This window comes from Dreissena polymorpha, chromosome 9 (genome assembly GCF_020536995.1).
Source record: "Dreissena polymorpha isolate Duluth1 chromosome 9, UMN_Dpol_1.0, whole genome shotgun sequence".
Taxonomy (NCBI): Eukaryota; Metazoa; Mollusca; class Bivalvia; order Myida; family Dreissenidae; genus Dreissena; species Dreissena polymorpha.
Genome location: NC_068363.1, coordinates 79,609,300 through 79,753,478, shown reverse-complemented (window position 1 = coordinate 79,753,478; position 144,179 = coordinate 79,609,300). Strand labels below are relative to the sequence as shown.

General features: G+C 36.1%; 4 protein-coding genes, 1 long non-coding RNA gene and 2 other non-coding genes across 13 annotated transcripts; 2 read left to right on the top strand and 5 right to left on the bottom strand.

Moving 5' to 3' along the window:
- Positions 1-37,957: 37,957 nt before the first annotated feature.
- LOC127846209 (prostatic spermine-binding protein-like) lies at positions 37,958-43,246 on the top strand. Its single transcript, XM_052377380.1, has 3 exons — positions 37,958-37,963; positions 41,645-41,919; positions 42,979-43,246. Exons 1-3 carry the CDS (start codon positions 37,958-37,960, stop codon positions 43,244-43,246), a joined length of 549 nt encoding a protein of 182 aa, XP_052233340.1.
- A 21,287-nt stretch (positions 43,247-64,533) lies between these two features.
- LOC127843596 (60S ribosomal protein L13-like) lies at positions 64,534-87,470 on the bottom strand. Its single transcript, XM_052373279.1, has 5 exons — positions 87,342-87,470; positions 80,391-80,650; positions 79,615-79,788; positions 74,328-74,484; positions 64,534-64,661 (listed from the first exon to the last, which is right to left on the bottom strand). The coding sequence occupies exons 2-5, from the start codon at positions 80,634-80,636 to the stop codon at positions 64,579-64,581; spliced, it is 660 nt and encodes a 219-aa protein (XP_052229239.1). The 5' UTR covers positions 80,637-80,650; positions 87,342-87,470; the 3' UTR covers positions 64,534-64,578.
- LOC127843597 (uncharacterized) lies at positions 64,669-74,320 on the bottom strand. Of its 3 annotated transcripts, none has more exons than XR_008032226.1 (3): positions 71,956-74,320; positions 70,611-71,208; positions 64,669-69,289 (listed from the first exon to the last, which is right to left on the bottom strand). It is a non-coding gene; the product is annotated as an uncharacterized LOC127843597 (long non-coding RNA). The 3 variants fall into 3 exon arrangements; XR_008032228.1 differs by having other exon boundaries at positions 70,611-71,902; positions 72,488-74,320; XR_008032227.1 differs by having other exon boundaries at positions 70,611-71,955; positions 72,541-74,320.
- LOC127846797 (small nucleolar RNA SNORA73 family) lies at positions 66,323-66,541 on the bottom strand. The gene has a single exon (XR_008033678.1). It is a non-coding gene; the product is annotated as a small nucleolar RNA SNORA73 family (small nucleolar RNA).
- LOC127846805 (small nucleolar RNA SNORA73 family) lies at positions 71,774-71,991 on the bottom strand. The gene has a single exon (XR_008033686.1). It is a non-coding gene; the product is annotated as a small nucleolar RNA SNORA73 family (small nucleolar RNA).
- Positions 87,471-87,616: 146 nt separating the features above from the next.
- LOC127843595 (snake venom 5'-nucleotidase-like) lies at positions 87,617-142,525 on the top strand. 5 transcript variants are annotated; one of them, XR_008032224.1, is made up of 15 exons: positions 87,617-87,707; positions 99,753-99,938; positions 100,577-100,663; positions 101,626-101,765; positions 104,093-104,218; positions 106,372-106,494; positions 116,086-116,251; positions 118,652-118,747; positions 119,002-119,169; positions 119,590-119,762; positions 120,650-120,727; positions 122,598-122,722; positions 126,756-127,290; positions 131,901-134,575; positions 134,630-142,525. XR_008032224.1 is itself a non-coding variant. In XM_052373275.1 (14 exons), the coding sequence occupies exons 2-14, from the start codon at positions 99,767-99,769 to the stop codon at positions 132,084-132,086; spliced, it is 2,175 nt and encodes a 724-aa protein (XP_052229235.1). In that variant the 5' UTR covers positions 87,617-87,707; positions 99,753-99,766; the 3' UTR covers positions 132,087-142,525. The 5 variants fall into 5 exon arrangements, 3 of the variants coding, with proteins under 3 accessions (XP_052229235.1, XP_052229236.1, XP_052229237.1); XR_008032225.1 differs by having other exon boundaries at positions 131,901-140,150; positions 140,244-142,525; XM_052373275.1 differs by having other exon boundaries at positions 131,901-142,525.
- LOC127843593 (uncharacterized) lies at positions 110,793-113,998 on the bottom strand. Its single transcript, XM_052373274.1, has 2 exons — positions 113,844-113,998; positions 110,793-113,636 (listed from the first exon to the last, which is right to left on the bottom strand). Exon 2 carries the CDS (start codon positions 113,629-113,631, stop codon positions 110,953-110,955), a length of 2,679 nt encoding a protein of 892 aa, XP_052229234.1. The 5' UTR covers positions 113,632-113,636; positions 113,844-113,998; the 3' UTR covers positions 110,793-110,952.
- Positions 142,526-144,179: the final 1,654 nt, after the last annotated feature.

Below are 144,179 nucleotides of genomic sequence, written 5' to 3'. Positions count from 1 at the left end.
ACAACAGACAGTGCAAGTTCTCTCAGGCTTTTTGAAGATCTAGGTGTCCGCCTTGCAGTGACAACAGACAGTCCAGTTATCTCAAGCTTATTGAAGATCTAGGTGTCCGCCTTGCAGTGACAACAGAAAGTCCAAGTTCTCTCAGGCTTTTTGAAGATCTAGGTGTCCGCCTTGCGATCAGTGACAACAGACAGTCCAAGTTCTCTCAGGCTTATTGAAGATCTAGGTGTCCGCCTTGCAGTGACAACAGACAGTCCAAGTTCTCTCAGGCTTATTGAAGATCTAGGTGTCCGCCTTGCAGTGACAACAGACAATCCAAGTTCTCTCAGGCTTATTGAAGATCTAGGTGTCCGCCTTGCAGTGACAACAGACAATCCAAGTTCTCTCAGGTTTATTGAAGATCTAGGTGTCCGCCTTGCAGTGACAACAGACAGTCCAAGTTCTCTCAGGCTTATTGAAGATCTAGGTGTCCGCCTTGCAGTGACAACAGGCAGTCCAAGTTCTCTCTGGCTTATTGAAGATCTAGGTGTCCGCTTTGCAGTGACAACAGACAGTCCAAGTTCTCTCAGGCTTATTGAAGATCTAGGTGTCCGCCTTGCGATCAGTGACAACAGACAGTCCAAGTTCTCTCAGGCTTATTGAAGATCTAGGTGTCCGCCTTGCAGTGACAACAGACAGTCCAAGTTCTCTCAGGCTTATTGAAGATCTAGGTGTCCGCCTTGCGATCAGTGACAACAGACAGTCCAAGTTCTCTCAGGCTTATTGAAGATCAAGTTGTCCGCCTTGCAGTGACAACAGACAGTCCAAGTTCTCTCAGGCTTTTTGAAGATCTAGGTGTCCGCCTTGCAGTGACAACAGACAGTCCAAGTTCTCTCAGGCTTATTAAAGATCTAGGTGTCCGCCTTGCAGTGACAACAGACAGTCCAAGTTCTCTCAGGCTTATTGAAGATCTAGGTGTCCGCCTTGCGATCAGTGACAACAGACAGTCCAAGTTCTCTCAGGCTTATTGAAGATATAGGTGTCCGCCTTGCAGTGACAACAGACAGTCCAAGTTCTCTCAGGCTTATTGAATATCTAGGTGTCCGCCTTGCAGTGACAACAGACAGTCCAAGTTCTCTCAGGCTTATTGAAGATCTAGGTGTTCGCCTTGCGATCAGTGACAACAGACAGTCTAAGTTCTCTCAGGCTTTTTGAAGATCTAGGTGTCCGTCTTGCAGTGACAACATACAGTCCAAGTTCTCTCAGGCTTATTGAAGATCTAGGTGTCCGCCTTGCGATCAGTGACAACAGACAGTCCAAGTTCTCTCAGGGTTATTGAAGATCTAGGTGTCCGCCTTGCAGTGACAACAGACAGTCCAAGTTCTCTAAAGCTTATTGAAGATCTAGGTGTTCGCCTTGCGATCAGTGACAACAGACAGTCCAAGTTCTCTCAGGCTTATTGAAGATCTAGGTGTCCGTCTTGCAGTGACAACATACAGTCCAAGTTCTCTCAGGCTTATTGAAGATCTAGGTGTCCGCCTTGCGATCAGTGACAACAGACAGTCCAAGTTTTCCCAGGCTTATTGAAGATCTAGGTGTCCGCCTTGCAGTGACAACAGACAGTCCAAGTTCTCTCAGGCTTTTGAAGATTTAGGTGTCCGCCTTGCGACCAGTGACAACAGACAGTCCAAGTTCTCTCAGGCTTATTGCAGATCTAGGTGTCAGGAAAATGCGAGTTCGATTTCTAGTGAACTAGTAAGAGACCACTTCGTCACATCTATATTGTTGTTTCGGTGTTAGATTTCACAAGCAAATCGAAATACATGTATTAACGTGTTGTAGTAATTGAATAAATCAGTAATGAAGCCTACTATGCAATTGAAACTTTGACTGTGAGGGTGTTTGAAATATAAATGTTCATTTAATCTGTGATTTACAGAAATAAAATATAGTGTCTCCAGATGGAATTATGAAGAAGTTAACACCAAGATATTACGTTGTCAATAGAACTAAATTACAAGATGGTTAGCAAAATAAATTATCGGCAGAAGATCATGAAAGATATTACATGACGGAGGAGTCTCACTATTATATTATCATAAGATAGTTTAGAACGTTAACTCTAAAGAGACTTTTAAATGAAGGTTTTCACTAAAATGCTGTCGCTATGTCAATGGTTATTATCTAAAGTCAAATGAAAAGTAGCCTTCGCATGGGGTTGGTTAGGAGTATAAATCAAGGGCGACCACTGTGTAGTCTCTAATAGTGTGTATTTCAGATTTGCGTACCTTTGTCACTTCAGTTTTGATGCTCTCGGCCTGTTGAATGTCGTCGTTCAGTTTCGTCACTGCCCTGTTAGAGTTAATAGCGGAGCATAAATGTCACATATGTATTATTTTCAATTAAAACAAAACCACCTTTATGGTGATACCATAAAGCACAAATTTTATTGTTAATCATACTGGCATTATTCGAGCATATAAATGTGTTTACAATTTACACATATAGTAAAGGGTAAACAATTGAGTCATGCAAATAGCTTGATACAAAAATAAAGTTAAACTGCCCGTTAAAGTTGTGAGCAAGAAGAACCGGTAACGTATTTGTGATTAACACATAGCTAACAAAGTTAAAATTGTCATAAACAAGAATGTGTAAATGATGTTGTTGTTTTTTTCATGAAATAACTTTGTTTGCAGGTTACTTGTGCGAGCTGACGTCAAAATATTGCCATGGTGTTGTGACAGTGGCACATAAAGGCCTTTGCATTGGCAACTTGGTCGTTGGTTAGACGGACAAGTATCGTTAAACTCAGTCATGTTTTAGAGTATGCAACTAACGGAGTTCTAGACATTGCAAGATGTATTACCAATATTGTCGACATTAGATATAAATATGAAAATTATATGTGTTGAACGATTTTGTATACGGGTATGTCTGGATGTTTAAAGTAGTATGCGAAACAAGAAATGCTTAATTTACACACGAAGGAGGGGCGAAATAATATTGTATCACGCTGTCCTTTATGTATGGTTAGCGATCAATACCCCGGTAGTCTTGCACTTTGAATCCTTAAAAATCATTAGACAAAGCATGCAAATAAGCATCAACAAAAAAAGAATTAAACTTGGGTCACCGCTTTGGAATATTCAAAGCAAGGAATGATGGGTTTACAAAAAAATATGGAGATTTACAAACGCCTGCCTTTTATTAGAAGATTTTACTTACGTATTCACGAAATGTACTGTCGACATTTTTATCCACATGCGTGTGTGTGTGTGTGTGTGTGTGTGTGTGTGTGTGTGTGTGTGTGTGTGTGTGTGTGTGTGTGTGTGTGTGTGTGTGTGTGTGTGTGTGTGTGTGTGTGCGTGCGTGCGTGCGTGCGTGCGTGCGTGCGTGCGTGCGTGCGTGCGTGCGTGCGTGCGTGCGTGCGTGATTGCGTGCGTGCGTGCGTGCGTGCGTGCGTTCGTGTGTGTGTATGTGTGTGTGATAAGAACATTGTTAACAAAAGTGTCAAAACCTAAACAAATACTCTGTAAAAGATTGCGATTTGTATTTAATCTTTATCATTCGTAATATCGGTTTCCTTAGAGTTGTGAATCAACCATTCATTAAGTATATGAGCCTAAATTTGCATCCTCATAGCACTTCAGGTACTAATGTGACATTATATATAACTAGACACAATATTTGATTTGATGAATGAATCAGGCAAATAAAGTAGAAATAAGCTGTTTTTATTCCCCAAAACAACATTCACACGTTGTGCTCCAAGCATAAACCATTGTGAAATTATAATCATATTTAAAACAAAAGTGGCGAAAACATTAGACAATCAATTGAGCAATCAATAAGTAAAGGGTCAGCGTAACCGTCTTCTTTCTAATTCAGGATAATAAAAACAGGATGAAAAAGTACAAATTCTAACATTGCTTAAATTTGAGAACCTTACTGAACTAAGATTTGAATTGTCATGATATGTAATGACACCTTTGAGCAAAGCATTTCCTTTATACTAATGCATACACGTAGGATGGTCTATAAATAAAATATGTGCTGTTCAAACAAAGTTCTAGAAGCTCACAAGCTGAGTCCACACTTAATTCAGTCCTGTTTGATAGTTTTTTGTCCTTTTCTTTAATCACTTTTAAAGCTTTATCTACAGGCATAATTGTGAACAATGCTGACACATCATAAGATACTAATAAAGTTCCCGGTGGTACTTCCAGTCCCTTAATCTTCTGAACAAAGTCAACACTGTTGACGATGTGGTGCTCCGTATTACCCGCTAAAGGGCTAATAATGTTGGCTAAATACTTGGCGGTGGGGTACATCACGCTGCCAATACTCGACACTATTTGGCGTAGGGGGGCATCCTTCTTGTGGATCTTGGGTAGACCGTAAAGTTTGGGTACATTTTCTGAAGTTGGATAAAAAAAATGTATAAATGTTCGGGGATGTTGTCCTTCTTTTTAATGTCTTTAAGTTCCGAAATAAGTTTGTTTTTGACAGATTTGGTGGGGGTCATTCTTCATGTGTCCGACACTAGTTTTCCCATTTTGTCCTCATATTCGACCTTGTTCAATGCAACTGTTGTTCTCCCTTTATCAGCGGGTATGATCACAATCGAGTCATCCCGGACTAGATCTTTCAAGGCTTCTCTCTTTTTCAAGGTTATGTTACTTTTTGGTGGTTGACTGCTTTTCAAAATTTTCACTACATCTGCACGTAGGCTATTTGCAGCCGACTGGTCGGTCATTAGGGCACATGCCGTTTCAGTAGACGCAATGATTTCATCATTTGGGATGGGTGGCTAACGCAAAAATTTAACTCTTTCTGAAGTAAAGAATGTTCATTAGGCTCCAATTTCCTGTCAGATAAATTTATTACCCATTTGGAAGTGTCAATTTTTGGTATCCGGTATTCGGTATTTCTCCCGTTGTTGTTGTATATTGTGTATTTGGTATGTGAATGTCAACACTAATGTGAAGGCGATATCACGACGATACACGAACTTCTATTCTCCATATTTATTTTAACAAATTTACAGGTAGAATATAAGCGTCTACACAGTTGCGTTGCTAGATATTCCTAGTGTGCAGGGCTTATCGCCGGAGCGGGCTTTAGCGGGAACCCTTAACACGTGGTTGATCACGTGGTTGTTATGATGTTCTGATAATACAACATTTCCCTGTTCATAAACAAAAGGAAATTGAACTACACGCATAATTCAAAATAAAACAAGATTAAAATTCATGCATAATTATAGAATACAAAGTTGTTTATGTAACGAGTTTGTACTGTATTGAATGATCATAAAAATCATCGGTTATCGTATTCTGCTCCGTATTCCTCTTAACTACTCTCCCAGACCGTGCTGTGTAAGATTTGTCTGAAGGTATGACCTGGGCAGTCTTGGCTAAAGCAGCTAATTTGGGTTCCTTAGGGGTATTTGCAAGAATGTTGTAGTCTGGTACAGATATGTCTGATACATTTTCGTTAGTTTTGTGTAAAGAAATGCGATTTCTGCGATACACTACTCCTTCTCGCGTTTGTACGGTGTAAAACCTTGGACAGTGCTTTTGTATCACTTTTACCGGAACCCAAAGTTTACCCATCTGTATCCTAACAGGGAGGCGGGAGGGATCTGACCGACCTTTCGTAGTTCTGCTTGCTTCTCGCTTGAGTGTACAGTCCAACCTGTCCCAGCGACCACCTTTTCAAAGAGACCACCTGTCCATAAAGACCACAACGATTTCCTCCCCAACGATTTCACTATATATTGTACATGCGAATAAAGCCCACCTGCGAACAAAGACCATGGACCGCCATTTTACATTCCCAAATGTTCATTTTGATACCTAACAAAGACCACTTCAATCATAACAATCAAAGATTTCGCAACTTTCAATAACAAAAATGGCCACCATGACGCTGTGATAGTCACGTGATAAACATCTAACCAGTAGACTCGTCTGTCGCTATTGGCAAGTGAAAGTTTACTGCACTCGATAGCAGTTGTTTGTTTACTTAACACACATTGCTAATTGATAGCCGCCTGCTTCTTTTATGCATTTATCAGTTTGTCGAAAGTGTAAGAAGTTGCCTTTGTATTTTAGTGACTCGTGATTAATGTACTAATTTCCGAAAATTTCAAACAAAGGTTTTGGGCTTTCATCAACTCATTAAGGAAGTTTACGGTTCCGTTACAATTACAATGCCAATTACAAACATACCTTTTGATATTCATTCCTTTCTTAAATTTCTCCGTGATAAGACGTGCAAAGATTATCGATACGGAATTTGTCAGTTCAAGTACATATTTATGTATGTCAATAGTTATTTATACATGATATGATTAATGAAATAAATAATAAAAACACAAGAAAATTGAAATAATAAATATAAAATCATAACTGTGTTTTCAATCCTTTATGACATTATACATACATTAGTATTCAACCAATTAAGCAAAAGAGCACATACATAGATAAGGTACCTGTTAAAATCCTAGGAGCATATTTTGCTAAGTTTCAATCGACCCTGCGAATAAAGACCACCTGTGAACAAAGACCACAACGACCAAATCTCTAAAGTGGTCTTTATTGACTGGTTAGACAGTATTTTGAACTGTTTGACCTTGCATTGATAACCTGAGGGCACAGTGCTTTGTTTGTAATCGGCAATACTGACTTAGTTCTGCGATTGAGTAACAGCTGTGCAGGGCTGTAGCCACAGTTGATTGGTGTGTTTCGGTACTCTAACAGTACGACATAGATATTCTGATTTCTATCCCAAGCCTTTTTCATAAGTTTTTTCGCGATGCCTACACTTCGCTCGGCTAAACAGTTTCCTTGCGAGTGTAACGGCGATGATGTAGCGTGTGTGAAATTTCACGATTTTGCAAAGTCAGCAAACTTAGTGCTAGAGAACTGAGGTCCATTGTCACTATATGCAGCACGTCGCAATTCTGTTGCGAGCAAAATGTGTCTGCAATTTTCGAATTACTGTGTACGACTTTGTGTCCGGTCAAAAGTCAATCTCGAAGAAATTCGAATAATGGTCCACTGTCAGTAAGTAATTCCTATTGTCAAAATAAAACAAGCCTGTTGACAAAACTTGATAAGGCCTGTCTGGGAGTTCTGACGTAATCATTGGCTCTTTAGAATTCGAGTCTCTGTGAGTGAGACAAATTGAGCACTGTAAAATGTGCTCTGAGATTTGCTTTTGCATTTCAGGCCAAACATACAGTCTTTGGCCCGCTGCAGGGTGTTGGTCACGCCTAAATGACCTATGTAAACCTGTCTTATCATGTCGGGCTGCAGCGATCTCGGAATAAGGAGTGTTTGACCTCTGAAAATTAGGTCATCCTCATAAGAAAGCTCATCCTTATGATTGGAGAATTCCGTAACCACGGGGCTACATTTTGACCGAGATTCTGGCCAGACATCAAGTATCGTCTGCTTTAGAATTTGCATCGGACTGTCGTCACGAATTGCCTGTCTGATAATTTCTAAACGTCTGTCAGTCACCAGCAGTTGCTTTCTGACCAAATGTACGAGTGTCCAATCCGTCAATTAGTGTTGGGTACGTGTCATTTACTGAGTTTCTTGACCAATAGTCTGGGACGGGTATGTCTTTACCACGCACATGCCCCACAGTGATGTATTTCTGTAATGACAGAAGTAGTCTCTGCAGCATGGGTGGCGCTGCCGAAAGAGGCTTTTTATGATTGATGAAATCGGTTTGTGATCACTTTGAACAGTCACGTGTCGTCCGTACGTCAGTTGGTGGAATCGCTTGCAACCGAACACAATTGCAAGTAGTTCGCGTTCAATGTTTGCATACAGCTTCTCACTTGCGGTCAAGCTTTTTGAAGCATACGCAATTGGCCTACCTTTCTGCCACAGGGAGCAACCTAACCCGTTTGAGAGGCGTCGCTTTCTAGCACAAGGGGCTCCTTGGGGTCAAAGTAACCCAGAACTGGTGCATTCGTAATCACGGCCTTGACTTTTTCGAAAGCGCGCGTTTGAGGGTCATCCCAGAGGAATTCTACCTCCTTTTGCAAGAGACTCCTATGGGGAGGCTGAAATCTCTGCGAGATTTGGCGCGAATTTCGCCAGGTAGTTGACCATGCCTAGAAACGTCTCTAACTCGGCTCGAGTTTGTGGGGCTTTTAGATCCGTAATTGCGTTTTGTTTGCTACTATCGGGTTTCAGACCTTGACTGGAAACTACATGACCAAAGAATGGCACTTCATTCGCACCGATAATACACTTGTCCGGGTTAAAACGATCACCCTTTTTTGAGCTAGTTTGAGCGCGTTGCGCAAGTTTTGATCATGCTCTACCCTAACCTGCCACTAATAGGAATGTCGTCGACAATACTATGGACTCCTGGTGAATGTTAAAAAAATTCATTGCATTTCTGCATGAAAATGTCACCGAGGAACTAATTCTGAACGGAAGTCGTAGGTATCGGTACCTTCCAAACGATGTCGAAAAACACGTCAGTAGGGAAGACTCGTGGTCAAGTTTCACACTCCAATAGGCATGTGTGATATCGAGGATGCCTAAGTGTGTTGCTCCTGATAAGTCATTCGTAACGTCTTCTATTGTCGGCATTGGGTAATGGGGTCTGCATATAGCGCCATTAAAAGCTTTTAGGTCTATGCATACTCTTGAGTTTGCCTGTCTTAGTTTCTTACAAAGAACAATACTGTTTAACCACGCAGTTGGTTCGGTGACCTTTGTGACGATTCCATCGGAAACCATTCGATCAAGCTCAGCCTTAAACCTAGATTTTACGGCTTCTGGTACTTTGAGCGGGGAGTTCACGACGGGAGCTGCATTTTCTTTCAAATGCAATTTGGCATAACCTGGGATTTCCCCTGCACCGCTGAATAGCGTTTTGAATTCGGACATCACAGTGTCCTTGGTAAGAGGCATCTGCTCTTTTGGGGAGTTTTCTACTGAGTACGTCAAATTGATCAATTTTAGATCAAGTGATGATTTGAGGTTAAGCAGTGGAGGGGCTTTGTTTCCGACTACATAGAATAATGCGTCTATTTTGTCAGATAAGTGGGAGCAAGGGAGACGTACTTTGCCTTTAACCTTAATGAGGTCACCTGAGTATGAGGTGAGTTTACTGTCGGGGGGTTCCAATGGGCTGCGCAGCTTAAGATTGCGAAATGTATCGTGAGGGATTATATTGCACTCAATGTATCAATTTTGAAATTGACCGGAGTCAAGTTTGGCCCAATTGAAATTTGTACAAATGCAAGGTCTGGAGATTGTGATGAATGTGCACTTACAACGTCAACGAAGTACTCCAAATTGTCGCCGTATCAATTGTCACTGTGTCCACGGACACCTTCCACAGCACTACTGTCAATGTCATGTACAGATTTGTGCGCATTCCGTTGTTGTCTACATTTAAAGGTAAAATGGTTGAGTTTGAGGCACTTTCTGCACTGCTTTTCGAAAGCAAGACATGATTGTTTGTTTGGCCCATGGTTGTTGCCGCAGTAGTCACAGGGTTGCTGTTCACGGTGTTGCTGTTGTTGTTGTTGTTGTAGGTACTGCTTATGCGGTACTGCTTCTGGTGTCGTATCGGTCCTGATTTCCGCTTGGAGGCGATGGCAATCCATAGAAGAACGTAGGCGATTCTTTCTTCTTCTTTTTTGTCCTTTAATGGCCCTTTAAACACTAGTTCGTTGTGACGTTTGAACTTCTCCCATCCTTCAGGTAGATTTGAACTCTCCCAGTCTATGCTGGACGGTGTAATTCCAGACATATTAATTGTCACTGTTTAGTATTCCGCGCGTCGTGAACAAATCCAGTTTATATCAAATTCATGTGAACGTTAAGTCCGTAGTTCTGACACCATGTTGTATATTGTGTATTTGGTATGTGAATGTCAATACTAATGTGAAGGCGATATCACAAGATACACGAACTTCTATTCTACAATTTTATTTAACATATTTACAGGTAGCATATAAGCGTCTATACAGTTGCATTACTAGATAGCTAGTGTGCAGGGCTTATCGCCGGAGCGGGCTTTAGCGGGAACCTTAACACGTGGATGATCACGTGGTTGTGATGATGTTCTGATAATACAACAGTTGTCTTTGTTTACAACCCTCAAAAGTTTTCTCGTGCGCATAGGTAAACAATGCCCTCGTTCTATACCAGACTTCCGGTGACAGCACCGCACTTAATTTTTCACTAATTTCATTCGATGTTTCGTTCAATTTCTTCAAAGTAAATTCATTCTGATGGATCCTGACATGTAATAAAAAAAAATCAGCGTTATGTATGATTTTCTGGGCGCTAAAAAACCCTGCACATACGTTTTTAATTTCAAACTATTGGGCGTGATGTTACCATGGCGACATCGTTAATTGAAATGGTGATGATTTTTCCTACGGGCCAACTTTGTCTGTGTTTTCTCTCCCTGTCTTACCAACTTGAGAACTTCTTGTCCATGTTGACGAAGAATACAACTATGAAGGTTGTTCTCTTGCTCTGTATTCATCATTTGAGTCAATAAATTCCATATCTCGCCTGTGTACAATTCTCTCCTCGTGTCACGTGACCATCCTTCGTCACGTTGCTCGCTCAACTGACCAGCACATCGCTGATGAAGACTATGTGATAAAGTCCAAATATCCGAGAAAGCAACTATTGCTCTGAGTTGTGGAATTAATTGACTCAAATGATGAATCCAGAGCAAGAGAACAACCTTCATAGTTGTGTCGTTTAAGTTTGTTGCAACTCTTTAGGAGTCAACTTAATTGGAAATAATAAGAACATTTTATTCGATCTTCATCAAGTGGAACAACTTAAATTGTTGCCAATCTTCGATAGTGATGCCAGAAGTGGTAAGCGTAAAACGGTCTGATAGTGATGCCAGAAGTGGTAAGCGCAAACCGGTCTGATAGTGATACCAGAATTGGTAAGCGTAAACCGGTCTGATAGTGATGCCAGATTTGGTAAGCGTAAACGGGTCTTATAGTGATGACAGATTTGGTAAGCGTAAACCGGTCTGATGGTGATGCCAGAATTGGTAATCGTAAACTGGTCGGATAGTGATGCCAGACTTGGTAAGCGTAAACCGGTCTGATAGTGATGCCAGAATCGGTAAGCATAAACCGGTCTGATAATGATGCCAGATTTGGTAAGCGTAAACTGGTCTGATAGTGATGCCAGATTTGGTAAGCGTAAACCGGTCTGATAGTGATGCCAGAATTGGTTAGCGTAAACCGGTCTGATAGTGATGCCAGATTTGGTAAGCGTAAACCGGTCTGATAGTGATGACAGATTTGGTAAGCGTAAACCGTTCTGATAGTGATGCCAGAATTGGAAAGCGTAAATCGGTCTGAAAGTGATGCCAGATTTGGTAAGCTTAAACCGGTCAGACAGTGTTGCCAGATTTGGTAAGCGTAAACCGGTCTGATAGTGATGCCAGATTTGGTAAGCGTAAACCGGTCTGATAGTGATGCCAGAATTGGTAAGCGTAAACCGGTCTGATAGTGATGACAGAATTGGTAGCCTTTTGTCCGTCGTGCGTCGTTCGTCGTCAACATCTTTCCTTGTGAACACTCTAGAGGCCACATTTATTGTCTGATCTTCATGAAACTTGGTCAGAACATTTTTCCTATTGATAATTAGACTTAGTTCGAAATTGGGTCAAGCGGGGTCAACAACTAGGTCACTAGGTCAAAAAAAAGAAAAACCTTGTGAACACTGTAGAAGTCAAATTTGCTGCCCAATCTTCATGTTACTTTGTCAAAATGTTTGTCTAAATGATATGTTGGTTAAGTTCAAAATGGTTTCGGTCCATTGAAAAACATGGCCACCAGGGGGCGGGGCAGTATTCCTAATATGGCTATAGAGAAACCTTGTGAACACTCTAGAAGTCACAATTTTTGCCCAATCATCATGAAACCTGGTCAAAACATCGGTTTCATTGATATCTCGGACGAGTTTGAAAATGGTCCAGATCGGTGAAAAAAATATGGCCGCCAGGGGGCGCGGCAGATTTCTCTTTATGTTTATAATGATAACATGTGAACACTCTAGATGTCACATTTTTGGCCCAATCTTCATGAAATTTGGTCAGAACATGTGTTTTCTGGATATGACGGTTGAGTTCGAAAATGGTTCGGATCAATAAAAAAAACATGGCCGCCAGGGGGGTGGGTCATTTTCCTTATATTTATATTGTAAAAAAAGCTTGTGAACACTCTAGAAGTCACATATTTTGCCTAATCATCATAAAAAAATTCTAAAGATCGATTTTATAGATATCTCGGACGAATTCGAAAATGGTCATGATGGGTGGAAAAACATGGCCGCCAGGGGGTGGGGCAGTTTTCTCTATATGTTATTCGTGAAAACATGTGAACAGTCTAGAAGAAACATGTTTTGCCCTATCTTCATGAAATTTGGTCAGAACATTTGTTTCCTAGATACGACAGTTGAGTTCGAATTGATTTGGATCGTTAAAACACATGGCCGCCAGGGGGGGGGTCTTTTTCCTTGTATTTATATAGTAAAAAAGCTTGTGAACACTCTAGTTCCTGATTTTCTGGCAGTTTTGTCTGAGCTTTCCTCTTCCTTCCTGCTGGTTTACCTCTTCCAGACATTTTGTGATGCTTTTGTTTTATAACTAAGATATATCTCTGCAGATTAATGTAGATTTTTTTCTGTAGGTTTAAGCCTTGGAATCCAATGCCAGAAAGGAAGTGATCACAGAACTTTCTATTTAAAGAATGGGCAGTAACTCTTACTCAGGAATTTGAGAGAACTCTTTATTCATCAACATTCTAGTATGCTCAAGATACTCTCCCTTATAGGGTCCACATTTCTGCTAAAATAAACTGGGTTTTATTGTTTAATACAATAACCCGCATTATCGAAGATTTGTGTTTTAAAACGGATTTATTTAATTTTTAATTGGAAATAATTGTAAGGTGAGTCTGAAAATAGTGCATGTTTGTTTATAAACAAGGCTCTCAGGGGGATGGTTGGTTTTTTGTATGTCTACAGTTGTTTATAGTGAAACATTGTGAATACTTTTAGTCACATTTTTAGTTCAACCTGAATGCCACGTGCTCCGTGCAAATGTTGTTATCATATCTTGATTTAGTTTACTCAATTAGTTATAATAATACCATCTAAAAACATGGTGACAATCTTTATGAGCATAATATTTTTTGCTCTTTTGCTCATGGTGAACTTTTGTGATCACCTTTTGTCAATTGTCTGTCTTCCGTTGTGCGTCATGAATATTTGCCTTATTAACACTGTAGAAGCCACATTTATTGTCGGATCTTCATGAAACTTTGTCAGAAGATTTGCCCCAATGATATCTTGGACGAGTTCAAAAATGGTTCAGGTCTGTTGAAAAACATGGCCGCCAGGGGGCCATTTGTTGTTCATTCTTCATGAAACTTGGTTAGAACATTTGTTCCATTGATATCTTGGGCTGAAAAAAACAGGTCATTTCTTTTTATCTCAGGTGAGCGACTTTAGGCCTTTCAGACCCTCTTGTTATATAAATGTATAGACACAATTTCATGTAGCGTTTGTATGCATTTCAAAAAGGATAATGTATTATAGTTAAAACTCAAATATTGTTTAAAGTTTTAAGGAAGTTCAAAGAATTATAAGGAAGCTTGTTTTGAATTTTTCGTCGTAGGGAAGTCTCATGTAAACAAAAATCCAGTCTAGACGGAAAGTGTCGTCTCTAATAAGGCGTGCGGAAAGCAGACGCTCATCTGGGACGTCACTTTACGCACATGCATTAAGCGTCACATTACAGCATTGATCTGGGAGACTGTATCTATTACATTTTTAAACTTACGTCCGAAGATATATGATGTCCCAGCTTTCATAGACTGTTTATGTTTTTGCATGAGGTAAATTTGAATGGCTATAAAATAACTATGCTTTTTCAGTTATATGGGAGTTAAATTGGGCCGTCTGCGACAACGTTTTGGCTAGCGGCATCCCATGTGCCGTTCTGCGACATTTTTTTTGGCTAGCGGCATCCGCTAGCAGCGTCTGCGACACCTTTGTGACTAGCGGCATCATCTGGCAGCGTCTTTGACACCTTTGTGGTAAGCGACATCCTCTGCGAACGTCTGCGACACCTTTGTGATTAGCGGCATCCTTTGGGAGCGTCTGGACACCTTTGTTGCTAGCGGTAACCCCGGGGACGTTTGCGACACCTTTTTGACTAGCGGCATCTCTTTGGACGTCTGCGACACCTGTGGCTAGCGGCATCTCTTGGGCTGTCGTTGACACCTTTTAAGCCAGCGTAATCCTCTGTGCCTACTGTGACACCTTTGTTGCTAGAAGAAACCTCGCGGACGTCTGCGACACCTTAGTGGCTAAAAGAAACCATACGGACGTTTGCGACACCTTAGTGGCTAGCGGCCTCCCATGGGCCATGTTCGACACATTTGAGGCTAGTGCCATTCTCGGGCCCGTATTCAAAAACACATTCCTAGTTTAAACGTATTTATTATTTCATCTCCATTGCATAGTCAGTCTTTGGATTATATTGACAAACTCGAGTATGTTTCCTCGGACGAACCAGCACTGGATGCCTTTGAAAAGATCCTGAGAACGATGCCCTTTTGTCTACGCACCCGGGACCAAGCGGGCACCATATCTAGTTGACCATTTCATCTTCATATTGTAAATCAACACATACATAGACTAAACAATGTAACATGAGTTAGACGCACGAAAACGTAATTTTGCAAATATACATGCGCCAACTGTTGCAAAGTTCGCCAATAAATTTGCCATAAGTTAACAATTAATATAAGATGCGATTTATGAACGTTTAAGCTCGAATGTTTGAACACCTTATTTTAATAACAATTTTAGAAAAGTATAAACTCATTCTTTACTCTAAGAATTGTTCAAGAATTCTGACCAAGACCACTACCCGCCGCCGTGCCCTCAGGCGGCAGTACCGGAACTGGAAGAAGAGTGCTGACAGGAAGTGTTTACTTTTGTAATGGTTATTGCGCTTGGGGAAATGTGTATTCAATCGTTTGTCTGAATTATTGATGTATACATTTGTGTTCTCTTGATTTTTTAAAGAATAATTTATTAACACACATCATAGGCAAATCATTGTTATGGATGCTAGATGTGCTTTATTTAGTGCATTTTTAAACATTGTAACATTTATTTGCATGCAAATAAGTTGTGTTTTCAGACGGACAAAATTCGCTCAGTGCTTGTAAACCTTTTTTTCATCTGCGCTCTTTTCATTGAAAAATTGCATTTTGTATTCGTTTATGTGTATTTTAGAGGTTTATATTGTACTTGTTTATGAATAGAAGCATGTTATTTTATGAAATAGTCGTATTATGCTAAATGTAACTAGTAAATTAGCTTGCATAGTTATGTATTGATTTGTAAATTGTTCATATTCGAATTTTCATTTAACAATGTATAGTATAATAGTCCATTGACATTCGTCAAGGGAAATATTCTAAGCATTAAATACAGTTATCATCATTAGCATCATCATCATCAGCAGCAGCAGCATCGTAATTAATTTCTCCTTGCGACCGTCGGTTTGTGTTTTGCGAATTAATTTTCGGGCGATGCGTTATGATGTATTCCTTTATTTAGCGACGTGTGGTGAGAAGAAACGCAGTAGCCTCCGTAATTACCTAATCTCATTTATTTGCAAACATAAAATCAAGATTAAAAATAGCAAATATGCAAACGGGCATGGCGCAGAGGATTACCTTTTATAAATGTCATGGTGTATATATCGAACCTGATACACGAGATACGTCATAAAATTAAATGTGCATGCTTTGACATTGAGAAAAAACGGGACTATATGCGTAGTACGGGATCGCTAATTGATAAATGTGCTAAAACTTTAACATATGGGCCGTGCTCTGTAAAAGGGGGACTTAATGCATGTGCGTTAAGTGTCGTCCCAGATTTGCCTGCGCAGTTTGCACAAGCTAATCAGGGACGACACTTTCCGCCTAATCTTGACTTTTGATAAAAAAATACTTTATTGAAGCGAAAATATCATAAAATATCATAACAGCGGAAAGTGTCGTCCCTGATTAGCGTGTGCTGACTCCATGGGCAAATCTGGGACTACACTTTACGCACATGCATTAAACCCCTTTTTCACAGAGCACGGCCCATATAATTTTATGATAGACGCTTGTTAAAATAAAGGTACCCCGATGAATAGATTTCATTTAAGGGAATTCCTGAATTGCGTGCAATGCTGCCACATCTTTGGTTAAAATTACGAGTTTGTAGTGCTTGTAACTTGATCATAATGGTGTTGGATTTCTCTGCTTTGTCTCAAAGGAAATAAAGTTAAGAGATTATGACCATTATTTATTGCTAAAGTAAACTTATTAAATTTCTACCAAACTTCTACGTCATTTCTACAAAGGGTCGCTTGAAATCCCTATCCATTCCCAGTGTGCTGTATATTTTTGTATTTGTTAAAAAGTCGCATTTGTCACTGTTCTAGGAAAACAGCGTGATTGAATTTTAGCGCGATTTGGGCTTATTATATTTTAACGGCGGCTTCCTGATACATTTTCTGCGAAAATACTAGATATTATATCCAATTATAAGGCATAGATATGGTCTGTGCTAAATTCCTGGAAAACCATTGGTGAAAATGTAGCCGCAATACTGCGTATAGTTTAGTTAACGGGTTTTTAAGACTAGAACAATGCGAATTATAAATCGCGTATACTATGATAAACAGTAAACTTCTGGCAAAACGTTAAGTTTGAATTTTCCGTCATATCAATGTCCTTGTGTCCTGAAAAATATGAAGAAATCTGACTCACGCGGTTTTCAAAAAAGGGCTACGATTTTTTAGTCGTTTGATAATGTTCATATGCTAATTGCTAAATAAACAATTTTTTTGCAGCATTAAAGATTTGTGAAGAAAAGACGTATTGTGGATTGTCAATATTGTTTAATTTATTGAATTTGTGTCTGTAGATTAATATTTATGTTCATAAAATCACTTATTGTTACACTATGCATAGTTAAACGAAGATTTTAACAGAGGACCACGTCGATAGGTTGATTTCAGTTTTTCTGCAGGTATCACAGCGCTAATATTGAACGATACTAACTGAAGTTGTTTTGGTGCGAAATACAAGCATGATTTCATGAATAAGCTCTTAACCCAAAATCCCAACGGCGTCACACATGATATGTATATACTCTATATATGAGCCTCGCTCTGGGAAAGGGGTGTTAAATTCATGTGCGCAAAGTGTCGCCCCAGATTAGTCTGTGCAGACTTCACAGGCTAATCAGGGACGACACTTTCCGCTTTTATGATATGTTCTGTGTAAAGAAAGTCTCTTCTTAGCAAAAATACAATTTAGGCGGAAAGTGTCGTCCCCGATTGGTCTGTGCAGACTTCACAGGCTAGTCTGGGACGACACTTTACGCACATGTATTAAACCCCCTTTTCACAGAGCGCGGTTCATATACTTTCAATGGGTTTAATTTACTTTATGTATGCACACAGATACGCGTGTAGCCGGTTTGTGCTTTATCATGTAAGTAAGTACTCGAGGCAAGTTAAATTCTACAACATTTGAATGAACGTGTACGTGTTGAAGAAATTGACAAACACCATGATATGATGCTTCCTTTCTGTTCATTTTAATATTTTATCGTTATAATAAAACGACGGTCGTTTCAGGTTCGCTGCAGTCCTCTTGGGAGAATCTGAAATAGAATATAATGACTTAAGTACATTTATACTGTGTAAAAATATTTATTTTATTAGCTCTCTTGGACACGAAGGGCTCAAGGTGAGCTTTTGTAATCACCTTATGTCCTGTCGAACAGTAAAATGACAAAAATGTATTCAAATGATCGCCGTATTTGTGGTATTCCAAAACAAAATGACAAAGAAACTAGAATCAAAATACTCTGCATGCACCGTTAGAACAATGATTCTGTTATCGTTTTATAGCATAGTAAGGCGCAATAAGCGACTCAGTATTTTTGAAAATAACCAAACTATGTACAATTATGCAAGTGGCAGTTGGATATTATAGAAACAAAGGCGCAAAAGGTCAATCCCTATACACCGAAACCGTGCACCTTAACTCTCTATACGTGCTGTACTTCAATGACCTAATCACATAAAGTGTGTCTGGTGAGATTAGATCTATGCTCCGAAACAATCAAATCTGTACGGGGAGGTTGACCAAACAAACGGTTGTCTATTGAAATCTGACCTCAATGTGAGCAGTTATGAGATTAACGATTACAACTAATCGACATCTCTGCATTGAGGCTATAGGTATAATTTGAGCGATAACTTACGTCGTTTGTGGTGAAGGAACAAGACGATTCCGTACGGAAGCTGTACCATATAATTTGTGTTATAAAAAACACCGAATGTCGTGAAAGGAGCAGTAATTCTATGTGGAAATAAAGATATGATGAATACTTGCCATTTAGAAATGGTGTGAATTACGACCAGCACCTTTGCAGCAAGATCTATATGGATCGTTGCACTTCTTTGCAACGTTGTCCTCATGTTCATTTCCTCCACAGACCGATTTGCACACACAGCGTTTAGGTTGCCTAACTTAAACGGTATATAGAGAGCGAAAGTTTCGCAAGTCATAGAGGCATATCGATGTTAAGTAAAGAAATATTATTTTTATATCAGATTTTTCCTGTCGAAAAAACTACGTACAGGAGTATGGATGCGTAGAAAAATAATTACAAGTGCGACGTATCTATACTGGTTAGAGAGTAGTTTTCAGACGAAAAATATGTTTGTTCTTGGATTTCTTCGTTAATAATAAGAAATATATCATGACAAATTTACAGATATTCTGGGTTCGTTTTCTACAAGTGAATATAAACAAAACAGTTGTTTCATGTGCGCATGCGTATGTACGAGGTCCGTATTTGGGGTCAGTAAAGGGAAGTGATTTCACACTGCACAGGATTATTTTCAGGACATTTAATTAACTAAATTAATAAAATTTAAAGTCAAAATGATACTTTTTTATCTGAATTGTTATTATGACGTGAATATTTTTATTTAAGGGTGCAACATGTCATAAAACTCAAAGATCCAATATAACGTCATATTTATCAACACTATAATGAATAAACATGCTTACAGATACAGCTTAAATACAGATAAATATAAAGATTTTATTGCAATATATATAGTATTGTGTTACATTACGTTAAATAGAACGTTCAGTTTCTAACGATGTGATAGGTTGCGTTTTAGCAAGTGCAGTTTTCGGTTTATTTTTACGGAATTTTTAAGAACTATTGCCAAACGCTATGGCTCCTTCCATAATCGTTGCATAAAAATCCAAATTTGATTACCTTCCTCTAAACAAATAGTGACGTAACGTATAAGACTTGAGTAAACAACGTTCTTTCATAATTTTAAAACACGCATCTTTAACATTTATCGCGAATTATTCGACAACAAATTATGACAGAGAATATATGTAAAATTGATTCTATCCGCGTCGTTTATTTCTTGATACGTTTTTCTTTTGTACGTAACATAACAATATTGCTTCAATTAAATTCGTAGACAATAAACAAAAGACGTCCGATTCATTTATAAAAATCCGTCATATGTTAACAACACAGCTAAAATAAAGATTTATACCGTTAACGTGTGTGTAAATATTATTATCGATTTTATTTTATTTTATCAATATATTTTTGTGACATTCCGTTGAACAGGAAGGGCAAAATTGTTACGGTATGATCTGGCGCATTTTAGAATGTGTAGTTCCTGTTCAATTTCCCAGAATTCTTCAGAACAAAAATCAAAACAAAAGGCAAAACTCGTGTAAAAAAAACAAAACCGGAGCCAAAGTATTTCATGGTATTACATGAAATAAATAATTACATTAATCATTTTTACTACCGATGATACAATATGCCTTATTTGCAAAAAAAACTGTAACAAGCAACTTCGAAAGAATGTCGTGCGTAGTTTTGAATGCCGTGTGTGGTGTACCGTTGGCGACAATCGACAATTGCCCAATATTTGCACGATATAAAAACTCTCGCCAATTAAACTGTCGTATTGTGCGTCGAGTCAACTCGAGTCGAGCAGAGCGAGTCAACTTACATCCTCCATAAGTAATTTTTGGCAGTGTCAGCAGAGCGACGCAGCCTACAAGCAGGAGCACCAGGACGAGTTTGTTCATGGTTTAGCTGTAATAGTACACAAAAAAGAATAACGGGGCCATTTCCAACGAAGCATCGTATGTTCGAAGCGACACGCAGAAACAAAAAGGAAAGACAGACAGACAGACAGACAGACAGACAGACAGACAGACAGACAGACAGACAGACAGACAGACAGACAAATGCACATCGTCTTCATGCTTAAATACACATATCATTTTCTGTCACGTAACTAGGCATAACAACATTACATTAAATAACAAAATCTAGTAATTAAACAACAGGGAATGATATGCCCAAAGTCGCTCACCTGAGATTCGAAGGAACTGACCTGTTCTGTGCAGCCCAAGATGTCATTAGAACAAAATGTTCTTACCAACTTTCATGACTAGTGAACACCCTGGCAGCCACGTTTTTAAACAGACCAGAACCATTTTCATACACATCCAAGGTATCATTTAAACAAATATTCTGACAAAGTTTCATGAAGATTCATGAAGCCATATAAGGAAAAATGCCCAGCCCCCTGGTGACCATGTTTTTCAAGCAAACTGGAACCATTTTCAAACTTGTCCAAGATATCATTGGGACAAACCTTCTGACAAAGTTTCATGATGATTGGACAATGAATATGGCTTCTAGAGTGTTAACAAGGTTTTACTATAGCTATATAAGGAAAAATGCCACGCCACCTTGGCGGCCATGTTTTTCCACCAACCGGAACCATTTTCGAACTCATCCAAGATATCATTGGTACAAATCTTGTGACCAAGTTTCATGATGATCGGACAATAATTGTGGCCTCTAGAGTGTTAATAAGGTTTTACTACAGCAATATATAGCCATATTAGGAAAAATGACCCGCCCCCTGGTGGCCATGTTTTTTAAGCAACCGAAACCATTTTCGAACTCATCCAAGATATCATTGGAACAAATCTTCTGACCAAGTTTCATGAAGATCGGAAAATAAATGTGGCCTCTAGAGTGTTAACACGGTTTTAATATAGCCATATAAGGAAAAATGCCCCGCCCCCAGGCGGCCATATTTTTCAACCAACCGGCATCATTATTTAACTTGTTCAATATATTAGTAGGATAAATCTTCTGAAAAAGTTTCATGAAGATCGGACAATAAATGTGGCCTCTATAGCGTTAACAAGATTTAACTATAGCCATATAAGGAAAAATGCCCCGCCCCTTGGCGGCCATGTTTTTCAATAAAACGTAACCATTTTCAAACTCATCCAAGAAATCATTGAGACCAATCTTCTGACCGAATTCCATGAAGATTGGACAATAAATGTGGCCTCTAGAGTGTTAACAAAGTTTTACTAAAGCCATATATAGCCATATAAGGAAAAATGCCCAGCCCCCTGGTGGCCATGTTTTTAAAGCAACCTAAACAATTTTCAAACTTATCCAAGATATCATTGGGACAAATCTTCTGACAAATTTTCTTGAAGATCGGAAAATAAATGTGGCCTCTAGAGTGTTAAAAACCATATAAGGAAAAATACCCCGCCCCCTGGCGGCCATGTTTTTCAACCAACCGGCATCATTTTTTGAACTCGTCCAAGTTATTATTGGGATAAATCTTCTGACCAAGTTTCATGAAGATCGGACAACAAATGTAGCCTCTAGAGTGTTAACAAGATTTTACCATAGCCATATATAGCCATACAAGGAAAAATGCCCCGCCCATTGGCAGCCATATTTTTCTATCAAACGTTACCATTTTTAAATTCATCTAAGATGTCATTGAGACTAATCTTCTGACCAAATTTCATGAAGATTGGACAATAAATGTGGTCTCTAGAGTGTTAACAATGTTTTACAAAAGCCTCATAAAGCCATATAAGGAAAAATGCCCCGCCCCCTGGTGGCCATGTTTTTAAAGCAACAGAAATCATTTTCAAACTCATCAAAGATATCATTGGGATAAATCTTCTGACCAAGTTTCATGAAGATCGGACAGTAAATGTGGCCTCTAGAGTGTTAACAAGATTTTACTATAGCCATATATAGCCATATCAGTAAAAATGTCCCGCCAATTGGCAGCCATGTTTTTCAAGAAAACGTAACCATTTTCAAACTCATCCAAGAAATCACTGAGACCAATCTTCTGTCCAAATTCCATGAAGATTGGACAATAAATGTGGCCTCTAGAGTGTTAACAAGGTTTTACTAAAGCCGTATATAGCCATATAAGGAAAAATGCCCAGCCACCTGGTGGCCATGTTTTTAAAGCAACCGAAACCATTTTCGAACTTATCCAAGATATCATTGGGACAAATCTTCTGACAAAGTTTCATGAAGATCGGAAAATAAATGTGGCCTCTAGAGTGTTAAAAAGGTTTTACTAAAACCATATAAGGAAAAATTCCCCGCCCCCTGGCGGCCATGTTTTTCAATCAACCGGCATCATTTTTGAACTCGTCCAAGATATTATTCAGATGAATCTTCTGACCAAGTTTCATGAAGATCGGAAATAAATGTGGCCTCTAGAGTGTTAACAAGCTTTTACTATAGCCATATATAGCCATACAAGGAAAAATGCCCCGCCCCTTGGCAGCCATATTTTTCTAGCAAACGTTACCATTTTCGAATCATCCAAGATTTCATTGAGACCAATCTTCTGACCAAATTTCATCAAGATTGGACAATAAATGTGGCCTCTAGAGCGTTAACAAGGTTTTACTATAGCAATATAAGGAAAAATGCCCCGCCCCCTGGCGGCCATGTTTTTCAACCAACCGGCATCATTGTCGAACTCATCCAAAATATTATTGGGATGAATCTTCTGACCAAGTTTAATGAAGATCAGACAATAAATGTGGTCTCTTGAGTGTTAACACAGTTTTACAAAAGCCATATAAAGCCATATGAGGAAAAATGCCCCGCCCCTTGGTGGCCATGTTTTAAAAGCAACAGATATCATTTTCAAACTCATCAAAGATATCATTGGGATAAATCTTCTGACCAAGTTTCATGAAGATCGGACAATAAATGTGGCCTCTAGAGTGTTAACAAGATTTTACTATAGCCATAAACAGCCATATAAGGAAAAATGCCCCGCCCTTTGGCAGCCATGTTTTTCAAGCAAACGTAAACATTGACGAACGCATCCAAGATATTATTGAGACCAATCTTCTGACCTAATTTCAAAAAGATTGGACAATAAATGTGGCCTCTAGAGTGTTAACAATGCAAATGTTGACGCCGGACAAAAGGCGATCACAAAAGCTCACCATGAGCACATTGTGCTCAGGTGAGCTAAAAATACAAATACAGATGAATGAATTCGAAGTTGTGAACACGTAGGTTCTATCAAGGCGGTACTGAAGCTTATTGAACAGTACTATTAAGAATTGTATTTCTTTTAACAAAAGCTTATTTAATCAATTAACACACATGATACATTATTGATTTATCACATGCAACTATTAACTTGTGGAATCATTATACAGGTGAATTTATTTATAAAATTTACGGTTTATATATTTGATTTTATTTTAATTTTATTTATAAGTAAAAACGTAGAGTCGTCAATTCGACTATTCGACGTCATCATCTCCAATCACGCCAATGTTTTATTGATGATGTTATTGTTTATATGCAAAGTTTCACATGTAGTTGTTTTTACAATGATTTTGAAGTTAAAAATAAATAAGCCATACATTGGAAAGACCTGGGTAATAACGAACGTACTTAGGTGATTTTTGTTCTTAACTTTAAGTTTCTCTCAATCTTTGAGATAGGGTTGACGATTATGCTAAAGTTGATGGTCAAAGATGATTGAGTTATTATTGAGTCTGACTTAAACCCGAGTTTCAGGAAGAATATGTGCAGGACTCACTATCTTGAGTTTCCTCTCAGCTGAGTATTGGAAATATAGGTAAGCTCTCGAACAATCTCAAATCTCAACTACAAGAATATGACGTGAAATAACGAGCTCATAGTGCCATTACATATATTTTTTAAAGTTTAGCAGTGAATCGCTAAGACCAACTTTCATAGCCACGAGCTTTTCTGGGAATACTATTCTATGCGTAGAGGTTACGTCAGTGCCTTCCCATTAGCCTGTGACTGCGATCCATGTACGAGACTGCCCACTATGGAACGGCAAAACTGCTTCTATTTGAAAGAACTCTATATGTTTGGTCAGTTAGCATTAAGTTTATAAAAGCAGGCATTTTTATGTGTCAAGCTGACATTAGGTTTTGTCAAGTTTGCTTTACGTATTGTCCAGTTTTAATTGAGCCAAACTTGAATTGTGTTTAGTCATGTGATAAATTGTGTTATGTCAATTAGGCGTAATGCGTTTTAACTTTGACATAATATTAGGTCAGGTTAATTAAACGTTTTTTGAGGCAAAAAGCACATATATGGCGTAAAATTATTACTATCCTGGATTCAATTTACATTGGGTTGAGTGACAATGGTTGGATATGCATTCTTATTGTATCCTGATGAAATAGTACTATTCTAAAACAATTCAAACAGTAGATTGATATTTAAATTTTAATGGGCGCTGTCCTAATTTTATTGCCAAATCAATTAATTCCCACGTTGAATGTTTTAAAATTGAATTTATGTTATCTGCTAACCTCGTAATATCTTATTAAAATGTACAGGACGTAATTAATGTGTTTGCGATTTAGGCATTTCCCCATTTGTTGTGAATACTTTGCTGCAATTGCACACATATATTGGTAATACATTAAAATATTTGATGATAACATTTTAGTTCTGTAGTTTTTCGTATTGAATCGCCTTCACTATGATTTGAAAGATTTATCTTTAAAGACATGTAATATACTTTAATGATCGGTGCCTTTTTGATGTGATATTAGGCGAGTCTGATATAGCTTAGGAAAAGGTTTGATTTGATATCAAAAGTCATCAACCCATATTATAATAAATGGACCGTGCTCTGTGAAAAGGGGGTTAAATGCATGTGCGTAAAGTGTCATCCCAGATCAGCCTGTGCAGTCCGCAAAGGCTTATCAGGGACGACACTTTCCGGTTTTATGGTACTTGTCATTTACAGAAAGCCTCTTCTTAGCAAAAATCCAGTTTAGGCGGAGAGTGTCGTCCCTGATTAGCCTGTCCGGTTTGCATATGCACATGCATTGAACCAACTTTTCACACAGCACGACCAAATATATATTATATTTTATACATAACATTTTCAACTAAAATAAATAAACAAATGACATAAACGCATAAATAGTACGCAAATGGGCAAATTTGATGTGCCAATCATTGGATCGCCATATGTTACTCATACTAAATATTTGTATTAACTCTCTATATCATATGCATAAAAAACGTAACATGCATTTATTCCATAAACAACAAAAAAAGCTTTTAAGCTAAAAAGTGTAACTTATCGGGAGACTGGACATGCTTAAAGTGGGTATGCACGATTTTGATATGTGTGAAATTGTAATATATTGATACAAATATGTTACAATAACACACAATAGGCAAGAACAATTGTACATTGAAGACGAATTTCATAACATGCAGCAAAGACAAATTAGCGCCCCGAGCCGATTGTGACGAAGATATTTCTTACATATTTTCCTACAATAACCGAAGCATTCGTCTTTTTGTTAGGCTCGGGGTTAGTGTTCGTGTGTCGTATGAATAGAAATCGTTGCAGGAAATTAAAATGATCCGTAAAACTAAATTTAGATTCACATATCGTACATGCATGATATACATACTGGCGAATTCGACTGTAGAGACATTTTAGATTTCAGAATTAAATATCTAGCTTATTTCGCATTTTTCGACACATGTTCTTCTAAACTTTTATTTAAATTTATATTGATAGATATGTATAATAAGCTTTTAACGCATTTTATATAAATTCATAAATATTTTTAAAAAATCGTGCATACCCGCTTTAAATAAAAAACACATACCAGTATTTGTATAAAGAACTAAATAATTAGGACAATTAGAAGTTACAAAAAATTTCGTGGAAGGTACATGGACTTTTGCAAAAAACTAAATGATATTGACTTTCTGGAATGTATTAATCAATATGATATTATTGTATTAAGTGGAACATGGACCAACAAAAAACAGTGCAACATTTAAACATCCAAAACTTTAAAAGCACTCATGTTTATGGACATAAAACTTACTGAGTTAAAAAAAAGGCCGACAAGCCGGAGTTATTTCTGTGTTTTTTTTCATACCTCTGTAAAAGATAAGATATCAAAAGTAAAAGTCAATGATTTTGGCAAAATATGGTTCAAATTAGAGAGAAGAATGTTAAATTTTGTTAAAGATGTGTACATTCCACCAGCGAATTAAACAGTCTTGAGAGATGTAGATTTTGATTTTTTCGAACAAATTGAGAATTACATAGAACAATATTGCACCTTATTGTAGGAGATTTAAATTCGAGAACTGGCTTATTATCAGATATATTAGAATACAATAAACATTTAGATGATTATGTCAACGTTAATACAAATTCAAATGAACTAAATTTTGGACAAATTCCGAAGCGAATGAACGAAGATCATACAACTGACTGTCAAGGCCGAGCATTCATCCCCTTTGTGCAAATCAACTAACCATATCATTGCTAACGACCGTATGCCTGAAGATAAAGCAGGTACACTTTCACATCACCGCGTGGTCTTAGCGTAACCGATTATTTGAGCCTTGTTCTGAGAAAACTGTGCTTAATGCAAGTGCTTAAAGTGTCATCCCAGATTAGCCTGTGTAGTTCGCACAGGCTAATCAGGGACGACACTTTCCACCTAAACGTGGTTTTCGGTAAGGAGGGACTTCCTTGAAACTAAAAATACCATAAAAGCGGAAAGCGTCGTCCCTGATTAGCCTGTGCGGACTGCACAGGCCAATCTGGGATGACACTTTACACACATGCATTTAGCCCAGTTTTCTCAGAACGCGGCTCATTTACATCATGACACATACCATTATAATGTCATTTATGAATTTAAAATCCTTGATTTGACCGAATTCTCTGATCATGCTGGGCTTTATTTTTAGTTGTCTTATAGAAAATAATATTAACATACAAAAAAAAGAAACAAAACAACAAGAAATAAAAATAATATTTGATAGTGACAAATCACAAGAATTTAATTTATTAATAGATGAAAATATACAATTATCAGTCACAAGTTTTACTGAAATTAATGTAAAGTACCAAATAAATATTCTAACACAATATTTACACGAAAATAGCTTTAAGATATTTGGAAAAGAATTAACAATTTATAACAATAAAAAATCGCTTCACAAAGCGCCATAACGGTTTGATAATACTTGTTCAAATGCAAAATGCAACTTTCGAAACGCAAAAAATAATTTTAATAAGAATAAGTCCAACTCAAACAGACAGCAATTTGAACATAATAGAACAAAATATAACGCTATTCAAAGAAAAGCAAAATATAGACTTAAGATTAATGAAAGCACGCAGTTATGTACCATTGCAAAAACACAACTAAAAAAGTGTTGGAAAACATTAAAAAATCTACAAACCTTATATATAAATACAGATCAAGCACACATTAACGAAATCTTCAATCATTTTAATGACTTAATCGGGAACGAACCATGTGATAATACAGGTAATGAAATAAATGAACAAAATTTAAATAGACCCAAACCGAAAATGAACATCTTTATTAACCAATTTCAGAGTCGGAAATATATCAGGCAGTTTTCAAACAAATAATGGCAAATCTATTGGACCCGATAATATTTCAGATGAAATAATTAAAATAGCACATAATTCTATCAAACCGTGCCTCACAACTATATTCAGTAACATTGTTGATGCCGCAAAATATCCTGATACCCTGGCAATGGGTTACATCCCACCAATATTTAAAGGCGGAGACCTGAGCGACGCAAACAATTATTGCGGAATAACATTAAATAATATTTTTTTATATAAGATATATTCTAAGGTTCTCTTAAAGATACTGACCAAATGGTGTGATGAAAATAAAATTATATCTGACTTTCAATTTGTTTACCAAAAAGGAAAGAGCACAGTCGACTGTATCTTTATATTTAACAGTATGATCCACAAAGTCTTAAACTCCGGTAAAAATTGTCTTGCATTTTTATTGATTATGCTCAGTGTTATGACAGTATAAATTGTTCTTTACGATGGTTAAATTTAATTGCCGCACAAATAAGATCTAAAATGGCTTCCGCACTCAAAGCCATATATACATCATTGAAATCAGCGGTTAGGCTTAACAATCAAATATCCGAAAACATCAATTCATACTCTGGTGTTAAACAAGGCGACCCGTGCTCAAGCATCCTATTCATGATGTTCGTTAATGACATTATTGAAACTATTGAAAAAATTAATTCTAATATTGAAGGAATCATATCGATCAACGATATAAAATTCTTGTTATTATCTTATGCCGATGGTCAAGTCCTATTTTCAACTTTCAGTCCACATCAGCCCAACTAATCTAAAATGACATTGAAAAAAATTGTATAGATATATATTGAAAATCAATATTAGCAAAACAAAAGTTGTTATTTTCGAAAAAAAAGTAATCGACAAACAAGTTTTAACTTTACTCTATATGGTGAAACGTTAGATATTGTCACATCATTCAAATATTTGGGTGTAACTTTATTAAAAAACGGAAACTGGTATAAAAAAATAAAATCAATATTCTCTATTTGCAATAATGCTGTAAATACCAACTCGTAAAATGACATTTATCATAATGCATTATTATGGAATGTGTATTTGAGGGCAAGATGTTAAATGTAAATATGCAACATGATTGTGTTAGTTGTTGCTATATGCTCGTTTCCCATCAAACCTGTTGAGTGTTCAAAACGTCAGATCCAAATTGTATTAACTTAATTTATGGCGACATCTCTACAAAAATAGTTTCAGGAAGTGGTCTGTACAGAAAACACTCTATAAGTATGCTACAGGAGCACGCTATTTTTAATGCGCAACTAACAATTACGTGATAATATAGAAAGTATGCTCTGTTGATTGCTTAATCAATAGAGGAATAACAGCACTTCAAACTAATTATTCACAATATAAAATGTATGAGTAATGACAAGAAGCAAACAATACAAACACACAACAAATGAAAATGTAAGCACTAACCACAACAACTCTACAATGGTTAAACGAATGCCTCCAATACAACACAAACAGCACATGCAAATTTACACGTAATAAAATACTGTTGTAAATATTATTATTATTATTATTATTATTATTATTACTATTATTATTATTATTATTATTATCATTATTATTATTATTATTATTATTATTATTATTATTATTATTATTATTATTATTATTATTATTGCTTAATCATTTAAATAGAAAACACTCCATGTCTAATTATTAAATGCATCACAAGCCAGAAACTTACTGAGTATCCACATCATGCTTAGTTTGAGTGCCTAGCTGTTAACATACAACACGACCAATAATATAATGACACAAAGATATTAAAATGTTCAACACTTACACGTAGAATTCCTATTGCTTCACAAGCACTTATTCGAGTGTCGAAACCAAAGTGTTTGTTACCAACAGAACTCTCTCTCTTTTTACAGCCGAATGACATAACCAGTTACGCCCACAGCGGTTCAGCCAATCGAAATCATCGGTCATGTTACCGTAAACGAATAATGGCCCATCAGGAACCGCTTTCTCAATTAGAAAGATATCTGAGCTACTGATCATTTTCTAACAGCAGCAGAGATTATTAATAATATATTTTATTTAAAGATGGATGTAACTATCTCATTAAACACCACAGATGGTGCGAAAACATTCAGGATCCCTTCCAATTATGATAATTGGAAAACACTAATCAAGCGCTGTATTGGACCTTTTAATTTAAGCAATTGGATGATAATTATTAGAGTGTTTTGTCTCTCTGATAGTGATAAACCCTTTGAATGGATTTTAGTCTAGTTCTGTTTTCAGTTAACGTATTTCATTTGACTTATGTGTTTGAACAATCACCACGAACAGCAAAAAACGCTCCAAACACGCATAAACGATGGTATTTACGTTTGCATATTCATTAAATATCATACATGTGATCACATTTCAAATCCACGTTTTAAATACATAATTAAACAATAACTGTTTTAAATATATGCAAGCTTCAATCTACTGCTTTCTCAAATTTATATCCAGCAACAATAATTTTGGAGACATGCTTGCCATACAATCGATTGTCTTTAAACTGGATATATTTCTTTGATGACGTCATTAAATTTGTCCACTAGAATGGTAGTGCTAGTAAAACAGCTGGATAAAAAAGAGTAAGGCATTCGAAATTTGTTAATGTCGTTTTGTATTAAGTTGATGCGTGCATTGTACCTGTAATATAATACAATGTATATAGGTCCATATATACTTGGGAAACGCGTTAATTATTGCTACAGAAGGATGTTTAATCGAACTTTGTTTTGAGTAAGTAGCCTCCAAATTAATAAGCTGTAACTTACATATTAAGTCGAAGAAGAAACAGCGTCCAGACTCAATATGTCAATGTGTATTCATCAGTTTACCTTAATTTTGGATCCCTTCAATAACGATGTAGTTTTGATTCACACAAAAAAATAAAGGGCATTCCTCCGTAAATATTAATGAACTAGCTAATTAGCTCTTTGTATTGCAAATTACATCCTATTTGCATCTGTGAGTTATATATTAATATTAATTGTATATATTTTGAAACATAGGTACATATTTTGCTTACGCAATTTGAACATTAAGCAAAGAGAATTAACTCAGTAACTAATCAAGAAAGACATAAAGTTATATTATTTAAATGGTTTTTAAACAGTTGATACATTATTCGCACAGGCTTTTCATTGTGCGATTCTACGTGGAAAGTCGGCGTGCCGTTGTGCTCAATCGATTCTTGATAAAATGCGTATGCTTTTCCATCAACCATCGGCACAACATCTGGTATTTGAAATGTAATCGAACAAATGTAAATTCGAGTAAAAAACTTGGTCGCACATAAAAGGAGTTGATGGTGGTTGTGAGTTGAAGGGATGACTTCCAGATGGTCCAGTCGTCAAATTGCAAACACTATGTTTGTTTTTACATAGCCATACAATCACATTAAAGGACACGTCCTAATACATCCGAGAGACAGCGTTTGCATGTCAATTCTGTATCAAGGTATATTTAGGATGATCTAGCGAGGTCTTTTTCTATGGCGCAATTGCGAACCTAAATAAAGTGAATGTACCGTTTAAAGGGGTATGCAATTTTTTTATTAAAATACCTAGCTGAAAGACAGTTCAAGCTTATTAATTTTTTGTGTTTTAAATCTAAAATTTATGACAGTAGTTTTATGAACAAATGGTCAAGGTTTGGCACCTATTGTACCGTTTTGCTAAATAACAATAAACCCACGTTTGTATAGGAATCCGTTCATTTTACATAACATGGTATTAAGCTCCCTTCTTGGTGATGTTTTGTTTTGGTGTTAAGCGTTTATTATTTGAGCCGTGTTCTGAGAAAACTGGGCTTAATGCGTGTGCGTAAAGTGTCATCCCAGATTAGCCTGTGCAATCCGCACAGGCTAATCAGGGACGACACTTTCCGCATAAACTTGATTTTCGGTAAGGAGGGACTTCCTTGAACTAAGAATACCATAAAGCGGGAAGTGTCGTCCCTGATTAGCCCGTGCGGACTGCACAGGCTAATCTGCGATGACACTTTACGAACATGTATTAAGCCCAGTTTTCCCAGAACGCGACTCATTTTTGCGTTTAAAAAACTGTTTATTTGAGCCTCGCGTTGGCATAACCAGGCTCAATGCAAGTGCTTTAAGTGTCGTGACAGATTCAGGGACGACACTTTCAGCTTTAATTGTATGTGTCGTTCTAAGTTAGTATCTTCTTATCTAAAGTCCAGTTAAGACGGAAAGTGTCGTCCCTGATTGCGGACTTCAAAGGCTGATTTGGGACGAGACTAAACGCACCAGCATTAAAACCCGTTTTTCCAAACGAGGCTTATTTGTATTCTCCATTTTCAGCATTTTCTCATTTATTTTATTAATAATGCATTCAGGTTCCCATATTGAACTGCGACTGTTTGGAGTTATGATTCATAGCTAGCTTTGCTAATATTTCCTTAATGACCATATCCACCATTTTATCTCGGAACCACACACGAATCACATGTTTTATGTGTAATCATTTTTAACCCTTTACCATTTAGATACGTTTTTAACCTTTAACCATTTAGATACGTATTTAACCCTTTACCACTAAGATACGTATTTAACCCTTTACCACTTAGATACGTATTTAACCCGTTACCACTTAGAAACGTATTTAATCCTTTACCACTTAGATACGTATTTAACCCTTACCACTTAGATACGTATTTTGACACATTTGTAGTCCATTAGAAAGGTAATTTTAATTGAAGACCTTTCTTACTAGATTCAAGCTGTAAAGGCTTCTTTCCAACCCTTAGATACTGATGAGCAGCAAACAGCATAAAACCTGAACAGACTGTGAGTTACTCGCAGGCTGTTCTGGTTTTATGCTGTTTGCACATTTTCACTTTCCTTCTGAGTGGGATTGGGTTAAGTCTGATCTAATTCATGCTTAAACAGCGTACCGGGCCTGCAGTAAAATGACTTGTGTATGGAGTTAAATACGCAGTGCTTAAATATGTATATTTATTTAACAAAACATTGTAGAAAATCGTTTCTAACAGACAAGTATTCGAAATCAAAAGAACATACAAACACATTGATTTAGAGAAACATAATACATTTATCTTATAGTTTCTGCATGCGATACCTTATTATGCAACCTGATCATGATGGTCGTGAAAAGGGACGTTTGTGTCGAATATTGTTTTTGTTATATAATATGCTTCTTCGAATCTGCTTTGCTTGTACTATAACATGCTGGTCATTTTGAACTATTAAAGACATAAACATGATAACTTTGGAAAGGACATGTAATGTGAATAGGACTTGTCTACCTTTATATTTCCTGTATGGTTTTAGCAGTTTAGTTTCAGGGACTCGAATCAGTCTAATCAAGACGAGTAATGCGAAATATCTACTCAACTAAAATAAATAAACAAATGACATAAACGCATAAATAGTACGCAAATGGGCAAATTTGATGTGCCAATCATTGGATCGCCATATGTTACTCATACTAAATATTTGTATTAACTCTCTATATCATATGCATAAAAAACGTAACATGCATTTATTCCATAAACAACAAAAAAAGCTTTTAAGCTAAAAAGTGTAACTTATCGGGAGACTGGACATGCTTAAAGTGGGTATGCACGATTTTGATATGTGTGAAATTGTAATATATTGATACAAATATGTTACAATAACACACAATAGGCAAGAACAATTGTACATTGAAGACGAATTTCATAACATGCAGCAAAGACAAATTAGCGCCCCGAGCCGATTGTGACGAAGATATTTCTTACATATTTTCCTACAATAACCGAAGCATTCGTCTTTTTGTTAGGCTCGGGGTTAGTGTTCGTGTGTCGTATGAATAGAAATCGTTGCAGGAAATTAAAATGATCCGTAAAACTAAATTTAGATTCACATATCGTACATGCATGATATACATACTGGCGAATTCGACTGTAGAGACATTTTAGATTTCAGAATTAAATATCTAGCTTATTTCGCATTTTTCGACACATGTTCTTCTTAACTTTTATTTAAATTTATATTGATAGATATGTATAATAAGCTTTTAACGCATTTTATATAAATTCATAAATATTTTTAAAAAATCGTGCATACCCGCTTTAAATAAAAAACACATACCAGTATTTGTATAAAGAACTAAATAATTAGGACAATTAGAAGTTACAAAAAATTTCGTGGAAGGTACATGGACTTTTGCAAAAAACTAAATGATATTGACTTTCTGGAATGTATTAATCAATATGATATTATTGTATTAAGTGGAACATGGACCAACAAAAAACAGTGCAACATTTAAACATCCAAAACTTTAAAAGCACTCATGTTTATGGACATAAAACTTACTGAGTTAAAAAAAAGGCCGACAAGCCGGAGTTATTTCTGTGTTTTTTTTCATACCTCTGTAAAAGATAAGATATCAAAAGAAAAGTCAATGATTTTGGCAAAATATGGTTCAAATTAGAGAGAAGAATGTTAAATTTTGTTAAAGATGTGTACATTCCACCAGCGAATTAAACAGTCTTGAGAGATGTAGATTTTGATTTTTTCGAACAAATTGAGAATTACATAGAACAATATTGCACCTTATTGTAGGAGTTTTAAATTCGAGAACTGGCTTATTATCAGATATATTAGAATACAATAAACATTTAGATGATTATGTCAACGTTAATACAAATTCAAATGAACTAAATTTTGGACAAATTCCGAAGCGAATGAACGAAGATCATACAACTGACTGTCAAGGCCGAGCATTCATCCCCTTTGTGCAAATCAACTAACCATATCATAGCTAACGACCGTATGCCTGAAGATAAAGCAGGTACACTTTCACATCACCGCGTGGTCTTAGCGTAACCGATTATTTGAGCCTTGTTCTGAGAAAACTGTGCTTAATGCAAGTGCTTAAAGTGTCATCCCAGATTAGCCTGTGTAGTTCGCACAGGCTAATCAGGGACGACACTTTCCACCTAAACGTGGTTTTCGGTAAGGAGGGACTTCCTTGAAACTAAAAATACCATAAAAGCGGAAAGCGTCGTCCCTGATTAGCCTGTGCGGACTGCACAGGCCAATCTGGGATGACACTTTACACACATGCATTTAGCCCAGTTTTCTCAGAACGCGGCTCATTTACATCATGACACATACCATTATAATGTCATTTATGAATTTAAAATCCTTGATTTGACCGAATTCTCTGATCATGCTGGGCTTTATTTTTAGTTGTCTTATAGAAAATAATATTAACATACAAAAAAAAAGAAACAAAACAACAAGAAATAAAAATAATATTTGATAGTGACAAATCACAAGAATTTAATTTATTAATAGATGAAAATATACAATTATCAGTCACAAGTTTTACTGAAATTAATGTAAAGTACCAAATAAATATTCTAACACAATATTTACACGAAAATAGCTTTAAGATATTTGGAAAAGAATTAACAATTTATAACAATAAAAAATCGCTTCACAAAGCGCCATAACGGTTTGATAATACTTGTTCAAATGCAAAATGCAACTTTCGAAACGCAAAAAATAATTTTAATAAGAATAAGTCCAACTCAAACAGACAGCAATTTGAACATAATAGAACAAAATATAACGCTATTCAAAGAAAAGCAAAATATAGACTTAAGATTAATGAAAGCACGCGGTTATGTACCATTGCAAAAACACAACTAAAAAAGTGTTGGAAAACATTAAAAAAATCTACAAACCTTATATATAAATACAGATCAAGCACACATTAACGAAATCTTCAATCATTTTAATGACTTAATCGGGAACGAACCATGTGATAATACAGGTAATGAAATAAATGAACAAAATTTAAATAGACCCAAACCGAAAATGAACATCTTTATTAACCAATTTCAGAGTCGGAAATATATCAGGCAGTTTTCAAACAAATAATGGCAAATCTATTGGACCCGATAATATTTCAGATGAAATAATTAAAATAGCACATAATTCTATCAAACCGTGCCTCACAACTATATTCAGTAACATTGTTGATGCCGCAAAATATCCTGATACCCTGGCAATGGGTTACATCCCACCAATATTTAAAGGCGGAGACCTGAGCGACGCAAACAATTATTGCGGAATAACATTAAATAATATTTTTTTATATAAGATATATTCTAAGGTTCTCTTAAAGATACTGACCAAATGGTGTGATGAAAATAAAATTATATCTGACTTTCAATTTGTTTACCAAAAAGGAAAGAGCACAGTCGACTGTATCTTTATATTTAACAGTATGATCCACAAAGTCTTAAACTCCGGTAAAAATTGTCTTGCATTTTTATTGATTATGCTCAGTGTTATGACAGTATAAATTGTTCTTTACGATGGTTAAATTTAATTGCCGCACAAATAAGATCTAAAATGGCTTCCGCACTCAAAGCCATATATACATCATTGAAATCAGCGGTTAGGCTTAACAATCAAATATCCGAAAACATCAATTCATACTCTGGTGTTAAACAAGGCGACCCGTGCTCAAGCATCCTATTCATGATGTTCGTTAATGACATTATTGAAACTATTGAAAAAATTAATTCTAATATTGAAGGAATCATATCGATCAACGATATAAAATTCTTGTTATTATCTTATGCCGATGGTCAAGTCCTATTTTCAACTTTCAGTCCACATCAGCCCAACTAATCTAAAATGACATTGAAAACAATTGTATAGATATATATTGAAAATCAATATTAGCAAAACAAAAGTTGTTATTTTCGAAAAAAAAGTAATCGACAAACAAGTTTTAACTTTACTCTATATGGTGAAACGTTAGATATTGTCACATCATTCAAATATTTGGGTGTAACTTTATTAAAAAACGGAAACTGGTATAAAACAATAAAATCAATATTCTCTATTTGCAATAATGCTGTAAATACCAACTCGTAAAATGACATTTATCATAATGCATTATTATGGAATGTGTATTTGAGGGCAAGATGTTAAATGTAAATATGCAACATGATTGTGTTAGTTGTTGCTATATGCTCGTTTCCCATCAAACCTGTTGAGTGTTCAAAACGTCAGATCCAAATTGTATTAACTTAATTTATGGCGACATCTCTACAAAAATAGTTTCAGGAAGTGGTCTGTACAGAAAACACTCTATAAGTATGCTACAGGAGCACGCTATTTTTAATGCGCAACTAACAATTACGTGATAATATAGAAAGTATGCTCTGTTGATTGCTTAATCAATAGAGGAATAACAGCACTTCAAACTAATTATTCACAATATAAAATGTATGAGTAATGACAAGAAGCAAACAATACAAACACACAACAAATGAAAATGTAAGCACTAACCACAACAACTCTACAATGGTTAAACGAATGCCTCCAATACAACACAAACAGCACATGCAAATTTACACGTAATAAAATACTGTTGTAAATATTATTATTATTATTATTATTATTATTATTACTATTATTATTATTATTATTATTATTATTATTATTATTATTATTATTATTATTATTATTATTATTATTATTATTATTATTATTATTATTATTATTATTATTGCTTAATCATTTAAATAGAAAACACTCCATGTCTAATTATTAAATGCATCACAAGCCAGAAACTTACTGAGTATCCACATCATGCTTAGTTTGAGTGCCTAGCTGTTAACATACAACACGACCAATAATATAATGACACAAAGATATTAAAATGTTCAACACTTACACGTAGAATTCCTATTGCTTCACAAGCACTTATTCGAGTGTCGAAACCAAAGTGTTTGTTACCAACAGAACTCTCTCTCTTTTTACAGCCGAATGACATAACCAGTTACGCCCACAGCGGTTCAGCCAATCGAAATCATCGGTCATGTTACCGTAAACGAATAATGGCCCATCAGGAACCGCTTTCTCAATTAGAAAGATATCTGAGCTACTGATCATTTTCTAACAGCAGCAGAGATTATTAATAATATATTTTATTTAAAGATGGATGTAACTATCTCATTAAAACACCACAGATGGTGCGAAAACATTCAGGATCCCTTCCAATTATGATAATTGGAAAACACTAATCAAGCGCTGTATTGGACCTTTTAATTTAAGCAATTGGATGATAATTATTAGAGTGTTTTGTCTCTCTGATAGTGATAAACCCTTTGAATGGATTTTAGTCTAGTTCTGTTTTCAGTTAACGTATTTCATTTGACTTATGTGTTTGAACAATCACCACGAACAGCAAAAAACGCTCCAAACACGCATAAACGATGGTATTTACGTTTGCATATTCATTAAATATCATACATGTGATCACATTTCAAATCCACGTTTTAAATACATAATTAAACAATAACTGTTTTAAATATATGCAAGCTTCAATCTACTGCTTTCTCAAATTTATATCCAGCAACAATAATTTTGGAGACATGCTTACCATACAATCGATTGTCTTTAAACTGGATATATTTCTTTGATGACGTCATTAAATTTGTCCACTAGAATGGTAGTGCTAGTAAAACAGCTGGATAAAAAAGAGTAAGGCATTCGAAATTTGTTAATGTCGTTTTGTATTAAGTTGATGCGTGCATTGTACCTGTAATATAATACAATGTATATAGGTCCATATATACTTGGGAAACGCGTTAATTATTGCTACAGAAGGATGTTTAATCGAACTTTGTTTTGAGTAAGTAGCCTCCAAATTAATAAGCTGTAACTTACATATTAAGTCGAAGAAGAAACAGCGTCCAGACTCAATATGTCAATGTGTATTCATCAGTTTACCTTAATTTTGGATCCCTTCAATAACGATGTAGTTTTGATTCACACAAAAAAATAAAGGGCATTCCTCCGTAAATATTAATGAACTAGCTAATTAGCTCTTTGTATTGCAAATTACATCCTATTTGCATCTGTGAGTTATATATTAATATTAATTGTATATATTTTGAAACATAGGTACATATTTTGCTTACGCAATTTGAACATTAAGCAAAGAGAATTAACTCAGTAACTAATCAAGAAAGACATAAAGTTATATTATTTAAATGGTTTTTAAACAGTTGATACATTATTCGCACAGGCTTTTCATTGTGCGATTCTACGTGGAAAGTCGGCGTGCCGTTGTGCTCAATCGATTCTTGATAAAATGCGTATGCTTTTCCATCAACCATCGGCACAACATCTGGTATTTGAAATGTAATCGAACAAATGTAAATTCGAGTAAAAAACTTGGTCGCACATAAAAGGAGTTGATGGTGGTTGTGAGTTGAAGGGATGACTTCCAGATGGTCCAGTCGTCAAATTGCAAACACTATGTTTGTTTTTACATAGCCATACAATCACATTAAAGGACACGTCCTAATACATCCGAGAGACAGCGTTTGCATGTCAATTCTGTATCAAGGTATATTTAGGATGATCTAGCGAGGTCTTTTTCTATGGCGCAATTGCGAACCTAAATAAAGTGAATGTACCGTTTAAAGGGGTATGCAATTTTTTTATTAAAATACCTAGCTGAAAGACAGTTCAAGCTTATTAATTTTTTGTGTTTTAAATCTAAAATTTATGACAGTAGTTTTATGAACAAATGGTCAAGGTTTGGCACCTATTGTACCGTTTTGCTAAATAACAATAAACCCACGTTTGTATAGGAATCCGTTCATTTTACATAACATGGTATTAAGCTCCCTTCTTGGTGATGTTTTGTTTTGGTGTTAAGCGTTTATTATTTGAGCCGTGTTCTGAGAAAACTGGGCTTAATGCGTGTGCGTAAAGTGTCATCCCAGATTAGCCTGTGCAATCCGCACAGGCTAATCAGGGACGACACTTTCCGCATAAACTTGATTTTCGGTAAGGAGGGACTTCCTTGAACTAAGAATACCATAAAGCGGGAAGTGTCGTCCCTGATTAGCCCGTGCGGACTGCACAGGCTAATCTGCGATGACACTTTACGAACATGTATTAAGCCCAGTTTTCCCAGAACGCGACTCATTTTTGCGTTTAAAAAACTGTTTATTTGAGCCTCGCGTTGGCATAACCAGGCTCAATGCAAGTGCTTTAAGTGTCGTGACAGATTCAGGGACGACACTTTCAGCTTTAATTGTATGTGTCGTTCTAAGTTAGTATCTTCTTATCTAAAGTCCAGTTAAGACGGAAAGTGTCGTCCCTGATTGCGGACTTCAAAGGCTGATTTGGGACGAGACTAAACGCACCAGCATTAAAACCCGTTTTTCCAAACGAGGCTTATTTGTATTCTCCATTTTCAGCATTTTCTCATTTATTTTATTAATAATGCATTCAGGTTCCCATATTGAACTGCGACTGTTTGGAGTTATGATTCATAGCTAGCTTTGCTAATATTTCCTTAATGACCATATCCACCATTTTATCTCGGAACCACACACGAATCACATGTTTTATGTGTAATCATTTTTAACCCTTTACCATTTAGATACGTTTTTAACCTTTAACCATTTAGATACGTATTTAACCCTTTACCACTAAGATACGTATTTAACCCTTTACCACTTAGATACGTATTTAACCCGTTACCACTTAGAAACGTATTTAATCCTTTACCACTTAGATACGTATTTAACCCTTACCACTTAGATACGTATTTTGACACATTTGTAGTCCATTAGAAAGGTAATTTTAATTGAAGACCTTTCTTACTAGATTCAAGCTGTAAAGGCTTCTTTCCAACCCTTAGATACTGATGAGCAGCAAACAGCATAAAACCTGAACAGACTGTGAGTTACTCGCAGGCTGTTCTGGTTTTATGCTGTTTGCACATTTTCACTTTCCTTCTGAGTGGGATTGGGTTAAGTCTGATCTAATTCATGCTTAAACAGCGTACCGGGCCTGCAGTAAAATGACTTGTGTATGGAGTTAAATACGCAGTGCTTAAATATGTATATTTATTTAACAAAACATTGTAGAAAATCGTTTCTAACAGACAAGTATTCGAAATCAAAAGAACATACAAACACATTGATTTAGAGAAACATAATACATTTATCTTATAGTTTCTGCATGCGATACCTTATTATGCAACCTGATCATGATGGTCGTGAAAAGGGACGTTTGTGTCGAATATTGTTTTTGTTATATAATATGCTTCTTCGAATCTGCTTTGCTTGTACTATAACATGCTGGTCATTTTGAACTATTAAAGACATAAACATGATAACTTTGGAAAGGACATGTAATGTGAATAGGACTTGTCTACCTTTATATTTCCTGTATGGTTTTAGCAGTTTAGTTTCAGGGACTCGAATCAGTCTAATCAAGACGAGTAATGCGAAATATCTACTCAACCAGATGTTACCTGAACTGGAGATCATATCGTGTTATATTCTGGTTTCTGTAATTTTTACATAAACACATTGCAACCGGATGCAAAGCAGCGTATCATATAGTATGATATAGAGTACAGATGACCAGTATGATGACCTGTATGATGACCAGTATGATGACCAGTACGATGAACAGTTTGATGACAAGAATGATGACCAGTACGATGACCAGTATGATGACCAGCATAATGACCAGTATGAAGACCAGTTTGATGACCAGTAAGCTGACCAGTTTGATGACCAGTATGATGACCAGTATGATGACCAGTATAATGACCAGTACGATGACCAGTAAGATGGTCAGTTTGATGACCAGTATGATGACCAGTTTGATGACCAGTTTGATGACCCGTATGATGACCGGTACGATGACCAGTATGATGAACAGTACGAAGACCAGTACGATGTCCCGTATGATGACCAGTACGCTGACCAGAACGATGACCAGTATGATGTCCAGTATGATGACCTATTGGATGACCAGTACTATGACCAGAACGATGGCCAGTATGATGACCAGTTTGATGATCAGTACGATGACCAGAACGATGGCCAGTATGATGACAAGTATTATGACCAGTATGATGACCAGTACGATAGCCAGCATGATGACCAGTATGATGGCTAGTATGATAACCAGTACGATGACCAGTATGATGACCAGTATGATGACCAGCATAATGACCAGAATGATGACCAGTATGATGACCAGTACGATGACCAGTACGATGACCAGCATAATGACCAGTATGATGACCAGTATGATGACCAGTATGATGACCAGTATGATGGCTAGTATGATAACCAGTATGATGACCAGTATGATGGCTAGTATGATAACCAGTATGATGACCAGTATGATGACCAGCATGATGACCAGTATGATGGCTAGTATGATAACCAGTATGATGACCAGCATGATGGCTAGTATGATGACCAGTATGATGACCAGCATGATGACCAGTATGATGGCTAGTATGATGACCAGTATGATGACCAGCATGATGACCAGCATGATGACCAGTATGATGGCTAGTATGATAACCAGTATGATGACCAGCATGATGACCAGTATGATGGCTAGTATGATGACCAGTATGATGACCAGCATGATGACCAGCATGATGGCTAGTATGATAACCAGTATGATGACCAGTATGATGACCAGCATGATGACCAGTATGATGACCAGTATGATGACCAGTATGATGGCTAGTATGATAACCAGTATGATGACCAGTATGATGGCTAGTATGATAACCAGTATGATGACCAGTATGATGACCAGCATGATGACCAGTATGATGGCTAGTATGATAACCAGTATGATGACCAGCATGATGGCTAGTATGATAACCAGTATGATGACCAGCATGATGACCAGTATGATGGCTAGTATGATGACCAGTATGATGACCAGCATGATGACCAGTATGATGGCTAGTATGATAACCAGTATGATGACCAGTACGATGACCAGCATGATGACCAGTATGATGGCTAGTATGATAACCAGTATGATGACCAGTATGATGACCAGTACGATGACCAGTATGATGACCAGTATGATGACCAGCACGATAACCAGCACGATGACCAGTATGACGACCAGCATAATGACCTGAATGATGGCCAGTGAGATGACCAGAGTAAGAAGCACAGTGATGACAAGAGTGGTGACCATGTTGATGACGATAGTGTTGACCTTTATGATGACCAGTATGATGCCAATTGTGATGACCAGCATGATGACCTATATCATGACCAGAGTGATGACAAGCATGATGACCAGTATGATGACCGGAAAGATGAACTGATTGATGGCCAAAGTGAGAACCATTATTCTTACCAGTTTGATGACCAGTATGATTATCGGTATAATGAGAAGAATGATTATGGCAAGCGGTTCGATGCATAATCCCAAGAATTAGGTTTTTACTGAGAACCTAGGTTCTCAGAATGAGAACCTAGGTTCTTACCAGAACTTATGATCCCAAATGAAATCTTGTGTTCTCATGAAAACTAAGGATATCCGAGCGAACGACGCGAAAAGCTGTCGAGAACCTAGGTTCTTGTGAAAACTTTGGATATCAAACGAGAACTTTGGTTCTCGAAAATTGTTTTGGCTCTATTATCTGATAACTTAAGTTCTAGATTTGAAAACCAAGGTTTTCATGAAAATGTGTATTTTTATAAATATTCTTTAAATGTCTGACTGAAAACCGGGGTTCTGAAATGATAACTTATTTTCTCATGAGAACCTAAGTTCTATGTGTCTATGTGCGTCGTCTCGCCGAAAACATGGGTTCTCGAGCGTTAACTAAGGTTTTCAAACGAGATCAAATGAGACTAAGTTTACGCCGTTATGTACGCCGTCCGACGCGTAATTCTGGGAAGCTGGGTTCTCATGAGAACTATGGTTCCCAAATGAAAACCACGGATTTAGTATTAAAGATGAGAACTTAAGTTCTCGTCATGAGAACTATGGGTTTTCGCAGATTATTTAACGTCTGTTAAAAACCTTGGTTTTCAAATAAGAATCTAGGCTATCGCCGTTTGATGCACATTTTATGATAAATTGGGTTCTGGTGAAAACCTATGATATCGACTAAAAACTTGTGTTCTGGAAGCGATGTGCAATCTTCAAGCGAGAACCTAGGTTCTAAGGTAAAAACCTAGTTTCTTGAAATTATGCGTCGAACCGCTTGCCATAAATGATGACCAGTATTTTAACTAGTTTACCACTATGATGAGTGATGAGCATATTGATGACAATATTTATAACCAGTATGATGCTCAGTATGAAGACCAGAGTGAAACAACCATAATAGAGGCAAGCATTATGATCAATATGGTGACCCGGATAATGACCAGTATGATGACCAGAAAATAACCATTATTATTACCAGTATGATAACCAGAGTGATGGTCAGAGTATTGACCAGAGTGATGATCAGACTGGTGACCAGAGTGATGACCAGTATGATGCCCAGTTTGATGTCCAGAAGGATATGACCATATTGATCACCAGTAAGATGACCAGAGCGATGACCACCTTGATGACCAGTATGATAACCAGTAGGGTAAAAAACCAGTTAAGATTGCATCCTACTTTATTGTCTCGATATAACACTTAAACATAATGCACGTGAAGATCTAACCCTACCATATTATATGGATACCATACTTATACACACTGCGCGTAAAGACCTCACCTTACCGTTTTGTTTCGATTCCACATTTACACATAATAAAAGTGAAGACCGCACCTTACGGTATTGGCCCGATACAACACTAACACATAACGCACGTGAAGACCACACATTACCTTATTGTCCCGATACCATAATAACACATAATGCAAATGATGACCGATCTCGACACCACACTTACACTAGACTACACTATACTTACATGGACTACACTACACAAAACTACACAAGACTAGACTTGACTTAACTATTCTAGTCTATTCTACACTGCACTGGACTACACTGGACTGCACTGAGATGCACTGGACTGCAATGCACTGCAATGCACTGGATTATATTAGACTATGGTAGAATATAATTTTACAAGAACAAGAACGTAAACCTGAACAGAACACACCACTCTACATCACAACTGTCAAAATCACACCACAGCACTCTACACCACACAACTCTACACCACACCATTATACACTACATACCTCCACACCACACCACTTTACACCATACACCTCTACATCACAACATTCCACTTTACACCACACTACTCTACACTGCACAACTCTACACCACATCACTCTACACCACACCACTCTACACCACACCACTATACACCACACCACTCTACACAGCACCACTCTTCACCACACCACTTTACACACTCAAACTGAAACATCATTTATAGCTAACTATAATCTGAAAAATGCAAATGAGCCTCGCTCAGGGAAAATTGGGTTTAATGCATGTGCGTTAAATGTTTTAAAGTGTCCGCACAGGCTTATAAGGGAAGACACTTTCTGCCTTAAATGAATTTTCGTTAAGAATAGACTTCCTTTCAACGACACATACAGACCGCATCTGAGACGACACTTTACGCAGATACATTTACCACGTCGACGCTCAACTGAACACTGTGTTTATTGTTAAACGCAAAAAATAAGCACATAAAATATCACAAAGAACGGAGCTTAATTACATATTATGTCAAATAAATTTATTGCTATGCAAACTCCGGTTTGATGTCTTTTTGGAAAAACATAACAATATATTTAAACCTTTACCATTTGTACATAAAAGTCAGATACTGTCATAAACTGTAGATTTAAAACACACACATTGAATAAAAACAAATGCAACCCTTTTCCAAGTTCACCTGATTCAAGTTTTCAATTGCGTAATATGACACAAAGTCCTGTGATAACCATGCTTATAATTTGAAGCAGCAAGATGCAATGGGCAAAGGTACAATTTTCCTCGGGGGTTTAAGAGCGTTTGTTCTCTTTTAATCTGGTTATATGGTTATGTAAACATGTATATTGAACGACTGGACCATCTGCTGTAATTCTTTTTACTCAAGTCTTTTTATGTGCATTTTCTGATCTTTCTATTACACTTTATGCACAAACATTAATTTAATTTGGTAGCGACAAAGTTGTAGAGGCACATCTACATTGATTCCATTACATTAAAAATGACATATGTTGTGCCAACGATTAATAGAAAAACCTATGCATATCCACATAAATATTAACAGGAGGTTGGCTTAACAAATTAGAAATAACATAACGGCATGCCGATTGTCCACGTAGAGTCTTGTTTTATCCTAGCATGTTTCATAAATTATTGCTAATGGATATTTAATGGAGAGAGAGGATTGAAGTTTTCATCTATTTGAAATACTCGTAATTTTAGTGTAACATATGTTGTTTTAATGGATGTACTGTCTGGTACAATAGCAACATATGTCACAAAGATATATTTGTCTGATTATGATATTTCAGGAATACTCAAATGTAATTTCCATCGTTAAGTCTGACAAACAACATATGTCGATACATTTGAAAGCCATATCATTAGATAAATCAGTTAATATAAATTATATGTTGAGAAACATCTGTAAACTTTATTCCAACATTTTAGAACATGTACTCTTATCATATCGGCGCACAAATTCATGAGTCGAAACGATGATATGTTTCCATACAGCAAAGGACCTTTAAGCATGTGTACCACCTTCATAGAGAGGAAAGAACCAGCTTTCGTTAAAATAGCAAACAAAATGAACATTTTGCGAGATATGATGCCTTGTTATTACATTCATGATGTTGAAGATCTGCAGATGGACTATGTACGAGGCTTCCCATGTGAAGTAAAAGATCAGCTGTTTGAATGGCATCAGCGAAAAAGGAAAAACGATTGGCCTCCTAGAAGCCTGGTCGATGCAGTTGCATCTATGAACGCAGTTGTAGTTCCTACTGGTCAAGAGGGTTCACACATGAGTGCATTGCAATGGCGATTATGTTTCCCAGCAGGAGAATAAGCCCTCATGAATTCGGGAAACACTCTTTTCCATTTTTCTGAATTTCCATTCGCTGTTTCGATTGGCTGTTTCGGCTATGGAAAATAGTTGTATGGCCATAGACGAGAAAGACCGGTTATGGAAGAGAAAGACCGGTTATAGAACATTAAGTTTTAGAAAGACATCGGAGGACTAAAAGATAAAAAGTAAATAGTAATAACATAAATTTCATTCTTAAATACGAATAAAATTATATGTACTGGTACTAGTCTTCTATCTGCAATGGTCAAATATGGATGTGTACTTAATAAATAAATAAACTACACGTATGGTTTATAAGTTTAATGTACATCGATAATAAATATATAATCAGGCAACTTGATAGTGCGCGTGCATGTGATGAGCGCTACTGCAAGTCGACTATGGCCACAGTAAATAACTATTAAAATGACAACATTGCTCATTTCTTCAAGTCGACTATGGCCACAGTGAATGACTCTGAAAATGAAACAATATTTCGTTACTGCAAGTCAAATATAGCTACAGTAAATGACTCTTAAAATGTCACCACTGTTCATTAATGAAAGTCGACTATGACCACAGCAAATGACTCTTGAAATGACACAATTGTTCATTACTGCAAGTAGACTCTGGCCACAATTAATCACTCTTAAAATGACACCATCGTTCATTACTGAAAGTCGACTATGGCCACAGCAAATGGCTCTCAAAATGTCACCATCGTTCATTGCTTCAAGTCGACTATGGCCAAAGTAAATGACACTTAAAATGCCACAAGTGTTCATTACTGGAAGTCGACTATGGCCACAGTAAATTACTCTTAAAATGTCACCACTGTTCATAAGTGCAAGTCGACTATGGCCACAGTAAATGACACTTAAAATGACACCACCGTTCAATACTGCAATTCGACTATGGCCACAGTAAATGACTCTTAAAATGACACCATCGTTCATTACTAAATGTCGACTATGGCCACAGTAAATGACTCTTAAAATGACACCATCGTTCATTACTAAAAGTCGATTTTAGCGACAGAAAATGACTCATAAAATAACACCATCGCTCATTACTAAAAGTCGACTATGGCCAAAGTAAACGACTCTTAAAATGACACCATCGTTCATTACTAAATGTCGACTATGGACACAGTAAATGACCCTTAAAATAACACCATCGTTCATTACTGAAAGTCGACTATGGCCACAGTAAATGACTCTTAAAATGAGACCATCGTTCATTACTGCAAGTCGACTATGGCCACAGTAAATGACATTTAAAATGACACCATCGTTCATTACTGCAATTCGACTATGACCACAGTAAATGACTCTTAAAATGACACCATCGTTCATTACTGCAATTCGACTATGGCCACAGTAAATGACTCTTAAAATGACACCACCGTTCAATACTGAAAGTCGACTATGGCCACAGTAAATGACTCTTAAAATAACACCATCGTTCATTACTGGAAGTCGACTTTGGCCAGTTAATGACTCTTAAAATGTCACCATCGTTCATTACTAAAAGTCGACTATGGCCAAAGTAAATGACTCTTAAAATGACACCATCGTTCATTACTAAAAGTCGACTGTGGCCACAGTAAATGACTCTTAAAATGACACCCATCGTTCATTACTACAAGCCGACTATGGCCACAGTAAATGACTCTTAAACTGACATCATCTTTCATTACTGAAAGTCGACTATGACCACAGTAAATGACTCTTAAAATAACACCATCGTTCATTACTGGAAGTCGACTATGGCCACAGTTAATGACTCTTAAAATAACACCATCGTTCATTACTAAAAGTCGACTATGGCCAAAGTAAATGACTATTAAAATGACACCATCGCTCATTACTAAAAGTCGACTATGGCCACAGTAAATGACTCTTAAAATGACATCCATCGTTCATTACTACAAGCCGACTATGGCCACAGTAAATGACGTTTAAACTGACACCATCGTTCATTACTGAAAGTCGACTATGGCCACAGTAAATGACTCTTAAAACGACACCATCGTTCATTACTGGCGGTCGACTATGGCCACAGTAAATGACTCTTAAAATGTCACCACTGCTCATTACTGCAAGTCGACTATGGCCACAATTAATCACTCTTAAAATGACACCATCGTTCATAACTGCAAGTCGACTATGGCCACAGTAAATGACTCTTAAAATGAAACCACCATTCATTACTGGAAGTTGACTATGGCCACAGTAAATGACTCTTAAAATGTCACCACTGTTCATAACTGCAAGTCGACTATGGCCACAGTAAATGACTCTTAAAATGACACCATCGTTCATTACTGCAATTCGACTATGGCCACAATAAATGACTCTTAAAATGACACGATCGTTCATTACCGCAAGTCGACTATGGCCAAGTAAATGACTCTTAAAATGACACCATCGTTCATTACTGCAAGTCGACTATGGCCACAGTAAATGACTCTTAAAATGACACCATCGTTCATTACTGAAAGTCGACTATGGCCACAGTAAATGACTCTTAAAATAACACCATCGTTCATTACTGAAAGTCAACTATGACCACAGTAAATGACTCTTAAAATAACACCATCGTTCATTAATGAAAGTCGACTATGGCCACAGTAAATGACTCTTAAAATAAGACCATTGTTCATTACTGCAAGTCGACTATGGCCACAGTAAATGACTCTTAAAATGACACCATCGTTCATTACTGCAATTCGACTATGACCACAGTAAATGACTTTTAAAATGTCACCACTGTTTTTTACTGCAAGTCGACACCATCGTTCATTACTGCAAGTCGACTATGGCCACAGTAAATGACTCTTAAAATGACACCATCGTTCATTACTGAAAGTCGACTATGACCACCGTAAATGACTATAATTATGTGGAAATAGTTCGGGATGTTGACAACCTAACTGGCTTGGATTTTAATTATGCCGAAATAGCTCGGGTTCTTGACCCCCAAACTGGCTTGGACTTTAATTATGCTGAAATAGCTGGGGGTCTTGACCACCAAACTAGATTGGATTTTAATATGCTGAAATACCTCGGGGTCTTGACCACCAAACTAGATTGGATTTTAATTATGCTGTAATAGCTCGGTGTCTTGACCAACATACTAGATTGGATTTTAATTATGCTGAAATAGCTCAGGGTCTTTACAAACAAACAGGTTTGGATTAAATTATGCTGAATAGCTCGGGGTCTTAACCACCAAACTGGCTTGGATTTCAATTATTCTGAAATAGCTCGGGGTCTTGATTACCTAACTTGCAAGGATTTTAATTATGCTGAAAAAGCTCGGGGTCTCCACCACTGAACCGGCTTGGATTTTATTTTGCTGAAATAGCTTGGGGTCTTGACCACCAAACTGGCTTGGATTTTAATTATGCTGAAATGGCTAGGGGTCTCGACCACTCAATTGGGTTGGATTTTATTATGCTGAAATAGCTCAGGGTCATGACCACCAAACTTGCTTGGATTTAATTATGCTGAAATAGCTCAGGGTCTTGACCACGAAAATGGCTTGGATTTTTACTATGCTGAAATAGCTCGGGATCATGACCGCCATATTGGTTTTGATCTTTATTATGCTGAAATAGCTCGGGGGTTTTGACCACCAAACTGGCTTGCATTTTAATTTTGCTGAAATAGTTCGGGGTTTTGACCACCAAACTGGCATGGATTTTAATTATGATGAAAAAGCTAGGATCTTGACCGCCACAATGGCTTTGATTTCAATTATGCTGAAATTTTTCGGGATCTTGACAACCTAACAAGCTTGGATTTCAAGTATGCCTAAATAGCTCGGGATCTTGCCCAAAACTGGCTTGGACTTAAATAATGCTGAAATAGCTCTTGGTCTTGCCAACCAAACTGGGTTGAATTTTCATTGTGCTAAAATAGCTCGGGATCTTTACCACCAAACTGGCTTGGATTCTTATTATGCCGAAATAGTTCGGGATCTTGACCACCAAACTGGCTTGGATTTTAATTATGCTGAAATAGCTCGGGGTCTTTACCACAAAATTGTCTTGGATTTTAATATGCTGAAATAGATCGGGAACTTAACCACCAAACTGGCTTGGATTTTAATTATGCTGAAATAGTTCGGGATCTTGACCACCAAACTGGCTTGAATTTTAATTATGCTGAAAAAGCTCGGGGTCTTGATCACCAAACTGGCTTAAATTTTAATTATGCTGAAAAAGCTCGGAGTCTTGACCACCAAACTGGTTTGGATTTTAATTATACAGAAATAGTTAAAAATCTTGACCACTAAACTGGCTTGGATTTTAATTATGTTAAAATAGCTCGGGATCTCGGCCACAAAACTGGCTTGGATTTAAATTATGCTGAGAAAGGTCGGGGTCTTGACCACCAAACTGGCTTGGATTTGAATTATGCTGAAATAGCTCAGGATCTTTACCACCAAAGTGGGCCCTGGGGTGGGTAATGTGGACATGGATGGTCGAGATAGACCGTGTTGTCATAAGAGATGTTAAGTATAAATTTGAAGTCGATTGGTGAATAAATGAAAAAGTTATGCTAAAACAAAATTTTGGGTGGTCGTGGTTCTCCACTATCTCCTCCTACACTATTAGCACTAGAACCTTGAAACTTATATGGTAGCTATGAGCATATGTGCGACGTTGCACTATTTGGAATTTTGATCTGACCCCTGGGTCAAAAGTTATTATCATGTGCGTGGCATGTTGTTAGTAAAATGAGTTGTTTTTTTACCCATTTTACCCATTTATTTACCCGTGAAATTTGACCCAGGGGTCAGATCGAAATTCCGTCGCCGTCACCATCGCACATATGCTCATAGCTATCATGTGTGTAAGTTTCAAGGTTCTAGTGCTAATAGTGAAGGAGGAGATTGTGTCCAGGACAAACGGACAGACAGCGGAGATCAATACAATATCCCCACGCTTTTAAAAGCGTGGGGATAAAACAACTTGCCATATTTTCCTGTACTGGGGGATATGATAGATATTGAATAAAAATGTATATGTATCAAATGGCCGACTTCAAATTAATGATACAAGTTGTCATTCATATGTTTGCAATGCATTACGATGCTTCTAAAAAAGTTTCATATGGCCTTTTTCCATAGTCATGTGCTATCCAAGACACACTATCCACCAGTGTTATCAAGGGGAACATATCAGATCCTATATGTATACATATGTACATAATATTTGTTTCACTTTGATAGCAAGCGTATTTGTATATATCCGAACATTAACAATAAAGTTAATGTAGTTTGAGTATCAACGAGGCTATTTGTTTAGATTTTGTGAGAATAGGTGTTTATGTTGAGCAGATGTGGCAGTATTTCAGTAACAAATGTTAATGTGAATATAATGAAGGCAATTAATTGTCAATTAAATTGTAGTTAACTGTTCAGCAGATGTGGCAGTATCTCAGAAACAAATCTGTGAACATTATGAATGCAATTAATTGTCAATTTAAATGTAATTAACTGTTGAGCAGATGTGACAGTATCTCATAAAGTTTTCTTTGAACAAATAAATGAATGCAATTAGTATCTAATTTAATGTCATGCTGACGCCACTCTTTACACAAAGTTGTTGCCCAAGCTGTTGATGTAATTTTGCAACTTCCTATGTTCAGATACATGTAATTTGGCCAAACCAGTTTTAGCCGGATCTGCCTTGCGCAAACTGGTTTTAACAATTTATAATATATATTGTACACTGAAATAGCCATTAGTTTCTGTCAATCTGTTCTTGCGCCGCACATTTTCAGGAAAAGTTATCCTTCATAATGCATTTCAATGTATAACATTCTCATTCGAATGCATTATTTTTTATGATACGCATTCGTGCATGTGCTTTTTGTGTACCGTCCTGTGTTAGAACACGAAAAAAACGTTATGCTTCTAGCTAACTTTTGAACAGGGCTTTCACTGAATCTTTCTTCAAATCCCGAGAGTCGTATTGACTGTTGAGGGCAAAATGTCAACAGCCTTTTTCAGTAGTCATTACATATCAAAATGAAGTTTATGTAATTCAATGTTTATTTTTTGAAAAAAAAAAATAAGCACATCTATTTCTTGAAAAAAAAAGAGCTATCGTCATCACATGAGCGTCGGCGTCTGCGTCGGCGTACGCTTAAGTATCAAAGTTATTGCATTCAAACATGGCACACTTACTTACTATCATGAGGGGACTGGGCAGGCAAAGTTACGTTTTTATACGTAGAAAATTGAAATTTTGGTTCATTTTTGTGCTTAGGTCCACTTTATTATGCCAATTTTTTGGGGAGCATATAGTCGCCGCTTCGTCCGTCCGTCCGTCCTTCCGTCCGTCCATGCACAATTTTTGTCCGGGCTATTTCTCAGCAACTAATGACCGGAATTCAATGAAACTTTATGGGAAGCTTAACCAAGAGGAGGTGTGCATATTGTCAGCGGGTTATGGTCTAATGATTTTTCACAGAGTTATGGCCCTTTGAAATTTTCCATTAACTGTACATATAGTGCAATTCTTGTCCGGGCTATTTCTCAGCAACTAATGACCGAATTTCAATGAAACTTTATGGGAAGCTTCACTACTAAGAGGAGATGTGCATATTATCAGCGGGTTCTGGTCGGATGATTTTTCACAGAGTTATGGCCCTTTCAAATTTTCCATTAACTGTACATATAGTGCAATTCTTGTCCGGGCTATTTCTCCCCAACTAATGACTGGAATTCAATGAAACTTTATGGGGAGCTTCACTACCAAGAGGAGATGTGCATATTATCAGCGGGTTCTGGTCAGATGATTTTTAACAGAGTTATGGCCCTTTGAAATTTTATATAAAAAATTCTTGTCCCTCCAACTACTGTGTCCTCAAGACGTTTTCTTATATCTGAATATATAGTGAAATATTGTGACAAAAAAAAATTGGGAGCATGACCCGTCTCCGACGGTTTCTTGTTTCTAAAGTATCAAAGATATTGCTTTTATTCTTTCAACACTTACTAACTATCATATGGGAACTGTGCAGGCAAAGCTATGTAACTCTGACTGGCATTTTGACACAATTATGGCACTTTTTTGACTTAGTAACTTTGAATATTTGGTTAAATTTTGTGTTTAGATCCACCTCTTAAGTATCAAGGCTTTTGCTTTCAAACTTCATATACTTTCTTACTATTATGAGGATACTGTATCTGGCAAGTTGAATTTGACCTTGACCTTTGAATGACCTTGACACAAGGTCAAAGTATTAAATTTTGCTAAAATTGCCATAACTTCTTAATTTATGATCAGATTTGATTAATATTTTGACAAAACAACACTTACCTGACATACCACAATAGACTCCACCAAAACAATTCCGCACGCCCCACCCCGGAATCTCCCCCCCCCCCATTTTTTTTCATTTTTTCTTATTTTTGAAAGATCATCTAATAAATGACCACACCCTACACTATACCACTATGTCAACCCCACCCACCCGCCAAAAAAAGTTTTTTTTTGTTTTAATATGGTTTAAAAAATACACTCAAAAAACACACACATATTTATTTTTATTTTTTTAATTTTTCCAACCCAAGAATCCCCTCCCCCAATTTTTTTTCTTTTTTTTTTCTTTCTTAGCTCAGCTGTTTTCGGAGAAAACCTGAGGTATTGTCATAGCCAGCTCGTGGACCGCCTTCCAGCGTCGGCTGTCCGCGTCGTGCTAAAACCTTTACATTGGCTCTAAAATCATATAGCTCCCACCTAGAACATTGAAACTTCATATGTAGCTGCACCTTGATGAGTTCTACACACCACACCTATTTTTGGGTCACTAGGTAAAAGGTCAAGGTCACTGTTACCTCTAATATAAAACTTTAACATAGGCTCTAAAATCAAAGTGCTTCTACATACAACTTTGCAACTTCATATGTAGATGCACCTTGATGAGTTCTAGATGCCACACCCATTTTTGGGTCACTAGGTCAAAGGTCAAGGTCACTGTGACCTCTAATATAAAATTTCTGACAAGCTTTCATTTATTCATTTGTGAAGCGGAAAAAATGTTCGTAAATGAGTTTACACAAGGGTTTATGATTATTTTCATTCATGCAGCTCTTACCTATCTGAAAAAATTGTATTTGTGAACAGATTTTGCCGTATTACATGATTCCTCAAAGAAATTTTTTTCACAAGGGTTTCTCTCCCGAGATTAGCACAAAGTTGATACTGGATATTGATCATGTGCTTGAAAATGGCCCTTATATTATTAAAGGCTGTATTGAAATGGTATTGAGAAAAGTTGAACAAATTTACGATTTGAGAGACAAGACGAAGTTTGAACAGGAAGTTATTATGGCAAAATGTTTGTAGGAAACAAACTAAGCATTACAGAAATTGAGAACTTAATGGTAGACATATTTTTCAAGCAGACTCAAGACAGTTTTAGTAAACAACTATACCATTACCTAACAAAGAATATACCAAAATTACTGGCTTACCTTCTATTCAGGCTGGCCAACATTCAGTCAGGTTCAGATGAAAAAAAAATTCATAAAAAATATTCGCTACAACAACTAAAAATAGAAACATGTGAACTTCCTCGAGACTATTTCTTAATAGGTGGCACTCTCGCCAAATGCAATGGTACTGCATTGAACGGTCTTGACATTGAAAAACAACTATAAACCAATAATGCCTGGATGAATCAAGCAGGTCCAGTTTTAAAGACAAACAGACTTTCTGAAAGTGACAGGGCTTATTTGAAATTGCAAGAACAGCATAAAGAGAAGTCAGAGGTAAACAAAGCCAATCAAATAGCATCTAGGTTAAACGTACACTCATCTATGTCCATTCCTTTTAAAGTGCAATCAAAACCATTAACAGAAACAATGAGAAATAAAAAAGAAAGAAGGTCGAAAATCTACACATATAGGCAGTCAAAAGAATGGAAAGTTTCACCTTGAAAAAGGGAAAGAAGATACTTCATATAAACCGGATCAATCTTGTGACTGGACAGTTGTATTATTATTATTTCTTGAAATAGTATTACCGCTGACGGTTCCGCAACAATTATACATTAACTTACTTATAATTTTGATCAGTAATTCAAAAACTTTTAAAGCAGTATTTTATGTGATTTGCATGGTTTGGATATCTTTTTTGGATATGTCTTTTGTTCGCATGAAAGACTGTCTCAACAAATGCTGGGTGAAGGCACGACAACAGATCTCAGAAACTCTGATGAGAAAGAGACTAGTGCGGACATGGAGAAAGCTAAAACAGCTTTGCAAACGAACAATATAAGTGATCATTACTAGCATAAAAGCTATCTGTCGTTTACAAAAACAAGTAATCAGTATTCTGCAGACAATAAGCACTCTAATGTTGTGATCAATAATAGGTTAACTTTGAAGAAATATATATTAAAACAACTTAGAATTCAGTCGATGCCTTCTAGCTTATTTCTACTTTCTGTAATACACCCTAATAAACGAAAGAGTCATGGATACCAACTCATTAATCTGAGACTCGAAGGAATTTCTAGGCACATAGTTTTGACAATGTTTGGATTAGTGAAAATATTTTAACAAAGAATGTATAGTTATATAATAAAACCTTTGATTGATATATGGGAAATAACTCAGCCAGTGGCAGATTGTATCTTCTGCTTAAAGGCGGTCTATTCAAGGTTCCATAAGTCACTTGAAATATTAGCCGGTATATACCCAATGAAGAGATTCAAATTACATCTTCTGACATACCACGTTTATTGGATGTAAGGATAATAAGATAACTATAAAACAGTCCATCATGTTTAACTTGGTTTATCAATATGAGATTTTCTGGAAAAATAATTTTAATAATCTGAATTAATGCAAATATATTATCAGACTAATTCAATACAATAAGAATTGGGGCCCTGGCGGCCATTTTATATAACAGACTGGAATCATTTTTTATCTTGTCCCAGATATCATTTAAACAAATTTTCTGAGTTTGCGTCACGATGCTTGAACAGCCCTGTAAGGAATGTTTGAACGGATTGGAACCATTTTCCGACTCGGATGAGATATTATTAAAACAAATCTTCTTACCAAGTCTCATACGATTTGACTTAAAATGTGCTTTATGGAGCTGTTAGCTAGGTTTTACTAAAAACATATAAGAAAAACTGCGGTGTCCCATGGTGGCCATGTTTTTAAACGAACCAGAACCATTTCATTCGAGGAATTGTTATGGCCATGTTACATGAAGATTAGACCATAAATGTGACTTCTATAGTGTTAAGGTAGCGCACCTCTAATGATTTCCCGCGATTTATTTTACGATCATTGCCGATCTTAAATGATCGGTTATTTCCGAGAGATGCATTTTATTTTTTTCAAACTTCGAATTTTGATATGTGTTTACATAATTCATTTAGAATACATTATTTTACTATGAATATTGACTTTGATCCAATTATCATCTGAAAAATACGATTTCGCGATTTCTTCAAAGATAGACGAGCCTTTTTACCTGTTTACTTATGGATATCTAATTTAACGTTGCACTGATGTGAAGTTGTCCTGGCCAAGTGTTTAAGGCGATGGACTAGTAATCTTTTGGGATCTTCCCGCGCAGGTTCGAATCCTGCCGACATGGCATACTTTTTGCGACGCGTTTTATTTCTTTTCTCACGTTATTTGATTTAATATAGCATATAAGCTATGTTTATTGTCAAATATGTTGAAAATTGTAAGAACATCCTACAATTTTTAAAATTAAAACAACGTTATGGCTAAATTGGGTAATTTACTGCTGAAAATACGAATGATGCATGTTGCATTTTTATTTTTATTTCAAAAAGTAAACGGTAAATCTGTCTATTTCTTGGTATTTTTGCTGTATATAGTGTTTCTATAAAAAAAATAGTTAAAAATATAACTTAAATGATACTATTTTAAATTTTATGACACTTTGTTTTTTACCGACCCAATTTTTACTTGGCTGAAATCACTTACATTTTATGTCGCTATTCCATAGATAAAAAATTGTAAAAAATAAACGTCTGTAAAAGAATACTTATTTCATCTTGTTTAAACTTTAAACACGTATACTGCATCTGTACACACCAACTGCATGCCCATATTTGGATGAATTATGGAACTTGTATATACCCCAGGGGTTAAAATAAACTGGACAAAAGCCGAGCGTGAGGGTGGGTTTGAAAAAATTGGTATATTTTTTTTTAAAAAGCATCGAAAGCCTACCTACAAATTTGCATGTAGTTCAGTGAAGTGAAGCTGATTAGGAAAATAATTAATTAAATTATATTTGGATATGTGCCCATTAGAGGTGCGCTACCTTAACAAGATTTTTCTTTAATTTAACCGAGTTTTATTCCACAAATGACCAGGTTTTTGACCTGGCAAAGATATCATTGGTAAAAACCTACAGTAAATGTTAATAACGGACGAGAGACAAAGGCAAGCACAAAAGCTCACCGTGAGAGCAAAAAACCGGGTACCTGCTGAATGAGTTTGCATTGAGATATTCAGCTGAAAATGTGTGTGTCGAAAGCTTACATATATAGCTAGCATGATTTTTAATCATATAGGTCAATATCAAGGTCACTTTTCTAAAAAAAATTACTCAGTAGCTCAACTTTATGGTGTTAATGTTCTAAAACTTCTATGTTGGTAGCTTACATGGACACCTTGCTTTGTGTTGCATTTGGGACAATTTACATCAAGACAAATGATCACTGGTAATTAAAATAGAAAAACTATTTTCCTCATAATCACTTGCATGGGTTGCGAGAAAGTGTCCAGAGCCACTGGCCCTGCACGGCTGCCAGCTGGTCGCCCATACATGCTTTGTGGTCGCCCTTAATTTGAACGCAGCAGGAAATAAACGGTGTATATTTCAACATAATCCTCACACGTAGACTGGTAACAGTTACGAACAGTATGCTCGATGCATAATATCTTAAGAACAGCCAGACAGTCTAACCATGTGACAACCACATTAAATCAAAGGGCTGACTGATTAGACGGATAATGTTATAACCAAAGGTCACCATGAGGTTGTTGTGCTCAGGTAAGCTAAAACATAATCATTGCTCACATTCAACAACTATTTTCGTCCAATTCCACTATTGAATTTCTTTTTATATTTGCATTGTTTAATGTTTGAGATCAAAAACAATTTACAAGCCAACCTAAATAAAACTAAGAATCTGAGAAATAATGCTGCCTTCCGCTTAATTCGATGTTTGGTTTATTGTTCGTTAGCCAGATCATTTTGAAACACTTCTCATGTTGACTCAGTCACAACATTATCAAACTCTTTCATTTTAGTCCGGTAGAAAAGTGGCGATTTCTAACTAGACCTGGCGTTGAGCAGTATAATTGGTGTTTAAGTGTTTCTTGTTTACGGACATGTTTCTGATGAAGAATCCAAATGATGCTCGTCTGGTATCCTTATGGGTTTTGAGAAATGCAAGATATCTGCCATTTTCAGTCTGATTGGTTACACATATAGAAATGCATTCTTTTATGTATTATTATGTTATTTTGATATTGTTTTACATATTAAATATGAATGAAGAAGTGCACAATTACGTCACATAAACAATTATGAAGATGGCGTCCAAAACGGCTGTGAAATTCAAAATGGCCGGTCATTGTTTTTCCTAAAACCAAGATCATATACAAATTGTGCTTAAGGTTAATGGATATGTACAAATAATACATGATAAAACGAATTGTTTAACTAATGTCCGATTAAATGAATTTTAACCATACATATGCAGAGCACACAGTATACCATGAACATATCGACCTTATCCTGATCATTCGGTAAGAGTTATATTATCTTTGTGTACAGTAACAGCAACTTCGTCAAAAGTTTTTTGAGTAACATTTTATATCAATTTAAATACCATAATAAGAATTATTCAATCTTTATTTACCAAGGAAATGATAAGGTCCCATTTTTCAAAAATCTTGGTATAAGGTAGTATGCGTAGTAGTTTAGCTCATACTGTGATTTCTTATCTAATGTTGAACATGGGTATATTCAGAGGGGGTGATCACGTGATAGTCAAGATGGCGATGTCCATGCCGAGACAGTTATTTTTCGCCGTTTTATACCCTTCATTACTTTTGTTTACTTTTTAAATGACGCTAACTTTCCAGCCATATCAGTAAACATGTGATTAGCGTTTATTTCGTATTAAAATTCGCTTTATATCTCGACACCCCGCAAATTTTCGTAGCGGAGATTTAATTAGGTCATACCGCTAAGAAATTTCGCAGCGAGTAAAGTAATAAAGGGTATAAAACGGAGAAAAATACGTGCCTAAGTTTAACAGTCGTTATCTTGACTATCACATGATTAACCCCTCTGATATTGCTTTGACACCAACAGTTTATCTTTGTAAGTACATTTGATTAAGCTAAGGCAGCATTCGATTCGATTGTAATAGGTAAAAGGATGTTTGACGCCTTGTCATTTTGCCAACCGTAATCACATGGATTCAGATCTGGGGGTCTGCATCTAATGCTTGTTTCCAACAAGAGATGTGTTTGTCGGAAACACAATGCCCCCACTACTTTGAACCCATATTTGACCTTTGACCTTGAAGGATGACATTGAACTTTCACCACTCAAAATGGTGGTTATGGGCAATGTTAAAGTTTTCGGACGGACGGACGGACTGACGGACAGTTCAACTGCTATATGCCACCCTACCAGGGGCATAAAACACGCCTGTATGTGAGCACGTTTCAAATGTTCATAGAATGCTCCCGTGTTTCATAGAATGCTCCCGTGTTTGGCGGCAAGCTTAGTAACGATGGCATAAGCTTACCCAACTTGCCTTCCCTCGTTGCCCAAATGGTTTGCCTTGTTAGAGACATTTCCTCTGCATCATGCTTTCCATGGCATGCTGAGAGAAATATGGTCGATTCCTTCACACTAGCTGCCGAGTTACCGGCATTCAGCGTCTTAATAAATGTTACTCTTATCCAGTGTCTGTCACATCCAGAGAAAGCGTTTACAGACAGCAAGTCGATCGCGATATTTCTATGCTTTTGGGTAGTTTTGCGATTTATGTAACCGCTCTTTCCCTCACTAGTTATTCCATTTTGACCAATAATGATAGTTTGGGGACAACATAGAAATTAAACTCCAAACCTTGTGAGTTTCTTCAGTGTTAAACCTATATTACCCTTTTAACCATGGTCTTATCTCATAAACGTTGTAGATAAAAACCTTCGCTCCATATGGCAGTCAATACCCAAAGAAGCTTGTATCAGAACATGCTCACCCTTCAGGAATTGTTTTATACACTTTCTGGAATTTTCTTGATTTACCTTAGATAATAGAGGCCGTTTCTCGCATAGTTTTGGTGTGCAGCGGCAAAGAAGTATAGGAACATAAGCTTATATTATGCAAAATGCAGCGGTCAATCTTCGTCTCTTTCTGCTCGAACATAAACAAGTATTATAAGAAATATTGCCTTAATCAAACAATCTATACACAATTTAGACGTACGACTGTCAAATGCTTTGTTGTTAAGATACATTTCTATATAATCCGATGTCGAAAAATTAGTTTCAGTGACTGCCTTGCTCTACAATTCCTCTGTTACTGTTATGAATGCCCGTACATTCAGTGGATATTTCTTCAATTTTAGGAGACTCAAACAAATGTTGACTCAAGCAGCTCTTCAAATCAATTATTTGTCACGGACCCCGTACAACTCATCATGAAGTGTATCATCGAGACGTAGTATTAAATCCTGAAACTTCTCTGGGAATGTCCAGATAATATTGACTGCAACTCTAAATAGCTTTAGATCACTTATAAACACAGTGAAGATTTGTTCATACTTAGATAAATATTAATTTCGCCTTTTGTAGAGTTGTCCTATTCGTGGCAGGGTCTGCAGGTTTCATACCTATAGGTGGAAAATAATTATCTGTGTCTTGGTTCATACTCTATTACCCTGTCCTTGGCACTCCTACGTTGTGGCAGGGTCTGCAGGTTTCATACCTATAGGTGGGAAATAATCTATCTTTGTCCTTGTTCATACTCTATTACCCTGTCCTTGGCACTCCTACGTTGTGGCAGGGTCTGCAGGTTTCATACCTATAGGTGGAAAATAATCTATCTTTCTCTTGGTCCATACTCTATTACCCTGTCCTTGGCACTCCTACGTTGTGGCAGGGTCTGCAGGTTTCATACCTATAGGTGGAAAATAATCTATCTTTGTCTTGGTTCATACTCTATTACCCTGTCCTTGGCACTCCTACGTTGTGGCAGGGTCTGCAGGTTTATACCTATAGGTGGAAAATAATCTATCTTTGGCTTGGTTCATACTCTATTACCCTGTCCTTGGCACTCCTACGTTGTGGCAGGGTCTTCAAGTTTCATACCTATAGGTGGAAAATAATCTATCTTTGTCTTGGTTCATACTCTATTACCCTGTCCTTGGCACTCCTACGTTGTGGCAGGGTCTGCAGGTTTCATACCTATAGGTGGGAAATAAACTATCTTTGTCTTGGTTCATACTCTATTACCCTGTCCTCGGCACTCCTACGTTGTGGCAGGGTCTGCAGGTTTCATACCTATAGGTGGGAAATAATCTATCTTTGTCTTGGTTCATACTCTATTACCCTGTCCTTGGCACTCCTACGTTGTGGCAGGGTCTGCAGGTTTCATACCTATAGGAGGGAAATAATCTATCTTTGTCTTGGTTCATACTCTATTACCCTGTCCTTGGCACTCCTACGTTGTGGCAGGGTCTGCAGGTTTCATACCTATAGGTGGGAAATAATCTATCTTTGTCTTGGTTCATACTCTATTACCCAGTCCTTGGCACTCCTACGTTGTGGCAGGGTCTGCAGGTTTCATACCTATAGATGGGAAATAATCTATTTTTGTCTTGGTTCATACTCTTTTACCCTGTCCTTGGCACTCCTACCTTGTATACCAATTGTATTTGGGACATGACTTGGCGGTAAGTGACTCTAAGTTAACCAGTCAGTTTTATGTTCAAGGACTGCGGGCACAACCATTTTAGCCAGAACATTAAGTGGTGGCAACCGGTTTATGTGCCATATCTACTTGCATCTGTTGTTTGGTCGATCATTGAAATCGCACAACATTAATCTATTTTATCGTCTTGGCCATATCTTATTTTGGTGTGCGTTGTATGGTCTCGCTAATATCAATGCTGTGCGTAGAGGAAGATTCTGAATGCGTCATCAAAATTGCCAGCGAGTGTGTAGACACTTAAACGTTCTGGGTCGAAATGACGGCGTCAAAGTTACCGACCACAGTTTGGATTGTAACAGTGAGCGTTACAATCGGAAATGGCACACACATTATTGTCTCTCGTTGCACTAATTGCAGCTATTGTCTTGAAGAAAAGTACCTCGACATACAAACTTGTATTGCTTTACCCATGCGTCTGATTGATCAGTTTTTGATTTTGTCATTTGAACTTCCAATTGTATCTGTTATGCAATTGGTCATTTTTTTAGTATTCAAGTTATCATATTCCCTATCATGTAGGCAGGATTACTTGTGGAGCTTCGATATCAATTTTGGTACTCAATGTGTTGCTCACCCAAGTTGAAACCATAGCGCTTTCTATCCTCGTATTATATCTGCCTCTGTCAATGTATTTACTCTTTATTTCAGAAACTAAATGATTTACGAGTTCACAGCTAAATCCATATATCATTGTCGTGAACGCTGACCAGTTCAGTCACGTTTGCTGCATTATTTTTTTAAGAACATGGTTCCAATACCAGACGATAGTTAAACAACCGAAGTATTCTTAGATACACATCATTGTTCATATCAAACTGTCACAAACATGTATTTCAATTAAAAACTAATGAAAGAGAAGTAACTTGTGTAAACAGTTATTTACTGTATTAGGAAGATAATCAAGAATTTAATTGTATGATCCATGCTTTCCCGATGTAACTCAAAGTATGATGTTATTTGCACTTAACAACATGTGTACATGATGTCCACACCTAATGTAAAATGTACCAATCATAATAATTACTTATTTCTAACAAACTAAATCGGACATTATTATGAACTAGCCATAATGACTCAATGCATTATGCCTTTTTATGAGCTGGAATGTTGGAAAACTATTATTCTTTTAAAAAGCATGTAACCATGTGAGACTTACACATTTTGAAATTCACTTGCCAGGAAATAAATCTACTTGCCCTGAACGAACAGGCAACCATTAATTTCTATTTTTGGCATGTAGAACATGAAGAGAAGTAGTATTTGGTGATACAAGTGTCAATGATTAACCAAGTTGATAAACACTGATGGTGTTACAATGTATGCTGTTCTGTATTGGTTTCCTCAACCAGATGTCAACAGGTATGAATCTTCTGAACAACTTTTTTTAGAATTAGTTTGTTACTTAAGTTCTTGCAAATCAAGACTATAAACATGTTTTTAAGCAGCCTCTAAATCAATTTAGGAGAAAGCATTATTATGAAACATGTTTCATCAACATCACTTGCCCCGTTGCCAACACTAGATAATCCTTTCACAATATACAAAACATTAGTATCATTTATGAATGTTGCACTATAACATTACATATAACATTACAATCATTTGCCCAATGAAAACATGACTATTAACAATGACTGTTTTTCTCTTTATTTCTGGCTGTACAAGGAACACCATGTCTATTCTTTATCTTTCTTCTTCCCCTTCTCACCACCTCCCACACCGTCTGCGGCAGCCTGCTTGGCCTTCTTCGCTCTGAAACCTGAAGAAACAACATCAACCACTGAGTTCAACCCACACCTGCTCAATCTTGACCTGCGTAATTTTGCATCCAATGCTGTACATCATCAAAGTCCGTCTTGATTGACATACGATTGCATCAAATGTTGTGACAATACCAATACAGTACAAAAACTGGCTTGTTCTATCTGTGTACATGTAACACTGACAATACCACAGTAGTTGCTTAAACTTCAGCGAGATCTATTAAGCAGCATTTTGAGAAAAACTGGGCTTAATGCATGTGCATATTGTCTGAATGAAATCGGATTTAATCCAGTCTAGGCAGAAATTGTCGTCCCTGATAAGCCTGTCATATGACTATGAGACATAAAAATAATCAATGACTTCAAGATAATAACTTCAAAGCCAAATTTTGTGAAGGTAATATATTAAGCTGGTATATGTACAATTTTAACATACCCCAGAAGTTCATTTGTCTTGTAATAGGTGCCATTTCAGTCTAGCCATTATGTGTCAGTTAGTAACCAATATAGACTTCTTAAAGCTTCAGACCTGACATGTCTCAACAGTGCATTCAGAGACTTTAGTTTGATTTGGTCATATCATCATTTGCTTTAGAAACAGTATTTCTGTACTAGAAACAACAGTTATTTAGCTTTATTTTGGCCTCAGACTTTTTGAGACACAAGTGTGTTTTTTTTCGCCATTTTGTATTGGGTCTAGGTCCCTTTGGATAGGGAAACAGTGCGGCATAACGCTCACACTAATATTACAAACCATATTTTGCAAATCAGTATGTGATTAGAAGCCTTAGGTAAGGTATGGAAAGACAACCGCTGCCTGTTGCAGCAGACGACAAATGGAAAGATAACCTCCACATTTTACTGGTTACAGTTCACCACTGGTACACTGCAGAGGGTTTACATTACTAATAGTGTTTAACACTTGTAAGACGAGATTGGCCAGTCTAGTGTTTATCATTGAAATCTGTACATATTGGCTGCTTTCAGGGAAAATGGGGCTTAATGCATGTCAAATAAGATTAGCCTGTGCATACGGATTTGCCTGTGCAATGTGCACAAGCTAATCAAGGACGACATTTTACAACAATGAACACCTCAGTGCCTTGATAGTTAAATTGGAATGAGTGTTGTTGCTGTTTTGCTATCAAATGCTTCAAAAATGAGAATTAAAGTGTTTTCAATTTTCAAACGTGTAACCAATATTGACTGTTTAATGCTTCAGATCTGACATGTCTCAACAGTGTATTCTGAGACTCTAGTTTGATTTGGTCAAATCATCATTTGCTTCTCAACAATTAGTATTGGCAACACCGTTTATTTTTTACCATTTTTGGAATGGGACCAGGGCCAAAAGTATCGTTTTCATGCATGTTTAAACACTGTAAAAGCGTATGCTGAAGCTTGTGAAACAGATCAAAGGAATAATATAAACCCTAAATGGCAAGAAAATCCCTCATGCAAATAGTCGATTCCCAACAATTCAGCTTTTTAAAACCATCCCTGGCATTGCACTCATTTAAAAAAAAAAAAATTGGGGGGGGGGGGGGGGGGGGGGAGTGGGAAGAAGAATTTCAACATACTTTATGAGGTGCAAAAAGGCCATATTTGAAATATTATTTTATGCAAATAAGCCCTTTACAATACAGACAAGGAAAGCAAGTGTTCCATGTATGGCTTATCTCCCCAGTTCTAGCTGTACTAGCAGCTCTAGGAAGGTTCTGGAATATACACGGCCTGAACCCACAGGGGGTCCAGTTGATGTACCATGATGTGGAACGGGAATATACCTCCAGTCCAGCAGGACATTCAGCTCCCATACGCCACACGACAGCGAGAGTACCTGGGCGAACCAGGCACACTACACTGTCTACATGGATAGTCTTGTATTGTTGTAATACAAGGATTATTTATACAGTATGAACTTCATGGATTTTGGGAATGGGCCCCTATGAATTGAGATAAACCGCATAGTTAGTATTAAGGAATATATGTAGGTATATTTGATTTTTCTCTAAGAAATACTTTAAAATTGAGAATAAATGTACTTTTATTTTATAATATATTTACTTATAGAGTTAGATGGGAGATTTTCTAAATGTTGGAATCTAAAAAAAAAAATAATAAAATATTAGTTTTTTTAACCTTCAAATTGGAATTATTAGGTCCAATTTGGGAAAAGTATATGGGAACAGGGCCGAATAGGGCCCTTACATTTTAAAGAAAAACATCTATACTGCCAAAAGTTCAGCTTTTGATAAAGAATGTTAAATAGATGAAAGGAAAATTATATACTTTTATAAGCCAGCAAATCTTCATCTCTCTAAAACCCATTGCACTCAGCTTACGGAGAAAAAACCATGACTTTCAACATATTTGGGGGCGCAAAAGGCCACATTTGAAATATTATTTTATGCAAATTAGCCCTTTACAATACCGACAATGAAAGCAAGTGTTCCATGTATGGCTAGTCTCCTTAGTTTAAGCTGTACTAGCAGCTCTAGGAAGGTTCTGGAATATACACGGCCTGAACCCACAGGGGGTCCAGTTGATGTACCATGATGTGGAACGGGAATATACCTCCAGTCCAGCAGGACATTCAGCTCCCATACGCCACACGACAGCTCGAGTACCTGGGCGAACCAGGCACACTACACTGTCTACATGGATATACATGGATAGGCTTTTAATACAGATTGCTCATACAGTATGAACTTCATGGATTTTGGGAATGGGCCATTTGAATTGGGATAAACCACGTAGTTTGGAATAAAATTTCGGAATTGGTATATTTGACTTTTCTCTCAGAAATACTTGAAAATTGAGAATAAATGTTATTTTTTATTTATTCCCTTATAGAGCTAGATGGGAGATGATCTAAATGTTGGGCTCCAAAAATATATAATAAAATATTCTTTTTTTAACCTTCAAAAGGGAATTTTTAGGTCCCATTTGGAAAAAAATAAACTTTTTTCCCTTGGCAACAGGCCGAATAGAAGCCTTAAATTTTAAATAAAACAAGGGACAAAATTGTCACAAAACCAGGTTTTCATTGTGAAAAAAAAATCTGATAAAGGGAGAAAACTCAAACTGAACTTTTGAAATGAACAAACAAAATTAACCCCCTTTGTAAGTTTGTTTTTAAAAAAAATCTATTTTTAGTCGTGGCGACCTTGACATTGGAGATATTGACGTGATTCTTTCGTGCGACACACCGTCCCATGATGGTGAACAAATGTGCCAAATGATTTTAAAATCTTACAATGAATGACATAGTTATGGCCAGGACAAGCTCATTTATGGCCATTTTAGACCTTTGAACTCAAAGTGTGACCTTGACCTTGGAGATATCGACGTAATTATTTTGCGCGACACACCGTCCAATGATGGTGAACAAATGTGCCAAATGATTTTAAAATCTGACAATGAACGACATAGTTATGGCCCGGACAAGCTTGTTCCGCCCGCCCGCCAGCCAGCCCGCCCGCATTCGCCAATCTAATAACCAGTTTTTTCCTTCGGAAAACCTGGTTAAAAATCAACACTGCCACAGCTTCAGCTTTTGATAAAGAATGTCAAATAGAAGAAAGGAATAATATATACTCTTATAAGCCAGCAGATTTTCAACTCTTTCAAACACATTGCACTCAGCTTGTGGGGGAAAAACTGCCTTTTGCCTTATTTGGGAGGCGCAAAATGCCACATTTTAAATTTATTTTATGCAAATTAGCCCTTTACAATACCGACAATGAAAGCAAGTGTTCCATGTATGGCTAGTCTCCTTAGTTTAAGCTGTACTAGCAGCTCTAGGAAGGTTCTGGAATATACACGGCCTGAACCCACAGGGGGTCCAGTTGATGTACCATGATGTGGAACGGGAATATACCTCCAGTCCAGCAGGACATTCAGCTCCCATACGCCACACGACAGCTCGAGTACCTGGGCGAACCAGGCACACTACACTGTCTACATGGATATACATGGATAGGCTTTTAATACAGATTGCTCATACAGTATGAACTTCATGGATTTTGGGAATGGGCCATTTGAATTGGGATAAACCACGTAGTTTGGAATAAAATTTCGGAATTGGTATATTTGACTTTTCTCTCAGAAATACTTGAAAATTGAGAATAAATGTTATTTTTTATTTATTCCCTTATAGAGCTAGATGGGAGATGATCTAAATGTTGGGCTCCAAAAATATATAATAAAATATTCTTTTTTTAACCTTCAAAAGGGAATTTTTAGGTCCCATTTGGAAAAAAATAAACTTTTTTCCCTTGGCAACAGGCCGAATAGAAGCCTTAAATTTTAAATAAAACAAGGGACAAAATTGTCACAAAACCAGGTTTTCATTGTGAAAAAAAAATCTGATAAAGGGAGAAAACTCAAACTGAACTTTTGAAATGAACAAACAAAATTAACCCCCTTTGTAAGTTTGTTTTTAAAAAAAATCTATTTTTAGTCGTGGCGACCTTGACATTGGAGATATTGACGTGATTCTTTCGTGCGACACACCGTCCCATGATGGTGAACAAATGTGCCAAATGATTTTAAAATCTTACAATGAATGACATAGTTATGGCCAGGACAAGCTCATTTATGGCCATTTTAGACCTTTGAACTCAAAGTGTGACCTTGACCTTGGAGATATCGACGTAATTATTTTGCGCGACACACCGTCCAATGATGGTGAACAAATGTGCCAAATGATTTTAAAATCTGACAATGAACGACATAGTTATGGCCCGGACAAGCTTGTTCCGCCCGCCCGCCAGCCAGCCCGCCCGCATTCGCCAATCTAATAACCAGTTTTTTCCTTCGGAAAACCTGGTTAAAAATCAACACTGCCACAGCTTCAGCTTTTGATAAAGAATGTCAAATAGAAGAAAGGAATAATATATACTCTTATAAGCCAGCAGATTTTCAACTCTTTCAAACACATTGCACTCAGCTTGTGGGGGAAAAACTGCCTTTTGCCTTATTTGGGAGGCGCAAAATGCCACATTTTAAATTTATTTTATGCAAATTAGCCCTTTACAATACCGACAATGAAAGCAAGTGTTCCATGTATGGCTAGTCTCCTTAGTTTAAGCTGTACTAGCAGCTCTAGGAAGGTTCTGGAATATACACGGCCTGAACCCACATGGGGTCCAGTTGATGTACCATGATGTGGAACGGGAATATACCTCCAGTCCAGCAGGACATTCAGCTCCCATACGCCACACGACAGCTCGAGTACCTGGGCGAACCAGGCACACTACACTGTCTACATGGATATACATGGATAGGCTTTTAATACAGATTGCTCATACAGTATGAACTTCATGGATTTTGGGAATGGGCCATTTGAATTGGGATAAACCACGTAGTTTGGAATAAAATTTCGGAATTGGTATATTTGACTTTTCTCTCAGAAATACTTGAAAATTGAGAATGTTATTTTTTATTTATTCCCTTATAGAGCTAGATGGGAGATGATCTAAATGTTGGGCTCCAAAAATATATAATAAAATATTCTTTTTTTAACCTTCAAAAGGGAATTTTTAGGTCCCATTTGGAAAAAAATAAACTTTTTTCCCTTGGCAACAGGCCGAATAGAAGCCTTAAATTTTAAATAAAACAAGGGACAAAATTGTCACAAAACCAGGTTTTCATTGTGAAAAAAAAATCTGATAAAGGGAGAAAACTCAAACTGAACTTTTGAAATGAACAAACAAAATTAACCCCCTTTGTAAGTTTGTTTTTAAAAAAAATCTATTTTTAGTCGTGGCGACCTTGACATTGGAGATATTGACGTGATTCTTTCGTGCGACACACCGTCCCATGATGGTGAACAAATGTGCCAAATGATTTTAAAATCTTACAATGAATGACATAGTTATGGCCAGGACAAGCTCATTTATGGCCATTTTAGACCTTTGAACTCAAAGTGTGACCTTGACCTTGGAGATATCGACGTAATTATTTCGCGCGACACACCGTCCAATGATGGTGAACAAATGTGCCAAATGATTTTAAAATCTGACAATGAACGACATAGTTATGGCCCGGACAAGCTTGTTCCGCCCGCCCGCCAGCCAGCCCGCCCGCATTCGCCAATCTAATAACCAGTTTTTTCCTTCGGAAAACCTGGTTAAAAATCAACACTGCCACAGCTTCAGCTTTTGATAAAGAATGTCAAATAGAAGAAAGGAATAATATATACTCTTATAAGCCAGCAGATTTTCAACTCTTTCAAACACATTGCACTCAGCTTGTGGGGGAAAAACTGCCTTTTGCCTTATTTGGGAGGCGCAAAATGCCACATTTTAAATTTATTTTATGCAAATTAGCCCTTTACAATACCGACAATGAAAGCAAGTGTTCCATGTATGGCTAGTCTCCTTTGTTCTAGCTGTACTAGCAGCTCTAGGAAGGTTCTGGAATATAAACGGCCTGAACCCACAGGGGTCCAGTTGATGTACCATGATGTGGAACGGGAATATACCTCCAGTCCAGCAGGACATTCAGCTCCCATACGCCACACGACAGCGAGAGTACCTGGGCGAACCAGGCACACTACACTGTCTACATGGATATACATGGTTAGGCTTTTAATACACAGATTGCTCATACAGTATGAACTTCATGGATTTTGGGAATGGGCCATTTGAATTGGGATAAACCACGTAGTTTGGAATAAATTTTCGGAATTGGTATATTTGACTTTTCTCTCAGAAATACTTGAAAATTGAGAATAAATGTTATTTTTTATTTATTCCCTTATAGAGCTAGATGGGAGATGATCTAAATTTTGGGCTCCAAAAATATATAATAAAATATTATTTTTTTTAACCTTCAAATGGGAATTTTAAGGGCCCATTTGGAAAAAATATAAACTTTTTCCCTTGGGAACCGGGCCAAATAGGAGCCTTAAATTTTAAGTCAAATAGAAGAAAGGAATAATATATACTCTTATAAGCCAGCAGATTTTCAACTCTCTCAAACACATTGCACTCAGCTTGTGGGGGAAAACTGCCTTTTGCCTTATTTGGGAGGCGCAAAATGCCACATTTTAAATTTTATTTTATGCAAATTAGCCCTTTACAATACCGACAATGAAAGCAAGTGTTCCGTGTATGGCTTATCTCCCCAGTTCTAGCTGTACTAGCAGCTCTAGGAAGGTTCTGGAATATACACGGCCTGAACCCACAGGGGTCCAGTTGATGTACCATGATGTGGAACGGGAATATACCTCCAGTCCAGCAGGACATTCAGCTCCCATACGCCACACGACAGCTCGAGTACCTGGGCGAACCAGGCACACTACACTGTCTACATGGATAGTCTTGTATTGTTGTAATACAAGGATTATTCAAACAGTATGAACTTTGGATGGATTTTGGGAATGGCCCCTTTGAATTGGGATAAGCCGCATAGTTAATATTAAGAAATTGGTATATTTGATTTTTCTCTAAGAAATACTTCTAAATTGAGAATAAATGTAGTTTTTTTCTTTAAATAATATATTCACTTATAGAGCTATATGGGAGTATATCTAGCCAGCAAATCTTTCATCTCTCTAAAACCCATTGCACTCAGGTTGTGGGGGGAAAACCATGACTTTAAACATATTTGGGAGGCGCAAAAGGCCACATTTGAAGTATTATTTTATGCAAATTAGCCCTTTTCAATACAGTCAATAAAAGCTAGTGTTCCATGTATGGCTAGTCCCCTTAGTTCTAGCTGTACTAGCAGCTCTAGGAAGGTTCTGGAATATACACGGCCTGAACCCACAAGGGGTCCAGTTGATGTACCATGATGTGGAACGGGAATATACCTCCAGTCCAGCAGGACATTCAGCTCCCATACGCCACACGACAGCGAGAGTACCTGGGCGAACCAGGCACACTACACTGTCTACATGGATATTAATACTTTTAATACACAGATTGTTCATTAACTTCATGGAAAGATTAGTTTGTTTTGACATGTTTAGCAGGTTTTCTTCTTATAAACATTAGCAAATAAATACTTTGTTCCCCAACCCCATAACCTTCTTTTTCCACCCAAATTGTAAAATTTCTGGTACGCCTGGTGTACATGGGATGTTTTTGCTCAAATACCAAAATCAGCACATTATCCGAAGACATATCGTAAAAAAAACTCCGGAAAATGGTTATTATAGATAAAATTTCAGTCAAAGGCCCAAGACTAAACAAAAATCAATGAACAAGAACCAAGCTCACACTTTATCTGCAGGTCATGTACGTAGACTCACATACCAAAAATCTGTCAGGGCTGGAATTTAACTTTTCTTTCTACTAGCAAAACATTGCGAGCAGCTTAAATACCAGCTCGCAAAATCAAAAAACATTCTCGCAAATTTTGCTGGAAACATAAATAAAAGCAAGTTTGGACATTAGTTTAGTACTATTAAAACTAAATAAAATATGACATCAACCACAAGTTTTGGTGTTATATATGAAGTTCTTTTTCCCACTTTTTCACTGTTTTTGTGGAAGAATTTAATTTCCGTTTTTTTCTCTCATCTCAACGGTTAACTTTGCTTTATATTTCTTATTGTTATTTCAATCTGTGGGCAAAAAGAAACTAGTTAAATTTCGCTTCGACGACATGACTATTCAGGTTTTTTGTCTTTTATAGTGAACATGTGTGGATAATCGACTGTTTCATTATCTTTGTACCAATACCATCCGCATATATGTACTATAAGTATACCAGTCTACATACAAGGTGCGAGCTTCCGCATATGAGTATTCGGACGTTCTATTAATTGACCTGCGGTTTAGCATTGAGCGCATTTAGCAATATAACTCTTTTTTTTCACTATTTCTTCACTCGCAAAAAAATTCTAGTGGCTTCAAACTTAACTCGCAATCTGTTTTTTTCACTCGCATTTTGCGAGTGTGCGAGTGTTAATTTCGAGCCATGTAGATCAATATCAGAAAGTGTTGCGTAAAAAAAAAAATACTGAAACATTGAAGCACTCAATAGAATACAAATCTCCCGTGGATTGAAGCACTCTATACAGTATGTATCCCAGGTAGAAGGCTTTGCATAAGATATTCCAGGTGGAATGAAGCACTTAATATAGTATGTATTTCCAGGAAGAATTCTTTGATGTTAAGATTGCTTCCAGAAAATAGATCGACCACAGACATCATGATCGCTAGGCAAACACAACAGCCATTATGCAATCATGTCCTAAACTTTACTGTGACAACCTAAATTTACCAGTCTCTGCCAAAGCACCAAAATCATTTCTGATCACAAAGCGTGTTGAATTTATAACAAGTACTGGCCCAAATTTAAGTTCAGAGGCCAGTCAGCTAGAAATAAGTAAAAGTTTGTAACCAATACTGACTATTCAAAGCTTCAGATCTGACATGTCTCAGCAGTACATTCAGAGACTCTAGTTTGATTTGGTCAAATCATCATTTGCTTTAAAAACAATATTTATTTGGCAGTATTAATGGCCCAAATTCAACGTCAATGGCAGGTCATCAATCATAAGTACTGGACATCTGGTTTTTTTCCAGACCAAGAGGCTTAACATTAAGGAAATGTTTCCTGGAACTCCAGCATTTTTATAGTCTGGGTGTCCACGGAAATTTTGCAGACTCTTAAAGGACAAACAAATTAAGACCCCACTTTACCTTGTAATCGTTTATTTGCGCGAGCCTGTCGTAGGGAGAAGTAGGGATCGAATCTTTTCTCGTCGTCGGTGATGACGCGGGCCTTCTCACGCACAACCCGCTGTGTGATGGGCATCAGGGGACCGCTCAGCTGTGTGGCCATCTTGATCTCCTCCTCCTGAGGGACACACATGATGTCACAATAAGATTCGTGTTCTGAGAAAACTGGGCATAATGCATGTGCGTAAAGTGTCGTCCTAGATTAGCCTGTGCAGTCCGCACAGGCTTATCAGGGACAACACTTTTTGCTTAAACTAGATTTTCGGCAAAAAGGGACTTCCTTAAAAAGAAAATTAAAGAGGAAAGTGTCATCCCTGATTAGCCTGTGCGGACTGCACAGGCTAATCTGGGACGACACTTTACGTACATGCATTTTGCCCAATTTTCACAGAACAAGACACAATGGGTTACACATCATCAGGGCAGCGATGTAAAACCAGCTCAGGTCCACATGGTTCAATTTAACTCTTCATTTGTACATCAATCTAGATAAATGGCTATTTATAAAATCAGTTTACATGTGAAGGGAGGAAATCACTTCAAAAGAGCAGAAATCACACCCTTGTTATTCAATGTATAAACCAATGATAAATTTGTGTTGATATGACTTTGAAAAGATTTCAGCTACTGAGTGCTTAAAGCTTCAGACATCACATATCTCAGCATAAATTTCAGAGACTCTAGTTTGATTTGGTGAAATCATCATTCGCTTTAGCAACAGTATTTCTATATTAGGAACACTAGGAGACCCGAGTAGCTCCAAATTAAATCCCAATGTAAGCCTGCATGTTATCTGCCTATAAACAAAATTTCTGAAAAATACCTCCATACAAACTGAATTTATTAAGAGGCTGTTTTTCTTTCTGTTTTTATAACACTGAATTTTCAAAATTAAGTTACAGAGACCCTGACCTTGACTAAGACTCAACCCATAAGCAATTCTAAGCTAGGTTATCATGTAAGCTACCTGCCCACAAAATTTCAGTGAATCTCCATCCAAACATAATTGAGTGGAAAGTGTTGTTCCACTTTTACAAACTGTGACCTTGACCAGGCATGCCCCAAGTCTCCATGTAAGCTTCTTATATTGAAAGGTTCATTACGATACAGACTAATATTATGGACTGGAAAAAACCTGATTGACACTGCCTACATGTTATACCTTAATCTAACAATCAGGATTTTGAACCTCATTGAAACACTGCTTAAAAAAGCCCGAAGAGGCTACTGAAATTTCCAACTGATCAAATTCAGTAAATGCAGTTCATCTGCAATCATACAGTGTATACTAAACTATTTACAGCTTAATTATTTATGACCCATAATGATATATTTCATTATACCCTAAATCTACGAATATAATACGCACTTTTTACCTGCCGATTTTTTCTTCAAGTAGGGGGTGCGTATAATATACGAGTTTAGAGCAGAACAACAAATTTTCAACTTAATCGCTGTTATTCGCTTCATGGCAGCCATTTTGAACTACACCATTACATCAAAGGGGTGCAACAGGGCTTGCGCTGTCGTTCGTCATTTGCGAAAATATTGAGAATTTGCCTCAATGAAAATCTTATTTGTGAAAATGCGAAAATCTAGTAAAATTTCATTGAAAACATCCGCCATTTATATCAGACTGGTTTTCTATATTTGTCTCTTTGTTTTAATAAAAGTGTTCGCAATTCGAACAGTAAACGAAACCCGGTCTGTACCCGATTATGAGACATCGCTTGACCTTATTGTTATTGAAGCGCGCATGGTAGCTGGCCAATCAACATTGAGCTCGCTTACAAATGAAATGACCTTGTCAAATGAAACATGAGAATGGGAGGAGCTATCGGATAAAATTGGGTCATTCATGCGCAGATTCTGTATACTTTGAATACACTGTAAATATCGTCGTCTGCCAACAAAATAGCGACTGGACACTAAGTCGTATAAAGAGATTAGCAAATGAAAAAAAAATAACTGACAATATCCGTAAATAAATATTTCTTAGCTGACCACTATTTATCTTTCTACCGCATATTTACCATATCTGAAGTAAAAAGTGGAAATCAAATAATTAGTTTTATGATGTTAATAGTCTATTACACCTGTCTGTTGATTTCCGAATTAAATTAAAAGGTGAAAATTAATTTGTTTTTTTACTCCCAAACTAGCCTTGATTACAGCAGCGTTTTTTTAATTAAAGAGTTCATGAAAAACACAAGTGGTTAAATTGTATTTAAGGCCAAATAAAAAAATAGTCTTGGTTCAGGGAACATGGCCAGAAAAATGTAGGAGGGTAGGTAGGTTTTTCTTTCTTTTTTTTTTTTTTTTTTTTTTTTTACCAGTCGACTGATTTCAGGGTGAAAAAGGGTCAGTTAATGCACCCATGATCGTTTAAACACTGACCAAATGATTAACATTGCACATGTGGTATTTAGTCGTTGTATATTATTCAATATTCCTAGCTCTTTATGCACTTCTTCAGGGCTAGCGCTGGCCCAAAATTTCTTTGAGCCAACCATTTTTTGTTTGTCTGTAATAGTGTGACCTTCATATTCAAAAGTGAACAAGCCATCTTTATCAGTCTCTGGTGTTTGGGGTGTGACCTTCAGAATTTTTTTCATCATGAGACCTGACCTAGTCTCCGACAGGTGCTCAAGAGTCTGAATAGTGGCTGTCAAAAGGAGGGTAACCTCAGAATAGCACAAGTCTTTCTTCTGGTACATTTTTTTATAAAATGGCAATGGGTTTGAGCGCATCGCACAGGAAGTGAGCAGTGTACATAAATTTGAATGTTGCTATTGGTTTGTACAGGCTAAGGGCGTCACAGTACATTGATTTTGATTCATTATCAAAGCGAAGCCAATTGTTGTCAAGTTTCCATGACTCTTGGAATGCTCTAGTGTTTTGTGTTTTAATTTTTTTTTTTTATGACTCTTTTTCGTCCAACGACGCTTTAAGGTTAAAGACGCCATGTTAGCGACTGTAGAGACAAAGTGGTTTATTCCATTTTTATAGTAGACTAGATGAATGACTCTTCCTATGTGTTAAAAATACAAAACTTTAATTACAATTAAACCGCGCGTGTTTTTCACATTTTCATTTGATTAAAATACGCTGCTGTCAGTTAGCATAGTGTGCGAGTAAAACAAACAAATTAATTAATTATCATCTTTTCATTTGATCGGAAATTGACAGAAAGTTGTAACATCATCGACATAGAACTAATTATTTAATTATCACTTTTAAATTCAGATCAATAGACAGCTTGGAAATAATTAAATTATTGTCACGCTTCTTTTCATTTTTAATCTTTAATAATACGACATTTGCGACCGGCCGCTATTTTGTTTGCAGACGACAATTTTAACTGTGTATTCAAAGTGCACAGTGTCTGCGCATGAATTACCGAATATTACTCCATAGCTCCACCCATTTTTACATTTCATTCAACAACGTTATTTCATGTGTAAGCGAGCTCAATGTTGATTGGCCAGCTAGCATGCGCACTTCAATAACAATAAGGTCAAGCAATGTCTCGTATACAGGTGCAGACCGGTTTTTGTTCACTGTTCAAATTGCGAACACTTTCATTGAAACAAAGAGAACAAGGGACAAAATTGTCACAAAACCAGGTTTTCATTGTGGAAAAAAAATCTGATTAAGGGAGAAAACTCAAACTGAACTTTTGAAATGAACAAACAAAATTAACCCCCTTTGTAAGTTTGTTTAAAAAAAAATCTATTTTTAGTCGTGGCGACCTTGACATTGGAGATATTGACGTGATTCTTTCGTGCGACACACCGTCCCATGATGGTGAACAAATGTGCCAAATGATTTTAAAATCTCACAATGAATGACATAGTTATGGCCAGGACAAGCTCATTTATGGCCATTTTTGACCTTTGAACTCAAAGTGTGACCTTGACCTTGGAGATATCGACATAATTATTTCGCGCGACACACCGTCCAATGATGGTGAACAAATGTGCCAAATGATTTTAAAATCTGACAATGAACGACATAGTTATGGCCCGGACAAGTTTGTTCCACCTGCCCGCCAGCCAGCCCGCCAGCCAGCCAGCCCGCCCGCATTCGCCAATCTAATAACCAGTTTTTTCCCTCGGAAAACCTGGTTAAAAATATAGAAAACCAATCCAGGTTTAAATGGTGGCTGTTTTCAATGAAATTTTACGAGATTTTAGCATTTTCGCCATCAGATTTTTTTCCATGGCCCAAAAAATCGTTAGGGTCGGGGGCAAAAAATAGGGTCGGTCGGGTTCCCTGAACCAAGACTATTTTTTTTTTTGGCCTTAAGTTATATTTAAGTATCGAGTTTGTAACACTTCGGAAAAGTAATTTATCTAGACAACTATAAAAACAGAAGTAACCATTTTGTCTTCTTATTACTTTATTATTATAATTATTATCCTCCCGAATATTGTCAAATTGAATTAAATGTGAAAACAAAAAACAGCGTCTCTGCTTCTTTCTTTTGTAATTATGACTGCTTGACTTGGATGTCAGCAAGGGGCCCGTGTGTTATCGGTAACAATCAATGGTAATATCAACAATAGACAAGAGATATTTATTATGCAACTGACATAACAACAGCACTATAACACATCCCGATCAATATACCGGGGTATTACTGTGAAACAGATAGTTGAAAACACCAAATTGATTTGCTATTTTCACAACACAAAAATATATTGAAAACACACTTTTTCGGAAATGGCCGATTTCGGACACTGATTTTTTAAAGCGTATTTTACTCGGATTTTCAATTTTTACTGATGAATTTTGACCAAACTCGGGGGTACGTTTTATGCACGAGGGCATATAATATACGAGGATTTACAGTATTTACTGGTTCAAATGATAACTCTCAAAGTTATGCATTGAAGAATCACGTAAAATTGACATCAGAAAAATGTGGATTAAATTAACTACTTTCCACTCTAAGTGTGCAAATTAACATGAAATTGTCAATCTTACTAGTTGCAAGGTAACCTCTGCAAAACCTTGGAATGGCCTTATATCATCTGACTGGGTTGGACTCTTGTAAGATATTTGGTCAATCTGCCACATACACATGCATGTTACCTATTCAGTTCAAAACTATTCATATTTATTGTCAGACACAATCAGAAAGCACCCAAAGGGTTGTCAAAAATTATAATTTGTTTAATGTATTGTCTGACAGAAACATTTCTTGAAGTCTGCTATGAATAACATGTAAGCAACAAAGACTTACTGTAGCATCACCCTTATTAGGCTTGCTCTGTTTCTTGGGGAAGAGGATGAGTTTAGACTTGTATTCCTTGAGCCTCTGAACATTCTGCTGCAGGGACTCCATGGAGTGGTTCCTACGGCGATAGTCCACAGCTACACCAATGCACAGGGCTTGTCGCTTGAAAATGCCAGCTGCCTGATGGGACGCAAAAAGTGTTGAACTAAAACAAGAGTACCGCATAACGGGTGCCAACGCTTGGCTGCTGGTTAAGTTTTGAATAAATGAAAACTTGTCAGATTTTTTTTTAGAGGTCACAGTGACCTTGACCATTGACCTATTGACCCAAAAATGGGTGTGGCGTGTAAAACTCAATCAAGGTGCAGCTACATGTGATGTTTCAAAATTGTAGGTGGAAGCACTTTGATTTTAGAGCCAATGTTAAAGTTTTAGCATGATACCAACGGCGGATGGCATAACGAGCTGGCTATGACAATACCTTGTGTTTCTCAAAAAACAGCTAAAAAGAGTTCAGAATGCAGCATTTGTTTTCTTAACTCAATATTATCTTAGTGCTTTTCAAACACACGAAAGAAATATTACATAAACTGCATTTCAGGGACTTGTTAATTACACCATTTCATACATGTATTTGAGATTTAAAAGCAAACTATGGGTATTTATAAAAAAAGTTATTTATTAGTTTGTGTGTAATAAAATAACTTGCAAACTTTCAGAAGTGAAACACTACACAATAGCACAGTTCAACCTTCAACCAGTGTAATAAATCAAAAGGTAACCTTCAGTTCCTGGAGAGTGAATCCACGTCCTGCCCTGACCTTGGTGTTGTACTTAAATGTCGGGCATCGGACAATTGGTCTAAGGGGACCAGCCATTGGGCGAGGGGCAATCTTTCTAGCCTTTTGGACTCTCTTTGCCATCCTCCTCTTCTTTCTCATTGGCTGGTTGAACCAGCATTTCACTCGAATCTGCCAGTCTTTGTGAAAGTGCCCGTTAGGGATAACGTTGTTTCGCCTGGGAGACATGGTGGTTGTCTAGGCTGCAATTATACAAGGATAACGTTGTTTCGCCTGGGAGACATGGTGGTTGTCTGGGCTGCAATTATACAAGTAGCTGGGAGACATGGTGGTTGTCTAGGCTGCAATTATACAAGTAGCTGGGAGACATGGTGGTTGTCTAAGCTGCAATTATACAAGTAGCTGGAAGACATGGTGGTTGTCTAAGCTGCAATTATACAAGTAGCTGGATGACATGGTGGTTGTCTAAGCTGCAATTATACAAGTAGCTGGGAGACATGGTGGTTGTCTAGGCTGCAATTATACAAGTAGCTGGATGACATGGTGGTTGTCTAAGCTGCAATTATACAAGTAGCTGGGAGACATGGTGGTTGTCTAGGCTGCAATTATACAAGTAGCTGGGAGACATGGTGGTTGTCTACGCTGCAATTATACAAGTAGCTGGGAGACATGGTGGTCGTCTAAGCTGCAATTATACAAGTAGCTGGATGACATGGTGGTTGTTAGTGCTGCAACAATACGCCAAAAACCGTATTGCAATATATTTTCAGTTCAAAAACCTGTATTGCAATATATCGCAATATATTGCTAACTTGTACCAAAATTATAACTTGCCAATTACCCAATAATCCCATAAATTCCAATTTTAAAGCAAATTCTGGTAAATATTTACTATAAATGTGCTCAAGAATAATAAGAAACACAAACATTCGCAAATTTTCTTAAGTATCAAATACATTTTTGCAATTGTTACTATTTAAAGATGTGATGAAATAACGTCCAACCGGGGCGTTTTTCCCACTGAACATGCGTAATTCAGCTGACGTGATGCTCCCGTTTTTATACAACACAAAATACACCCATACTTTCCATGAGACGTTCTACATGTCTGTATAATTTTTGCGCGCTTTTTATTGAGACAAAGGATAAAGCACTTTTTATTTGACGCTATAATTTTTTATTGTCGCGTTAGCATTCAAATTTGGAAGCGTGTTTCCGAAATTCGGATTACAAATAATTCTCAAATCAGAATCGAACGAAACATTTACAGCTGTGCGCAATTAATTCAAGGATAATCTGTTCAAAATCATCGAATGAATGCTCCCATGTAACAACGCTACTCCGTATAATACACTTTTTAGAATGCTTTTTTTACGTAAAAAATAATTTACACTGCTTTGTTTTGTTTACCTTTTTATCATTATTTCAGATAGCTTTTCTGGACGAAATGTGAATGAATTTTTGTAAAATTTTCGTACCGGTATGATGAAAATCATATCGCAATACAATATGCGGATTGCGTATTGCGATATACCGGTATATTGTTGCAGCCCTAGTGGTTGTCTAAGCTGCAATTATACAAGTAGCTGGGAGACATGGTGGTTGTCTAAGCTGCAATTATACAAGTAGTTAGTACAAACATGAACAGCCATGTACCACATTTGCACCCAATAGTTATAATCAATTTATTCATCAAATTTGAAACAATAACATTTTCTTGACAAGTTCTGTTGGATTGTCAATCTGACTTGGAGCCTGCGGGAGTCATGTTTGAAAGAAGTTAATTAGATGTTGATAGATATGGGAGGTGCATTATAAATTATATCCTGATATAGTAACGCTTTAATTAAAACCAAAGATTTTCATAAGTAATTATCATGTTTCATAAGCTTTAACCCTTTGCATGCTGGGAAAATTGTCGTCTGCAAAAATGTCGTTTGCTGAATTTCTAAAATTAGCATTTTCTTCGATTTTTTTTCAAAGAATACTATCAGAATAGCAAACAGTTTGGATCCTGATGAGACGCCACGTTCTGTGGCGTCTCATCTGGATCCAAACTGTTTGCAAAGGCCTTTAAAATTCGGTTCCCGCACTGAAAGGGTTAAGGGATGTGGTCAAGGCACATCAGAAGTTACAATATCCACAACAGATATTCAGCGACTCTAGTTTGTAATCAGAAATTCATCATTGCGCCATTTATCTAAATGAGTTCCACTTTTGATTTTCAGTATGTTGTGGAATTCGATTTGCAATATTGTATTGGAACATCATAATATTGCACAAAAGTGTGCAGTTGTTTATTTTGGACGCTTGAAGACATATATTCTACAGTAGACAAAAAAAAACAATGGGCCATAATTCATCATTATTTGTAGTCGTTCCTTAATTACCTGAAGCTTAACCAAAAATATTTCAATAATTCCAAAATATGGATGTGGCCGAATCTATAGGAAGGAATGAAACTACAGTACAGTTCACACGTTTTCCTCAATTTCCCTCGCTACTCTGCGTGCAGTAACTCTGAGGGAGGTTAAGAAAATCCTGCGATACGTGTTTGCATGATTTGGGACTCCGCGGTTAACGATCAGCAAAATTGAAAAGCCAACGCGGTGGCCTTCGGCGTTAGCAACGCGGGGGAAACTCTGTGTTTAACGAGATAACAATCAATTTAACTTTGTTTGACTTCCTGATTTTCAAATAAAATTACATTTATTTCAAGTACATGTAATTAAATATATACAATTTAAAAAAAAAAATCAATCACGACGTGGTTGTAGAAGTAGTTGTTGTTGTAAAGAAAACTCGTTGATTTACGACAAACAAAACGTCTTTAAACTGATACTTACCAATTAATATAATCACAGTTTGCAACATTGTTTTTATTTTGATAATTTAATCCAAAGTTTTCATGTTAGCAGGTGTTTTTTCTATACTGAACATGTAAACAAATGACCGAGGACCCTATTAAAAGTCTCGCAAATCTGTGTGAATTGACAGTTTGACGTTATCAAAAGAAAGCCGCTTCCTGTCTGAAGGCATAACTTACTCAAGTAAACAAGTTCAACGAATGCATAAGGAATGGTTTGAATTGTCAGAACAAAGTCAATTCTCTGCTCACTAATCATAGTAATGCATTTATTTTCCCTTTGTAGGTAGGTTATAAAAAAATCAATACAAGCACGCTTTGCAGGAGTATACCTTGACCTTGTACATTGCAGCATAATGTTTGCGCGCTTTTGTCTGGAAATATACATGATGACTGTATATTGGAAGCATTTGTAAATGTTGTGTTAACATTAAAAATCATAGTGAGTTTCGGATTGCTAATTATTATTCTCATTTGGAAATTTTACGGAAAATTTATTCTTGTGTTATATTTGTTATGATTTAAATATTAATTTGTCAAAACGCTTCACATGTCGTATATTCATTCATATTGTAGACTTTTCTGTGAATTAAAAAACATAATTTTTATATGTATAAATTTTCTATACAATTATCTGTATTTTTATATGCCACAGTATTTAAATTTTTTTTAATTACAATGTTTTTATTTTTTTGCATGCCCAGTAGCACACTGCTAACGCGGTGTTGCGAGGCTATCGAAGGACCCATCAAACTATAGACCTGTTAGTTTAACATCAGTTGTATGCAAGCTTTGTGAAAAAATTAATTAGAGAAAGATTAACAGTTCATATGGTTTCCAACAGACTTTTTGCAGATGCTCAATATGGTTTCATGTCAGGACGTTCTTGTGTTATTCAGCTTCTAGAATTTTTTTATGAATGGGCAAATATGCAAGACTCTGTAGTACCAATAGATATTATTTATCTTGATTTTGCTAAAGCGTTTGATCCTGTTACTCGTGATTTTCTGCTGTTTAAGCTGAAAAAACTGGGAATTGTAGGTCAACTTTTCAACTGGATGAAATACTTTTTACATAGCAGGACACAGTGCGTCAGGGCTTAACACTAACTTTTTTTTCAACTAGCCCATTTGGGCTAGTAAATGCAGAACCTACTAGCCCTGACCAATCTTTCATGTGCCCTGACCCAAGTATTATCAAAACCTTTATATTTATCATTCAACTTGTATTTTCTTGTGCGTGGAGATGCGCAATTATGATTCAATCATTCTTATGAGCTTGCCTTACTAATGCTAAAGAATTCAATATTCATCTAGTATCTACGTAAGACATCTATTTGTAATCTTCACGCCATTTCGGGAGAAATTTCCTTGTTTTTTCCCCTCATACTTTCTCTTACTTTCCTCCTTCCCTTTTCTTTTCTGATCCAAGGAACCCCCATCCCCAACCGGAAAGCCAAACTAAAACAACGAAATGAATGTTAAAACCTTTATTAACATGGATTGCCGCCGTTGCCGTCCGACAAAAAATAGTAAGTGAATCTTAGGTGTCACAAAATAACGTGTTACGGTAGTCGTAACAATTGTACAGGGTTAACTCTCTACTAAAAGATCAACCATCATTATTAGTTTTGCTAATTGAATTGCATGAAAAATATTGTCAAAACACTTCCAATCGATTAAACAAATTAAAATTATTTAAAATTGATAAATAACTAATAATTTTATAGTAACTGTGTATTTATGTCGATCCCGGACGATCCTGGGCGATCCCGGCTTTTAGTTTAAAAGGTATTTTTATCGAGAAAACACGTCATTTTGAGGAAACCAATCAAAAACCGTATCTAGAGGACTTCGGTTTAAAAACCTGTACTGACGTGTTTTACCAGGAAAACCGCCGGGGATTTTCTGAATTGTCGGCCTCATTTTGATTGCAATCAGGGGGTTCCAAATATATTTCGAGATACGATCCTTTGTTGTCTCCAACTTCACTCTGGGATTGAATTGTCAAATGATCATACTGTATTAAAATTCCTGCATCTTTGAAAAGCTTATTTAAAACACAGTTAATTGATATAGAACACATAGTCCCGCCCAAAATACACACGACCGGTCGGGCATGTTCCTGGGACATTGGCTAGCCCGGACCTAGGTATAGGCAGTGAATGTCGTTCGGACATGCCTTAGTGTTAAGCCCTGTGTGTACGGGTTGGTTCATCTGTTTCTTCATGGGCTGATGTAGTAAGTGGAGCACCCCAAGGAAGTGTACTAGGTCCAATTCTATGTCTCTACTTTATCAATGACTCACTTGCCTGATGTTGTCTCTGGAATAGTGAAAATCTTTGCTGATGATACTTAATTATATTCACAAGTTCCCAATATTGAAGAGTGTGAAAAGCTTCAGGCTGATCTTGACAAACTTTGTGACTGGAGTGAAAAGTGGAAATTGTCCTTTAATGCCGATAAATGTAATGTCTTTCAAAAAGGAAGTAATGAAGAAGTGTTCAGATACTCTATGAGAGAGAAGGATAGAAACTTTGTTTATGTTTAATCTGTGACAAACGAGAAAGATTTGGGAATAACTTTTGATAATAAGCTCAATTTTGATCAACATATTTCTAATATCACATGTAAAGCACAAAGAATCCTAGGATTGATACACCGAACATTTGAATATCTTGACAAGAACATGTTTAATCATTTATACAAATCGCTTGTTTGACCAACATTAGAATATGGATCTAGTGTATGGTGTCCACATTTGAAAAAACATATAAGAAAATTGAAGATATTCAACGAAGAGCTACCAAAATTGTGCCAAACTTGTTTCACCTTCCTTACACTAAGAGATTGAAGGAACTTGGTCTTGTCACCTTGGAGTATAGACGTGATAGAGCTGATATGATACAAGTGTTCAAATCCATGCACAATATTTACAGTCTGAATTGGGACAAACTGTTCTCTGTTTCACAAAATGATTTGCCTGGTCATTCATTGAAACTCCAAACACCAAAGTGCAAGAAGAACATCAAATTAAAATCATTCTCAATTAGAGCTATTTCATTTTGGAACAGTCTTGAGTGAAGAAACTATTTCTTCAAATAATGTGAAAATTTTCAAAACCCGACTGAACAAGGAAAAATGGAATGTTAAAAAATTTGTACCATCATGTTATGCGCACAATGACATTAATTAGTAATATATCAATTGTGAGAAACCTACAAGAACACCTTTATAGGACGGGCCAAGATAGCTTTAACGCTAAAATTATGGCCCTACGATCCAGGTATCCAGATATCACTGATAAGAATGGAAATTGTCTGCATTTACTGGCTAGGCTCTGCATTTAACGGCTAGGCTAAAGTAATGCCGCGCGTTTGAGCGAGTTCACCTCGCTTTCCAACTCTGCGTAAACACTCGCTAGCAGAAAAACCCCGCGGAGGGAGCACGTTTTTGGGGAAAACGCGTGGACTGTACTGTAAAGGAAAGAAGGATAAGCATGGTGTTATGTTTATATTTTAGTCAACACAACCAATGAACAATTGTTTTGAATCCACTTTCAAGTACTGACAATGTGAATGGCAATTTATGATAATTATAAGGGCAACCTCGCCAATTTTTAACGATATTAAAAACAGTTGTTTAACAACTGAACACCTTTGATCTGCAATCTCTATCTGAATGAATGGTAAAGGATACATGTAAACATGTAGCATACATGAATTTGCAACTTCTTCAACAAAATAAACTTGTAACGCTCAACAACTGCATGTTTAAGTAACAAATGTAAATATCGAAGCTTTCTTGAATGATTTCCACGTAAAACACAGAACTGACAGTATGTTTAGTATTGCCACCACTACAATAAAATTAACGTAAACGGTCACGTCAATTCGGTCACCTATTTTAAATTGTTTATTTCATGCAAGTAATTAGTACATGTCATTAAAATATACATTTGCTTATTATCTTTATTAGTCTCATAATGGAACGAAAACGTTATTTACAGCATTGGTAACAAAGATTATTGATAAACTGGGGATATTGAGCAGAGACATTTTCCAGTACCTTTCTTACAACAACCAACCGGAAAAGGAAGTCGTGTAAACAGATTGGTTAAGTTATCAATCTAAATTACACAAAGATTTTATTTACAGAAAAGATCATTATTAATACCTTTCCAATTTTTTACCGGACGTAATAAATTGTTGTATATGAATTTTCTCATCTTTCTTATATTGAAGTTTTCTTAATCTTAAAAGTGTTTTTATTTTTAAATCCAACCAATAATAGCAACACTGCAAGAGGTTTATTTTTGCAAGAAAAGATCTTAGCTGCTTACAGCCATCACCACTCTGTAGCAGACAGGCGCTCTGGGGGAGCGTTTTCCTTGGTTTTATCGGATTATAACTGTCTTCCTGAAGTTGTCTCACTGTAAGAATTATTTATTTGATATCTGTCTAACTCCATGATTCCACTGATGTGCTTTTCGTATCTATGTGTACTGTCTAGCTTGCTTTTTTATGATTTGCTCAAGCATTTATAATTGGCTTTACAAACATTGACAGTTTGTCAAATAAGGTTGCAGTTGGAAGCATTCCTAGCGAATGAAAACCCAGATATTTTTGGAATATGTGAAAATTTTCCCAAGTTTGCACATGAGAAGCTGAGTGTAAATGACATTAAGTTTTCCAGCTATGATGTGTTTTGTCCAATTACAGACGGAAGCAGAGACTTTATGTAATTAGCTAAAAAAATACTTAAAGCTTCAAGGGCTGTTGCATTAGATTCACTTAAATTTGCTGCACATCAGGGCTTGCACTAAGTGGCGTACGGCCATATATTACGACCAATAATTGTTTCTATACGCCGATAACAAAACATCAAGACGTCCGCTGTACTTCCTAAAAATTGGTCATACGCCGAAAATAGCAACCCGTGAAGTAAGCTGTCAATTAAAATAAAGCTTCAATCAACACTGCTTTCTGCAGTTGTTTTTCACACGTCTCGATCAGTCTTAACTTCGCCTTTCCAATACAACTCACAGTAGTCACTTGTGTATTGATAAAAGTGCGTACTGCCATATATTACGCCCCATAATTGTTTCCATACGCTGATAACAAAACCCCATGATGGCCACTGTACTTCTTAAAAAGTACAGTCTTAACTCTGCCTCCTTTCCAATACAATTGGTGCAGGCTCACAGTAGACACTTGTGTATTGATGAATTGTAGCAGACGACATTCTTAACACATTCGCTGTTCATGGTTAAGCAGACCGCGCTACATTGGAGTAGGTGCTTGTTTATTGTCATGATGTTTTGATAACAATAACATGTGAATGTCGGCAAAGAAGTTGAGACCCTGTCTTGGACCTTGTTTGGCCAAAAGTTGTTAATTGTTGTAACAGTTAGAAGGCCTACACCATTGTTTCAATCCAAAACATTGCAACCCGTTTGTAACTTGTCAAAATATTTTAATTGGCAAACACAGCTATGAATTTGACAAAAATATTGAACTTGTACCACTTATAAGTAACATTAGTGTTCAGAATGTCGCAACGTACGCTTGCTGATTTTGGCATTCCACTTTTGACGAAACGTAAATTAGAATTTGATTTTATTGCTGGCGATACAATTTGAAATGTCTGCTGAATATTTTTAACTTAAGAGATCAACTTTGATATATCAAACAGTCTATGTCTGTAATCTGTATTCAGGGCTTTCCTTAGTTGCAATAATTCAACTCTAAGCTTTATAGCCCAATGGGCTCTCTCTTGTCCATGGGTGCAAAATGTTAACAAAAATGCAAGGGTTAAGGAACACTGAAACTGCAAGAACTTATTAAAGTTTACCTATCTTAACCACAAACTCATCATCATGGTACCATTAAAGCAAGAAATAATTGATTTTATTGACTTAGGTTTCGTTATGTACGCTGTATCCGCCATATTGGAAAATTGACCCAATATTGGTTAGGTCACAGTACACCAATATTTTGTTTGTCGGGTTATGTCATCCAGCCTATAAAGTCGATAACGATGTGGTATTCGATACAGAATACACTGTTTCAAATTTAAACATAAACATGTCAGCGAGAAAAGTGTGTTGAAACATCGTCGTGTTTTTATAGGGTGCATGCAAATGATAACATCCGTAGGTTGCCATTCAGGTAAATTTAACATGTTCATGAAGTTTATTCATTATTTTCCTTAATTTGTCTCGAACGACGTCTGTTTAGTGAAGCGCAGGGATTCGTTGCACTGAACTGCACCCATGTTTATGAAGGGATGCATATGGACTGCCAGAGCCGCCATAGCAAAAAATATCAAAGGCTCTGGCAGTCCGCTTATATGGACTAGGCTTTCCTTAGACCTCAAAAATCAAGAATCAATGACTCTTTGGACCATATTTTCAAGAGTCAAAATCAAATTTGTATGAGTCATTATAAAATGCAAGAGAGTCAATGATCTTTTGTACTTTGAGCAAATTACTTAGTGTTTTATACAGGAAGAAAAAGGGGCGTGGTGCAAAATTTCAAAAAAGGGCACTTTAGCGCGCGACATCCATAAAAAGGGCACAAATATATCTGTATAGTGACTTAATAACAAGCTTTGTTACACACAAACATTGTATGTATAGTTTTGAGATTTATTGTTGAATAATTAAACCAACAAAATCCAGAATGTATATTTTATTATGTGTTTTATATTTTCATGTAGTAACAAAAAACAAGATTAAACACCATAGGATATATATCTTATACAAACTATAGCTTTTCAAAAAAGTCTTAGAATACTGTTAAATGAGTTACGCTCTAAAACAATTATTTATTTTTAAAACGTTACACACATTGCACAAACAAGTCTTTTATATGCATCTTAAATGGAGATTCACAAACACTAACACTTTGTTGAATAGTCAGAAAGTTCTGCGTAATGACATTGTTTTCATTTGTTCGTTGTTGTTTTTTTTACAGAATTTTACATTATCCTTCTCTTCTTTTTCAGGAACAACTTAACAATAAATGACATGATGAAATATGCATGTACTAAAATTAAAGTGTTGCGGCATAAAATTGTAAACGGGTATTGTTTTCACTTTGAACTTTCGTGACCACTTGTTGTATTGTGTACATTTTATTTCGCAAAAAGTGTAACTAGGAACGGCGCCGTACTGTCTTTTGTTCATTGTCAATTAATTCAATACACGTTAATTGGTCTCTGATATAAACTTGGTTTTGCTTACAAAGCAATTTGCATCAATTTCTAATTTATGTTTCGTAGAAAGTGGAATGCCAAAATCGGAAAGCGTACGTTGCGACATTCTAAACACGAATGATAAGTGGTACAAGTTCAATATTTTGGTAAAATTCATATCTGTGTTTGTCAATTAACATATTTTGACAAGTAACATACGGGTCATAATGTTCTTAATTGAACCAATGGTGCAGGCCTACTACTGTTACAACAATTAACAATTTTTGGCCAAACAGGGTCCAAGACGGGGTATCAACTTCTTTGCCGACATTCACACGTTATTGTAATCAAAACATCGTGACAATAAACAAGCACGTGCTCCAATTAAGCGCGGTCTGCCTAACCGTGAACAGCAAACGCGTTAAGATTGTCGTCTGCTACAATTCATCAACACACATCTACTGTGAGCCTGCGCCAATTGTATTGGATAGGAGGCGGAGCGTTATTTTAATCGACAGCTTTAATATGTCACGGGTTGCTATTTTCGGCGTATGGCCAATTTTCAGGAAGTAAAGTGGACGTCATGGGGTTTTGTAATCGGCGTATGGAAACAATTATCGGGCGTAATATACGGCCGTACGCCGCTTAGTGCAAGTTAATTTTTTAGCCGGATTTTTTTCGAAAAAATCTCGGCTTATAGATTGATGTTGTCGGGCGGGCGGGGGGGCGGGCGGGCGGCGTGCTCGAAAATGTTAAAGTTCTTATTTCATGGTATAACTTTGGTATGCTTGGACCTAGAGTCTTCAAACTTGACATGAAGGTTGGCCAGGATTAACAGATGACCACTGGTCATTTCAAGGTCATTCATTTGAAGGTCAAGGTCACTGTGACCTTCAATATAAAAAATGTTAAAGTTGTTATAACTTTGGTATGCTTGGACCTAGAGTCTTGAAACTTGACATGAAGGTTGGCCATAACTAGTTAGTAACCACTGGTCATTTCAAGGTCATTCATTTGAAGGTCAAGGTCACTGTGACCTTGAATGTAAAAATGTTAAAGTTCTTATTTCATGGTATAACTTTGGTATGCTTGGACCTAGAGTCTTCAAACTTGACATGAAGGTTGGCCAGGATTAACAGATGACCACTGGTCATTTCAAGGTCATTCATTTGAAGGTCAAGGTCACTGTGACCTTGAATGTAAAAATGTTAAAGTTGTTATAACTTTGGTATGCTTGGACCTAGAGTCTTGAAACTTGACATGAAGGTTGGCCAGAACTAGTAAGTAACCACTGGACATTTCAAGGTCATTCATTTGAAGGTCAAGGTCACTGTGACCTTGAATGTAAAAATGTTAAAATTCTTATTTCATGTTATAACTTTGGTATGCTTGTACCTAGAGTCTTCAAACTTGAAATAAAGATTGGCCAGTACTAGAAGATGACCACTGGTCATTTCAATGTCATTCATTTGAAGGTCAAGGTCACTGTGACCTTAAATGTTAAAATGTTAAAATTGTTATAACTTTGGTATGCTTGGACATAGAGTCTTCAAACTTGACATGAAGGTTTGCAAGCACACTTAGATGACCACTGGTCATTTCAAGGTCATTCATTCTAAGGTCAAGGTCACTGTGACCTTGAATGTAAAAATGTCTGGATTTCTGTGTAGGTATGTGAAAGCAAAACAATAAATAGTATTATTTCATCTAAGTTTATTTTCTTACATTTGATAATGAAATTGATGGAAACTTCAAACAATATGTTACTAATTTGCTAATAAAAAAATTGAGATCAAACTTTCCTAATTGTCAATTCAAGTTCATATTTGTGACCTTAAATGTTATTGTTGTTCATGTATATGCATGCATTCAAAACATAACACAAGGTTTGCTCATGCCTTGAAAAGTACTTACATTTCATTTTGACCTTTGAACAATATTTCAGTAATTTAAGTATTGCATTGACAAAAACACGAAAAGTACTTTCCTGTCATTTAAATCAAAAATCCGGCTTCAATGCGGTCATCTCCGACCGCGGAACTCTTGTATTAACTTAAAACTGTTTTGCATTAAATTGAAATCAAATCAATATTTTACAGATACAACTGGTGTGTTTTTTTTAATTTAATTACGCGTAAAAATAAATGTTTTGATATAACTGAATTATGCATGAAATGCACAATTCCCACGTGAATAACATCTAGGTTTTCATCAAGTCTCCTAAGTAACTGTGCACGATTGTATCCGGACCGATTAGTGTTACAAGCCACTGAAATTATTGATTGATATTTACACATGGTTATTCACTCATGACGAATTCACAACCGCGCGAATCTTCGCTAATAATAGTCGGCTTAGAAGCTTGGTTAAGAGGCAATTAAGATGTTATCAATAAGGTCGCGCACAGCGGAAAACAGGGCGGCGGCCTTTGAAAAGGGCAGCGTGGCGCTGATTTGCTTTGAAAGGGGCAGCGAGGCGCTTCAAAAAAGCGGCGTGGCGCCGCGCCGCGCTAGAACGGCCTGGATAAAACACTATTACTGAGATATAATATATGAAAATCAACAAATTAACAAATATCTAAACATTTATTTCTTATATTCCAGTAAACATACATTGTGACCAACATTGTGAGGATAGTGAAATCAATATGAAAAAAACACTCGCACTGGTACTGACATCTTATATATATCAGGGGTGTCAATTGTCCCAAATTCGAAATCTGGGAAATTAAGCAGAGAGTCTGAGACTGTAAGATAAAGGAAAAAGAGGGCATAGCCCACCCCATCGAGCCCTAGCTACCTTATTGTTATTTTTTATTGTCTTTCTATGTGCAATTTCTTGTGAGTACACTGCACAATTTTATCATTCAGACCATCCGTAATACTGCATGTGTATTCGTCATTCTATAAAAATGTTATAAAGAACGTTGAAAATGAATTAAAAATGACGAACCACACCGAATCCAAAAACGACTGTCCAAACATGTCGTGATACATCTTTTGCACATGAAAAAAAATATGCATTTTGTTTGACTGCAGAAAATGAAAAACAGTAATAAGTAACCTAGCAAATACACAATCAATATATAGTTTGGTTGACATATTATTTTGAAATATGATATTTCAGTGCTTTTATTCGCTTATAGATAATTCCGCCTTAAACTAACTCATCAAAATTGACCATGGATGGCTCAAATCCGGGTTTTATTATTTCATGTGCCATCTTCACTGAAGAGGTGCGTCAAACACACCATTTTTCTATGCCGTCTAAAATGGTCAATTATTACGCCTATGTTGTAATTAATAAGCACATGCAGCATCCAAATTTGTCACTTTGCCACAAGGTCAGTTATACCAGTTCTATGGTTCTTTTCAGCAACTCTGATGCAAAGCCAGTAATGTGACGTTGTAGACAGTACATATGCCAGCATAACTTTCGTGCGTATTTGAACTGAGCAAACATGAAGTAAAACAGGTTTAGGTTTATTCAGCTTTGGAAATACATTCTGACATATTGTGGAAGTATTTTTCAAAATATGCTTTACAGTGAATTGTGGATATAGATGTTATTATTATATATTGGATATAATTAAAACCGACTCGGATGAGTCCATTCTGTTTTGGTGGGTTTAGTACATTAATTTAGACCTTTTCCGAAAACAGCTGATAACAAACGCGGTGATAAATAATGGAATGTTGATATACGCGTCATTGAACCAGCAGTGTTTCAATTGGTCATTACTAGATTTCTCAAAGGGCCAAACTCTGCCTACTGGGCGAACTTGTACTTCAATGATTGGAAACGGGCGATAACGGTTAGCATCTACCAAAAGAGATACTCCGCCCCAAGCCTCCGCCCCAAGCCAATTATTGTTTAGTCTTTACATCTTTTGATCTCGTTGACGCAAGTCGGTTTATTCCCTCGGGTCAAATGTGACGCATGACGTAATTTTCTCACGAGTCAAACAAGGGTCGTCTGTAATTTTCAAGCGTCAAAACCCGGGAGCTCGGGTCAAAGGAAAGCCCTGTGTATTATTATGCATTGTGTGATTCATTGTGACTTTTTGTTGTTGACTATTTTAATTGCTTGTGAATAAAGAAAAATAAAATTCATTCCTTTATGTATGATATATCTAGTTACTTTCACAGATGCACAGTTACCCTTAATGGATGGGAAGAGTTTGTGATCATTTACACAGTTGACATTCCGTTAACATCTCCATTTAATTTGTTTGGACTTCCGACATTTCTGATTGGGACTTCCATAAGTAAAGGGCAGGAAGTAAGGACTTCCAAAATTTATTTCTTAGTGCAAGCCCTGGAACATGTCTGGTGTGATTTGAAACAAAAATGGAAAGAAAATATTTTATTTGGAATGATTTAGTCCCAACTCTAATTTTGCCAACAATTTAGGACTGTTTGAGTAATCAACAAAGTCTGTAATTTAAAATATTCACATCATGTTATAATTGGAGATTTTTATTTTAAATACATTTATTGAAAAACTCTAGAGTGTAACTATGCCATTAAATCAGATGGTCATCATTTCTTTGATACAGTGTTGGATTGTTTTGTGCATCAGCATGTAAAGGAATGTACGCATTTTAGAGAGGGTCATGTCCAGGTGTACTTTGTCCAGGGTTTTCCATGGATATCCATGGAAAATATGAGGCTGGACAGGAGTATTCGGACTAAGTTTCCAGCCTTTTCCAGCGTCAATATTTTTTTTCAAAGGGTGGAAAATTGTACATGGTATGTTGAAAAGCCTGGAATAGTTTCCATGGTTTTCCAGGTTAAGTGGTATTATAACCATGGAACAATTTCCAGACTGCAAGGGAAAACCCTGGAACATTTTCCAGGGTTTTCCAGCCAGCATGGAAAAAATTAAAAATACCGTCCGAATACTCCATGTTTTCTGGAAAAACATGGATTTTTTCCATGGTTTTCCAGCCAGCATGTAATCTGAAAATGTTCCAGGGTTTTCCACGTTTAATATTCCATGGATGCCTGGTATAACATGGAAAATTGTCCAGCTTATACCATGGTCACTTGAAAGGAAAAATAAATTCTTGGTCTACAAAACAGAATACATGCATACAAATCTTCTAGGTCAATTATTTAAAAAAACTTGCCATTACAGAGCAGAACATGCCTGTCTTTATAAGTTAAACAATGCTTTTTTAATGTTAGTTAATTAAATATTTAAAAAGAAGCAAAATAACAGTATAGTACCCTCAAAAAGAGTATTCAAAGCAATAAAAATACAAATAGGTCCAGTAATGTACAGTCACAAACCCTGTAAAAACTTAAACTATATGCAAGGAACAAAAGAAACATAATAATAAATGGAAATTCTTAAAACCTGGTTTGACACAGAAGTTAGGCAAAAAAAAAAGGTCCGTTTCGGGTCTTCTGACCATGTCTCCGGAATCGGCGCCGACCCTCAAGTTTTTATTGGTGTCACAAAAAACAAAAAATTAAAAAAATTAAAAATTGTTCCGTTCATATAAGATGTAATATCAAGCAAACAAAGCATATATATATATATGTTTTTTCTTATTATGAGCTTCAGTAGCCTTCCATTCTAGTACCCGAAAAAAAAAAAAAAAAATCTACCTACCGACCCTGTTTTTTTCCCAAGGAGACCCCAAACGGACCTATATTTTTTGATTGGCCTTATTTTAAGCTATTATGACACAATATGTACACATGAGCACCAGGGTACTATTTTTAGTATAGCACTTTTTTTTATTTGCTGGGTTTCAGCAGGTCGCGGATCTTCTCTCATACTTGCACAGGTTTGACCTTGTACTGCTCCTACATGATCTCTGAAAAAAAAGCTTAATAGTTTTTAGATTACATACATCTTTAAAAGTAACTGGGCAGCAATCATGAGTTCGAATTTCTTTATTCTAACTCTCATTCGTTTAATATTTAGTCTACTTAAGATATTTCATATCACTACACAAAGAAGTATATCTTTTCAAATTTTTTCTACTTAAAAGTTATTCATTTTAGTAAACAGTAATGATTTAAAGTAGTTTACAAGTAGTTTGTTCACATTAACTGAAATTTTTACTCTGAAATTGTGCAAGTGGGTTTTCGATCAACTTCCAGAAAGAAAAAAAACGTACAGAAAAAATCCTATTACTTTATAACTGATTTAATCATGACTGTAACAATAACTCAATAACCACTTTGATTCAGTAACAGTTACCATTTAAATGCATTGGAATTGACATGTAGTGAATCTGACAAGATGACACTTATACTTTGAACAAAACTCGTCATATGTGCACTTCAGAATTTTGCGAGCTTTAAAATAATTTTCTAAAATTTTAAAATATACTTCTACTTTGCAGGTCATATAGTCTAATTTCTGATTTAAACAATCTTTACAATTAATTATGTTCATTTTCGACAGATCTTGCATGGCAGGTCTACATGTACCATCATATTTCTCCTTCACATCTAAATGTTCACTTGTGAGACACTTGTTAAGCATATTCTGTTGATGCAGTTCATCTTTTAGAATTTTTAGCTGTCTGTGCATTTTTTTTTCATTTACTTTTAAACGGAGATGCTAAATGTGTTTTGTTTCGGCTTTTCAACTGGCTTTTTCACATTTTTGATAGAGTAATGTCCACGGCGTTTCAGCAACATTTCCTGTTCACAAAGTTGTTTCTGTACATTGTTTTGGATTTTCTTCAAACCTTTCAACTTCGATATTTAGAACTTGTTAAGACTCCACTGTTTCGAGTCTGTTTGATGGTCGAATTAAAATTCTGTTTGAGTCTCAACAGATTGAGTTGTTTCAGTAAAAGTTAGAACAACAACTGTAAAACTGTTGTACTTTGTATGTTCTATAGATAAAAGAAAACACAAGTCAAGTGACCCCAGATCTGAAATTTTCAGAATTCAAACTGTACATTAAATTGTTTCCGAACATTGATACATTCATGACAATAACAACCATGTTGGCATAAAGTTTATCAAAGACCATGTCTAATTATTTAACAAAAATCCAAGTGAAGGTTTAAAAAAATTGCTAATAAAATGCAACATGAAGTTAATTTTGCCAACACCAGTATTCTTTATTGTTCCCTACCGGTGAAACCGGAGGGGACTTATGGTTTGAATTCTGTGTGTCAGTCAGTCTGTCTGTCTGTCTGTCACATTTTACTGGATCCTGCGATAACTTAAAAAGTTCTTCATATTTTTTCATGAAACTTGCAACATAGATAGATGGCAATATGGACATTACATGTATGCACGTCATTTCATTTTGTTCCTACGTCAAAAATTGTGGTTGCTATGGCAACCAAATAAAAAAAATAATCTGAAAATGGTGTAATTTCTGACAATGGTGGAGCCAGTAGGGGACCATATTGCTTGACAATAGCCTTGTTTCAAATTATTTTTCCACAAAAAATATAATACACCAATTGCCCAATTGTAATCAAAACAACTCAATGTGTGCCAATCGTAAGGGCCCGTGCCCAATACCCAAAAATGATAAAAGAAAAAACACTGATATGGTAACATGTTTTTAATTAACACTTACTGTCATGTGTATACTGCTGTGATATGGAAGGGGTGGGAATGTAGGTTTAAAAGTTGTACAGACTTTATTTCTATTAATGCCTTACAATAATATTTCTCATTTAAAACAAAACCAACAGTGATTAAACACTGTCAATAAAGAAATTTACACCTGTTACTCTAGAAAAGAGTCAAAACAAGACATCAGCAAAAACATTAGCTTCTTAAAGTTGTACAAGATTGTCCGTTAAATGAAATATTTTTTATTGGTTTGATCTCTGTGTCAGAGAGCTGTGTCAATTTTAAAGCAGTTTGTAGATTGAAACTGTTACACAATTGCCACATGAAAAATGTATCAATCTCCTTTACCTGAACAGTTCAATCACTTGGTCTAAGATCAAAAGCCTTGGATTAGTTTGATCTCAAGAGAGCTGGGGCTATTCAATAACAGTTTGTAGATGTAAGTAACAGGATTATATATTATGACCATTTAAAAATGAATTAATCACTATTATCACAACAATGTAAGCACTTTCGATGAATGAGCATGCAATAAGCATTTTGGAAATGTAAAATAAGGTATAAAAGCAAGTAAAAATGTACTGGAGTTAATTAAAATTGAGAATGTATTACTAGTTAGAGTTATATTGTGGATTATCTGCCATTTCTCAAAGGTATAGTTCTTATTGTTATATGTTCTGATCACAATGCACTCTTTCTCATTAGTCATGGAGGTAAATGCAATTGAGATATGCACAACAACAACCTAGGTGTCCATTAAATGGATAGTGCTTGTGTTTTAATACAAAAGGGTGGTGTCAATAATAAGCATTTCTGGGTCATTACCATGGGTCTTTTGATGTGTATAATTGACACTGTTTTGCTAGTTAGGAATTTATTGCATCAAAATGAAGGCAAGCAAAGAAGAAAATTTGCATCGGAATTCTTTGTGTGTTGTTGTTTGCATCAAAATCCAGGAATCTGCTTCTATTGAAATCCGTTGTGTCTTTATGGCTTTGTCAATACTGGGTACATGTACATGTGTATTATTCTTGGCATGTCTATGGCTTTGTCAATACAAGGTTAATTTAAATACATTGTATGTTTTAATGGCTTTGTCAATGCTGGATATTATACATAAAATGTCTATTGATTTGTCAATACAAGGTAAATTAATATTCATATTATGTCTTTATGACTTTGTGATATGGCTTTGTGAATAATGGGTTATATACATTATCTTGATGGGTTTGTCAATACTGGGTAATATACAATGTATGTCTTTATGGCTTAATCATGATTCAGTTATGCAGTGATTTACGCTGTATGATGTTCTATTGACTCTAGATCGAGCTATTGGCAAAGAGGACTTTTTACCATAAAGGTGTAAACTTTTAACGGGTTAGGGCCCCGTTATGATAAAGCTTTTGTTTACAGGCCATCTCTGTGCTATAAATGTAAGGCTTGGAAGGAGTAGAGCAAAATAATGTTTATTTATGACTTTGCCCAAAGCCTTTACCATTCACATTGATGCATTTAAAGTCCCTAAGAAAATAAAACTAAACTTAAGACATTTCTTGCTAGTTTCAAGTTTTAATGCCTTCACTTCCAAGCCTCAAAAAGCAATGAGCAGCAAAGTTACTCGCAGGACTTTCTGGTTGTATGCTGGCTGCACATAACCATTTTCACTTTTCTTCTGAGCGGGAGAGGGTTAATTAATTTCATAATTGCTCCATTGTAGAACTGACCGCCACCATGGGCAGCACAAAGAAGTTGACAATCCTGCATTTCAATGATGTTTACAACGTTGAGCCTCAGAAGCTGGAGCCAGCAGGTGGCGCAGCGAGGATGGCGCACTATGTGAAGACGCTGCACGATGAAAACCCGCTGGTTCTCTTCAGTGGCGATGCCCTCAACCCTTCACTCAGTGAGTACTTTGAAAAGCAGTTGAGTAGGAAGTGAAACAAATAAAAATCTCTTACACAATCATAGGTCGTAAGAAAATTGTCCATATACCTCTGTTAACTCAATCTGATTTACATAAGAGTACTTTTCGCCCAAATTTAAGTTTAAAAATCCAGAATCTATGAACAGCATAGACAGTCTTGAAATGAGTTGATTTATTAATGGAAGAAATAAGAAAATCAGTTTTTTTAAGATTTATTAATTGTAAGTTTTCAGACTGAAAAATTACAATACTTTGATCATCAAATGTGCATTGCCAGTTGTTGTTCATAGATACCATTTGAGAGGCCACATTTTGAATCTACCGGTAATCTTGATGAAACTAGTCAGAATGTTTGTGTATGCAATATCTAGTTCCTTGAATTTACATTAGCACTTAATTTTGATCTGTTGCTGTGTTATTCCTATTGTATTGATTGCAGGTCAGGTTGTTTTTGACATGCTTTTGAACAGATTGTTAAATGAAATTATCATAAGAAGGGACAAGCCAGTTTTCACAATTCGAACCCTCTTCATAACCTAGCAAGACAAGACGCTGCAGTGATGCATCCCCTGTTTGTTATCTGATGTTGTACTCTAAATGTATTATTTCTTTTCTAGTGAGCATATTCCTAAAGGGAACACAGATGCAGCCTGTGTTGAACTCCATCCCAGTGCATTGTGCAGTCTATGGAAACCATGATTTTGGTGGGTTGGTGATGCCAAATATCATACAATAACAATTTACAATGCTATATTGGAAGAAGCAGACCCTTAATTTGCCGGGCTCTGGGAAACCAGACTTAACCCTTTACCACTAAGATACATATTAAACCCTTTACCACTTTTAATAGATACGTATTTAATGCATGTGCGTAAAGCATTGTACCAGATTACCCAGTGCAGTCCACAAACCTAATCATGGAAGATACCTCCCAGTTTAATGGAATTTTTCATTTTTAGGAGAACACTTCTCAATAAAAAATCCATTCTAGGCAGAAAGCGTCGTGCTTAATAAGCCTATTCTGAGTTCTAAGGTTTAAATTATCTCAGACGATACTTTATGCGCATGCATTAACCCTTTCAGTGCGGGAACCGAATGTTAAAGGCCTTTGCAAACAGTTTGGATCCAGATGAGACGCCACAGAACAGTTCTGTGGCGTCTCATCAGGATCCAATCTGTTTGCTATTCTGATACTATTCTTTGAAAAAAATTGAAGAAACTGATAATTTTAAAAATTCAGCAGACAACATTTTAGCAGACGACAAATTTCCCAGCATGCAAAGGGTTATGGCTGGTTATCCCAGGATGCGGCTTATTTATATTAATTTCTGTGTTCATAGTCATCTTATGGGTATCTTGTAGATGATTTCTGGTAGGGAAATGTTGGTCATAAGCATTTTTTAGTTTGCTGAAAAATCTTTGATAATTTGAAAACATATAAATGTATTCATCTATAAGTTTAAAGCAACTTTGTGATTGTTAGGTAATCCATGTACTATATCTGGGTAATGTAAATGTTGGTTTGCTTGTCGTTGTTTGGAGATGTAAGGGGAGAGGGTGAACAAAACTAATGGTGATAATATAACTTCCAAGACTATTGGTCCTAAGCTAAACGTTTCATTGTAAAACAGTATCAAATTGTTTACTTGATTGTTGATTGTTACAGATTTTGGTGTGGACCATTTGGAAGATTTTGTTGAGCAGTGCTCGTTCCCATGGTTACTGAGCAACATAACTGACAAGTTGAACGACAAGCCTTTGGCTAACGGGTTGATCAAGTTAATAATGGACTGGAATGGAGTTAAGGTATTGGTTGATCAAGTTAATAATGGACTGGAATGGAGTTAAGGTATGATCAAGTTAATAATGGACTGGAATGGAGTTAAGGTATTGCTAAATTGTATGTGCATGCATTAGCTCTAAGGTATCAAAATACGTTCTTTTGTGTCATTTTTAGCTCGACTTTTATATATGAAATATATATAGTGGAGCTATCCTACTCACCCCGGCATCGGCGTTTCTGTTCCGTTAGCGTTAGCGTGCAAATGTTAAAGTTTTCGTACTACCCCAATTATTTTCATTGTCCCTTGTCATATTGCTTTCATATTTTGCATACTTGTTAACAAACATGACCCCAACTTATAAACAAGAGCTGACAACTCTATCAAGCATTTTGTCATAATTATGGCCCCTTTTCCACTTAGAATATGCAGCAAATGTTAAAGTTTTTGTACTACCCCACTTATTTTCATTGTCCCTTGACATATTGCTTTCATATTTTGAAAACTTGTTTACCAACATCACCCCAACCTATAAACAAGAGCAGACAACTCTATCAAGCATTTTGTCATAATTATTGCCCCTTTTATACTTAGAATATGTATATTATTGATAAATCTATGTTAAAGTTTGCGTACTACCCCAAATATTTCCTATATCCTTTGACATATTGCTTTTATATGTTGCATACTTGTTTACCAACATGACCCCAACCAAATTACCACACCCTACATTATACCCCCCTCTCACCCTATACCCCCCTATCCCCCCCCCCTACCCCCACCCCCCCAATTTTTTTTTTCTTTTTTATTTTTGAAAGAGCGTCTAATAAATTATTGAATATGAACAATTTCCCCATGATGGCTTACGTTATACTGTCAAGCACTCGAATAGTCAAGCGCGCTGTCCTCTGACAGCTCTTGTTATGCTCCTGGTAGGGTGGCATATAGCAGTTAAACTGTCTGTCAGTCAGTCAGTCTGTGTGTATTTCAGTCTGTACGTCCGCCTGAAAACTTTAACATTTCCCATAACTTTTGCAATATTGAAGATAGCAACTTATATTTGGCATGCATGTTTATCTCATGCAGCTGCACATTTTTAGTGGTGAAAGGTCAAGGTCATCCTTCATGGTCAAAGGTTTAAAAAACACAAAGCGGAACAGTAGGGGGCATTGTGTTTCTGACAAACACATCTCTTGTTATCCCGCGCCATGGGCAGAGGGATATTGTTTTGGCGCTGTCCGTCCAGCATTTTTGTGTCCCGGAGCGATATATTGGAAGTACCATTAAAACTTGGTATGAGTATATATTTATATGGATAAGAGGATGATGCACGTTGGCGTTGTCCATCAGTCCAGAAAACTGTTGTGTCCAGAAGTACGGTATATTGGCGGGGGATATTAATTAAACGAATTTGCTTGTTATCCTTTGTATTTGGGGATATTTTCACAATAAAACTATTTTTTATGGCCTTTCTCACCTTCCAACTGTTAACGAAGGGCAGTCGTCAGTTACTTGCGATAAAAATTGTCTCGGTTGTTTCAAGAGCAAAAACTCTCATTTTTGATGAAATTGTCTTTTTGTAAAACAAAATTAAATAAGATTTACATCTGGAAACATCTGTGGCTGCATATCAATGGTAGCAAATGCTTCCTATTTCATTGTGCAGACATTACATTGGAAATAATTGTGCAATCCTCATACAATAATATGGTCAATCCTTACAAAATTATGTTTATGCAATATTTATAAAACTTTATGATTATCAGTCCCAATGAAACATAATGTTGTCAAATCTTATCAAACATGATTGTGCAGATTATTTGTTATAAAAGGACAGTTAAGGTTAATTTTGATCATAACTGCTGTTATCTTTTTATGCCCCCGGTACGGTGGCATAAAGCAATTGAACTGTCAGTCCGTTTGTCTGTCTGTCTGTTTGTCCGTCCAAAAACTTTTATATTGGCCATAACTTTTGCAATATTGAATATACCAACTTGATATTTGGCATGCATGTGTATCTCACGAAGCTGCACATTTTGAGTGGTGAAAGGTCAAGGTTATCCTTCAAGGTCAAAAGCCAAAAAATACAATCCAAGGGAAGTAATAAGCTTTAAAAGGGAGATAATTTCTAAACCTGCCAAATGATATATTGAAATTTTATTTCAAAGCGGCGCAATAGGGGGCATTGTGTTTCTGACAAACACATCTCTTGTTTATATTGTTTCTTGTCAAATTTACACTAAAAAGAATGACTTTATACCAGAACACCTCTAGTTCTATAATGTTAATTACATGTGCTTCAAATAAATACACTTTTTTACCATTTTTGTTCCAATTGTTTGTTCCCAACAGGTTGGATTAATGGGACTAGTTGAGTCCGAGTGGATAGACACTTTGTCTACCATCGATCCAGCAGATATCATATACGAGGACTTTGTAATCGTGGGCAACAGACTCGCCAAGGAACTCAGAGATGAGGTATTTACAGTATCAGTATAATGTGGGTTCCACGCAAGACTTTCGTGACTCACTTTTCAAATTTTTTACAGGAGTCGCAAAAAACGTTTTTTTGTCTTAATACGTTAGTTAAAGACAGAAGTTTCTTAATGTGAGTCCAAAATAACACTCTTTTACATATGGAATAGTAAAATCAAGATTAATTTTGATCTTTTTTTTTAATTTTGAACTTTGTAGTAACGATACTTTTGCAGGGAAAATGCTAAATTTTTGGGTGGGGTTTTCCATGACAAAGTATCGTAACTGGAGTTACGATAGTTTTGCATGCAAAATACCTTTTAATTTAATAATTAAATTTATTTATTTAGAGAAAACTTATATTTCAGCTTTAATGCCATTGGTATTGAGTGGTACTAAAAGAGTATCATTTAATCAAATCATTAGTCAGGATTGTTGATATGTTTCTTTTTCGTGTATTTTGAGAGGCAGAACTATGACAACGCTTTTGGGAAGATTTGGTTGACTTTTTAGCTACGAATTAAAGTATTTTTTTTATCCCATCATCAGACGTGCATTGTCGAAATAAACCACTGTGGAATATATTTTCCTTTATTTCGGCAATGCTGAAATATAGCTGTCACGCGCGGCGGATTCTAATATCAGTCATGGTCATATTACTCGGAATCAACTCTAAAGTAATCATTTTTAGTAAAATAGAAGCGGATTCAACAAACAAACACTTTTATACCAAGATGTAATATATTATAGACACAAAATGCAACACAAAAAGCAATAAAACATTTTTAACAAATATTAAGTGCGTGTACTCATGACGTCATTATGAACACGTCAAACGACAAAAGTCATATTCTTTCCCGCTTAAGCTGCATTTTTTTAGTATTTTTTCCCATTATTTCTTTAAAATAAGGGACGTAGAGGTATGATAAACAGAAAAACAGGTTAGTGCCTGATCTTCTTGTAATATATTAGGCTTGGCACGAAAAAAATAATAAAAGAATGTTTGCATAAAATAACTTTTGGATTTTCCGTGTAGACTAGTTTTAATTTCCTATTCTAATCTATACCAAGGCTCGTGGTTCAGATTTTCTAAGCCCCACAAAATAAACTTCGCTTTATTTGGCACCGACCTAGTATTCTCTATATACACGGGGCTTAATGCATATGGGTGAAGCTCTTCAGGGACAACCCTTTCTTGGGTGGATTTTTGTGTGTAAAGAAAGTTTCTTTGAAACCACAATTTAGTGGAGTCAGAAAGTGTTGTCCCTGATGAGCCCGTGTGGACTGCACAGGCTTATATCTTAGTATACTTTATGCACATGCATTAAGCTTGGTCGTCCCAGAGACTGACTCATGTATATATAGTTACACAATTCCATTAATTGTCTGAACTTCACTGAATGTGAAATTATCATAAGTAATAGCTGGCAGGGGTGTGATTTCTCCTTTTTACAGCTGATTTCCTACCTTTCAAAGGTAAACCTATTTTACAAATATTTATTAACTTTGCTGGATCTGTGTTAAAATGAAAGTATAATTAAAGGGGCCTTTCCACAGATTTTTGCATTTATTGAAATTTGTCTTTAAATGCTTTATATTGATGAATGTAAACATCGATCTAAAATGCTCCAGTAAAAAGTCAAGAATAAAATTTAAATAAAGAAAAAAAAAGTTACCCTCAACAGGGCTCAAACCACTGACCGCTGGAGTCCTGGAGTAAAAGTCTGCCACTTACACCACTCAGCCGTCCGTGCTCATACAATGAAGGATGTATTTTATACTTTATATAAGCAATCCTCATAGTTTCACAAAATATAATGACAGCAACAGAACTCTCCAAATTATTCAATCGTTGCGCTTGCAACGCTTTATAATTTTCAGGTTTTTAAATTGTCAAAAGATGCATATAATGGCTATTTTAGAGCATGGTAAATGTTCAGTATTACTGTTTCCTTACAAATATCATAACTAAAACGAAAATTTGCGAATCTGAAACAACTTTTTTTAATTTTGTCAACTTACCATAACGTGAAAAGGCCCCTTTAAGCTCTGTAGACGGGATAGGGCATTTCCTTCCCTGAAGTGGTTCTTAAATCTGAAATCTGGCTGGGAAGGAGTTTGAAATAACTTCTAAAACTTGACGCGGTTTGTTTCAGGGAGCTGACATTGTGGTAGCCTTGACCCATATGCGCTGGCCGAATGACCGTCGCGTGGCCCAGGAGATCCCAGGAGTGGACATTGTCCTTGGGGGCCATGACCATGACTACGGCATTGAGACGGTGAGAGAATAACAAATTCATATGAGCCTTCTTCTGGAAAAATGGGTCTTAATGCAAGTGTGTAAAGTGGCGTCCCAGATAAGTCTTTAAAGTCTGCGCAGGCTGATCTGGGATGCCACTTTCCACTTAAACTGGATTTTCTCTATGAAGAGGCTTTCTTTAAACAAAAAATATCATAAAAGAGGAAAGAGTTTTCCCTGATTAGCCTGTGCGAACTGAGCAGGCTAATCTGGGATGACACTTGAGGCCCATGCTTTAAGCCCAGTTTTCTCATAGATTGGCTCATATGAAAACATTTTTCATTTTCATTTAAACTTTGCATGCTGGGAAATTTGTCGTCTGCTAAAATGTTGTCTGCTGAATTTCTAAAATTAGCATTTTCTTCGATTTTTTTAAAAGAATACTATCAGAATAGCAAACAGTTTGGATCCGGATGAGACGCCACGTTCTGTGGTGTCTCATCTGGATCCAAACTGTTTGCAAAGGCCTTCAAAATTCAGTTCCAGCACTGAAAGGGTTAAGCAATCTGCAGATATTTAGTGTGATCCATAGAGCCTTGAATAACATTCAGAGATATTGTTGCATTGCTAAATGTCTTTATCATGAACATTTTCCCACAAATGTTTACTGTGCCGTTGAATAATGTACTTGCCCGTAACCATTTTAACCATGTACTTGTTATTTCCCAACATCAAATTTGATTACGGGGAAGGACAATTTTTGTCTACTACAATTGACAGTTACCGGTATATTTTCCCCACCTATGGCATAACTTACCCTCATCCCCAAAACTGACTTATTATGTCTGACTGACTGTTATAGATGTCAAATTATTACGACAATACAATTTAACATCCTAATTCCAAACATTTGTTGGAGAACAAATTTGTTTGACACAAATAAGGTAAGCAGTATAAATTTACACATTATATCAGGTTACATGGTTACTTCTAGATCTAAATGTACTGTGGCGTTTATTTTGCTAACAAATCAAACTCACATGGTGTTTATTTCAAAAAGTATTAATGCATATTTGTAGTAATAACTATTGTCAGCATTTCGCTGCGGTGCTTGTACATATTGCGTTTTTTACGTGCCATAATGACGTTGCAGTATTGCTCAATGCTAGAGTTGGTTCAACGTTTCTCGGGTTTTATCTTGTGTAATAATTGTTATTCTGTTTATGCCAATGTTTACATGTTAAGATTATACGACATGCAAACATCAAATCACAGCATTTTTTATGCCCCCAAAGGAGGGCACATACATGTAGTGATGGCACTGTCCATCTTTCTGTCTGTCTTCCCGTCACACTTTGCTTAAAGGTTTTGCGTTTAGGTTTCGAAAAATGCTCATAACTTCTATGTCGCTTCAGATAGCAACTTGATATTTGGCATACATGTGTATCTCATGGAGCTGCACATTTTGAGTGGTGAAAGGTCATCCTTAAAGGTCAAAGGTCAAATATATGGCTTCAAAATATTTGCTGACAAACACATCTCTTGTTGTTTGCTAAAAATGAATAAACTTATGAAATTAAAACATTGTCTATGTTGGTTATTGGTAGCAAAGAACAACATATTTGTGTAGAACATATCACAGTGATGGTGCTGTACTTATATAATGGCATAGGGGAACCTCATTCATTATAATTGTCTATATTAGTTGCCCCCTTTTTTTTCTTTTATTTTTTAAACCTTTTTATTTAAGCTCGATTGCATAACAAGCCTAAGCTTATATGAAACGCTCTCGAGTCCGTTTCCTTGGTGTCTATGGCGGAGATCTAAAGAACGCTCCCACGGTGGGGATCGAACCCGTGACCTCCCGATCGCTAGGCGGACACCATATCCACTACGCCACGGCGATCTTTGTTGCCCCTTATGGTGTTGCTTTTTTAAATGTTCATCAAAGTTGTGTCAATTATAATTATTTTCTTTTACCTCCTCAATGTTGAACATATCATCAATGTCAATAATTTGCCAGGTCAGTGGCGCTATTGCGCATTGAGAAAAACACAATATTTAAGTTTTATTAAGATGTGTCAAGTTTGAACGTAAAAGTTCGCCCAATACAGTGACGTTAACGCGTTTTGCCGGAGTAGCGCACAAACGCCAGAGAATACCACCGTTATGCTTGGTACGTTTGTACAACTCACCGAGGGGTATTATCCATTTTGCCCTTACAGACTTTACGATTGCGGGAAACACTTACTAATCGTGATATATGTGAAATATAGTTAAGTGAAGATATGTGTCCAATGTCTTTATAAAAAATAGCCCTGCGAAAGACTATAAAATATTTAATAGAAATGATAAGAATGTTTCAATTATAGGCTTCAGAATAAACGTATACAATGTTTAACATTGCATCGACATTTAAAACTCGTTCGTTAAAATTAACCACATGTGTATTTGTCGCTAGATTAGTTATTATGGCCTTTGTTTGTGTATTAACTTCCACCTTCACATTAAAACACATGTTTATAGAACAATCACACATGTTTATAGAACAATCCACTAATACCCGACGAGAAACGAGGAATATAATACAACAATTTCCGAAAGAGGAAAAAAAACACAATTTGTTATGAGATAGTCGACATGTCATGTCTTATTATATTACCCGGTCTTGACTTTACAATACTAAACACTGGACATCTAAGATAATGACTTTTACCCAGTTTATTCTCCCTGAAGATTTTATACTTGAATCGGGTCAGATCGACAACGATTAGGTCACGCGAGTTGTGGTAGCGTGTTACTTCTTATAATTTGACTCAGCATTTGTTGAAATAATGCAAGATATTTACATTTCCAGAAAGGAAGTTTATTTCTGCGTTTAATGGGGCCGAGTTCATGTAAATCGCTGCACAATTGATGAAGTTATGGCTGTTCAAATCGATGCACAATTGATGAAGTTATGGCTGTTCAAATCGATGCACAATTGATGAAGTTATGGCTGTTCAAATCGATGCACAATTGATGAAGTTATGGCTGTTCAAATCGATGCACAATTGATGAAGTTATGGCTGTTCAAATCGATGCACAATTGATGAAGTTATGGCTGTTCAAATCGATGCACAATTGATGAAGTTATGGCTGTTCAAATCGATGCTCAATTGATGAAGTTATGGCTGTTCAAATCGATGCACAATTGATGAAGTTATGGCTGTTCAAATCGATGCACAATTGATGAAGTTATGGCTGTTCAAATCGATGCACCCTATTGTCGGGTCATTTTGAGTTGAATACCTTGCTATGTATATATATTTGAATGTGAACCTTTTTTTCTCAGAGAAGTTGATTTTTGTTATAACTTGATTAATATTTCATTGTTTTTACTCATTAATATCATAGCCATACGCCAACCACCTGCGGTTCTCAGTTTTGTTTTTAATCACTAACAAATAATGTTTATGAAATAAAAATACCATATGATAAGTATATTAACATGAACATTGGCTATTTTAATACTCCTGCAGAAGAAAATGTAATAGGGGTTTATAAGTTAATCAGAACTGAGAGGTAAATAGTTATCATTTAAAGTAACATGAATACTCAAAATCAACAAATATTTCGCAAAATATTTTGTAAAATAAAGTTTGCCCTTAAAAAATCAGTGTTTCTTATAGCAATAGCCAAAATTTCAACGCTAAAGATGGTATGGTAACATAGATTTAGTTTTATTTTGTTTTGTGGCACAAAATATTCAATTTTAATTTCCCACAACGATATCTATCCATACGACACAAGAAAATATTGTCCCGCAAAAAATACAAAAAAGAGCATTTTGTATCCTATTAATTCTAGACCACATCTAGCATTAGCTACTGCTATTAGGAACATTGATTTTGTATGTGTTAACTTAAGTTTTTGAAATAGTGTACGCGCAGTGTAGTGGAGGCGCAGTGCACATGGCCCAAAAGGTTTGCTTCAATAATTGCACAATATTTCAGTTTCACTAAAAATTTCAGGAGTTGTAAGGCATATTAACATATTATGTTCGCTTTGAAAATTAATAATCAACATGAAATAAGAATAAGTAATATACATCGAAAGACCTCACAAACAAGTAAGTAAACAGAAATAAAACAAAACACAAGAAAAACAAACTATCCAATAAAAATATATCGTCATATGTAGAAAATCTTTTTTGATTATTTGGGTATCATGAGTTCAAAAAGTGGTGAACTAAAATCGCATTGTGTATAATAAATCGCGTGAATTAATATGTAATATCTGTTTGTATTCTCATTTTAGTATCGTTGATCACTCATCAATAAAATAAATATCCGAACCTTGTTTTTTCAATGGCCTGCTCGATACATTTTATTTACAAACATGTACATTGTCATAATATACACGCATCATGTTTTTATGCAAACATAACAAGTCAGTGAGGAAGTGATTATGTTGAAACGTTGGAATCGTGACGGTGGACCTTGTATTCAGCATTCGTTCACGTATCAACAGTAACGTGATAGGCCTCCTCTGCATTAAGTTCCTTTTGCCAAAATTCTATGATGTATTGTTTTATCATTCGTTCCTCGATCTCCTTCTTTATCATTCCGCTATCATTCGTCATCGCTAGTTCCAGAACACGTGGTAGTGCTCCGATGATGACGACAAACACCACGTGCATAACGTCAGAGATCTTGGACGCAAGAACGGGAACGAAAGAATTCGTGATATCCAAAGTGAAGTAAACAAGTGCTCCGATGACCGTTATGTGGATAATAAATTTGAGTACCTCCCGATGGACCGGGCGAAATTTCTTGACAATACTGAAAAATAGCCTTTTTGGAATTCCATGCGTGTTATCAATGGTTTTGACCTTCTGTACGACCTGAGAGTTTGCGATAGCGTTTAGGACATTTTGCGGTGTGTCGATAGCTTTTCCGTTAATTCGAATTGATTTAAGTTCTGCTACTCTTAGGTTGGATAGTTCAAGATGTCCGTCATGAAAAGACACATTGTTAATATTACTTTCTATCATGATAGACTGTTCTACAACCGTAGAGAACAAGGCGAGGTAGCCGTCCCCGAAATCCCGCACAAGCCGGACAATATAATAAACAAGAACCACACAGAAAAAGAGACAACCGAATGCAACAGAGGGATACACAATAACTGCGACGAAACAAAGCATAATGATCTGACATATGAAAGTAAAACTTTCAACAAAAATAAGAATTAAGCAATAGGAAAAGCATAAAATCATTGTGGAAACAGTAAGAGTGAAAAAGACTGATGTAATTGGATTTTGAAAAATGCATATAAATAGCTTTTGTTTTGCGTATTTCATTGACAAGGTAGTACCCTTAACGGTTATGGCACACATACCAAACAATGGAAACGCATAATACACTAAGCATACAGCAATCTCTATGGCGCACACGCAAACTAAAAAGGGATATATCACTAGCTTAAGACAGATATTTAGATATTTATATTTGCTGAAATTACAAAACCGCGGCTTCTGTATTTCGAATACTCTAGACCAAAAGCCACCAATAAAAAGCATGCAAAAGCTAGCCTGAAAAAGATACGCAGCTTTCTCATACCCAGGGTCTTTCTTCGTTGTGAGAAGAGCTAGTCTAAATATCTCATCAGTTCCAAGAAACAGAGGTGAAAAGCTGTGAGTAGTGTGTAAACCGTTCTCTGTAACAGTTTTAAAACTTCTCGGTAGCACAACAACAACTATTCCAAAGACAAAGTACATGCCAAAAATAACGAATGGACCTCCTAACAGTGGGACAAAAACTTCATCTCGATACTTTGGGTGAACAAGTACTGACAAAAAACCCAATGGTGTACCGTGCCGTGCAAAATCTGTCATCGTTATTATGTGTTCCTTTACGCCAACACCATCCATGTACAAGAGTATCTGCCCAAATATAACACTTGGTATCAGTAGTATAAACACCAGTCTTCGTATTCTAGGGAATCCATTTGGGAATGTCTGTTTGACTCCATTGAAAACAGAGCCAAAGACATCCGATACAGTCAGTGGAGACTTTCCATCAAGAAATATCCAAGAAGATTTTGTATTGACCTCACACAATTCCACACGTTCGGCTTCGTCTTGATGGTTAATCTCTGAAACATGTTCATTTTCGGTAAGCCATGCGCTGAAACGGTATAAAAGTATTGGAAAGAACAAAGCGATGAGTACTCCTAGCATGTAAGGTGCTATCAACATCTGACGCCATTTTTCCATTTGGTATTTAAAACAATCATACTCATATGATCTATTTTCAAAACGAAATGACGATTTGCAGCAGTTGTAGTTGATAAACGAAAGCGGTAAAACGGCGTATAAAGCTGCGTAATACGCAATTGAATATCTCACTCCAGGCGCCTCTGCAAGGTAACAAAAGTAATTGATGGGGTAGCGGCTATTCCGTTGTTTTATCGGAACCAATTCATCAAGCGCCCTAGATATCTTCTGTGCAGCATCTTCTGTACCAAGTGTTATATGACATGATTCCGGGCTTGCCTTCAGCTGGATGTACGGAATGCTTGTAGTTTTATATGACAAAAGGCCAAACGATAACACCCCGTGGTCAATTGGCCACTGCAAGTATGGATGCTTTCCTTCATTGGTTGCATACGTCCAGAACCAGACTTTGGCAAGAAAGGCTTCGCGTGTTATGTTCACATCTACAGCATCATCAAATGAAATCGCTAGCTGTATAAAATTTGCATGCATGCTTAAGAGCCGACTTTCAAAAAATTCTCTACTTTGGTTCCAAACTGTAAAATTTCTGCACTCCTCTTTACTATTTTCCTGATCTAAGTGAAATCCTGATTTTTCCAAACCTCCTAGGTTCACCAAAGGAAGAGTGTTATACAAAGATTTGATAGAACCCTGTTGTCTATGAAGGTTACGATCAACTGCGTCCTTAACATCAGTTGTGATTTCTGAAGTCAGAACAGATCCAAGTGTGTATTTTGTCTTTGCAGCTGTTGCCTCCTCCTGATTTACTAGTTTCTGTGCATTCACAGACAAACTGTTGGATGGTGTGCTGGTGCTTTGTTGCGGCTCGGCCATATTGTTCATCTCCATTACATGAACCGCACAATACCATTCATGAGCTTGCATGAGGACCAGTAGAAGTACAGGAAACCAAGTCATTGTTCCTTCAAAACATGAACATAATTATAACACAAATTTAAAGACATAGATGAATTGTGTTTTTGATAAACATAATTTTAACACTAACTTTTTACAAAATATTAATTCAGAACATCGTTTACATTTTTCCAAACAATAATAAAACAACAGAACAATTGTCATTAAAAACTGCTTATATTAAACATTATAACGACTTTATTGTTCAATTTTACCTGAATGTTTAATCCTTTTTAGTTTTTATCCCTCTTTTTTTCTCGAGTTGAGTTTTAGTTGCAGCATAAACAATTCAATGACCTGTCCGTACAGACCAGTTAATGCTGATGCAATGTAGATTTGTTGGTATTGTTCAGTCACAAGGTAACTAAATCATTTCTAATCAGCGCCGTTTTCTTCCTGACAGGTATTAACTTCCATTGATTTGAAAACTTAAACATTAATTTCCTATTGTTACAAGTGGATAAAATATTAAAAGAATTGCTTGGGAAATGAAATGATTTGACACCATGTAGAAACAACAGGAAATAAATACTGATTGAAGCCCAGAAGATAACCACTTAAAAGGTTTGTCACTTTAACAAACCTAACCCAAAAGATTGGTATTTTAGTTTCGTTATGCGAATTATGTGCCTTTCAGTCGGCAATATTTTTACCATTTACAATTTGTAATTGATTTTTATACGTTTGGTTAACATTCAGTAGCGTTGTATAATGTCAAGGCTGTTAACCACGGGCACCACCTCTTTTTTGAGGTGTATTAATAAATGAGCGAATGCAACTTTCGAGGTGGCGCTCAGGCCCGAATGTTTTTAAATTTCACGGATAATTTTACAGGGTCACATTATTTTAAGAATCGGACAATGTAGAAATTGAACTAAGCCCATCAACCACTAGCCACAAAATTTGTCTTTGGCGGCTAAATTTTCTTAAAAAAATGAATATTAAAACAACATGTTTGATTTAACTTTTGTTTACTATTTGATAAAGCAATTATTATTTTGATTTAGACATGGTGAAGCTCAACATGTTTGCATAAACTTCAAAAATATTTTGTCAATGAATTTTACTCTTTTGAACTTGTTAAATAAAGATTCGCAAGCAAAATATTGGCAGTAACAATAGATTTGAAAATAGATTAATCTTGCAGATTAGCACATCAAATTTTTAATTGATAAATTAGCATACAAACTCTGGATGTAATTTTTTTATTTTATTTTAGTTGTTCAATTATTTTAATGACCCCGGTAGGGTAGCATATAGCAGTGGAACAGTCCGTCAGTCTGTTCGTCTGTCTGTCTGTCAGTCTGTGAGTCCGTCCAAAAACTTTCACATTGGCCATAACTTTTGCAATATTGAAGATAGCAACTTGGTATTTGGCATGCATGTGTATCTCATGGAGCTGCACATTTTGAGTGGTGAAAGGTCAAGGTCATCCTTCAAGGTCAAAGGTCAAAAAATAATTTTTTTTAAATTCAAAGCGGCACAATAGGGGGCATTGTGTTTCTGACAAACACATCTCTTGTTTGAAATTTCATTTGAATTCTTTGTAATTTTGAAGATTTTTTTTTCAGTCCTAAATTGTTTGTCTCAATTTAATGACAAATATTAATTTACTAATATTATTTATTTATTTATTATGTATTAAAGGCTCTATAAAGGTGACAAATCCAATTTATATGCATATCAACTGGTCTGATTTTTACTGGATTTCAGTTACTCTTGCATAAAAACTGCTAATAAAACAGCTTAGGTACAACGTTGTCAAGAATTATGGAAGATAAACCCATTTCATAATTGGAAGAAATGTTTACATTTTTGCAACTAACGTGATGTGTAGCCTCAGAGCAGTGACATAATTTATGCTAAAAATAGCCGAAAGAAAATTCAATTTTAATTCTATTTTAAACAACTTTTAACCAGCAGAAAGTAACTTATTAGATCACTACAAATGTTTTAACCATTTAGAAGAGACCTACTTTGTGGGTGATACCGGAAAACGTTAAAAATTATCGTTATATTTTTGGTGAACTGAGTCACTTTCACTTTCTCTTTTCAGAGTAAACAGCGATGTAAATAAACTGATTGTTTTTAAACACAATTGACTTGGAGGACACTTTATTTTGAGCTCAAAACAAGTTGTATTGCTTATTTTTTATTGTAATGTCCAATAGCATATATATATTGTTTTTTGATAACCTTTTATAAATAAAATATGAAAAAATATATTTAAAAATCGGTAAATAATTACGGATCTTCACCTTTATAGAGCCTTTAATATTATATTTATTTTAGAGTACTTTTATTCTTAATTTAAATAGAAATATGAATAACATCATATCTTCATGTCATATTATTTAAGGAAAACATTCAGGACTGATAAAAATGCTGAGAAATCACAAATGATTTTGGAAAAACAATATTTGAAATAATGGTGAAATTCTCTACTTTTCTTTTCAGGTTGAAGGAAAGTACGTATTGAAGAGTGGCACAGATTTCCGCAACATTAGCCGCATCAATGTGGAGTTTTCAGAATCAGGGTTGAAGTTCGACATTCAAAGGGTAGACTTCTTTTCAAGCTATCCTGAAGATGAGACATTGCGACAGGAAATTCACAAAATGACCGGTGAGTAGGGGTTGACAAAATGTGCATGAATTTCACATCGTCACATTTGATGATATTACAGCAGACATTAAAACACTTTATTAATGTCTTTTAAGGCACATATGATCACATATTGACTAAAGTGTTAGCCCTAACAGTGCTGGAACCAAATTTTGAAGGCCTTTGCAAACAGTTTGGATCCAGATGAGACGCCACAGAACGTGGCGTCTCATCTGGATCCAAACTGTTTGCTATTCTGATAGTATTCTTTGAAAAAAATCGAAGAAAATGCTAATTTTAGAAAGTCAGCAGACAACATTTTAGCAGATCACAAATAACCCAGCATGCAAAGAGTTAACTTTGAATTTGTTCATGTTATTATGCTCCAGCTGCTGAGTGTATAGAAACAAACATATGAATTTCAAAATGGCAGATATAGTTACATTACAGCGGACATGACACATTTGGATATAGTACAGCAGATTTTGACAGGTTTGAGGAATGTCTCCTCTTTTCATGTGTTTCAATACTGAAGATGATGAATTTCAAATCGGCAGTGTTTTTTTGCACCCATTTTGGAAATTTGGCCAGGGCCTTTTAGATTGGGAAAGTCATGACGTTTTGAATAAATTTGGGAAATTGGTGTATTTTATTTTTTGCTAAAAAAGTTTTAAATTATGAAGAAGAATTTTCAATAATATATATACTAAGGTTTAACCCATAGAGTTGCATATTGAAATTAACTAAATGTTGCATTGTACTTGCTTTTTTTATTTTACCTTCAATTTTTGGCAGTCATTTTGGAAAAATATTTACTTTGTGACATTAGGAATGGGGCAAAATATAGGCCTCAAATTTGATTTGAAAATAACACTGATTGGTGTACTTGTATGAAAGTGGCTATTGACAGGCTTATGCATACATGCCATACGTCCCGGATTGTCGGGGACAGTCCCGGAAATGAAGAACTTGTCCCCCTGTTCTGGAAATCTGTCAAATGTCCCGGAATTTACAAAATCCATATATACATGTACCTTATCTTAGGCTTAACTGCACCTCGAATCTGTGTATATCTGCAGCGTCTCCATGACAATGCCTACCCGAATAGGCAGACTACGCTACGTGTCAAAATCGATCAATTAACAGGGGTCCTGTTATCATATCGATTGTCTCACGTTCGCGGTCAAACAGAAAAGGCGCATTGTTTAATGTGGTTGTTAATTGACTTTAATCTACTACGTCATTATTTCCCGCTGCGTAAGGGCAAAGGATAGTTGTTCACACATCTGAAGTCCAACATCGCTAAGTAAAAAATTAAAAGCAGTATGTATTGTGAATTGATTTGAGTTGATGATCTAACGGTACTGTATTGTTGTATTTTTTATTATATAAATGTTATAAATGAATAAAGGCGTATCAACAACTACAGTTACACACCGGTCTTAATAACAATAACGCAGTGACGTCACCATCTATGTTTAGAACGCTTACACTGAAAACACGTGGCTTGTATCTAGTAACGGAAGTTGTAATGTTTAATTTGACCTTTATAGATCAAGGGTATTTCCGATAGGCTTTCGAACTTTTGCAATTAACAATGCAAAACAAAAAAAAAACGTACCAAAAATGCATATGTCTATAAATATCGCTACATTTTATACATGTCACGGAAAATCGGCAAAAGTCCCGGACAATTTAACTCAATGTCCCGGAATTGGTCTGAAAAATTATGGCATGTATGGGCTTATGAATTTCAGGTTGCTGCATTGATTTCTATTGCAGGGGAGATTGACAAGCGTATGAATTCCATATTGCCACATGTATTACAATAACAACTACTATTGACAAGAGTTTGTATATCACATTGCATCTTTTTTTCTCCTTTTTTGGAAGGGGACCATGACTCTCTTTGACCTTTGGGAAGGGGCTGCATGTATTTTCTTTTACAGCAAATATTTATGGGCCTATGAGTTTGCATTGCCGCATGTCTTACTATTATGGAACTTTTTGACAAGACTATGTATATCTCATTACCACATGTATTTTCTATTACAGGGGATATTGACAAGCGTATAAATTTCCGTTGCCAAAAATGTATTGCTATTACAGCAATATTGATAATCGTATACTTTTCAGATTGCCAAATGTATATTTTGTTACATCAATTATTTATATGTATATACATTTTATGTTGCCAAATGCATTTCACTTACAGAAGATATTGACAAGCATATGAAATTCACATTGCCAGACATATTTCTATTACAGCAGATATTGACAAGTGTACGAATTTCACATCGCCACATCTATGTTCTATTACACCAACTAATAACAAATGAATGAATTTCACTTTAATTTATGTAGTTTCTTTTATGGAAATTATTGACAATTGTGTGAATTATACTTATATTTTTGTTTCAGCCGAGATTGACGAGCGTATGAATGAGCACCTCGGGTGTATGGGTGTCTCGATGGACGGTCGCTTTGCTTCCATAAGGGCCATGGAGACCAATCTTGGTGAGTATTACGTGAAACAATAACAAATTCACAGTAGTGGAAATAAGTTTTTCAGTAAAAAAATATTGAGCTAAAAAATTAATTTAAGTTACTATTAATTTTATCTTGAAGTTTATTAATTTTTGCAACAAAAGTGTTTCCTTAAAATAATACAATAGGTGTAAGCTAATTACCTTTATGCAAATAAGAAATTACTGTTTTTTTGTGTAAAAAAATAATTCAACAGTTAATTACATCTCATTTCCTTGTTCCAGGTAATTTCATAACGGATATCATCCTGGAAGCTGTACCGGCTGATATCTGCCTAATGAATTCCGGTACATTTCGGTCCGACCGGATACACAACAAGGGTGAATTTCAACTGCGCGACTTGATGACAATACTACCTATGGTTGACCCGCTTGTTGTTATCGAAGTTTCAGGTGAATATTATGTTAAAGCTAGAGATTACACTCGAGCCTGATTTTTTATATCAGATATCTCATATTTAAGATGAGTGAATACTGGATCAATTTGAATTCGGTGGTATCGGATTACGCTATTGTTTCCAATTTAGATGAAAGTTTTAAACATCATTCCTGGCAAATCATCATAAACATGAACTCTAATGTACACAAATGTGAAAGTGATCCTTTAAATGTTGTTTTAAGTCTTTTGTGATATCCAGACTATGTTTGAACTTTCCATTTAACTTTTGCAAACTCAACCAACACATGCGGTTATAAACTAAGTCATAAGTCTACCCTCTCATAAGTCGGGGATGGACTCAAAGTGGTATGAAAATTTGCAATTGTGCAAATGTTCCATGCGATAGTTGGTTCAAAATTTCATGGTTATTCAAGGTCGTGTGGTTCTGGCGGCCCTGGAGAATGGTGTGTCACAGGTCCCCAAACTGGAGGGTCGGTTCCCACAGGTAGCGGGCCTCTCCTTCGTGTATGACGCCAGCAAGAATCCAGGATCCAGGGTGGAATCAAGTCTTGTGAAAGTGCAGGAGGATTATCTCGATTTTGATAAGGTAAATGTGTTCTGGCAATTTTTTGCATTTTATTGAAGAAGTATTTTTCTGTGAAATGTTTTTTGCGCCCAGTTTTGTAAACATGCAAAAATTGTTTTTATTTTGATAGCCTTAGGGTTAATGTGTTTTTGCAATTTTCACATTTTATTGAAGAATATTTTTATGCCCCCGGATCGAATGATCGGGGGTTTGTTGTTTTTTGCCTGTCTTTCTTTCTTTCTGTCTGTCATTCTGTTATTCTGTCCCAAAACCTTAACCTTACAGTAAAGTTTTGCAATAACTTTTGAAATATTGAACATAGCAACTTGATGTTTGGCATGCATGTGTATCTCATGGAGCTGCACATTTTGAGTGGTGAAAGGTCAAGGTCATCCTTCAAGGTCAAAGGTAAAAAAAAAACGGCGCATTAGGGGGCATTGTGTTTCTGACAAACTTATCTCTTGTTTCAATAAAAGTTTTTGTCTATTTCTTTATTTGCTTATTAAGAATGTTTTACAGTCCTCTTCATTACTGTGAGACATTAAATGATATTCTTGAACTTCCCAATCAGGGGATACCCTGTTCCTGAACTTCCTATCAGGGCTACAAATTTGCATGAATAATCAAATCAGGTGTTCCCCTATGCTTGAATTTGCAATTTGAGATACTAATATACCTTTGTGTTGTAGTGTCTAAATATTATATTATCTTTTTGTGCTCTTATGCTCTTAAGAAATATAGGAAATAATACAGTACACATATGTATATGCCCAATTTTCATAGTGAAGTAAAACGCTTTGCAGTTTATGTAAAATACTCATAAAAGTGTTTTTATGTCCAATGCACATTGATTTCAAGTTGTAAACATAAGTATTTCCTTTCATGTTTATGATTATTATGGCTTTCAGACGTACCGACTGTGCACAAAGGAGTACATTGCATCGGGCAAAGACGGCTATGATTGCTTTAAGGACTGCCCTGTAGTGGTATGTAATATCATAATCAGTGGGTTTTGTCATGGCCCAAATACGTGTGTGTATCTCATTTTTTCAATGAATTGCCATTTTAATGTACCAGTTCACTTGATGGGACCAGGAACTGTTTTCACAAAGCTTCTTAGGGCAATTTATTTAATTTATAAAATTTCTTTAGTGTCTGGCCAGGTAATTTTTTATGTTCCCCAGTCTATACTGAGGGACGTATTGTTTTTGCCCTGTCTGTTTGTTGGTTTGTTTGCGTCAAACTTTAACATTGGCCATAACTTTTGCAATATTGAAGATAGCAACTTGATATTTGGCATCCATGTTTATCTCATGGAGCTGCACATTTTGAATGGTGAAAGGTCAAGGTCATCCTTCAAGTCAAAGGTAAAATAATTGGCTTCAAAGCATCACAGTAGGGGGCATTGTGTTTCACAAACACAGCTCTTGTTTTTAATGTTTACATGAACTTGTTTAAAGCAAGTTAATATTGCTTAAATGATTAATTTCTTTCCTTGTTTAAGCACAAAAGGTTTTAGTTCTTAATTAAAATTTGATCTAAAATTTTCCCTTAAGAGTACCAATGATGTTTTGATTCCCATGAAATTGTGAAATATGGCCCATGGGTAGAGTAATAGATTTTTCATAGCGTTTGTTTGTTTTGGAATGAACACATTTTTAATAAACTGAAATTATCTTAATTTAGCTGAAATACATGTAAGTAAGTATTATTAGTATGTAATGAGTATAAGAAATTTCCATTGTTCAGTGTATTAGGGGATTTAAAAAAACTAGAGAGAATGCAGTTCTATTATTTTTATGCCCCCGGTAGGATAGCATATAGCAGTTGAACTGTCCGTCAGTCAGTCTGTCTGTCCGTCCGAAAACTTTAACGTTGCCCATAACTTTTGCAATATTGAAGATAGCAACTTGATATTTGGCATGCATGTGTATCTCATGAAGCTGGTCATTTTGAGTGGTTAAAGGTCAAGGTGATCCTTCAAGGTCAAAAGTCAAAAAATACAATCCAAGGGAAGTAATAAGCTTTACAAGGGGGATAATTTCTAAACCTGCCAAATGATATATTGAAATTTTATTTCAAAGCGGCTGGTATGACAATGCTAAAATGCATTATTAAAAACTTTAGATGCTGCAAATAAAAAACTAAACATGCTTTTGAATTGTTTTTTTCCAAAACTGTTGAAATGTATAAGCAAAGGTACTGGTATAAATATGTTTGTACTCTATGACAAAGTTATTGGTTTGTAAGTAAACATAAATGCTTCTCGATGTTAAATTATCCAATGATCACGTTTAAATGGCTATAAATAAGTAGAAGAACTCTATTCTAGGCATTGAATGGTTATTAATAAGTTGAATAACTCTATGCCTTGTCATTGTAATGATGTGGTGGGCTCCTCTTTACTTAGAAAACATGCTATCTACACAAGAACCATTTTAAAAAAAGCTGGACTACTTTGGTTTAAATGATTGTCCATGATCCTTAAAAATGATGTTGTATAAACTATATGAACACAATTGTGTGCTTAATCCTTTCCCACTCAGAAGGAAAGTGAAAATGGCAATGTGCAAACAGCATAAAACCAGAACAGCCTGCGAGTCTGTTCAGGTTTTATGCAGTTTGCTGCTCATCAGTAACTAAGGGTTGCAAATAAAGCCTTTAAAACTTGAATTTAGTAAGAAAGGTCTTATATTAAATTTAACTTTCTAAGGGAAAACAAATGCGTTTAAATATGTATCTAAGTGGTAGAGGGTTAAGATAAATTGGGCCTTGTTCTGCAAAATAGGGCATAATGCATGTGCGTTAAGCCCAGTTTTACCAGAATGAGGCTCAATTGTTCGACTCTTGAATCAGGTCGAGTCTGAGCAGTGTCCAACCATCAGTACGGCCATCAGGAACCATTTCGAGTCTGTACAGATTCTGTTGAATGAGAAAGTCTGCAGATCTGGCCATCGACAGAGTCTATGTAGCATCATCAGGTACGTGTCCTGGTTATGTTTTCAAAGGAGACCTGCTGGTTCATGTTCGAAAGGATAAGTACGAAAGACAAAGTCTTAAATTGTTATTCTCTTTGATAGATAATTGATTATTGGATGGCTTCTTCTGGTTATTGTATTATTTGATAAAACACGGCTATTTGGGACAACACTCTCTGTCTTAACTGAATGTTTGCTGAGAAGCAACTTCTTCTAATCAAATTTTCCTGTAAAAGCACAAAGTGCTGCCCTGATTAGCTTGTCAAGACTGCACAGGCTAATCTGGGAAGACACTTTACGTCACATGCATTAAACCCCTTCTTAGTAGCTTAAGAAAAGTTATGTCTGTAATTTGCATTGCTTTTAAAGTGTTGAAAAAAAATACAAAATTTTTCATTTAAAGTTCACTGTAGATCAATTCGATACTCACTTTTGATAACAGCTTTGTAGCGCTTAATACACTTTTAACAAAGAGAATTTTATTTTATGCTTACAGGCATTTATTCGTTCAATTGTGCACTTATTTATGTTTCAATTTGTTACACCTTTATTTTCATGCTTAGCCAATGAGGTTAGGAGGAGTAGGGTGACCTATATGTGAGATTTTCTGACTTTTTTTGATGAAGCATGGCACAAGGTGTTTTTTGCCTGTGATTACTGTATTTTCTTGATTACAGGACACACAATTTTACCTTAAAATTTCATAAAAACATTGGGGAATTATTTTATAAGACTGTCCTTAAATTTATTTCCAAATGTTTCATAGATTTCTGAATGTAAATCTTCATTTGAACAGCCCACTTAAAATGACAGCATAAACAGCATTTGTATATGAATTGTTTATAACAAAAAAGTAAGTTAAGATTGCATCAATATATGCATTAAAATATTTGGAAGTTATAATTTGATGGTAAATCAGGTTTCCATATGAATATTTGTTAACCTCTCTTATAATTAAGTCCATGCTAAATATGACAAAATGGATGCAAAGGTCTGGTATTCATCCTATTGTTCCAGCGATTATTATCCCCCGCCAGAGGCGGAAGGATATTGTTTTGGCATTGTCCGTCTTTCCGTCCGTCCATCCGTCCGTCCAGTCCGGCACTTTTGTGTCCGGAGCCATATCTTGGAAGTGCTTTGGCGGATTTCATTGAAACTTGGTATGAGTATATATATGGATAAGAGGATTATTCATGCCAAATGGCATTGTAAACCATCTGTTAATAACGGAGTTATGGCCCTTTGTATCTTGATAAAATGCTTTTTTTGTGTCCAGGAGCCATATCTTGAAAGTGCTTTGGCGGATTTCATTGAAACTTGGTATTAGTATATATATATATAAGAGGAAGAGGCGGGGGATATCAATTCAATAAAATTGCTTGTTATACCCCCACAAACAAATGTCGGTCGGTCTGTATTAAGTGTCCGCTCTCTATTTCAAGTAGTTTTCATCCGATCTTCACCAAACTTCGTCAGAAGTTGTATCTACATGATGTCTAGGCCAAGTTCGAACATGGGCCTTGTCGGGTCAAAAACTAGGTCACGGGGTCACTTAGAGCGTTTTAAACATTCAGCATGTTGTCCGCTCTCTAATTCAAGTAGTTTTCATCCGATCTTCACCAAACTTGGTCGGAAGTTGTATCTAGATGATCTTAAGGCCAAGTTCGAACATGGGCCTTGCCGTGTCAAAAACTAGGTCATGGGGTCACTTAGTGCGTTTTAAACATTCAGCATGTTGTCCGCTCTCTAATTTAAGTAGTTTTCATCCGATCTTCACCAAACTTGGTCGGAAGTTGTATCTAGATGATCTTAAGGCCAAGTTCGAACATGGGCCTTGCCGGGTAAAAAACTAGGTCACAGGGTCACTTAGTACGTTTTACACATTGAGCATGGTGTCCGCTGTCTAATTCAAGTAGTTTAAATCCGATCTTCACCACACTTGGTCAGAAGTTGTATCTAGATTATGTGTAGGTCAAGTTCTAATATAAGCCATGCCAGGTCAAAAACTAGGTCACGGGGTCACTTAGTGTGTTTAAAACCTCATCATGTTGTCCGCTCTCTAATTCAAGTAGTTTTTATCCAATCTTCACCCAAAATTGGTCAGAAGTTGTATCTTGATAATGTCTAGGGCAAGTTTGAATATGGGTCATGCCAAGTCAAAAACTAGGTCACGGGGTCACTTAGGGTGTTTTAAACATCACAATGTTGTCCACTCTCTAATTCAAGTAGTTTTCATCCAATCTTCACCAAACTTGGTCAGAAGTTGTATCTAGATGATGCCTAGGTCAAGTTTGAATATGGGTCATGCCGGGTCAAAAACTAGGTCACAGGGTATCTTAGTGCATTTTAAACCTCACCATGTTGTCTGCTCTCTAATTCAAGTAGTTTTCATCCAATCCTCACCAAACTTGGTCAGAAGTTTTATCTAAATGATCTTAAGTCCAAGTTAGAACATGGGCCTTTCTGGGTCAAAAACTAGGTCAAGGGGTCACTTAGTGCGTTTTAACAATTGAGCATGGGGAAAAGTACTTGTACCCGTCAAATTGGGAAAATTGGGCGCAAAAAACCCTGAAATTGGGAAAATTCACGTTGTGAAGTCTCTTTTTTGGGAAATTGGTGTATATGATTTTTTGCTCCCAAATAACTAAATGTTGTCAAGTTGTCAATATTGTATTAATTTTGGTTCAAGCAACATAGCTGCCTAGGAAAACTAACAAAATGTTACACTTTATTTAAAAGAAAAAATATTTTTTTGGAAACCTCAAATTGGGATTTTTTTTTTACAGCAATTGGGAAATTTGTAGTTTTTTCTCATAGGGAAAGTGACGTTTTCTGGTACTTTATAAAGAAGGAAAAAAGTTGCTGTGTCCATGGGCCTTATAATCAAAAAATATGGTGTGAAGTTTTCATCTGTTCATCAAGATTATGTTTAACTAAGTGTTTTTGAAGAAATAAGGTTCATGTTTATGCAGCTTCGCAAGATCATCTCTATTGATATTTAATGCAGCTTTTTCTGTTGTTTTGTTCTCTGAAGTTCTATCTGTTTGCCTAGGGAATGGCTTAGTATTTGAGGAAAATATTTTTTTTGGGGGGTAAATTTTCTTCATGAATTAAAGATATTACATTAATTCTTGATACATGTCTTAGTGGTATTACCGTATTTAGGGTCACTGACAAATATCTAATGACAATTACAAATGCTTTTGGATTACTGAATAACATTTACATGGCAAATAACAACAGAAGTTTATTTTAGTGCTGTTGCATGAAACAAAGCTGCAGTGCTGGGATTTTGTTGACTTCAGCTTCAGCTTGTTTTGTTCTGCTTCCTTAGGCTATGAAACGTGTTAATTTTGATCGAGTTGATCAATATAATTATGTCAGAATGAATACAAATTGCATGTGTCTTTGATGATCAAGTTTTTTAGTAATTTTATTTATCTTGAACTTTGCAACAAGAATGTAATAGATGACATTTGTCTAGCTTAGGTACTACAGTTTGATTTTCAATGAAAAAACCTTATAATGCTTACTTGTAAATATTCTTTTTTTATAGCTACGAGTTTGTTTTTAAGTTTTTAAATCAACATTTCTTGTGAACTGGCATTGCCAATGATTATTTATAATGGGTTATAAGGTAGTATTAAGAAGAAGGCGACAAACATGCTTTATTTATGGATTCAATACATTTTGACTATTTTCTTCTGCTCTATTCTTATTTTGAATAAATTGGTCATTTTGGGCTCAGGTACTCCTTAAAAATACATCTTGTACTCTTAAGTATACAACAATTTACTGTGGCATGTAAAATACTTTAAAAAGTAACCCTTCTTACTCCGAGCACTTTTTAGTCTTATTTTCAGTACCCTGGGTACTTTGAAGTATACTTTAGAGTATCTGTGGTACTTTAAAGTAGTTCCTGAGCCAACAATGTCAATTGGAGCCTTGTTATAAAATGTGTATTGTTTCCCACATGACCGACTAACAGTTAATCAATTCTGAGTGACAAGTTTGTGTGATTTTGTCTTCTAACCAGGCGCTCAATGCTCATACAAAAAACGGTTGAGAAGTTCATGAAAAAGGTGAAACTCAGAACCCCGACATCATCCTTGGACGTACCAGACTCCAGTGCCAAAGACGTGAATGCAAATGCACAAAAAGAAGAAACAGTCGCAACTAACGCACCCACCTCTAACTCACAACCATTCAGCACCAGTAAATTGGGTGGTTTTATGTCACTTGCATCAATCGCCACAAATAACCAATCGGTAGCAGGCAGTCCAGAGAAGAAACCCCGAACGGCAGACGACAGAACAATGACTGCCCAATCTGCCATGGAAAAGTCGCCATTTTCTTACAGGCGCGACAGCAATATTGGCGACGCGGCCCACTTGGCCCATCTTGCCAAAGTAACTCAGGCGTTCAAGAGACCGCTGAGAACAGCGCCAAAGAAGTTGACAGGAGGGACGGCTAGTGCGTACGTGCGGCAGATGAGTATCGAGGCGGAAGAGGACAAGCAGACGCACCTCTGTCCTAAGGTGGAGGGACGCATTGTGAAGGCAGATGAAGCGGTCAGTATTTTTCTCTTTTTTTTTCGAATTAAGAAAAATACTGTTGCCAGGTCAATTATGAACTATTAGTGCAAACATTCCCTGGAATTGGGAATATTTGTTTTTGTGTCGTGAAATCTTATGATAATATATTATGGGTAGTTTTATTTGTTCAATTGCAGATAATGCTCTTTTGAATTAAAATTGATTAAACCTTTCATCCTTTTGGGAATTGTAGGGATGGCAAATTGGGATGAGAATTGCTTTATATGTATGTTCAGCTCAGAATGTTTATAAAGAAACATTAAACATTGAGTTGTCTCTTTTAACAGTGATGATATAATATGTTACTGTAAACAAATATCCTTTATATGTTGATACAGTTTGTTAGCATGCTCATGTAATTTTCATATAAAACATATACAGGCGGTAAATAAAAGTTAGCAATTCTTTAAAGTTATTTACTGTGATGGTTATACAATTTTAAAATCTTTTCATTTTTAGGTCCCCCACCACTATAGTGGGGGACATATTGTTTTTGCCCTGTCTGTTGGTTGGTTGGTTGGTTTGTGTGTTTGTTTGCTCCAACTTTAACATTTTGCCATAACATTTGCAACTTCATATTTGGCTACATGTGTATCTCATGGAGCTGCTCATTTTGAGTGGTGAAAGGTCAAGGTCAACCTTCAAGGTCAAAGGTCAAATATATAGCTTCAAAGCGGCGCAGAAGGGGACATAGTGTTTCTGACAAACACATATCTTGTTTCAATATTGAAAACAAGAGTCCTTTGATTTCTCAAAAATGTCTGTCAACCGTATACGACCTTGAGTAACAGAAGTTTGATATAATTATATTTAGCAGAGTTTGAGTAATTAGAGTCACAAAAATCTGCAAACACAGCATCTGCAACATTGTCATAGACACTGCAAATGCTGGACATCATTGATGGTATCAAAACCCTGTGGTTCACACTTGAAATGATATCTCACAATAGTTATGGCATGCCAATACTGTTTACAATAAATATGGCATGCCAATACTCTTTGCAATAGTTATGGCATGCCAATACTCTGAACAATAATTATGGCATGCAAATACTGTGTATAATAATTATGGCATGCCAATACTCTTTGCAATAGTTATGGCATGCCAACACTCTGAACAATAATTATGGCATGCCAACACTCTGAACAATAGTTATGGCATGTCAATACTCTGTACAATAATTATAGCATGTAAATACTTTGTACAATAATTATGGCATGCCAATACTCTGTACAAGAATTATGGCATACCAATACTCTGTACAATAATTATGGCATGCCAATAATCTGTACAATAATTATTGCATGCAAATACTTTTTACAATAGTTATGGCATGCCAACACTCTGAACAATAGTTATGGCATGTCAATACTCTGTACAATAATTATAGCATGTAAATACTTTGTACAATAATTATGGCATGCCAATACTCTGTACAAGAATTATGGCATACCAATACTCTGTACAATAATTATGGCATGCCAATAATCTGTACAATAATTATTGCATGCAAATACTTTTTACAATAGTTATGGCATGTCAATACTTTGTACAATAATTATGGCATGCCAATACTCTTTACAATAGTTATGGCATGCCAATACTCTTTACAATAGTTATGACATGCCAATACTCTGTACAATAATTATGACATGCCAATGCTCTTTACAATAGTTATGGCATGCCAATACTCTTTACAATAGTTATGACATGCCAATACTCTGTACAATAATTATTGCATGTAAATACTCTTTAAATAGTTATGGCATGCCAATACTCTTTACAATAGTTATGACATGCCAATACTCTGTACAATTATTATGTCTTGCCAATGCTCTTTACAATAGTTATGGCATGCCAATGCTTGTTACAATAGTTATGGCATGCCAATACTATGTATAATAATTATTGAATGCAAATACTCTTTACAATAATTATGGCATGTCAATACTCTGTACAATAATTATGGCATGCCAATACTTTGTACAATAGTTATGACATGCCAATACTCTGTACAATAATTATGGCATGCCAATACTCTGAACAATAGTTATGGCATGCCAATACTGTGTATAATAATTATTGAATGCCAATACTCTTGACAATAGTTATGTCATGCCAATACTCTTTACAATTGTTATGTCATGTCAATACTATGTACAATAATTATGGCATGCCAATACTCGTTACAATAGTTATGGCATGCCATACTGTGTATAATAATTATTGAATGCCAATACTCTTTACAATAGTTATGGCATGCCAATACTCTGTACAATAGTTATGACATGCCAATACTCTGTACAATAATTATGGCATGCCAATACTCTGAACAATAGTTATGGCATGCCAATACTGTGTATAATAATTATTGAATGCCAATACTCTTGACAATAGTTATGTCATGCCAATACTCTTTACAATTGTTATGTCATGTCAATACTATGTACAATAATTATGGCATGCCAATACTCGTTACAATAGTTATGGCATGCCATACTGTGTATAATAATTATTGAATGCCAATACTCTTTACAATAGTTATGGCATGCCAATACTCTGTACAATAATTTTGGCATGTCAATACTCTGTACAATAATTATGGCATGCCAACACTCTGAACAATAGTTATGGCATGCCAATACTCTGTACAATAATTATGGCATGCCAATACTCTTTACAATAATTATGGCATGCCAACACTCTGAACAATAGTTATGGCATGCCAATACTCTGTACAATAGTTATGGCATGCCAATACTCTGTACAATAATTTTGGCATGTCAATACTCTGTACAATAATTATGGCATGCCAACACTCTGAACAATAGTTATGGCATGCCAATACTCTGTATAATAATTATGTCATGCCAATACTCTTTACAATAATTATGGCATGCCAACACTCTGAACAATAATTATGGCATGCCAATACTCTGAACAATAATTATTGCATGCCAATACTCTGTACAATAATTATGGCATGTCAATACTCTTTGCAATAGTCAAGGCATGCCAATTATCTTTACATAGTTATGACATGTTAATACTCTGTACAATAATTATGGCATGTCAATACTCTGAACAATAGTTATGGCATGCCAATACTCTGTACAATAATTATGTATTGCCAATGCTCTTTACAATAGTTATGGCATGCCAATGCTCGTTACAATAGTTATGGCATGCCAATACTGTGTATAATAATTATTGAATGCCAATACTCTTGACAATAGTTTTGTCATGCCAATACTCTTTACAATTGTTATGTCATGCCAACACTCTTTACAATAATTATGGCATGCCAATACTCTTAACAATAATTATGGCATGCCAATACTCTGTACAATAATTATGGCTTGCCAATACTCTTTACAATAATTATGGCATGCCAATACTCTTTACAATAATTATGGCATGCCTGAATACTCTTTACAATAGTTATGGCATGCCAATACTCGTTAAAATAGTTATGGCATGCCAATACTCTGTATAATAATTATTACATGCAAATACTCTTTACAATAGTTATGGCATGCCAATACTCTTTACAATAATTATGGCATGCCAATACTCTGTACAATAATTATGGCATGTCAATACTCTTTACAATAATTATGGCATGCCAATACTCTGTACAATAATTATGGCATGTCAATACTCTGTACAATAATTATGGCATGCCAACACTCTGAACAATAATTATGGCATGCCTATTCTCTGTACAATAATTATGGCATGCCAATACTCTGTACAATAATTATGGCATGCCCATACTTTACAATAATTATGGCATGCCAATACTCTTTACAAAAGTTATGACATGCCGAAACTCTGTACAATAATTATGGCATGCCAATACTCTGTACAATAATTATGGCATGCCAATACTCTTTACAATAATTATGGCATGCCAACACTCTTTACAATAATTATGGCATGCCAATACTCTGTACAATAATTATGGCATGCCAATACTCTGTACAATAATTATGGCATGCCAATACTTTACAATAATTATGGCATGCCAATACTCTTTACAAAAGTTATGACATGCCGAAACTCTGTACAATAATTATGACATGCCAATACTCTTTACAAAAGTTATGACATGTCGATACTCTGTACAATAATTATGGCATGCCAATACTCTGTGTTTTAATGTTCACATGTAAATTACTCACTTTTGCATAAAAATACATAAAGTATCTGACTTATTCTGGCATGCCAATGCTGTTTTTTGTGACAACCAGTAAATTACACACCCACACCTACGCATTGAAATGCATTTCTGTTTGGATTTTCCTGATTTCTAGTAAATAACACACTTTGACCTTGAAATGCTTGCAGCGTCTTGCTAAAAAGGTGGTCGTTGGGTAGTGGATGTGGAGTCCGCTTTGCGACCTGGAGATCAAGGGTTTGAACACCACTGTTGGAGCATTCTTTAGCTCCCAAACGAACATCCCTTTCCCAAAGACATCAAGTACTGGTTCAACCCAGGAAACTGACTCCAGAGCTTTTCAATAAGCCTTAGGCTTTCGATGCAATCAAGCTAAAATAGATATGTTATAAAACTATCTTTCAGACCATCAAGCGCCTACTGGCTGAGAAGGATATGAAAGTGGGTGCACATGTTCTGGAGGCCATTGTTCAGGAGTCCAACAGCCGCCAAAACTCAGTGGAGTCTTTGACCGACAGCCGCCAAAACTCAGTGGAGTCTTTGACCGACAGCCGCCAAAACTCAGTGGAGTCTTTGACCGGTGGCAACTGAACATAAGAAATACTTATGGCTGTTTTCTGCATATTCTTTGTTGTTAGTCATTAGTCAATTGATTTTCGTACTGTAGTTTTAGTCTTTAATTGAGTAGTTTCACATTTTTGTTAACGTAAGCTATTGGTCAAGAAAGGGACCTCTCCATTGTGATCCCATATTGTTTGTTTGATGTGTCCCTCAATATGGGAAAACAGAGTTTTAAGTACAGGCTAATCAGGGACGACACTTCTCGCCTAAATTGGATTTTTGCTCAGAAAAGACCTCATTTAAATGAAAAATACAATAAAGGGGAAAGTGTTACCTTGATAAGCGTGTGTGGACTTTACAGACTTATCATGAACGACTTTAACCCTTTCAGTGCTGGAACCGAATTGTGAAGGCCTTTGCAAACAATTTGGATCCAGATGAGACGCCACAGAACGTGGCGTCTCATCAGGATCCAAACTGTTTGCTATTCTGTTTGCAAAGGCCTTCAAAATTCGGTTCCAGCGCTTAAAGGGGTTACCCTTTACCACTAAGAAATGTATTTTGTCGCATTTGTAGTCCCTTAGAAAGTTATATTCAATTAAAGGCCTGTATTACTAGATCCAATTTTTAAAGGTTTCAATTCAAATCCTTAGATACTGATGAGCAGCAAACAGCATAAAACCTGAACAGACTGCTAGTTACTCGCAGGCTGTTCTGGTTTTTATGCTGTTTGCACATAGCCATTTTCACTTAGCTTCTAAGTGGGAAAGGGTTAAGGCAATATACTGACTCAACTTAAGTTTTTCTCAATTTTTTACTAGATGAATTTGACCATCATACTCAATTTGTTCATAAAATCTTTTTTGAGTCCACCACAACCCTGAGTTTTAGGAGGAATATGTACTTATAGCTGGGATATTAGATTGTTTGTGAGCTGACCAACGTTCTCAATACTCAGCTGAGTGGAGACTCAAACCTCATCTTCTGAGTTGAGAATGTTCTTGATACTGGGTTCTTGTATTGGCAATTTGTTATGCCCCCGGATCGAATGATTGGGGGTATATTGTTTTTGGCCTGTCTGTCATTGTATGTGTCACAAAACTTAAACCATGGTCATAACTTTTGCAATATTGAAGCAACTTGATATTTGGCATGCATGTGTATCTCATGGAGCTGCACATTTTAACAGGTGAAAGGTCAAGGTCATCCTTCAAGGTCAAATATATGGCTTCAAAGAGGCGCAGTAGGGGGCATTCTGTTTCACAAACACATCTCTTGTTTTATTACTGTAACTCAGTATTATTATTCTGTCACAAATGTTTATGGATTTTCCAGGGTCAACTGCACAACGAAATATTATGTTAATTGAACATTAACGTCTTATATCAGACATTATAGAAACAATCCACAAATGTAACGTCCCAACGAAGATTTCTTATTTAGCAATTCCAAAAAATTTCATGTCAACTATATTAAATGAATTAAATATCTGGTTTGTTGAAAAAGCTTCTTTTAATTCTAGTTATTTGTTGTGTTTTAACTGGTAAAAATTTGATGAATTTGGGTCATCTAATAGTCATCCATGAAATCTGTCATTGTTGGTCGAAGGTGGTGAAAATCTGTACGTAGATATATATTCCTGTAGGCAGGTATGAGGAGTAAGGTAGTCACATCTGTAAAGACCCTTTAGTTCATTGATTTAGTTATACATGTATATAAATTGTTAAGATTAAAATAATGTTAATGTTTTAGATTTATAGTATTTTTGCACTTGTTAAGTGCTTCAATTTATCTGGTGATGTTTTTTATAACTTTTTTTGAGATATTTTTTATATTAATTGAACAATTTTTTTCATGAAGGTGTGTGATATTTTCAAATGTTATTTTTTATGCCCCCCTTCGAAGAAGAGGGGGTATATTGTTTTGCACATGTCGGTCGGTCGGTCCGTCTGTCCGTCCACCAGATGGTTTCCGGATGATAACTCAAGAACGCTTAGGCCTAGGATCATGAAACTTCATAGGTGCATTGATCATGACTGGCAGATGACCCCTATTGATTTTCAGGTCACTAGATCAAAGGTCAATGTCACAGTGACTCGAAACAGTAAAATGGTTTCCGGATGATAACTCAAGAATGCTTACGCCTAGGATCATGAAACTTCATAGGTACATTGATCATGACTGGCAAATGACCCCTATTGATTTTCAGGTCACTAGGTCAAAGGTCAAGGTCACAGTGACAAAAAAGGTATTCACACAATGGCTTCCACTACAACTGACAGCCCATATGGGGGGCATGCATGTTTTACAAACAGCCCTTGTTCTACATTGTTACTGCTGCAACATATTCTCATGATGAAATTGCGAATAAATTGCTATGAACACAAAATTTTAACAATCCATTTCTTGCATATTTATCAAAAGTTGTTTGTTCTTGTAAAAAAACTTAAAGCATTTGTATGGGTTCAATAGATAAAAAGGTTTAAACAGCAGCCCTGGGGATATAAAATTAAATCAAGGTGTCCCTACTTTGTTATATTACAGCAGCCCTGGGGATATAAAATAAAATCAAGGTGTCCTTACTTTGTTATATTACATATTTATTGGGTGTGATTGTTTATTAGCTTATTTTACAAATGGAACCCTGGAAAATGGGGAGACAATGTGTATGCAAACTTCATTAGTGTAAGAGTGCTGATGTTTAACAAGACATTAATATTTTGTTTTAAAATAGCATTTTGAAATGAATTCCTCTTAAAGTACCTCATTTTGTCATTTTGTATTACAGTATTTCATCTTTTCTTAACGCAGATTTTTAAACAAATGTCAAGTTACGAAAGAATATTGAGCTTGAAATGAGTAAAGATTTATTGTCCATATGTTCTTAAAATAAAGAACAAATGAAGGCATGAAAGGAATCGAAAACAACAACACTTAAATTAACTTATCATGGATGTTGGGATTGACTTGTTATACTTCTTTACTTAAATTTGTTGTATGGCATTGAAAAAGTCTGGGCTCTTGTGTCTTTGTAGACATGAGTTGTTTTTTTAATTGTTGATAAATAGTATGTCTATTCCACCGCATGTATACATGATATTATGTAGAGTATGTATGCCAAGAACTTTTTGTTAAGTTGTTGAATAATCACACCTGAATTACAGCATTATCTTAAGTTTATGTACGTTATGTTAGTTTACAAAATGTAATGACAAATTGGTCATATCATATACACCTTCCACCCTTTTTTTGCTTGCCTTTTACTTAATGTATTGAAAGTATTGGGCGGTGTTTTGTTTGGACTGAAGAATTTTACAATATGGACGCATGCTTTATCTTTTTGCGTATGTTTTACTATATTAAGATGTAAAATAATCATATATTATAATTATTAATTATGTTATACCTCATATTTTATTGGTATAGAGGGGCTTAGTTGTATTATCCATCATTCCATATTTGTTAACATAGTGACATTTTTCCTTTTTTCTTGTTACATGTGTAGTAGTTTTTTTTATTTTTTATATTCATTCTTATACAATAATTTTTTATCTTTATTATTGCTTACTAGCTTTCTGTATCTATTTTTTCTTTTTGTATTTTTTGCAATCACTATATTTTTTTTTGTTATATTCATATTTTACATTTTACTTAGATATTTCTTAGTCAGTGTGTTTTGTCTACTTCAAGGTATTTGCCTTTTGGTTTTGAAATAAAAGCTGATTTACTGAATTTATGAAAGATGTGCGTGTTAGATTGCAGCAATAGAGACACTGGTGTGTTTGTTTTTTGACAGCTCAATTTAAGAATTTGATTGAATGAAACCTAATGCAATATTTTCTTTACACCATTTACCATGATGAATAAACCTTGAATGAGTGTAAAACTTGTTAGGATTGTTCTAAATGTCACATAATGTTATACTGCATTTCTCTTATTAATGCATTCGTTCTGACATATCGACAAATGTTTGTAAACTTTTGTGTACAGTATTTTGTGGTGAAATATGACCCAGTAAATGTAAATTGGACCAGGCGGGTGAAGATCAAGGACAATGTTAACCCATGAATGTTTAGTGGACTCTCCCATCCTTCCAAAATGGATCAATTTATTTCCAAAATTGGGGATGTCTAGTATATTTATTTCGATATTTAGAATATTTCTTACCGAAATTCCTTTAAGCAAACAGCGCAACCCTGATGAGACGCCGCATCATGCTGTTTGCCAATGCATTTTTTCTAGACGCTAGACATAAATGGGTTAATGAAAATAGGAAAACTGTTTCTGCTCAATAGCTTGAGTTTGGGTGAAGGTATTGCACTGAAATTGTTTGTGACTCTGTCCTTTAAAAAGATGCAGCTAGGGATAGTATACCTGGCCTGTTAGCCAAAGGTCAAGGTTACTGTTTCTAAAAATAGAAAAACTGCTTCTGCTCTAAATTTGTACTTCGAATGAAGGAATTAGGCTGAACTTGTGTGGGTATGTAGCTAACCTGCTGACCTTACTTGAGATTCCACATTTATTATTATGCCACCTTTGAAGAAGAGGGGGTATATTGTTTTGCACATGTCGGTCCGTCCGTCGGTCCGTACACCAAATGGTTTCCGGATTATAACTCAAGAACGCTTAGGCCTAGGATCATGAAACTTCATAGGTACATTGATCATGACTGGCAGATGACCCCTATTGATTTTCAGGTCACTAGGTCAAAGGTCAAGGTTACAGTGACTCAAAACAGTAAAATGGTTTCCGGATGATAACTCAACAATGCTTAGGCCTAGGATCATGAAACTTCATAGGTACATTGATCATGACTGGCAGATGACCCCTATTGATTTTCAGGTCACTAGGTCAAAGGTCAAGTACACTGACTTGAAACAGTAAAATGGTTTCCAGATGATAACTCAAGAATGCTTAAGCCTAGGATCTTTAAAATTCATAGGTACACTGATCATGACTGGGTGATGACCCCTATAAATTTTCAGGTCACTAGGTCAAAGGTCAAGGTCACAGTGACTTGAAACAGTAAAATGGTTTCTGGATGATAACTCGACAATGCTTAGGCCTAAGATCATGAAACTTCATAGGTACATTGATCATGACTGGCAGATGACTCCTATTGATTTTTAGGTTACTGGGTCAAAGTTTAAGGTCACAGTGACTCAAAACAGTAAAATGGTTTCCAGATGATAACTCAAGAATGCTTAAGCCTAGGATCATGAAACTGCATAGGTACATTGATCATGAATTGCAGATGACCCCTATTGATTTTCAGGTCACTTGGTTCAAGGTCAAGGTCACAGTGACTCGAAACATGTTTCCGGATGATTGCTCAATAACGCTTAGGCCTAGGATCATGAAACTTCATAGGTTCATCGATTATGACTGGCAGATGACCCATATTGATTTTCAGGTCACTTGGTCAAAGGTCAAGGTCACATTGACTCAAAACAGTAAAATGTTTTCAGGATTATAACTCAATAATGCTGAGGCCTAGGATCATTAAACTTCATAGGTACATTGATCATGACTGGCAGATGACCCCCTATTGATTTTCAGGTCACTAGATCAAAGGTCAAGGTCACAGTGACTCAAAACAATGAAATGGTTTCTGGATGATAACTCAACAAAGCTTAGGCATAGGATCATGAAACTGCATAGGTACATTGATCATGACTGGCAGATGACTCCTATTGATTTTTAGGTTACTAGGTCAAAGTTCAAGGTCACAGCGACTCAAAACAGTAAAAAGGTTGCCCGCTGATAACTCAAGAACCCTAAGGCCTAGAATCATGAAACTGCATAGGTACATTGATCATGAATGGCAGATGACCCCTATTGATTTTCAGGTCACTTGGTTAAAGGTCAAGGTCACAGTGACTTGAAACAGTAAAATGGTCACCGGATGATTTCTCAAGAACGCTTAGGCCTAGGATCATGAAACTTGATAGGTAGATTGATCATGACTGGCAGATGACCCATATTGATTTTCAGGTCACTTGGTCAAAGGTCAAGGTCACAGTGACTCAAACAGTAAAATGGTTTCAGGATGATAACTCAATAACGCTGAGGCATAGGATCATTAAACCTCATAGATACATTGATCATGACTGGCAGATGACACCTATTGATTTTCAGGTCACTAGGTCAAAGGTCAAGGTCACAGTGACCTGAAGCAGTAAAATGGTTTCTTAAGTATTCACACAATGGCTGCCACTATAACTGACAGCCCATTTGGGGGGCATGCATGTTTTACAAACGGCCCTTGTTTTAATTGACGCGACAAAATAAATGAGAATAAGGTTGAAGACCATGTTTCAGAGCATTTCCATGTTTGTTGTAATATCCATCACTTTCTGTGCCTTCATTTGTACAACAAGTTAATATAACTGTCAACAATCACTGTAACAGAGATACATATATTAACAGGCATACTTTGTGACAATTTGGCAGTCTTGATGTTGATAGACAATTGGACCAGGTAAAATAATGATGGCTCTTACCAGCTTTCACTTACAGTTAAGTTGTTGAAGACATTGTCAATGTTTACTGAAATAAATTCAATAATGCAAGTCCAGTTTTATGTGTCCATCTTTGTTTTGCCAATGTTCAAAGATGTTAGAATATGTAATTGAATGTGCACTTAAAACATATAAACATCTTATGGATTTTTTTATCAAAATTATTTTATTAACAAGGAGAAAAGTGTAAGTCTTTTTGGGTATTAATATGGTGTGAAATAGTATGGCATTATAACAATCCATTTTATGTATTGCTAGTTCACATGATTTTTGTACAAGGAGATTTCAGGATTTCACTGCCACAATCATGTATAAAGTTGTTAGGGCACTGTATGTTAACATGCAATTTTGAATGACATATTGAATTGTTTTTAGCTCACCTTAGCACAACGTGCTCATGGTGAGCTTTTGTGATCGCTTTTTGCCCGTTGTGCGTTGTGCAGCGTCAATATTTGCCTTGTTAACTCTCTAGAGGCCACATTTATTGTCCAATCTTCATGAAATTTGGTCAGAAGATTGGTTTAAATGATATCTTGGATGAGTTCGAAAATGGTTACGTTTGCTTAAAAAAAATGGCTGCCAAGGGGCGGGGCATTTTTCCTTATATGGCTATATATGGCTATAGTAAAATATTGTTAACACTCTAGAGGCCACATTTATTGTCTGATCTTCATAAAACTTAGTCAGAAGATTCATCCCAATCATATCTTGGATGAGTTCGACAATGATGCCGGTCGGTTGAAAAACATGGCCGCCAGGGGGCAGGGCATTTTTCCTTATATGGCTATTGTAAAACCTTGTTAACGCTCTAGAGGCCAAATTTATTTTCCGATCTGCATGAAACTTGCTCAGAAGATTTGTCCCAAAAATATCTTGTTATCTCAGGTGAGCGACTTTGACCTTTCAGGCCCTCTTGTTATTTAATATGTATTAATATGATACATGTTTACATATCAATCAGTTTGTATTTTTCTGAGAATTTTAATTTAATTTGTAAGAGTTTAACAATATTTTTTTCAGCAGATACGCATTTTAATTAAATAAATAAATACTCACCTGTTAGTATCACTTACTGTAACAGTTTTCATTTGGAATGTATGCTCTCTTCATCTACTGGTGCTAGAACAGTTTAATTAGACTTATTAGATTCTCTTTAAACCCTTTAACCTTTGAATGATATTTATAAAATGTTGCTTATTAAAACCTTTTGATCCTTTAGACCATGTGCAGAAGTCATACCAACTCAGGGTGAAAGGCCTTATTTGTAGTTGAAAATGTTAGCTTGTATTTTCATGTCATAACTATGTGTCATGTGTCATAAAACTGGTTTTCATAAAATTAGCCTAAAATGTGTAGCCATTATAGACAATTATGTCCAGAGTGCACCAGTCATTCACGCCAGCTCAAGGACCAGGTCACCATTTCAAGTCAGCTCAATACCTGGTCTTCCTTTAAAACATTCATAAAACTTGGCTCAAAGGTAGCTTGAGTTATGCACAACGGCTCAAGGACAAGATCATCATTCAAGTCAGCCTGGTCTGCCTTTAAAACATTCATAAAACTTGGCTCAAAGGTAGCTTGAGTTATGCACACATGCTCAAGGACAAGGTCATCATTCAAGTCAGCCTGGTCTTCCTTTAAAACATTCATAAAACTTGGCTCAAAGGTAAAGGTCATTGAAATGTATGGGAACTTAAGCCTGGTCAAGGTTAATGTCACAATTAAAGGTGTAATTTTTCTACTTTCTTTTTAGAGTCAATGTTTTTCGTGCCTGCTTTATAGTGTGCTTTATCTTTTAAGGGGGCCTTTTCACAGATTTTGGCATGTTTTGAAGTTTGTCATTAAATGCTTTCTATTGATAAATGTAAGCATTTGCTCTAAAAAGCTCCAGTAAAAAATCAAGAATAAAATTTAAAAAAGAAAAAAAAGTAACCCTAAACAGGGCTCGAACCACTGACCCCTGGAGTCCTGGCGTAAAAAGTCTCCGACTTAGACCCCTCGACCATTCTTCCACATAAGATGTCAGATGTATTTTATAGTATATATAAGCAATCATCGTAGTTTCACAAAATATAGCGACAACAACAGAACTCTCCAAATTATTCAATCGTTTCGTGTTGCAACGCTTTATCATTTTCAGGTTTTTAAATCGTCAAAAGATGCATATAATGTCTATATTAGAGCATGGTAAATGTTCAGTATTACTGTTTTCTCACAAATATCATAACTAAATGAAAATTTGCAAAACTGAAACAACTTTTTTGTCAATTTACCAAACCGTGGAAAGGCCCGTTTAAAAGCTATTTTAGAATTAGACTCAAATGTCTTGATTATTGATACCATATGTAAAAGACATATTGTCGCTGTCGTTCTCAAACCTCGTAGCTCCAACATTTTCATTTTTTTTTTCGTCTTCCGAAAATATATATAGTCTGGCACATGTTTTGTGCTATATCTCGTAGCTCTACGCCAATCAGAGCCCTTGAAAAAGCCACGTGACGAAATGTTGTAGCTTGATTGTTGGCTTTTTTTTTCGGGCAACAAGTTGTAGCGACGTCATTTCACCTATAGTAACGTCATTTCATTTGGATAAATTTGACAAAAACGTTTTTATATTTGCAGCTATGAGGTTTCGTATCAGGACGAATTGCCGTACATCATAAAAATGAAAAGACTGTGGTGACATAATGTCGTAGCTACCATTTCTGAATATCAGTATGACTTATCAGTATGACTTTCACGTCTACGGCTTATACCGTTTGTTGCAGCTTTATTTGTTTGGTATTTTTACAGAATTTCAATTTCTAAAACATCGTTATAAAAAATGTGACGGTTTTTTCTCTCTCCTGAAAAGATGGCATTTTGTAGCTATGAGGTTTGAGAACGACAGCGACGATTTCCCATGTCAATATAAGGTCAAGATCACACGTGAAGGTTGAACAGTATTTTCAAGTCTCCTGTATCCTTTAAAGGATTTTCATGAAACTTGCCTCATGTGTTTATCTTATTCAGGTAAATTGCAAAAGGCATGAGACAGTCATGCCACTTTAAGGTCTTGGTCACATGTGAAGGCCAAAAAGGTCATGGTGGGGGATCTAGCACTATTAAGTACTATAATTACCTTGCTACTATCGTTAAACATGTGATGGAAAGGCTTGTAATGAGGCTTTAGAATTGATTGAATCAGACCTTCTAACTGACAAAGGCAATTATAACTATATAATAATAATATTTTATCAACACATTCTGTACACATTCCATAGCTGCTTAACATGTAATGGTGCTGGTTGCATTGACAGTATATGGGCATTCTAAAACATACATATATATATACCAAACTGTTAACCGATATGAACACATTCAGAAATACAACATCTGATGATCAATGTCTTAATCTATCATTTTGCAAATTTTATTAGACATTAATTAAAACAATTTGGTTATGAACAATGTAGCATGACACGTGTTGAATTTATTATCTTTTTCTTTAGACCTGATGTGCACTCTTCACTGGTCCGACATATTTTTTAATTCCTTTTTATTTCTCAAACATGTTTTCAATAATCAATATTTCTCTCTAAAACAATCAGAGATACAGATAATAAAATGCTGAAAATATCAGGGTGTGATAGATAAAAAAATATTATATATTTATATTTATTATTATAGCTTATACACATAGTTATTTTCTTCACTATCAAAATGAAAATGCACTTTTGTTATGCTTAGCAATATTAAATAATACATTTTCTTTTACATTAAAATTAATATCTGTCTGACAACTTGAGATAAGATTCCAATGTTTTATGTAAATTGTGTTTTTATGTGATGTGTTTTGTGAAATTTGTTCTTCAATTCATGTTGTTTGTGATTGAACAATTTGTTTAATATGTGTATTGAAGGGTTTTTTATGCAATCGATTAGCACAATAAATATGCATTTCAAATATCAGTGTATTATATTTTTTGTTCCAATCAGCCTTTTGGCAAGTAAGTTAAATTAAATAATAACCCTTATGAAAGTTACAATTGAGCAATTTATTTAAAGTGACTTAAATAATCCGTTTTTAACCAGGTTTTCCGAAGGAAAAACTGGTTATTAGATTGGCAAATGTTGGCGGGCGGGCAGGTGGGCGGAACAAGCTTGTCCGGGCCATAACTTTGTCGTTCATTGTGAGATTTTTCAAATCATTTGGCACATTTTTTCACCATCATTAGTCGGTGTGTCCCGCGAAAGAATTACGTTGATATCTCCAAGGTGTTGGTCACACTTTGAGTTCAAAGGTCAAAAAAGGCCATAAATGAGCTTGTCCGGGCCATAACTATGTCGTTCATAGTGAGATTTTAATATCATTTGGCACATTTGTTCATCATCATGGGACGGTGTGTCGCACGAAAGAATCACATCAATATCTCCAATGTCAAGGTCGCCACAACTAAAAATAGATTTGCTGGTATTTTGAAACAACTTACAAAGGGGGTTAATTTTGTTTGTTCATTTCAAAAGTTCAGTTTGAGTTGTCTCCCTTTATCAGGTTATTTTTTTCACAATGAAAACCTGGTTTTGTGACAATTTTGTCCCTTGTTTCTTTTTGAAACGTTAAGAATTATATTTTGTGTACTTTTTATGTACAACATAAAGCTCTGTAGCGAATTATATTATGTGTACTTTTTATATACGATATAAAGCTCTGTAGCAACTCAGTTACCGGTAGTTTTGCAAACCATACATTCAGATATTCAATTTTGATGTGGTCTTGTGGTGTGGGGGGAAACTGAAGGACCCAGAGGAAACCCTGCCTGTCCACAAAAACTTACCAAAGGGTGCTCCTGGAGTAGTGATTGAACCAGAAGTAGAAAAAATGCTCATTATTTTTATTATCTTTCATTTTAACTTGTTTAGGTATTGTAAGCATATATCATGTAAAACGTATTTGGGAAGTACAAACAAAACCTACTTACCGGTAAGTAAGGGTTTTCTTTTTCTCTGCCTATCAATAAGTAGATCTCAGAGTGATTAATTCTATACACAGTTGTTGTTTTTTCATAGCTCATTTTTCAAATTCAATGCTTAAAAAAAAGATTCTTCATTATTGCCACAGATGCAGAGATGGTTGGAAAATGTATTTAGGCATTAAAAAAGGGTTGCGTGTATGCATGGTAATGAGCTATACGTGGATTTCTTTGGTATATCATTTGTTGCTTCTCAAACAGGCTCAAATGGCGTACACATAGTCCAGAAACAGAGTGTCTTTTATGGAATACAACCTGAAGTTTCATTGCAATTCATGGTTATTAGTTGTTGAGAAGTTCTCAAAGAAGAAACCAATTAGGCAGATGAGTATACAGATTAATAGAATAACAAAGTAACGGGTAACCCAGAGAAAAAACTGTATTCAGGCAAATGTCCAAAATAATATTGGTGCCAATTAAGGTTCCTTCTCTTATCTTCTTCAAAAAACATTTTAGTTCTACGCGCCATTTTGTGTTCATTTTGCAATTATTTTTTTTTTAAAGAAATTCCTATATCCCTCAGAAGGTCTCTTGTAAAACTTTTGATAAAATGTTGAAATTCTTGAGCCAAAGTGCAGAAATCATTTGGC

What these genes read in the sequence shown, in the direction of transcription:
- LOC127846209 (XM_052377380.1), top strand. An exon ending in TATGACCAGTATGATGACCA is followed by an intron (nt 41,920 to 42,978) that starts GTACGATAGCCA and finishes AGATGACCAGAG; the next exon opens with TAAGAAGCACAGTGATGACA.
- LOC127843596 (XM_052373279.1), bottom strand. Translation starts at nt 80,636, where the DNA reads ATGTCTCCCAGGCGAAACAACGTTATCCCTAACGGGCACTTTCACAAA. An exon ending in TCACTCTCCAGGAACTGAAG is followed by an intron (nt 79,789 to 80,390) that starts GTTACCTTTTGA and finishes GCGTCCCATCAG; the next exon opens with GCAGCTGGCATTTTCAAGCG. An exon ending in CGCAAATAAACGATTACAAG is followed by an intron (nt 64,662 to 74,327) that starts GTAAAGTGGGGT and finishes TTGTTTCTTCAG; the next exon opens with GTTTCAGAGCGAAGAAGGCC.
- LOC127843595 (XM_052373275.1), top strand. Translation starts at nt 99,767, where the DNA reads ATGGGCAGCACAAAGAAGTTGACAATCCTGCATTTCAATGATGTTTAC. An exon ending in CCAAGGAACTCAGAGATGAG is followed by an intron (nt 104,219 to 106,371) that starts GTATTTACAGTA and finishes GGTTTGTTTCAG; the next exon opens with GGAGCTGACATTGTGGTAGC. An exon ending in ATTATCTCGATTTTGATAAG is followed by an intron (nt 119,763 to 120,649) that starts GTAAATGTGTTC and finishes TATGGCTTTCAG; the next exon opens with ACGTACCGACTGTGCACAAA.
- LOC127843593 (XM_052373274.1), bottom strand. Translation starts at nt 113,631, where the DNA reads ATGACTTGGTTTCCTGTACTTCTACTGGTCCTCATGCAAGCTCATGAA.